At 35.1% G+C, this 144,179-nt stretch overlaps 1 pseudogene; it reads right to left on the reverse strand.

The window, feature by feature from the left end:
* Window positions 1–113,696: 113,696 nt before the first annotated feature.
* LOC112824719 (cell division control protein 42 homolog pseudogene) lies at window positions 113,697–114,453 on the reverse strand (annotated as a pseudogene).
* Window positions 114,454–144,179: the final 29,726 nt, after the last annotated feature.

Genomic DNA, 144,179 nt, shown 5'->3' on the forward strand with positions numbered 1-144,179 from the left:
GTGCTCCAAACTCCTAATGTAGTTCCTGAATAACATAAAAGCTGCTAAATAAATATTTATGGAGTAAATGAGTCAATGTCAGATTAGATGTCTCCACTCTTTCTTTGGAGTATAAGTTTTTGTAGTAATAATAAAAATAACTAATATTTATTGAGCACTTACTACATGTTAACCATATTACATGCATTGACTTATTTAATCTCACAAAGTTCTCAAAAGTAGGCACTATTATTACAGTTCTAACTTAATATATGCATATTTTGAGATTTTTAGAATTATGATGTTTGTCCAAAATCACGCAGCTAATAGGTAATGCAATTAGTATTTAAGTCCAAATCTTTTAAACTCCAAGTCTGTCTCAATCACTTTGATATAATTCTTCCATTCATTCTTTTAAGTACCAAGGTAGAAAGGCTACCTTTCTATATTAGTTTCCTAGGGCTGCCATAACAAAGTACCACAAACTGAGTAGCTTAAAACAACAGATATTGGTTATGTCACAGTTCTAGAGGCTGACAGCTCAAAATCAAGGTGTCAGTCATGTGTATTCTTTCTGGGGACTCTGAGGGAGAATCTTTCCCATGCCTGTGTCTTAACTTCTGGTAACGGTCAGAGAGTCTTGGTGTCCCCTGGCTTTTAAATGACTTATTGTAATCTCTGCTCCATTTCTACACAGTAATCTCCCTTTATCTTTCTGCCCTTACATAGCTGTCTTCTTATAAAGATACAAGTATATTGGATTATACTGACTTCATCTTGATTAAATCTTTACTTGATTAAATCTGCAAAGACCTTATGTTCAAATAAGGTTAACATTCACAAGTACTGGGGGTTAAGACTTCAATTTAATTGGGGGGAGCAATTTAACACATAATACTTCCCCAAACTATAAATTACAACCATAATACTTTTATCCCTATCACTTCAAAAGACAGCAAAGGCCAACTCTCTGTACCGTACCACAGTAACATCCCTAGAACATAGGTTAAGGTTGAAAATTATGTTGATCTAAATATTGGCTCAATAGAATGAAGGAACATTTAAGGGATTCAACCCTGTAGGAACATTAGCTGCCTAGAATTGTTTATACAGAGTCTAGATAAACACCCAGAGGTTATGTTGTAGAAGAAATTCATAAGATTTGTATATTGGATAGTTGGCTATCCTGGATGATTTTGACCTTCTTATGTTAGGAATGTTTGAGTCTTTGTTCCTTCAAGGCCATGGTTTCTAATTGTATTTCTCAGAGCCTTAGGTTTTCTTTCCTTTTCTTTTCTTTCTTTTCCTTTTCTCTCTCTTTTTTTTTTTTTTAGCCAATTATTTTTTCACTGAGGAACTGCCAGTGTGAAGGTAGCCTTATGTTATGTTCAATTTAAGCTGAGGAGCTCCACCTTTGCCTGCTTTGTACATTAAATCTCTAAGTGAAATTTGTTTTATGGAAAAGTTCCAAAGGCAAAATACTTTAAAAAACATTTGGTCTTGTGAGACTGTCCTGATAAACAAAAGTTGACATAGGCTTTTCTGTCTATATTATAAGCAGGATTAGATATATGGTTTCAAAGGTACTTGTGTGTTAAAATTTACCCTTTTCTTAACACAGAGTAGCTCAAAGCACAGCTATTGTGCTGAATGCAGAATTTTTATTGGAAAAGATCAATATAACCTCTGGCACTTGGTAACTGGCCTATTGAAAACATTCTATATATCCACCTTAGCCAGTTTGAATTTACATAGGAATACAGTAGTCCATTTTTCTGTCTTGCTCTAAGGATATAATAACTCTCCTGCTCTTTGTCAAACTATACTCCAAAGGAAATTTTGACATCTTCGAATTCTGTAGAACATCAAAGTGATCAACTCTACTGATGACATGTTGCTAACTAGACTTGGTGAGCAAAAACTGATATGTAGTCTAGCTACCTAATAAGACATAAATGAGACAGAGCATAGGAGATAAATTTTATGGAGTTTCAAAGGTAAGTCTAGAGGATTACAATATTGGGGCACCTGGGTGGCTCAGTCGTTAAGCGTTTGCCTTCGGATCAGGTCATGATCCCAGGGTCCTAGGATCGAGCCCTGCATTGGGCTCCCTGCTCCGCAGGAAACCTGTTTCTCCCTCTCCCACTCCCCCTGCTTGTGTTCCCTCTCTCGCTGTCTCTCTCTGTCAAATAAATAAATAAAATCTTCAGAGGATTACAATATTTCAGGGCAGGCAAAGGTATTCTTTCTAAGAGAAAGAATAAGTTGTCCCTCTTTTACTCTCTATTGTTAAAGAGGTATAACATTTGGATTTTGAGACACTACATGCCATGCTGCATTTGGTAAGATTGTTCTTATCTCCTTGTCATGATTTAGATGACTACTAGTTTTGAGTCTAGACTGTGATGCAAGTTGTTGTGCTGATTAGTCCAAATAACACATAAGATCCAGTGGGTAAGGATGCTGTGTGAAGTGTCTGACAAGTTTTAATAGAAGAACCAAAGCAGAGATCTTGAGGGTGCTGGAACAAAGTTATGTTTTTTACAGAGTAAACTATTTTCCATTTCAAAAGTGACTTCTGGTGTACAACTGGGTCTTAGTGGAGCCTGAATGCCTGGACATGAGACATTAAGGAAAGGTGTGACGTGACATCTACAGGGGCCAAGACTACAATAGTATCTCCCTTTTTTCTACTGATGCTGTTCTATCAGTTCATATCTATGGCTTTCTGGAAGGTTCTTATGACTAAATGATGGACAGAGGAAAAACTGGGGTCTGGGTTACAGCTAGTCCTAAATCTAGTGCTGCCACACCACAACCGTACTCAGGGGGTGGCCCTAAAAGACATGGTGAAGGGAAATCCTCTCAGAGGGTGGAGTAAAACACTAGAAACTAAGACGCTTACCAAATCCAAACACATAGTTCCAACTTCTTGGAATATCACAATTAAACATTAGATCAGCATTATGACTGAGAGCTAAGTATACAAAATTTGTTCAAGATCAGAGATTTGGCATCATGGTACATCAATGGTATTGATTTCAAGGCCAGAAACTGCCTACAGCTATTATTTGAGGTAACTGTGAAGTCAAGAATTGATAGTCAAGAGGGAAGCAAGGTGCCGTCTCATGAATATTGAATTTTCAACATTCAACCAATCCTTAATGAGGTAATTTGTGACTGAAGATCCAAGCAATATTTCCTTCTTTTTACATATTTATTTGCTTTAGTACCCTGCCATTAGGAGACATGTAATAATCTTGAGATTTCACATTCGGTGCTGCATGAAATTTACTAGCTATGTCGACTTTGTGTAATTCACACCACCTTTCTGAGATCCGGTTTTCTGCCTCTCTAAAGCGAACATTAAGTTGCTACCTCTGTCAGAGTGTTGTCATGAATATTAAATCACATATGTGAAATCGCTTATAAATAGGAAAGTGCCATCCACCACTAAGTCACAGTGTTTCTTCTACTTCTGGGGCAAACCTGGGAATTTCCACAGCATGAAGTGTACGTTACAGATTGGAAAAGTCACCTTCTCTCTGCTTGTCCTTTTGTCTGCCTTATTCATCTTTGTCCCATTTGCAGAGCACAAAGCCATCCAACAGTGCGTGCTTCTACACCTCAATAACAACTCCGCAGAAAATGAACTTAATGTATGCCACAACATGTGCTGGGAAATAAATGGAATGTGACAAGGAAAATGCCAGTTCTGCCTCACTCCCAGTGAAATCAAGATGAGTCAGTGATGCCTGTAAATGAGGCCAAATGAAGGGTTAACATGGAAGACAGCCCCAGTAATTGGGAACTTCAGTGGGACTACTTGCAGTCCATACTCTGGAGATTCATGAAAGGACTGAAGAAGATGGGAAAGATATTCAAAATTCAAGACACATAAAAAAATAATTTTTCTCTCTAGTTAAACAGCGGTAGATCCAAAGACTGTTTGACTCTGCTGATGTTTGAATTGTATATTTAAGGATTTACATCAAAGCTACATAGGATATGAATGTAAAGCAGGATAAAATAGATAATAATTACACTGGTGATTCTACTGGGCAAAAATAAAAATGGAAAAAAAGGAAAAAATTGATAATCAAAAATAATAATTTTCTATCATGTATGCCACTACATTGGAAGTTAACACATTGAATTAGTCAACTTTTATTTATTTCCAAAAAAGAATCTCTCTTATCCAAATATTTTTTCATTCATTCATCAACCCATTAAAAATTTTCGGAATGCTTCTATGTGCCACATATAGCAATAGAAGCTTGTACATATGCTACCAATTTTTCACATTCATTATTTTCAAAAGGTACAATATTTCCATCTTATCTCTAAGAAGTTTGACATGTAGAGCAGTTAAATAGCACGCAAATAATGATACACTCACTAAGGAAAAAACTGGGATTTGAATGCCCCCTTTTTTTTACTTTAAAATCAACTTCTCTTTCTCTGACTACCTGTCATGCACATAATTTCTTGGTTACTGTGAATTGAATTGAAAAACTTCAAAGAAGTTTTAGAAATTTCTTTTTTTTTTAAGATTTTATTTATTTATTTGAGAGAGAGAGCACAAGCAGGGATGTGGGGGTGGTCAGAGGGAGCTGGAGAGGCAGGCTCCCAACAAAGCGCTTAATCCCAGGACCCTGAGATAATGACCTGAGCTGAAGTCAGATGCTTAACCAACTGAGCCACCCAAGTGCCCCAGCAATTTGTTAACAACTTCTAAAAATTGGAGGCATCATAATGTGCTATCTCTATCTTATAACCTAAATAGGGGGAAGGGGTACTGAATGGTAAATTTTGTCTTCCTGTTTGTACCCTCAAGAAACATTATATTAGATTATATATTTGTTACAGGTTTTAGAGCTCCCAATTTGGAGGTAGCTTCTACAACTTCTTTTACCTCATTTTTACCTCCTAAATCATGGTTTCTCATGAGAAATATCCTTTAGAATTACTTCAGTCTTGTTAAGGTAAAGGCTCCTGGGCCCACTCCAGACTAAAGGGAATCTGTAGGGTGGGTCAGGGAAGCTGCTTGTCAACAAACACACCTATTCATTCTGACACATGTGCAAGTTTGAGAACCAGTGCCCTAGACAATTCTCCATGCAAAGCCCACCCACAGTAGTTGGTGGCAGCACCACTGGCCTCTTCAGTCTATAGGATTCAGTTCAGAATTCTGAACTTCTTCTTTTTTTTTTATTTTATGTTATGTTAATCACCATACATTACATCATTAGTTCTTGATATAGTGTTCCATGATTCATTGTTTGTGCATAACACCCAGTGCTCCACGCAGAATGTGCCCTCTTTAATACCCATCACCAGGCTAACCCATCCTCCCATCCCCTCCCCTCTAGAACCCTCAGTTTGTTTCTCAGAGTCTATAGTCTCTCATGGTTCGTCTCCCCCTCCGATTTCCCCCTTCATTTTCCTTTTCCTTTCCTTTCCTTATCTTCTTTTTTTTTTTAACATATAATGTATTATTTGTTTCAGAAGTACAGGTCTGTGATTCATCAGTCTTTCACAATTCACAGCGCTCACCATAGTACATACCCTCCCCAATGTCCATCACCCAGCCACCCCATCCCTCCCATTCCCCACACCACTCCAGCAACCCTCAGTTTGTTTCCTGAGATTAAGTTCCATCACCAGGTCAGTCCGTTCCACCAACCACATCACATGAAGTGGCACTGCATCAAAGGCCATCCATTCTGATCAGATTCCATGATCACTCCTAATTCACCCAGGTCCCTACTCTGATCCTGAGTCTTAGCCCCCAAGGACACTGGAAACTCTGGAACACTTCTTTCTTACCATAACCTTAATGAAGGCTGCAATTTCTGCTTCCTTCCTTCAACACCCAGTCCTGTGTATGATCCTGATTCCAGGCCTGGATTTTTCCCTGGTTGAACCTCACTCCACTTCTCCACAGGAAATCTCTTATCCCAGAATGAATAAAATCATCTCTTTATCTTGACTCAGGGACTGAGATTACAGATGTAAAATATTTCCATAGTTGGTTAATGATGACTTAATGCCTTGCAGGAGTCAGGACTAATTATGCACTGTTGAATGTGGTTCTGATAAGGACTGTGCTAATGGAAAATGTGATCAGATGGAATCAATGATTAAGTTACATTTTTGTTTATTATAGGTTTATGAATTTTATATTTGAATGGCATCTCGCCACTCCATAGAAAAAAATGCTTGGTGCCTCTCTGAAACACATAGCATCCTATAAGTCTAAAAAAATGATTTGCACTAGCTAAATGAAAGGTAAGGAAACTTTCCCTTAAAACATCTATTATTTCATGAGATTTAAAACAACATTAAAAATTAACCTTTGGAACCAAAGAATTAGTACTATATTCATAAAACACAATATTATACAACATTAACTGAAATGTTTCTTGGCTTTTTATATACTTTAGATGCTACAAAGTACCATGAACAACGGGAAAACTGAAGCTGGGTACAACCATCTAGAAGATCCTCAGTGTGTCAGAAACTGCCTTTCAGGGAAATTCGGCAGTTGTAAAGGTCTTTTTTTTTCTTGTTTTCTTTTTTTTCTTTTTTCCCTTCCTCTGGAGATTTGTTTCTTTCCTGCACATCTTTTGTCTTTCGATCTGTATTTTGATCCCAACAGAAACAACAAAACTATTAAGACATGTCCTGGAGAAACAAAGCAGTTCAGAGCCAACTCTTAAATCACTTCTACGGGATAGGAAAGCATCGTTTCTCCAACCGTCCCCAATTTCCTTATGGTACTTTGAGGAAAATGGGGCAAGTACAAACTTGATTGTTAAAGTTGGGTTTGAATCTTGACTCAAATGTTTATAAATTGCCATAATTTAGAAAGGGGATTGAACTTTGGTTTACTATCTCATTTTACATGATGATTTCCCAGTTTGAACCACTCTTGCCTTTTTTTCACCGACCTCATTGAAGAGGACATGGGTTCTGATGCTTCACAAATCAACTGAACTGGTCTTTCTTCTTGGTTATCTTTCTTCTACCTACAGTTATATGGGGTTAATGTTTCTCAAAATAGTGTGGTGAAAGACTAGTTCTTTTCTCTGTTTAAACCTAACCTATCACGGACCAAAACTTTTGTAAAATTAAATAGGTATGAACAATCAGAATTATCAGAATGACCCCCAAAATGATTAGGCTTTTGGATAACATTGCAGCATTGAATTGTTGTCAAAGTTTCTTTGTGCTTCATTCCAATGTCCATACTTAATTTATGGTTGAGTTCACAGGGTATAAATTGCACTGGTCTGGGGAACACACATTGATTTAGGTACTTACTGGATATCAGAGTCACCTGTCCTGTGTTTCATAGCACTCACTGCCTCCTTAGGTGTTGCTTTTCCCTTTGTCCATAAACTTTTTAAGGGCAAGTTACCTCTCCATCCTTCACAAGTGGCCAACTTTCAGTGAGTTATATGGTAAATGCTCAACAAAAAATATATGTTTTTGGATGAATGGCACTGCTAAAGAAAGAAAAATATCTGATCAAAATAGCTGCTTCTAAGGCCTGCAGGAGGTATTTGTAAAGTTTGTAGCACCATAGCAGGGGCTCAATAAATGCTAGCTTGCTTCTCCTGAGGGGCCCCTGACTTCTCAACTCTGCTCCTATCACCAGTTTTATGAACCAATCTTACTTGGTGTTTCTCTGAGCTTCACACAACTTTCGGAAATGTTATCTGATGCAACAAGGCAAATGGAGGACTGAAGGCCTGCTTAGAGGAATAGCATTCCCAGGGATGCTGCGTGTTTAGTTGAAGAAGACACCTTACAGACACAATATGGTTTTTGTCACTCTGCGATGGGTGAATATTAGAACTGGAAACCTTTTAAGCTTCTTTCAGAGCACACTTAACCAACTTGTCATTCAGGATCTAAAAATGAGCATGTGTTCCCCCTCCAGATGTGTTCCTTCCTTCATCCTGGGCCATATACTATAAGGCAATGTCTATGTGGGACCTAATTGACCCATACAGTCTAAGAAGAATGTGAAGAGATGAGTATGCCTGCTGTAATTGCAGTGGTCCTTGTCACCTAGGAGGATGAACCATCTCCATCAGTAAGAATGAAGCAGACTGGTGTATTTTTCTACACACAGTGCATTTTATATATATATAAAAACAACTATAGACAGACACATTTATCAATATTATTTTAAAATTCATCCAGTGATTGCACATTAAAGTTCTTTGTTATATAAGAATTGTATCTATATCTATGCCTATCTATATCTCTCTGTAGATAGATAGGTAGATGATAGATGATAGATAGATAGATAGATAGATAGATAGATAGATAGATAATTAGATAGATGATAGATGATAGATAGATAGATGATAGATGATAGATAGATAGAACTTCTCCTTCAAAATCTACAAGACATATAATAGAAAATAGAAATGGTATGATTAAGCTGAAGATCATATTGCTATTCCCAGGTCTGAGTTCATTATCCATAAAGACTGATTAGCCTGGTGTTCTGGGAGAATTTTCTGGTCAGTGGAGGCTCTCAGGTTCATGATCCCTAATCAGTCACAATGTAGACATCGTAAGTACATTAGCTATTTTGGAAAATAGTCTTTATAGCCTGGTTAAGAGATAATCCCAACATATGTAATAAAGAACAATTAAGTGTTAGAGGAAGTAAATTACTTTAATGAAGTAAAACTGAGACAGTGCCTAAGTTATATCGAGAGGTAACTTTTCATGATTTAGGAGATTTGGAAGGGTTTTGTAGTAGCATTGCTGTATTGTTTATGCTGACAGAGCCTGTTAAGACAATGTAAGAGAAGAAGGAAAATGTACATGACCCTACTTCAGGTGAGATGGGTTCAAGTTCTGTGGTTAACTATGGAGGTACAATAGACTTTATGAAAGATCAGCACAATACGTCAATGTAAGATATATTTTGTTTTCCAATAATGAAGTAGGGAAATGAGCCCCTCTTGATGAGAACCAATATTGTTTCAATTACCTAACATCCCCCTTGAGATACAGTATCTGGAAATGAAATGCCTGCCATGTTCTTACACATGGCCTGACTGTGCCCTGTCAGAGGCAGAAACTGGCCTGATTCACGATCTCTGTCGGAGAGAAACAACTCAGGTTGAGTGAAGCTGAGAGGTCAGTGACAAGCCTTGTGGCTCATGGGAGTGGCCTTGCCAAGGTCATTGGTTTCATTTTGCACAGCCCACCCTCTCAGAGGTCTTGAATTTGTAGCAGCAATACTGTCTGGCTCAGAAAATGAAAATTCACTTCTTTAAGAGCAGGAAAAAGATTTTTAAAGGCTATAATAAGAAAACACTTCATCATCCTTTGCACTAGTTCAAATTAGTACTTACATTCTCAGGAGAAATATAAACCAAGAGAAGCATAAAAGACATTTTTCACATATCGTCATGCTATACAAGACATTTCTCTCTTTTTTTAAGAAGGGCAGACTGCCACATGCAGCACCTCATTTGGAAGTTTGAATGTGTCTGGAGTCTTAGATGCTTGACTACCTTATGTTCTATAAATGGACTTTGAGAGCTTGTTTGGATATTTTATCATGGGAATGCAGCTACTTATATATTCTTGAACAAAGAACAGTCTTCCTCTGTCGGGGAAGGTCATCCTCTTCAACCTAGCATGCAGATTTGGGAGGAATGAATATGGAGGTGTGAGGAAGGAAGTGGACACACACCTAGCCAGATCAGTGAAATCAACCCTGACTATAAATGGGGTGATGGATATCATAGCTAGATTGCCCTCACATCCAAGACACTTGTTCTTTTTGCTTCTAAATCCTCAATTAAAAATGAGTTTCTAAAAATAGTATAAGAAATTGGGGCACTTGGGTGGCTCAGTCAGTTAAGCGTCTGACTCTTGATTTTAGCTTAGGTCATGATCTCAGGGGTGTGAGGTCGAGCCCCGTATTGGGCTCCATGCTTGGCATGGAGCCTGCTTAAGATTCTCTCTCTCCCTCTGCCCTTCCCTCCTTCTCTCTCTCTCTAACAACAACAACAACAAGGGAAATAGTATAAAAATAAAATTAATAGCTGGTTGATTGTTAAATAGAAATGTATTAAAACCTGATTTGCATTTTCTGATGAACATTGATTAAATCCCAATTTCTTAGTTTTATATAATTAGCTTGTGATTTTTACTAAGTAAAATAATAATATGCTACAGATAAATTTGAAATTCCTCATCCTTTATTAACTTTTGCCTTACATATATATGAACTCAGAAATATAAAACATAGTCTTTCAAAGTTTCTTATTGATATTGTAAAGTTTTATACACGTATAGGTTGATGTTTAGGTTTGGAGTAATACATTTTGTTTCTAATAAGTAATAAGTAATTACATAATAATTTCCTTAATATACTTCTACTAATTATACTTTTAGAGTGATATAATCTTGCTATAGCATGCAATATGTAATATTATACTCTATAATATCATTATCCTTTTTTTTGATAGTTTCTAACTAGTAAGGGAAGGAGACCTAGAGTCACATGTTGATTGAATTATAGTATCAGCTTTCTAACATTGGAATCCAGGCTGTTTTCTGTAAATATAAGAGACAAATAAATAGTTTATTCTAAAGCCAAAATGTGGCATTCAACTCTTTCTCCCCAACCTACAGCTAAAATAATAACAACATTTACTACCTTCCTTCATTTTCTTCAATCTTGACATTCTCTTACAGAAGTTATTCATTATTGTTTGAATATTTAGGACTTAAGAAAACAAATGCATAGAATAAATATAGAGATGAGGTCCCAATTATTTATTTCTGGAATGCAAGTTACATAATAGAAGTAATTATATTAAAGTAAAATAAAAATGAGTTTATTTTCAGGTATATTTCAAATGAAAATACTTGGGGAATGAAATAAGTAGATTATTAAATAATATATTTATACATATATTACTAACAAAGATGTAGAGTTTACACATGATTTTATTTTTAGTATATGTGCTGTCAAAGTGAGCACGTGTTTACATATGATCTTGATGAATAATATTTAAAATTAATCAGAATGCCTTGTTTTTTTAAAATAACTCAAAATGTAATTTATAATATGTTCTGAAAAATGATTTTATACAATTTGCTGCTATGAGGATAAAACAATTTGAATTACTTTAGTGTGTTACAAGTGTACAAATTGAAAACTTTTGTAAGATTAAATGATTAAATGTTAATGCTGTTTGTGAATATAATGCATTTGCAAAGTATAGAAGCCCTTCTCATTATCCTATGCCCAAGAGACCTGGGGAATTTCATTATATAGATGATTTCACCTCCAGAAAGTTAGTGTAATCATAGACATTAGCCAAAAGACAAGCTTAAAAAGTAATTTAGTTCATTATTATAAAAAACTTTGTATCTTAAAATCCTTTAGGTAATTCTAGTTTGGATATCATAAGTGGCACTATTTTCATAGATTAAAAAAAAAAACACTTCAAAATCTTTTATGGAGTTAGTTTCCATTTCGCATAAGGTGAGACTAAAACATGTAATGGCACATGGTATTTATCAAGTTTCTACAAGCTTGTTCCCACGCCTTGTTACATACTGACCAAGTATACAGGCACTCTTTTTAATATTGTGCCAACTGGTAAATTGCTCTATGTATAAATGAATATAATATACTAAATATTTTGAAAGCTCAACTTTTCTTCTATGAAGAGTTGTCGATTGAAAATATACTCAGTGTGTAAAGCATAAAACCATATTTTAATTTATGCCATACCTCTGTTCATAACAGCATCCTTTTACATTCTGCTGTAGAAAACTACAGTGTTAATTTAATAAAACGATTCCAATTGACCCATCTGAGTTATTTTTCTTTCTGCCAATTGATTGCTTGGGTCTTAACATATGTCTTGACTATTTTTTAATATTTATTTTTTTATTTTAGAGAGAGAAACAAACAGCATGAGCAGGAGGGGCAGAGGGAGAGAGAATCTCAAGCAAACTCCATGATAAGCACAGAGCCCAGTGTTGGGCTTGATCTCAAGACCCTGAGATCATGACCTGAGCAGAAACCAAGAGTCAGACTCTTAATCAACTGTGCCCCCAGCCCCCCCAACAAATGTCTTAATTTAATGAGAATATTATACTAATTGAAATAAACCTGGGGATATAGAAATGGCAGAGCAACTCTTGCTAGTCACCACTAAACCAGTAAATTCCTAATATAACTCTTCATAACGACTACCATAGAATTAAAGCTATTATTCCAAAAAGGCAACACAACATATCCTAAATTTTAATTTAAAACAAATATAATGTGATTAAAAATAATTGTGTATTTTTGTTTATGATCACGAGGGTTTGGAAACTTTTAAAAAAAATTCAAGGCACAGATACAACAATCTAACAAGTAAATAAAATGAATACATGATATTCTTCTAAAGGAAGCCCATAACACTGATGAATAAAATAAGCAATATATATTTTTAAAGGCAGTCTTAGGATCACAAGTTTAGATTAGGAGAATTTTCTAGACCTACACTTTATTGACACAAATATTTTGCAGATATTTACCTAGTTTCTATAATATGCTGGGAACTGGATATACTGGGTTATAATGAATGAACCTGAGAGAATAAATAAGAGTGAAATGAAAAATGAGGCTTGATCAACAGGAAATAACAGAAAATACAAGGCCTGCCCGGAGGACCACCAGCAATAGGAAGACACCAGTGGGTTTTAAACATGGGTGTTATTATTTTATCACCCTGACCACAGGATAAAGATGAGAAAGGAGGTCAAATGGCTGTGGCCAAAGCAGTTTGAAGGCCATTACAGAGTTCCAGATAGGATGACGTCCCCTTGCACCAGAGAAGATTGGTGGAAATGGAGAAAGGTAGGGTATTTAGAGAAATATTTCGGTGATAAAATCAAAAGGACTTGCCTGATTTGAGGAGATAAAAACATAAAGATTGTCATTTAGGTTTCTGGTTTATGTATATGGGTAGGTGAGGTTGGCATTTACTGAAACAATGAACACTGGATAAATATCACATTTTGAGGTGTTTGGGAGGTGGATGAACATGGAAGAAGGAGGAAATCATTTGATCATTTTTGAGCATGTTGAGCTTGAGTGCATTTACCTGGGCCACCAGGGTTCATCTTTCATATAGAATATAATGTGTTCCAACAACAGGGTTTTTACCGAAGACTACTGTAGACATTCAAGTAGAACTGATAAGTAGTTATATGGGTCTGGATTTCAGAAGGGAGATTAAAGTTGGATATAACTGTATTATAGTAAACCTAAGAAACATGCTTTTAATGGATTTTAAGATGCATATTATTCATGTCACTGAGAAAAAATAAACTCAATTAAAATATGAAACCCCGTCTATTATAAGACACATTCTCCTATCAGATACATTAAAATGTGAAAATAAAGTTTGCCATAGAATTGATTAAGTATGAAGTAAATTTGGAATTCACAAGCATTTGGGGGTATTATTAGACAAATAGCCACATGCATTGATGGGATAACTATGGAGTGCAGATGAAGTGTAAAAAAAGCCTGGAAAAGTGGCAGAAAAAAACCTAACATTTAAGGATCTGGATAAAGGTGAATTGTTCTACAAAGAAATAAAATTAAAAGAGCTAAGTCAGCAGGTCAGTAGGTTTTCAGAGACTCCAAAAAGGAAAAACAAAAAAGTTCTTAGAAAGAAGAAATCAGTAGTACTGATACTACTTAAATCTTTATAAAAAGTACCAATATGGAAATTTTTGGTTATCTTAGAAAGAACTATTTTAGTTGAGTGGTGGAAATAGAATCAAGTCAAGTGAGTTTAGGAATTAGGGTAAGGAAGCTATAGAAATAGAGGAAGCTAAATTTTTTAAGAAGTTTGATCATGAAGTGGAAGAGAGAGAGAGGGAAAACTTCGTTTGTTAAAAATGAACAATGTTGGGGACATTTTTAAAAAAAGGAAAACAAAACCATGAGAGTGATCCAGATAATTGTGACAAGTTAAAGAATTAGAAAGGGAAGAAAGAAAGGTTGATAGTGTAAGATTTCTTAGAGGATAAATTCAGATAGGATCCAAAACACAGGTTAAGAGCTTGGTCGTTGGCAGTGGGAGGGATAACTTCCAATTGTCTTTGGAAGCAGGGAGAAAGGCAGGTCATCTGGAACTGGAGTTTGCCAGATGAATGCAAAGAAAAAAATGTAGAGGGAAGAGAAGTTAATGCAATTCTATTCAAACTGGGGTCCACAAACTGGTTTCTGGTTTTCAAATGGTTTTTTACCGGTCTATGGCAAGAAATATACAGAAAATGGGAGTAATGTTTACAAATGTTATAGCACATTGATAATAGTTTATCTGTTGAAACTAATAGTATGAATTGATGTCTTGTAGACTGTATGTCTTTGTGGATTTTTACACTTTATTTTTATTTATTTTTATTTTTTTTAAGATTTTATTTATTTATTTGACAGAGAGAGACACAGCGAGAGAGAGAACACAAGCAGGGGGAGTGGGAGAGGGAGAAGCAGGCTTCCCATGGAGCAGGGAGCTCAGTTCCAGGACCCTAGGATCATGACCTGAGCAGAAAGCAGATGCTTAATGACTGAGCCACCCAGGCGCCACCTACACTTTATTTTTAGTAATTCATTTTATTTTATTTTATAAAAGTATTCGTCCACAATGGACTATAAATGCCATCATTTTCATCATCAATAACTACAATGTCTTTTTATCAAAGATGGCTCAATAAGCACTAGTTCACTGTGAGTTTTCAGGAATGTTACTGGAATTACAAACCACAGGATCTGAGGAAGCTTGAAAGTGATTTTGGAGGAGGAGTAGTTATGACCATGGCTGCCATTGGCTCAGGTGGAATGGCCAAGAAAGTCATTAGAGGTAGTGAGACAAAGAAAATGAGAGGCCATTGTTTGAAATAAAACTTCCATGGAAATGTTAAGGTCACCAGGGTGACCATGTCACTTAGTGTTGAGGCAAAGCACTTGATCCAGGTGGCAGTGGAGGGAAAATGGGAATTCTGTAGGTAGCTAGAAAGCAGGATAAAAAAAGGAACAGATTTTGTTTGTAGCAAAAATTTCTTCAGCCCCATAATTGACTAGTCAGATGAAAGAGTATGGGTAGAATAAATGTCATAGGAAGGGAAAGAAGAGGCATAAAGAAATATGCAGAAGAATAATTTTTAAAATTGCATGTTGAAAGAGACATTGTCTTTCTCTCCGGCTTCATTTAACAGCTGAGTTCTTCCTGTGGCCTGAAGGATAGATCCAGTTTCCACAAACATTTGTTTTGTCTCCATTTTCAAAATTACGTGCCAACGTTAGAGTTTTGATTACAAAAGGGACATTTTGAAGCATGCAGTCTTCATGAATTTGTAGATAGTCAGTAGTAAATTTGTAGCTGGTGTGTGGTCAGGACCTCATGGGAGTTTGATGATCCCTTTGTCCACTTTCCCTAAAGATGCTGGAAGCAGGGCTTCCCTTAAAACTTTCCCTGCTCATTTTGTAGCTGCAGGGACGGAATGAGAAATAAGCCCACAGAGAAAGTGAACTTTCGACTCCCATTTACTCCTCTCTCTAAAAGTTTTTTCTGCTACCAAAGGGGTCTCACTATAACCCCTTGAGAAAACTATTTTTTGCCCTTGATTCAGACTACAGATTTTTCTTCTTAAGTAAAGTGTGAGGAAAGGAGCTTTTGTGGTTGAGGAGTAATTGGGTGTGCAGAATCTTGAACTTTCCTGAGGAGGTAACATGTCACCAAACAGGGCTCAAAACTGGCCAGTGTATCAGATTATTATTAAGTATACTGAGAAACTTTGAGTATTGCAGAACATTTATTATTTATTAGTTTACCCTTGAGGTATGATGCAAAATGCTTTTGCTTAGATTTACCTTGGATGAATTATTTAATAGATTGGTAATACTTAGTTATTTCTAGCTTCAGCAGCACAGCATGTGAAGACGTGCGTATCATTACCCCTTTACGTTCACTGCAATATTATTTTTCTCCCTACATAGTTAGTGGACATTTTGAGATATGAAAATTAAAATTACTGTGGTAGCAATAGATGTCTCCCGGAGATAATGTTTGAGTTTATTTATTTATTTATTTATTTATTTATTTGCTTTACTTCCTCTTCTGATGAAGTTTCTGTTCACTCTCGCAGGACGAATTTTATTGTGACTATTGTTTCATAAGTATGCAGGTGGATTCATGTGCTATTTCTTACTTGTTTTTATTATATTGTTGACCATTAGACTGCTGTTCTCTTTGATTTATGTTCTTTCAGTCTCTGTGTGTATGTACACACATGGTAAAAAAACGAATGTGGACAAGGTGAAGTGCTCTGGCTTACACTATTCTACTCTTTGATGGGTTTCAACCAGGGGCAGTTTGCTCCATTGGGAATACTTCACAATATCAAGAGAAATTTTTATTTGTTAGAATTGGGTTAGGTGGGGTGTGCTATTGGCATCTAGTGAAAAGAAGACAGGGATGTTGCTAAACATACTACAATGCCGAAGATAGAGGCCTATAATGCAGAATTACCAGGTCCCAAAATGTCAATAGCTCTGAGGTTGAGAAACCATAGACTAGTTGAACAGAATATCATCTTATTGCTTTTGCACAGAAAACAAATAATTCCAGTCTTGCAATAAGCAAGCACTTTGTGATAAGGTATTTCTAAATTTTTAATATTTTACCTGCAAATACATTTTATAAAACAATTTTGATTTTTTAAAGTAATTATTTTCTTGAAGAAAATAAGATATACATATCTTTATATATAGATACATATAAATTCCATACATTTAAACAGACCTCAGGATATTCTACAAAGTGTTTTCTTAAAAATGGTACACATATTTAGCTCTTTTAGTAAGATGTGTCTAGCTATTTTTCTCTTCCAAATAAAGAGTAAAATATCCTGGATGGGATTTCCTACAAATATGATATGGAAAACTTGTATCATTTAGACATTTGTGATTGCAGATTTATGAAAATATAGTCAAATGAGTGAATGCATATATTCCAGGTTTTCATACATAATTTTGAATCCTGATTTTTTTTGGCAAGGAAGAGATCAAAGTTTTCATGCAATTCAGACATCTCAATATGCATACACTTTTCTTCCATGGCTTTTCTTTCCCCAGGCAAGCACACAACTTTAAAATAAAATTGCCTGTTTAGTAGTTTTCATTTCTTTCTAGAACTCTTCAGAAAATGTTAAAAGTTTCTCTGACAAGGTTAGCTATTTTTCAGCAAACATAATAAATCCAGAGTATAAGTAATCATGTACTTTTATGATATATATAAAAAAGTACTTACTTTGGATTTATGGATTTTCTATTTCATGCAATATTTGAGAGTTAATAAAAGTTTTTCCTTTTTTATTATAATATGTGATCCAAATTTATACAATGATATCTGAGGGTTCTTTTGAGGGAGTTAAAATTATTGGTAAGTGTCGCCTGGATGTCTCTGTTGGTTAAGCATTGGACTCTAGATTTCGGTTCAGGTCATGATCTCACCGTCGTGAGATGGAGCCCAGAGTTGGTTTCTGTGCTCAGCGGGGAATCTGCTTGAAGATTCTCTCCCTCTCCCTCTCCCTCTGCCGCTCTACCCCCCCCACTTTCTCTCTCTCTCTAAATTAAATAAATAAAATAAAATAAAAATTAAAGTCACTGGTAACAATGTGAGCGTGACATACTCAGATACGTGCAAGATCATCCATTATGATATAAGAAGAAAATCATGAAACTTCTAATTATATCTTTATTTTAAAACTAAAAAAGGGGTTAAGACTTCAAGTATAAAATATAAGGTCTTACCTGGTCCTGTATCCTACATGCAGTAGTGAGGTGGTGACCGGGCTACTCAAATCGCCTAATGAATGCCCCAGATATTCTAAATTATTAAAGAGTTCCACAGAATTGCTGTCACTTTTCACTTATTTTCAAAGTAGTGCCACAAACTACAATTTCTCTTTGCCTCCTTAAGTGAAAATGTCTAGTTCGAAGTAAGATATTCTTCCCAAAATGAACAAGTCTTAAAAAAGATTCTCCCACAGAAATTGTAGTTAAAAAATCATACTAAAATGCAAAAAAGTTAACAGTGAAAAAATGACTAATTTTTCTCCTATTACTAGTAGAAGATCTTTTTATTGTGAGGGAAAAATGATGACTGAGATGTGACAATATGTTAGTTGAAAATTATCTCTTATTGAATAATGGATAATGGATTTATATCCACTGCCATAACAATGGACTATATCCTAAGTGTGTGTTTATGTTTCTGTGTGTGTTGTTTGTGTAATAAATATTGTAACTTTATCATTTAAAATTTTTGCATTCACTAACTTTTTTTTTACTTATTTTATTTAAATTTAATTATTTAACATATAGTGTATCATTAGTTTCAGATGTAGAGTTCAGTGATTCACCAGTTGCATATAACACCCAGTGCTCATTACATAATGTGCCCTCCTTGATGCCCATCACCCAGTTACCCCATCCCCCCCACGACCCCCTCCAGCAGCCCTCAGTTTGTTTCCTATAGTTAAGAGTCTTTTATGGTTAATATCCCTCTGTGATTTTGTCACATCCACTAACAATTACATAAAACTTTAATTTAGAATCAGATTTTTTAATATCTGTATCCTACAGTATTAAGACAATATTTTAGGAAGAAATCAAACTCTATAACATAATACCCAATATTATTATTAATATATACTATTAATATATATATAGATAGTATTTATTAAAATGTATTAATAATACGGACATAAAATTATTGGTAACAATGTGGGGAGGGTGACATACTTAGGTATGTACAAGATTATTTACTGTGGTGCAGGAAGAAAAGAAGTGGTTAAAAGCTTCTTAATATAAAATTTAAGAACATACCTGGTCCCATATACAATAGTGAGGTGTTGATTAATTATATATAACACATTAATTATATAGCACATATTATTAATCACATATAATATATATTAATCATAATTCCCTATTATATAATAACAAAAACTCCTTACAGTATGTTAGTGAGAACAAAAAATTTTTTTATCCCTAGAAAATAAAATAAAATTTTATAATATTTTTTCTAATTTTTATCTCACCAGTTTAAAATTTGTATTTCTTATTAAATATATGTGATATCCTATGGTATATAATAATTCTATATATACATATTTATATATATATACACATATATATGCATATGCACATGTCCACACACACATACTATAAACTTAAATTTTTTTACTGATAGAGCTGCACTAACAAAAATGTTTAAAAATGTTGTTGTAATGCTGAGTCAAAATTTAATATGCTATTTTTTTCAAAGGACCTATAAATAATAAATTAATGCAAATACTAATATTTTATTTTCCTTCAGTAATTTTTAAAACAGAAGAAAAAGAGCTATTGACTATGAAGCAAAAATGTGTTGAAGGGATTGTGTTAAAATTTTAAACCATTTAATCAATAATACCCTATGCAATTCAACTATTTTTTCAAAAGCAATTTTGGAACTGCTTTGCTTGGGTGTATTTTTCCATTTTACATACAGAAGAGAAATCTAAGGTTGGGAGAGGTCCCCGACTCAAACGCACCCCTAATTAAAGTCACTTAAAGACATGAGTTCCTCTTCCCATTTCTCTATTGAATCCTTAATCTCTTTTAGTTCACGCTGATGCTGTATTCATAAATATTCTCCAAGCTTATAAAATTGTATTCTAACAGTCACTGCTGCTTCTCTTGTCCATCACATGGCATATTTGATCACAGTCAAATGACTGACAATACTTGTTTTTAAATTGTGCTAATTAGGTGTCATATTTTTTTAGCTTCTTTTTGTTGGACTAACATTTTTTCTTTTAGAAACACCTATTTTGTCATGATTGCATCAATATGAATTTGTTGGTGTGTGTGGCAGAGATGATTGTCGACCCAAATCCTCTTCCTGGAGACATGACAAGACTACATTTTCCAGCTCTCTTGAAGTCAGGGTAATCATTTGACTGAGTTCTTAATGGACTGAGAGTAGAGTGTGTCGCTTTTATGCTTGAACCTATAACCGAGTGGGAGTGCCTCCCTATGCTCTCTTCTCTCTCCTGCCACCAACAGACAAGCCTTCCTGACCTGGATGATGACAGGGGCATGAAAGGCAGCAGAATAGTGAAGGGTGTAGCCAGGAACTCTGGGTCCCTGAATGGAGGAGAGCTGCCCACCAGCCAGGAACACCTGCCTGGATTGTTAAAACAGGAAGAAACATAAAAGTCTTTATGGGTCTTTTTATTACAGCAGTTAATCCTACACCAACATTAGCACTGAACAGAATATTTTTAATTTGATTTTTTTTCACTTTTCATAATCTGTGCAAGTATATGGACATGTTCAGGACATTTTTCTCTACTTCTTAACTTAGGACTCATACCTTTAGGTCAAATCATCATGTAAGTCCACTTTCCCATTGCTTTTGACGGAAAACCTCGTGCAGGTTTTCTGTTTACCTCTCAAGCTTTTCTGCTAGGCTTGCTTAATGCGCTGATTTGCACAGCAAGATGAACTTAAGCTCACATTTTAAACCTGAAAGCTTATATTGTGATGATCACAGCAAACATTGTGAAAAAGCACTAAAATGCACAAAATCTGTCAATTTACCACCTCCCTGCATTGTAAAGGCCCTTGTTAAGATCTCAAAAAATGCAGATGGTACTCAGGAAAAGTTCCTTCCTATGTACAACACATAATACATGAGATGTCTTCAGCCATAGAAATTACATGCTGTACAGAAGTCATTTTAGAAAATAGTTATGTATAGTTGACTACATTAATAACTATGTTATACTCTGCTTTAGAGTCCCTGGTTATTAGGGTACCTGATGAGTAACTATAGTAGATGGAAACTGCAGAAGTGTGGTTCATTCTGGGACACATACTCTGTTGCTGACTTCTTCAGTTCTTAGGGATATAATCCAGGGCTTATTTCAAGGTTTAAAGACTTGTGCCCCTTAAATTATAGAGTGTTTAGATCCGAAATCCCTGTTTTTACACGGAGCAAAATCTACTCAGTAAAATAAATTCCTCACAATCCCATGCTGACTCTTCTGTTAGGAATTACAAGTATCACTCAAGTAGATGCTACAAGTTTAATATACTCTGTACAACTAAGTTTCTGCTTACTTATCCATCATTCAATTAATACTTTTTTCTTAATAAATCACTATATGGTTTAACATAACTCTAAGGACAAAGAGAATTAGGAAGGAGGTATTTTGAATAATTTGGAGGAAACAAAGCTATGTATATATTTAAATAGCCATAGTAATCAGCCAGAAGTAAGAAATATACATATATATGTATATATATATGTGTGTGTGTGTGTGTATATATGTGTATATATATATATATAAATTCTGAGAATGTGTAAAATTTTCCTAAGATCACTTCGAAATTGTGCACACTTACCTTCTCCTGGCCATGTTTCTTACTTGTCCCCCTTCAACCATTACATCAAAAACTTTAGTATTTTCTCAAAATTTCCTACCCTTAAACTAATTATGTTGAAGAGGTGACTTACGATAACATGACCAAGATATAAAACGGAGTGATTTGGACTGTTTTAATGCATATAGAAGAAAGTGAGACAGTCAGTTGCATTGTTAAAAATGATACGTATATGGGAAGAAAAAAAACAGTTCATTTGTCTGATTAAATTTTGGCCTCGGAACAAGCACCTGTGCCTGATTAGTTATATAGTAAGATATACGTGTATGTGTGCAAGAGGTGACCATGATATTCAACTTTAAATAAAACAGACAGATAAAAAAAATTCGCTTGGACTAAGCTTATGGTTAATTAGTTTAAACTCTGTTGTGCTGTAGGTGACATTTTGTGATTTGGGGTGATGGATGGTACATAAATTTAAGAATCTCCTTCAGAAGAGCTTATATAATCTATTCTTTTTGAATTATGAATATTAAGAATCTTTTAGATTTTGTGGCATATGTTTCTTATAGAAATCCCATAACATTGGGCATATCGAGGACTACAGAAGTTCTCTAGTTTGCTCTGCAGTGGGTAAAAATGAGAGCTGGGCTAACCTGAGGATTTTCTATTCCCGGCCTGGTTGTCACACTCCATGACACATACACATCTCCTTCCTTCCTTCCTAGCCTTGTGTTATTTCCTTTGTCCTCTTCTCACTAGTTGAAAGTAGAACAACTTAATGTAGGCAGTTTCTATCATGGATATTTTCTAGTGGGGCAGGTTAGGGTTTTTGCAAGACTAACTCTTTTGTTTGTAACGCGGTTGGAAGATCTCCAATCCTACCAAGTGTGTTGTAGAATGATCCAGAGTCTTGTAATGTGGATCTCTTTGCATCTGTGTAGGCAGACATGGGGGTTATCTAGGAAGTCTGGTTGTGTGAAAGAAGTTTCCTGGAAAAAGAGTCTCAACATCCTCTTAATGCTGAGAACTATAGTTCTTGCTACGAGGATGACCAAAAGAATGGTGTCATACTTAACATTCAAACAACGGTAACATAAAGATTAACGTTTTTAAGGGACGCCTGGTGACTCAGTCACTAAGCATCTGCCTTCAACTCAAGTCATGATCCCAGGATCCTGGGCTCAAGTCCTGCACCAGGCTCCCTGCTCAGAGGGAAGCCTGCTCCTCCCTCTCCCACTCCCCCTGCTTGTGTTTCTGCTCTTGCTATCTCTCTGTCAAATAAATAAATAAAATCTTAAAAAAAAAGATTGAATTTTACTGAAATAAACTATAGTAATTTCCCTTATTTTTTCATATTTAATACTAGGTAATTTTAATAGACTTTTACTTCAGATCAATACCTTTAAAAGAGACTTCAGTTATATTTATCAATTAATTCAATTATTTTAGCTTAGTCTTAATCTAAGGACATACATTATTTTCTGAGATTCTCCTTTCATGAGGAGATTTTTCTAATGTGTATCTTTCTAAAGATCAATGGAAGTCAGAAAGTCTTGGTGGCATTCCTAGATTCACAATGAGGAAATTGTCATGGATCGGAGAAATTTAAAGCCTGCATAAATATTAAAGCGTACCTAAGGCATTCAGAAAGTACTGTCTTCCTCAAAGAATTATGTTAATTTGGGTCAGAGGCTTATTCTCACACAATTTTTATTTACTCTAGAGTACCTTGCAGAATGCTGGGCACTGGTGGATTTTAATAAATATTTGTTATATAATAATGAGAGACTTAATACCATCCAAGTCAGCAGTTTGAGACTCTTTATTTGTTAATTATTTCAGTGTAACCAACTTGTAACTTAGAGTTTTAAAACTATAGTCATCTTATCCTTTCTCAAGAGACTGAGTTTTTGTAAGGTTCTGCCCATCTAGGTCCTACTTGTTGATTTTGACACATTCAGGGAATGAACCATTCGGGTCTGGCAGGTCTAGGATGACCTTAGCTGGGAAAGCTCAGCTCTGTCAATGGTAGTCTCTCACCCTAAAGTCCCTGTTATTTTCAAGGATAAGTGGGCAAAACTCCAAGAGAGTGGCAGCCCAAAAGGCCTCTGGAAGTTTAGGCTCAGAACGCCATGCCATACCTGCCCTGCTTTCTTTTGTCCAAATCAAGTCAAAGGGCAGCTTCAAGGGGCAGAGAAAGCAAGTCCACCACTAGTTGAGCAGAGCTGTAATGTCACATACAAGCAGAATACATGTAGGGATGGGTGATGAATAGGGGCTGTTTTTGCAACCAATAACCAAAACATTGAAGCAAAAAAGAAAGAAGTCAGAATATGCTAAAGGCTCAAAATTCCTACATGATGAATTTGTTAGTAGCCACATTTTCTCCCGTCAGCAACTCAAAATGACAGGGAAAAAAAATTCACAATGCGTGTTACCAGAATGAGCTTTTCAAATGACTTATGTTAGTTGTCAAAACAGAGTAGTTATTCACACAAACAACTTAGCAGTGGATTTATCAAAGCCCTAACTTTTGTAAACTGAGCATTGCTATTAACAGTACAGTGCTTCTACTGTGGGGGCTTTTTGGTTCCTCTGCTTTATTTATGTATGTATGTATGTATTTATTTATTTATTTTAGCTTTTGGCAGTATTTTCTATTTAAAATTATAACAGTTGCTACAAAAATCCCTTTATATGACAAAGCATTATTGGTTTAATGACTGATAAGAGTTATTTTTCTCTGAAGTGATGCACAAAACAAAAGTTTTTGAGACACTTTGGAAAATTATTTACTTTCTTAATTGACAAATGTTACTTTTTAGGAGGGTTTTAGGTTCACAGCCAAATTGAGCTGAAAGAACAGAAATTTCCTATATCCTTCTTGCACACACCCCCAGACTACCTCATAATGAACATCCTCTACCAGAGTGAGACATTTGTTATAATCAGTGAGTCTAGATGGATATATCATAATTACTCAACATCCATAGTTTATAGTAGACTTCACTCTTGGTGTACATTCTGTGGGTTTCAACAAATGCATAATGACATGTAGTCATCTTGATAGTATTTTCACTGCCCTAAAAATCCTCTGTGTTCTGCCTATTAATACTTCCGTTATACCTACTCCTGGCAACCACTGATCTTTTTATTGCCCCCATAGTCTTGCCTCTTCCAGGATATCATAGAGTTGGAATAATACAGTACGTAGCCTTTCCAGACTGGCTTCTTTCTCTTAGTTGTATGCATTTCACATCCTTCCATGTCTTTTCATGGCTTGATAACATTCCATTTTAGTACTGCATAATATTCCATTCCATTGTGTGGATTACACTAGTTTATTTATCCACTCACCTCCTGAAGAATATCTTGGCTGCTTTCAAGTTTTGGCCATTGTGAACAAAGCTGCTACAACTATTCATTTGCAGGTTTTTGTGTGGGCATACATTTTCCATTTCATTTGTATAAACACCAAGAAGTGTGGTTGCTGGATCATATGGTAAGACTATGTGTAGTTTTGTACAAAACTATCAAACTGTCTTCCAAAGTGGCTGTACTACTGTGTATTCCCATCAGGGATGGGTGAGAGCTTCAGTTGTTCCTCATCTTCACCAGCATTTGGTGCTCCATCAGAGTTACGGATTATGGCATTATTAACTTTGAAAAATTTTATCTTTAGGGACACCTGGGTGGCTCAGTCAATTAAGCGTCTGCCTTCAACTCAAGTCATGATCCCAGGATCCTGGATTCGAGTCCCACATCAGCCTCCTTGCGCAGCAGGGAGCCTGCTTCTCCCTTTACCTGCCTCTCTCACCTCCCCAACAAATAAATAAATGAATAAAATCTTTTAAATAAATAAGTAAATAAAAATTGTATCTTTAAATTTTGCATCCTTTTTGTACTTTTGACTTGTAGTTATAGAATAGACACCTTAAAAGTTATTTTATTATAAATCACATAAAAATTAAAGGATATATATGTGTGTGTGTATATATATATACATATATATTTATAACTAGCAATTTATCACATATAAAAATCTGATATTCTTTTCTTGCTAGTCAATATTTTAATTTTTATAAAAAGATTCATACAACAGATTATTAATCTGAATGGAAACGCTATCAACAATAAAGGAGACTGTGATCAAACATGAGAACCTAATGTTGCATTTTGTGGAGCTCCAGGTTCAAGAGTGAACCCAGGCCTCGGAAGAGTTGGCAAGAGGCTGAGTCATCCACTGTCCTGCTATAGGTAGGGGCTGACTTACCCAGAAGAATAGGGGCCTTATTCATCTTACTCAGGATCCTACCTCCTGCTGTTTCTAGAATGGAGTGTCCTATATTTTTCCAGGAATTCACCTTTGGCCTACAGTGGCCCAGAACTGTTAGTTAAAATCAACACCAACACAAATATCTTTCTTCTCCGTCTTCTCTTTCTCCTTCCCTCTCCTCTTCCTCCTTCTTATTCTGATTAGTAACTATTTAATTTACAATCTCAAGGACAGTGCTGGTTCCCTAAACTTTTCTAACTTTATCAAGGGAATGGTGGAAGATATAAGAACCAGAGCTTAAACGATTACAGTTAATTCACATCAAGTCAACTCTACACCAAGACAAGATTGGTAAGTATTACACACCCTAGAGCAGAAGAGGAGCCTATGATTTAGAAATATCATTGCTTTTATACTTCAGTGATTTGTTTTGAGATTTTTTTAACATTCTGTTTAGAAAGTGGGTCATTAAAGGTGTCAATTGTTAGAAAGTTAATTTTAATTGCTAATAGTGTCTTGAGATAAAATTAAGTAAATTAATAAAAATTAATATATATATATATAATTTAAGAGTGTATAGAGAGGCAAAAAAAATTCAAATTTAGTTCATTCTAGAAGAGAACTGATATAATGCCTCCTGCTTTAAGAAATATATGTATACTGTTGCCCTTGCTAAGAAAAAATACACTTCCAACTTTTGTATAACTGAGGAACCTCCTCTGGAGCTCTGAAATTAACTTAAACCTTCCAGGCAAGACAAAGTTTACAAGTCACACCTGATAATAGCTTGTAGCGTAATCATTTATATTTATAATAGTTTTCTTTAACCTTGGTAAAAAAACAAAACAAAAGTGCAAGTACAAACATCTTAGTAAATATTAGTAAATACTAGTTTAAATATTCCAGTTAAATGTCTCATTTTTTCCATACCTAACCAAAAATGACTCAAGAACTGATGTAAGTGCAAAATAACAGTTGATTTTTATTTTGCTTCTATTTTTTATTTTTTTCAAATTTTGCTTCTTATTATTATGTTATTAGTTGATAATTAAAGACTGTTGGGGTGCCTGGGTGGCTCAGTCAGTTAAGCATATGCCTTCAGCTCAGGTCATGATCTCAGGGTCCTGGGATGGAGCGCTACATCGGGTTCTCTGCTCAGTGGAGCTCAGCCTGCTTCTCCCTCTCCCTCTGCACATACCCCTGCTCATGTTCTCTCTCTCTGTGTCAAACAAATAAATAAAATCTTTTTTTTTTTTTAAAGATTTTATTTATTTATTCATGAGAGACGGGGGGGGAGAGAGAGAGAGAGAGAGAGAGAGAGAGAAGCAGAGGGAGAAGCAGGCTCCCAAGGAGCAGGGAGCCCGATGCGGGGCTCGATCCCAGAACCTCGGGACCATGACCTGAGCCGAAGGTAGATGCTTAACCATCTGAGCCACCCAGGCGCCCCAAATAAATAAAATCTTTAAAAAAAAAATGGAGTGTTAACTCTCGTCATAGCGGAAAACATTTCTCTGCATTATAAATCAGTGTATCATCATTACTTCATGTCATCCTGGCATTTAGAAGGCATAACACAAATATAATTCTTGAATGAAACAATGAATCAATAGGAATGAATAAATGTTAAGTCTGAGAATGAAGATTAGATTGCTTGTTTGCCCAAAGAGGGAAGATTTATACACAAGGAAATATAGTACATCCAGAGCTGTTGTTAATAAGAAGGAAGTATTTGGTTGTTGTTTTTGTTATTGTTTATTTCTTTATTCTCCATGACTTTCATTAGCATTCAGTATAGTGTAAGTTAAACAATATGATTTATTAGAATATCTAGAACCTAGATGCCCATGAGCCACCAAATGAACAAGATTAAACCTTTTCATTTCACCCATCCCTACTTATAAGTAATCAGCATCACCTACCACCTTCAAGAACAAAGATCTTACCTGTCAATAACTCAGAATCTTACATGTGCTTCCATTGGCCTTGCTTATAGCTTCATTGAATTCATTAACAAAAGAACTATTTGTTTTATAAAAAGTAATGGTATTACCTTAAAATAAATAGAGAAAAGGACAGGTTTTGGGCTTTTGGATTTGGTGAAAATGTTGCATGGTTTAATTTTCTATATACTTTTTAACTTTCTCCTTTGTAATATGTAGCTTTGACTGACTTTTCTTAAAGCCATGACTAAATAATTTGGTAAAGAGTTTTAACAAATTTCCTATCCTCATATATCTTCTCTGCACAAATTAATTTGAAAAGAAAATTGCCAAGCTTCCCTTCCCTCACACTAATCATTTATTTATATTAAAAGTTTAATATAAATAAATAAAAAAACAGATGCTAATGGAAGAGTTAAATTTTGATCTTAATTATTCAGATAATCCAATTACTAGATGTCTACTCCGATCAAAATCATCAGATTATTGTTCAAACTTCTGCCTCTGTGTAAATACAATGTATTATCTTGGAGGCAGTTTTATGAGGAGAATTGCTAGAGCTTTAGACAACAGCTCAAGCATTTAATCTGTGTTTGTACAAAGCTAGACTCAGATTGAGGATCTTCCTATCTATATCTTTTGCTAAAGAAACTGGCAGGTCTAAGCTATCCCAAGAGAAACTTTGTATATTTCTCAAATGAACCTTGTATACTTAGATCTAATATTTTCTTACAAAATTCAATATTCCCTTTCTTTAGAAGAAATGATGATTTAATAATGCTTTGCAGCAAGCAACACTTTAGAGGTAATAAATTCAAGCATTCTAGTAGTCCATTTTGCGAATGCCTTCTAGTATTCCAGACAATTGATGCTTTTTAAAATTTGTTCTGTTTATACAGCTTTGCAAGGGGATACTTAAGAGAGCAGAATTAATCAACAAATTATTTTTCTCATTATCATCTTGCATTTTTGTTCCTGTGGAAGTGAAACTTTTCTTAAGACTATCCACAACTTGTCTTTTATTGTCAGTGGTACTTTTATTATCATACGTCATTATGCTTCTTCAAGTTAGGAGGTTGAAAAGGCAAAGAGTTAAGATATTTATTGGAAAAGATTCAGGTTTGTGCTTTAAGGCCACAACTACAACCTCCTGGACAGACCACTGTTGGTCACTAGCCAAGAGAGCAAGAAAGAAGTGCTAGGCTGATAACTCATTTCCCATAGTGCAACTAGGAGTGCACTGTGTTTTCCCGTTACGAATAATCATATTTTTCTCATTTTGTGCATCTTACCCACAATGTATTTTATAATTAAAACCAAAACTTGACTATGTTTGTACCTGATAATGTCTCAGCAGGAGACAGAGAGCTCATTCAACCTTGGCATTTAAAAGATAATTGAATAATGGGATTATTGTTATAGGTGTAGTCAGAGTTCAGGTAAACCAGCAGGAGATAGTACAGTGTTCCAGGAATGGAAACAAGAAGGAAACTTCATCAAGCCTGGACTTGAAGAAATGGAGTTCCAGAAAGAATAGCTGTATGTGAGGGCGACTTCATAGGGATTGTGGCTTTCTGCATGAAATGTAGCTGACTCAGTAGGGAAGTAGCTGAGGTGAATGAATACCAGAACCTCCATTTTGTCTCGTCTTCTGGATCTCCTTCCAGAGTGACTAATTGACCAAACACAACTGGAGAGAATAAATCAACCTACTATGGCAATTTATACAGTTAAGATTTCTGGATGCACAACAGATGAAAGAGGGTAGAGAATGGGTATGGAGGGGAAAATGTAAGGCATCCATCACTGTCTACAAGGCCCAATGCAATCAGGCCATTTCTACCACATGACATCTCCTACCACTTTCTCCATCACTTAATTTCCTCTGACCACCACATCCTTTGTCTTCCTACCAGTGAAACAACTGTACATCTTCGGGCCTCTGTACATTATGCTCCAACTACCAGAAACGGTCTTTCCTAGAAGCTAAGTTGGTTGACTTATACCATGTAAGGACATGATGATTGTCACATCTTCACTGAGGCCTTCCATAAGCACCCAATTGGAAATGTCTCCCTCACTTAGTCACTCTTAAAAAATTAGCCTTTGAAGACTGTTCAATCACAGACCTGTACCTCTAAAACAAATAATACATTATATGTTAAAAAAAAAAAAAGAAAAGAAAAGAAAAGAAAGAAGAAGATAGCAGGAAGGGAAAAATGAAGGGGGGAAAATCGGAGGGGGAGATGAACCATGAGAGACTATGGACTCTGAGAAACAAACTGAGGGTCCTAGGGGGGAGGGGGGTGGGGGTATGGGTTAGCCTGGTGATGGGTATTAAAGAGGGCACGTACTGCATGGAGCACTGGGTGTTATATGCAAGCAATGAATCATGGAACACTACATCAAAAACTAATGATTAACATAACAATAAAAAATGAGAGAAAAAAATTAGCCTTTGATTTTCCTCATAACAGATACCACAACATGAAATCACCTTGTTCATTTATTTGTTACCTTATTCATTTATAACAATTTAGGTTTCTAGTATAAGGACATTGCCTGTCTTGTTGATCATGGTATGTTAGGTGTTGGAACAGTGCCTGGTTCACATGCCATTTAGTTCACATATCCAGTTTCTTCTAATAGATAAGGAATCTGTAGCATAGGTGTGTTCAAACTAGTAAGCAGTGTGAGAGTCAAGTACAAGTGCAGTTACCCCTAACTCCACTAAATACCACCACTACTGCTTCCAAAAATTGCCATTGGAAAGGCAGGTTTTGCTTATGACTTGTTAGAATTAATAAATTAGAAGTTGACTCATTTGAGAACAAGCATTTAATTCATGGAAGTAAGAAAATTCTGAGTCTGTTAGTTGTAGAGTGGGGAAGAGATTTCAAAATATCAACTCCAGTAAGTCAGTAAGCCTATATAATAGTTAAGGATATGCCTTTAGATTTTTAATATTTTCCAATGTATCACATTACATATAAAAAGCAACTTCTGTTCTACATTGTTATTCATGATGCTTGGGCAAAACCAGAAATGGTTCATTTGGTAAAATGCTTCTTGTTTTGTAACTATATTTTTAATCTACTTTCAGTCCTTATTGCACAGAAATTACACAAGTTATATCCCTTCTTCATTTTATATTTCAAATAAGTCTCATCCCTTCCCTTTCTTCCTCTGCCTCTGGATCATATTCAGTAGAATATGGAGAGTGATGTCACACTTGTTCAAAATAGAGACCTTATTTTTTCATTCACATAGTCATTCCCACTATTCTTCCCCAGCTTTTGTTGCACATAATGAAAACAAAAGCTGATAAAGATGTTTTTATGAGAGGTGAAATGGGTGGCAGTAGAGATGAGAAAAAATGGGAAAACAAAATAGCGAAATATTTTTAAGCATTTACAGAAACAATGTTTCCACAATTTCTTGTATAATTCCACTGGGAGCAACCCTTCTGCTCAGTGTCTTTTCTTCCCTTGCTGCACACAATCCCCTCACATCCACTGCTCCTTATTTAAAAAACAAACAAACAAACAAACAAACAAAAAAACCCCAACTATGTGCAGAGGAGAAGATAAGCTCCAGTTTAGTTTTTTTATTATTTTGTCAAAATTTCTCACATTTCTTTCATTTTGTAATTTTTTGTCTTTGTTGGCATTGGAAACAAGGCCTTGCTTTCTCTATAATTATTTCATTCTGTTTGCTTTTGCTTTCCAAGCTTCCAAGTTTATTTGGTTTACTAGCCTTGTATTTCTTTACCTAGCTAAGCTAGGCACCAGGGGAACCAGATATTTTCATGCTCACAGATGGAGATGTAGACACAAAGAGCTCTACCCAAAGTTTTATTCTGATAACTCATTTTGTTGAAAGCTTTTAAATTCTTTGTTAGAGAACTCCCCTCTGTCACCCAGCACCTGCTCATATTTTTGCAATTAAACTATAATCTCGGATGGGACTTCAATATATTTTTGTTTTAAAATATTAAATAAAATATAGTTGAAATAACATTAATAATAGCATTTCTCTGGTCATCAAACAGTGCAGCAATTTTGAAAACAGTGTAGAGACAAAAACTGTTTAGATTTCAAACACAAATATTTAAAACATTTTCTTTTAGAAAAGAGGGAGATGAAAAGAACCTCTTGCCTCACCCCAGAGTCCATAACTTGCTCTTCTGGGATAGCCACATTTACTGTTTTTAAAGGTTGAATCATCTTATGTGTTTTGATTATAGACAAAATATATCAACTTGAAATAGTGTATGGATCTAAGAGTCTTGTTTTATCGGAGCTATATCTAGCATGAAGGAAATTTTTATCAGTTTTGCCCTCAGTGTCTGACAGTGTCTGACTGATGCTAAGTAAGTCGTTTATCCTTTGCTTAGATGTGAAGTGTTCTCGTTGTTTGGTTTATTTCCAAAATTAAGAAAGATTTAAATAAGAAAAAACATGAATTTGCAAAGCTTAAGATACATTTAAAAGTTAACATATGCTTCCAAAGGAGGTTTTAAGGGTAAACTGATGATCCATCTAGAATTAATTTTTTATTGCATAATATGAGATAGATGTTGAGGTTCATTTTTTTTTATTTAGCTATTGTTTCAGCACTATTTGTAGAAAAGGCTGTCCATTCTCAACTAATTGCTTTGATGTCTTTGTCAAATCATTTGAGTACGTGGGTCTATTTCTGGATTCTCTATTTTATTCCATTAATCTATAAGTATCATTTTGCCAATTCCACACTCCCACACTGTCTTGATTACTGTAGCTTTATATAAAGTCTTGAAATCAAGTAGTGTAAGTCTTCTAGATTTGTTTTTCTGTTTAAATATTGTTTTCTCTGGTTTTGATTATTTCCATATAAATTTTAGGACACACTATCCAATTCTCAAAAGAAAGCACATTGGAAAATTAATTGGGGTTATATTTCATCTATACATGAATTTTAAGAAAAAAGGAACATTTTAATATTCCAATCAATGTACATGGCATATCTCTCCCATTTATATTTATTTGTTACTGAATGCTAGGACCTCCAGGGCAATACTTAATATAATTCGTGAGAGCAAACAGTTTTTCCTTATCCTGGTGAGGAAGGTGGAAAGTGTTCATTATTTCACAATTAAGTATGATATCCCCCAAAGGCTCCCCCTCCTAATAACATCACCTTGAGGATTAGGATTAGGATTTCAAGATATGAATTTTGGTGCAGCACAAACTTTCAGATCATAATAGTGTGGCATATGTGTGTTATGTGTGTGTTTAATTTGAAGATATTTGTTTTTTTTCTAATTGATTTATCTTGTTGATTCTAAATTAATATCATATATCTTATGATTATTATTGTCTTTATATTTTTGAATTTAAAATGTGTATTTTAAGTCTCTGTTTTCTAATTCCAACACTGTCTTCATCTCAATATCTTTTCCTATGGACAACTTTTGTTTTAAAAATGAGCCACATTTTATTTTTTTTTGACATCTCTACTTTTTTATTCTTTAATTTTATTTTTATATACTACTTCTCTTGTATATTTTTTATATATTTCAGGGAGTTGGATTTAGTTATCTTCTTTGAATAGTGTTTATTCATTTTATTTGGCAAATACATTACTGATGGCTCATATTGACATTTTGAAGGTTTGGTTTTACACTTATTATGGAAGAAATTTTCTGTTTGTCCTTAAGCACGGGATTAATCTCTTTGTGGGGCACCTGGGTGGCTCAGTCAGTTAAGCATCTGCCTTCAGCTCAGGTCATGACCCCAGGGTCCTCTGATCAAGTCCCATGTAGTCAGGCTCCTTGCTCAATGGGGAGTATGTTTCTCCTTCTTCTTCTGCCCCTCGCCCCACTCTTTCTCTATCTCAAGTAAATAAATAAAGTCTTTAAAAAAATACTGATGCTTAGGATTGCTCTCTTTGCCATAGGACATAGTATTCTTAGGTTTGAATGGGAAACTTTAGCTGTTTGCCAAGTTGGCTTTCAATATGCTCATTATAGCGAATATAGTATAATATAATTAATAATTTGGGGAGTGCTATGATTTTTTTTCAGTTCTCTCAGCAATAGCTCTGATTCATTTTTATAGTAATCTTACTAAAGCACTGTTTTATTTCCAGTTTAATATAATAGAACAAAAAATATTCTACTTTTAGAATTCTTTATATTGTATGTCTCCAGGTGAGCTAAGAGAAAACTAAATGTGCATTTTTCATTTTATGAGCTCTGAGATGCAAAGTCCCAAGATATAATTCACTGTTCTTCATGAGATTTTTTTTTTTTCTTTTAGAGATCAGAGAGAGAGAGCATGCGTGAGCAGGGGTGGGGCTAAGGGGCAGAGGGAGAGAGAATCCTAAGTAGGCTCCACACTCAGTGCAGACACTCACTTGGGATTTGATCCCACCACCCTGAGATTATGACCTGAGCTGAAATCAAGAGCTGGATGCTTAACTGACTGAGCCACCCAGGTGCCCCCATGAGATTTTCTGACCACATTCTGTTTCCTCTTTTCAAGTTCTTTTGTATAAATCTCAGTTTTTGTAGATTTGCAAGTCAGTTTATCCCCTGTCAGCCAGGATAGAGTCTACTTTAATGACACAGGGACACTAAGATCTTACTTTTAAGTAATATCAGCGTGGATCACAATTTGATATTCTTTAAATTTCATTTAGTATGATTCGTACTAAATTATATCTTTCCCGGGGCACCTGGGTGGCTCAGACGGTTAAGTGTCTGCCTTTGGCTCAGGTCATAATCTCCAGGTCCTGGGATGGAGCCCGCTTTGGGCTCCAGGCTCAGTGGGGAGTCTGCTTCTCCCTCTCTCTCTGTGCTCTCTTTCTCTCTCAAATGAATAAATAAAATAAATAAATAAATAATACTTTTCCCTTGCTTAATAAACTTCACATTCAGAAACTTCATATTTTAAAAGTATTTGCCTTGCTTGAGATTTGTAATAGGATAGGTTTCCTTTAGCATTTTTTTAAAAATGTGAGTCTCTGATTGAAAACATATAGTCTTTACTACTGGACAAGTCTTGATTGCAATTCTTGGGCAATTTTTAATAGAATAATATAATAGCATGTCCCCATAAGTGGTAGCCAGTAGCACATCAACCTTACAGATCCCCTTCAAATTTTTAAATTGCCTTCAATTTCAATTCCACAAGGAGGCATATGCCTTCAACTCATGCAGTCTTTTTAAACCCTCTTACTATCTATGTATAAACTTCTTAGTTTCTCCCCAGAAAAGTCTGAAGCCTGAAAGACATTTTAAAGCAGAAAATACCTAGAAGGTAAAATTAAAGATTCTGGAGAGAAAGCTCTATGGGTCAAAATCAATAATCTCTATCAGCCTAGGAAAGGAAATAAAAATCATTTGGAAGTATTGAGAAAAACTGTAATTAAAAAAAAAATCAAATTAAACTCTTCCAAAGCAAATACATTCCAAGTTCAAGTGTCATAGAGTTTGGTGTACTCGGCTGAGTAGACCTCCTTGACTGAATAGAATAAACCTTTCAACACTACTCTGCCTAAATTTCCTTGAATTTATCACAGATTGGGCCTCTCTGAACTTGTGCTTATTTCTAAATAATAATTAATTTGTGCCAAGTAAGTCTCTGTTTAAAAAACAATATAATGAGATCTATATTTTATTAATGTTAACCCTTAGGAAAACTCCATGAAATTTACCTCCATTTTCAGAGAATGACAAGAATCATGAGAGATTAAGTAACATATGCAAGATCACGTTTGAAGAATGAGAGCTGAAATCTGTAGCCAAGTTGTCTGACCTAAGTCAGAGTCCACTTCTTAACCACTATCTTCAATAAGTTGAACAGTTTTATTGTGATAGACAATATGCTTCAGTATGCTTCAAATGGTTCTGACATATAAACAAGAAAGTTTCTCAAAATATTTAGATTAAAAATCTAATAAAACTAGATACAACTCCTTGAAGAAATGCTTTTGGCAACAAAAAAAATTAAATATTTATTCCATGGTGTTTTTATGGTGAAGAGCCTACTATTCTGAGATGTTTGTTTTAAAAATTGAACTTTAACAAAAATTCTCAATAATTATAAAATATTCTGCATTGTGTGGATAATTTTTAACATTAAGCAAAAGGTCTACCTAATTCTGATTAGAAAAACTAGAGGAAAATCAAAAGACAATTTTGTATTTATGTTTTGTTTAATCCTATAATTTAAACTACTTACAGCATTAGAGAGGTATTTTCCTGCGATACGTTTTGCATAATACACACACAATACATTCTCTACATTTGTTTATTAATCTAAACAATGTATGAAGTAACCAGTAATAATCTTCAATTTTCTTTGTCTCATTATTCAGGAACTTATTTTAATAAGCTTTGAGATCAAAGTCCTTGAAGTTTTTTATTTTTTTATTTTTTTAATTTTTATTTATTTGTTTATTTATTTGAGAGAGAGAGAGAGAAACAGCATGAGAGGGGAGAGGGTCAGAGGGAGAAACAGACTTCCTGCCAAGCCGGAAGCCCAATGTGGGACTCAATCCCAGGACTCTGGGATCATGACCTGAGCTGAAGGCAGTCGCTTAACCAACTAAGCCACCCAGGCACCCCAAAGTCCTTGAAGGTTTTTAAAGGAATTACGAAATAACACAGCAACTAGAATCAAGGCTAGTTATAGTACATTCTTTGTGTTGGCTGCAAGCCTTAATTTTCCCTGTAACTATTCAGATAGCAGTATGAAACTCCCAGCATACCACCTTTACACTTTTCTGTTCACTAAAAACAATAACAACAACAACAACAACCCAAAAAGCCCTTCTTAGCACCCAGAAAATCTTCTGATCTCCAATATGTCTAGACTTCTAACTTTGGGTAAATATTATTTCTCCTACAGTTAAACATACGAGTTTAGATCTGAAACATAAAGGAACTATTTTCATAATGGTATTCCATTTATGCAGTGTAGAGAATACAATGGTATTAACTAAATGTTTCTAATTCCAAAGGTATTCTCAGCAGTAAATTTCACACCTAGAAAAACACATCAACAGGAAAGAAAGAAGAAAGAAGAAAGAAAGAAAGAAAGAAAGAAGAAAGAAAGAAAGAGAGAGAAATATTCAACATTTTAATTTAGTTTTAGTTAAGCCATTTTATAAACCATATTCTTGCTTTAATTTCCCCAATCCATTTTCTGGTACCTAAGTGAGTACACAAACAATATGTGGAGAAAACATCACGTGATAACACATAAATCTTCTGCATAGAGACTCTCCTTTTCAGACCTTTAAAAAGACATAAGCCTGATCATAACCACATATGAGCTAACCAGAATTTTTTTCTTGTGGGGAGCAGGTTACTACTTTACAAGGATCCACAGTTCATTCTGGCTCTCACAAATACTAGGATTAAATGAATTAGAAACACTTTCTGTTGTTGGGGTATAAAGAAGTTGAAGACCAAGCATTTGGGGACTCAGACTTAAGACTGAACTTGACCACTATTAAACTGTGGGACCAGAAATTAAGAATGAGTCAGACAGGATGAGGAGCAGGATGGTTGAGGAGTAGGAGACCTAAATTTGGTCAGGTCCCAGGAATTCAGCTAGATAGTTATCAAACCATTCAGAACACCTACAAACTCAACAGAAGATCAAAGAAAATAGCAGCAATTCCATGAACAGAAAATCGACCACTTTCTGGAAGGTAGGACATGCAGAAGAGTGAATCCAAGGAGATATTTGGGAAGATAGACCGCGGGGGAAGGGAGCCTCTGTCAGCCAGCTATAGGCAAGTGATGAGCAGTGAAGCACAAAATTGGAACTTTTAAAAGTCTTCCCCACTGAGGGACATTGCTCCAGTGGCTAAGTCGGGGGGTGGAACGCTCGCTGGGACAGTGTGGTCTCAGGACCCTCAGGGTCACAGAAAGCCTGGTTGTCCCTGAGTGTGGCAGAGCTCCCAGGTATCAGAGCAGGGAAGCCAGCTGCAAAGATGGAGTTGAGGAGTGGGCTGTCAGCTCGGGGTTGCCATAAACCATGATCCACGGCAGTCGGGCCACTGCTCTTCGAGCAGGGACACAAAAAGCAGCAGATCTGGGGAGATTCTCCTTCCTCCCCTGGGAGGAGCAGCACAAGAGTGCACCTCAGGAATTGGCTAGGTTTGGAGACTTCAAATGGTGTTGTGTGCCAGAGATAGAAACCCTCGGTCACAGGCCAGGTGAGCATGGAGTGTGGCTGGAGACCAGTTAGATGGGAGTGATTGACTGCTTTTCACTGAGTGCTCACTGAGGAATGGCTCCCTGAGCTCCAGGCTCCTCCGGGACCAGAGATTGGGAGGCTGCCATTTTTACGCTTATCCCCCAAAGCTGTAGAGAAAGCTTGCAGGGAACAAAGGCTCCCGACAGCAAACCCAAGCAGATGACTTAGCCCAACCCCGGCAAGGGCAGGGCAATTCTGCTTCAGGCAAAGACATTTGAGAATCACTGCAACAGGCCCCTCCCCCAGAAGATCAGCAAGAACATTCAGGGAAGACCAAGTTTACTGATCAATGAGAATGACAAAACTCCAGTGCTAGGGGAATACAGCACATAGAATTCATGGTTTTTTTCCCATGATTTTTTAGTCTTTCAAAGTTAATTTTTAAAATTTCTTTATTATTTTCTTTTTCTATTTTTTCTTGCATTTTTCTTCTTTCCTTTTTCAACCAACATCTTATCAATTCCTTTTTTAAATCTTTTTTTAATTTTCATTTTTACCATCATATTCTATCCTTTCATTGTATTTAACCTTTTTTTTTGTACATATATAAGTTTTTCTTTCTTTAAAATTTTGGGATACAGTTTATTTTAACAAACCAAATATACCTTAAATCTAGTGTATGACAATTTCCTAGTCTCCTGCCTGATCACATTCTATTTTTTTTTTAATTTTTTTCATTCTTTATTCAACCAACTTCATATCTTATTAATTCCTTTTTTAAAATCTATTTTTAATTTTAATCATAACAGTCATATTCCATCTTTTCATTGTATTTACCCTTATTTTTGTATATATATAATTTTTTCCTTCTTTAAATTTTTGGGAGGCAATTTCTTCTAACAGACCAAAATATGCCCAAAATCTAGTGTGTAAGTCTGTTTTATTCACCAGCCTGATTATATTCTTTTTTATTTTCTTTTTCCTTTTCTTTTCCCCCGTTTTGAGTCTCGTCTGATTTGTTTAGTGTATATTTTTCTGGGGTCGTTGTTACCCTTTTAGCATTTTGTGCTTTCATTCATCTATTCTCTGGACAAAATGACAAGATGGAAAAACTCACCTCAAAAAAAGAACAAGAGGCAGTACCGACTGTCAGGGACCTAATCCATACAGATATTAGAAAGATGTCAGAACAGAGTTCAGAATGACGATTATAAAGACACTAGCTGGACTTGAAAAAAATCATAGAAGATACTAGAGAATCCCTTTCTGGAGAAATAAAAGAACTAAAATCTAACCAAGTCAAAATCAAAAAGGCGATTAATAAGGTGCAATCAAAAATGGAGGCTCTAACTGCTAGGATAAGTGAGGCAGAAGAGAGAATTAGTGATATGGAAGATCAAATGATGGAGAATAAAGAAGCTAAGAAAAAGAGAGATAAACAACTACTAGATCACAAGGAGAGAATTTGAGAGATGAGTGATACTATAAAGTGAAACAACATTAGAATAATTGGGATCTCAGAAGAAGAAGAGAGGGGCAGAAAGTATATTGGAGCAAATTATAGAAAAGAACTTCCTTAATTTGGGGAAGGAAACAGGCATCAAAACCCAGGAGGCACAGAGAATCCCCTTCAAAATCAATAAAAATAGGTCAACACCCCAACATCTAATAGTAAAACTCACAAGTCTCAAAGACAAAGAGAAAATCCTGAAAGCAGCTCGGGACAAGAGGTCTGTAACCTACAATGGTACAAACATTAGATTGGCAGCAGACGTATCCACAGAGACCTGGCAGGCCAGAAAGGACTGGCATGATATATTCAGAGCACTAAATGAGAAAAATATGCAGCCAAGAATACTATATCCAGCTAAGTTGTCATTGAAAGTAGGAGAGATAAAAAGCTTCCAGGACAAACAAAAGCTAAAAATATTTGTGGACACCAAACCAGCCCTACAAGAAAGCAAAGAAAGAGCCTAAAAGTAACATAGACCAGAAAGGAACAGAGACAATATACAATAACAGTCACCTTACAGGCAATGCAGTGGCACTAAATTCATATCTTTCAATAGTTACCCTCAATGTAAATGGACTAAATGCCACAATCAAAAGACACAGGGTATCATATTGGATAAAAAAACAAGATCCATCATACTTAAATGTTCTATCCAAAAAGAAGATCTAACAATTGTAAATATTTATGCCCCTAACATGGGAACAGCCAATTATATAAGACAATTAATAACAAAAACAAAGAAACACATTGACAATAATACCATAATAATAGGGGACTTTACCACCCCCCTCACTGAAATGGACAGATCATCCAAGCAAAAGATCAACAAGGAAATAAAGGCTTTAAATGATACACTGGACCAGATGGACTTCACAGATATATTCAGAACATTCCATCCCAAAGCAACAGAATACACATTCTTCTCTAGTGTACATGGAACACTCTCCAGAAGAGATAACATCCTTGGTCACAAATCAGGTCTCAACCGGTACCAAAAGATTGGGATCATTCCCTGCATATTTTCAGACCACAGTGCTTTGAAACTAGAACTCAATCACAAGAGAAAAGTTGGAAAGAACTCAAATACATGGAGGCTAAAGAGCATCCTACTAAAAATGAATGGGTCAACCAAGAATTTAAAGAAGAATTAAAAAATTCATGGAAACAAATGAAAATGAAAACACAACTGTTCAAAATCTCTGGGATACAACAAGGGTGGTCCTAAGAGGAAAGTATATAGCAATACAAGCCATTTTCTCAAGAAACAAGAAAGGCCTCAAATAGGCAACTTAACCCTACACCTAAAGGAGCTGAAGAAAGAACAGCAAATAAAACCTAAACCCAGCAGGAGAAGAGAAATAATAAAGATCAGAGCAGAAATCAATGAAATAGAAAACAAAAGAACAGTAGAACAGATCAACGAAACTAGGAGATGGTCCTTTGAAAGAATTAATAAGATTGGGGTGCCTGGGTGGCTCAGTCATTAAGCATCTGCCTTTGGCTCAGGTCATGATCTCAGGGTCCTGGGATTAAGCCCCGCATCGGGCTCCCTGCTCGGCGGGGAGCCTGCTTCTCCTTCTCCCACTCCCCCTGCTTGTGTTCCCTCTCTCGCTCTCTCTCTCTGTCAAATAAATAAATAAAATCTTAAAAAAAAAGAATTAATAAGATTGATAAACCCCTGGCCAGACTTATCAAAAAGAAAAGAGAAAGGACCCAAATAAATAAAATCATGAATGAAAGAGGAGTGATCATAACCATCACCAAAGGAATACAAACAATTAGAAGAACATATTATAAGCAACTCTATGCCAGAAAATTAGATAATCTGGAAGAAATGGGTGCATTCCTAGGGGTGTATCAACTACCAAAACTGAGCCAGAAAGAAATAGAAAACCTGAACAGACCTATAAACACTAAGGAAATTGAAGCAGTAATCTAAAATCTCCCAACAAACAAGAGCCCAGGGCCAGATGGCTTCCCAGGGGAATTCTACCGAACATTTCAAGAAGAATTAATACCTATCTTTCTGAAACTGTTCCAGAAAATAGAAATGGAAAGAAAACTTCCAAACTCATTTTATGAGGCCAGCATTACCTTGATCCCAAAACCAGACAAAGACCCCCATCAAAAAGAAGAACTACAGACCAATATCCCTGATGAACATGGATTTAAAATTTCTCACCAAAATACTAGCCAATAGAATCCAACAGTACATTAAAGGGATTATTCACCATGACCAAGTTGGATTTATTCCTGGGCTGCAAGTTTGGTTCAACATCCACAAATCAATCAATGTGATACAATACATTAATAAAAGAAAGATCAAGAACCATATGATACTCTCAGTAGATGCAGAAAAAGCATTTGACAAAGTATAGCATCCTTTCTTGATTAAAACTCTTCACAGTGTAGTGATAGAGGATACATACCTCAATATCATAAAAGCCATCTATGAAAACCCACAGTGAATATCATACTCAATGGGGAAAAAGTGAGAGCTTTTCCCCTAAGGTCAGGAACAAGGCAGGGATGTCCACTATCACCACTGCTATTCAACATAGTACTAGAAGTCCTAGCCACAGCAATCAGACAACAAAAAGAAATAAAGGCATCCAAATGAGCAAAGAAGTCAAACTCTTACTCTTTGCAGATGATTTGATACTTTATGTGGAAAACCTAAAAGACTCCACCCCAAAACTGCCAGAACTCATACAAGAAATCAGTAAAGTGGCAGGATCAAAATCAATGCACAGAAATCAGTTGCATTTCTATACACCACAACAAGACAGAAGAAAAATTAAGGAGTTGATCCCATTTACAATTGCACCCAAAACCATAAGATACCTAGGACTCAATCTAAGCAAAGAGACAAAGAACCTGTACTCAGAAAACTATAGAATACTCATGAAAGAAATTGAGGAAGACACAAAGAAATGGCAAAACGTTCCATGCTCACGGATTGGAAGAACAAATACTGTGAAAATGTCTGTGCTACTTAGAGCAATCTACAGATTTAATGCAATCCCTATCAAAATACCATCAACTTTTTTTCAAAGAAATGGAACAAATAATGTTAAAATTTGTATGGAACCCGAAAAGACCCCGAATAGCCAGAGGAATGTTGAAAAAGAAAAGCAAAGCTGGTGGCATCGCAGATCCAGACTTCAAACTCTATTACAAAGATGTAATCATCGAGACAGTAGGGTACCGGCACAAAAACAGACACATAAATCAATGGAACAGAATAACGAGCCCAGAAATGGACCCCCAACTCTATGGTCAACTAATCTTTGACAAAGCAGGAAAGAATGTCCAATGGAAAAGGGACATTCTCTTCAACAAATGGTGTTGGGAAAATCGGACAGCCACATGCAGAAGAATGAAACTGGACCATTTCCTTACACCACACACAAAAATAGACTCAAAATGGTTGAAAGATGTAAATGTGACACAAGAGTCCATCAAAATCCTAAAGGAGATTGAAGCAGTGATCAAAAATCTCCCAACAAACAAGAGCCCAGGGCCAGATGGCTTCCCAGGGGAATTCCACGGGCAGCAACCTCTTTGACCTCAGCTGCGGCAACTTCTTCCTAGAAACATTGCCAAAAGCAAGGGAAGCAAGGGCAAAAATGAACTATTGGGACTTCATCAAGATAAAAAGCTTTTGCACACCAAAGGAAACAGTCAACAAAACTAAAAGACAACTGAAAGAATGGGAGAAGATATTTGCAAATGACATATCAGATAAAGGGCTAGTATCCAAAATCTATAAAGAACTTATCAAACTCAACACCCAAAGAACAAATAATCCAATCAAGAAATGGGCAGAAGAGATGAAGAGACATTTCTGCAAAGAAGACATCCAAATGGCCAACAAACACATGAAAAAGTTCTCAACCTCACTCAGAATCAGGGAAATACAAATCAAAACCTCAATGAGATACCACCTCACACCAGTCAGAATGACTAAAATTAACCAGTCAGTAAATGACAGATGTTGGTGAGGATGTGGAGAAAGGGGAACCCTCCTACACTGTTGGTGGGAATGCAAGCTGGTACGGCCACTCTGGAAAACAGTATGGAGGTTCCTCAAAAAGTTGAAAATAGAGCTACTCTATAATCCAGCCATTGCACTAGTGTGTATTTACCCCAAAGATACAAATGTAGTGATCCGAGGGGGCACGTGTACCACAATGTTTATAGTAGTAATGTCCAAAATAGTCAAACTATGGAAAGAGCCTAGATGTCCATCAACAGATGAATGGATAAAGAAGATGGCCGCATAATGGAATATTATGCGGCCATCAATAACTGAAATTTTGCCATTTGCTACAACATGGATGGAACTAGAGGGTATTATGCTAAGTGAAATAAGTTAATCAAAGAAAGATAAGTATCATATGATCTCACTGATAGGAAGAATTTGAGAAACAAGACAGAGGATCATAGGGGAAGGGAAGGAGAAATGAAAGAAGACGAAACCAGAGAGGGAGACAAACCATAAGAGACTCTTAAAGCTTAGGAAACAAATGGGGGGTTGCTGGAATGGATTGGGGCTAGGAGGGATGGGGTGGCTGGGTGATTGACAATGGGGAGGGTATGTACTCTGTTTAGTGCTGTGAATTGTATAAGACTAATGAATCACAGACCTGTACCCCTGAAACAAATAATACATTATATGTCAATTAAAAAAAAAAAAAGAATGGATCAGAAACTGTGTCTCTCTTCCTCATCCCTTTATCTTCAAGGCTGGCCAGGTATCTGACATAGAGTAGACCCTCAATACGTGTCTGTTACATAAATTAATGAATCAAGGAATAAATTGCTTTCTCTTTCTTCACAACAAGACACTTTAGGAAATAAAAGAGGCTGTTTGTGACATTTTCCTGTGAAGGACACACTTTTGGTTGATTTAATAAGGAGCATTTTCTGAAGGTTGGACTGTCTGCTAAATTCTGTATGAGAAGAGGCATTTGGGGTGTCAAAGAGGGGTTTGTTCAGGTCTCTAGTAAGCATTAAAAAGAAGGTGGTAGGAGGATTTGTAAGAAGATGATTACTTCTCCTTGATACCTTAGAGGGAGAGTTCAAAAGGAAATTGACTTTGATTTTCTTGATTTCTTGAGGAAATAGTGTAGGCCTTTTTCCCCCTCTGGTATAGTGAAATGAGGTGGCAGAGGTCAAAGACAATGATTTATGGATGTGGTCTTAAAACTAGGTGTGTTGAATTAAAAAAAGTCCAGTATTTCATGGTCTTTCCTGATAAACTACAGAACGAAGTGTTACTGACTCAACCCAGTGCTTTCTGATGGAGTGCTGTCAGAACACATTGTTCGAAGCAGACTATAATCCAGCAGTCTGAGCTGTGTTCTAAAAACTACCAGGATTCTTTTCCTATTTGTTTGTATTTTTCTGTGTGCTTGAGGTCATTTCCTTGGGATGGCATTAATTGTTCAAGAATAGGTTTCTTGGGAATTCTTCCTCGATACAGCAAGCTTTGCAGTCAGATTTTGTGATCAAGCATTAATGTTAGGTATATTTCTCTAATTTATACAGTTTTTGTGGTAGAACTTAAAGAGGAATTAAAATGTATTTTTTATAAGAGGAAGTAATAACATTACCTAAAAATGCTTTGCAAGTAATTTAGACAAATTTTGCTAACTATGAACTCACAGCTCTGTGAGGTAAAAAGTAAAGTTGTTTAGGTAAAAAGCAAAGCTCTCAGTCACTTTGCTAATAAGTGGATATCATGTGATGCTTAAATATAGCATTTAAAGTACTGCTCATATTTTTCCATCTTTTTTAATGGCTTGAAGTCCTATTAACAACCTATTCATAGAATGATCAGCATTGCTTTGAAAGATACTACTTTTACATAGTCGACTGAATTCTACAGAAATGCCATCAGTGATTTCTCACTATCTTGACTCAACAGCCTTATGGGTAACTCAACTGTGTATCAGAGAACTGTGGTCTGCTTGCTGGAGGCAATACTACAGGTCTGTTCTCAATGTCTCCAGCTGAAATTAAGCTGTAGACTCCTGCTGCTCTAAGGGATGTTTGCAAAACTTTTGAGAAAAGCAGTAATTCAGGCTTATCCTCAGATCTACTGAATTAGAATCAGCATATTAACAATGACTCTGGGTGAGTAACTGGATGTATGTTAAAGTTTGATAGTTTAAAAAATAAAAAAAAAATAAAGTTTGGTAGCACTCTTCTAGGCTTTTAGAATGTAAAATAAAGCATCCACTGCATAGTAAGGATCCAACTCAGGAAGGATCATATTTGTCTTATTGCAGAATTAGACACTAAGAAACAAAATTAGTGCCATTGAGTTTCTCTACCAATAATTTTAAATCCAGTACAAGTCAAAAAAAGTAAAAAAAATAAATAAATCCAGTACAAGTATATAAGATAACATAACCAAATACACTATAATTTCATTTGATATCATATTTTTAAATTAGAATTAGATCAGAAAACTTTAGCAAGTATACACCAGTATCCTCATTTGACAGATGAAGAATCAGAAGCCTGGAGAAGTAAAATGACACCCAAGTTTTCACCGTTAGTAAGTGGCAGAAATCTGACCACTGTGCAGACTTCTGGAATCTATTCTAGAGCTCACCAAAAGGAAATGCTTTCTTCTCTCAGCAAATTCACTAAATACTTTTACCTGTTATTCATATGCAAAAATCTGTGCACCAATATGTATAAATAACATGTAACACACCAGTATTTAATGACCATATAGAAGAAAAGAATTAAGTTATTTCTGTTTATAATACAAGCAAATGTACCCAATACAATATTTACAATTATCACATAATAAAAGATTAGCTATGAGTGTTATTTTTATGTGATGTGTGATATGTAATGGGGAATGTTGATTGTGTGTATGTGTGTGGTAGAGTTTAATTCTTATCTTCCAGTATAGGAAGTCAGTAGAAAAAGGCTAATTTGAAAAAAAGTAAGAGAGAAAGAAAGTGGCACCTGAGTGGATCAGTCAGTTAGCATCTGACTTCCATTCAGGCCCTGATCTCAGGGTCCTGGGATCCAGCCCCACATTGGGCTCCCTGCTCAGCTTCAAGTCTGCTTCTCCCTCTCCCTCTACCCCACCCCCCCTTATGCTCTCTCTCTTTCAAATAAATAAATAAATAAATCTTTAAAAAAGAGAAGAAAGAAAGAAAAAGAAAGAAAGAAAGAAAGAGTGAAAGAAAGAAAAGTAGATACATAAGCATACAATTTAGATATATTGAAGTAGATTTCCAGGAGTTCAGCTAAAAGACATGAACTCCATTGCCTGTGGGAACACAGGTCAGTAAAGACATATGGTGGTTGTTATTCATTAAAAGTCTTAGAGGGCTACATTCTTCCAAAAGCTTATAATATCTTTAAATATATTTTTAAATTTACAAAAGGAGAGAAAAAAGAAAATACATCAGTGGTTCACCTTATGGTTCAGAAACAATTCCACAAAAAAACATGGAGACACGTTGATTCTGAAAATAGTGCTTTGTATTTAACTGGTAACTTCAGTTGGGTTCCAGAAATCTGTCTGGAAATAGAACTCAAACCTACTTCAATTCAACACCTCTACAAGGCTCAGATGAGGAAAACAATGTTTTTGGAGGATTTCCACAATTACCATAATAGAAAAATATTTCTCTAAAAAGAATACCAGAAAATACAGTCAATATAAAACATTTTTTGAGTATCAGTAGGGGGCACTAAGATTCCACTAAAATGAAAATAATAGCCCTGTAGCAGTCATAAATTTTTTGTGCTCTAACTTTAACTTTAAAGGGAAAACATCATAAACTCCATTTTTTTTTTTACTTTACTATAGCTGGTGGAAACACTTTTCCTTTTCACCTTTTTAACAGGGAGATGCATTGTACTATTTTCTTTAACTGGGAATGTATTTATGTTTTCTCCTATATCCACATCTGTCTGGTTTGCCTCTTATTTAGCATTCAAATGCAATTTGTCAAATATAGAGTAATTCGGATTTTTCATAGATAAGTGACTACCTACTAAATGACCTTCTGCAAAAAGTTCCTTTAAAATGAAGCAAAGTATGTTTACTACAAGTTGGAACCAAGAAGGAAATTGCAGGAACAACAAGCAAGCTTCATATAACCAAAACTCTTCACCGGCCCCCAAAATAATGAAAGCACCACTGGACAACTAAGGCCATGCTAAAAATCATTCTAAATGTGAGAAGAAACTAGAACTATGAACATCTGTTTTGATTGGCTATTGAACATTAATTTCACAGTTAAAGGAAAACCATCTAGTGTTCTCAAAGGACATCACTAGATCAGGAAAACCAATCAACATAGATGAACTGGGAAGAGATGAAATACTATTGATGGATTTTCATGTTTTCTTTAATTTTGGTTCCTTTTAGTATTAAAGAAACTTCAAAATTCCAAGTAGAATATTTTTGAAGTATATTGCAAAGGATCCTCAATACCTAGATGTCAGCCCTGGCCATATATTTTTGGCCTGCACACTTATACTTATGTTTATAACTGTCAAAAAAGAAATCCAAAAAGAACAATAAAAACAGAAAGAAAAACAAACCATAACTCAAAATACAGGCTCCGAATTTGGTCACATTGACCATTGTTTTAGGTAGTTTGTGGATTGCTAATGAATGACATGAGAAATATCATTCCTATTGGGTTTATATTGACTTTTCTTATTTATAAGCCTAATAAACCAAACTAAGATCATAGAATTGTAGAGCTGTGAAGAACTCTCCCAACAATACTTTCATTTTACAAATGAGAAATCTTTAAGTATAGAAAGGTCACTCAGAAACCTTTATAAACAGAAGTGAATTATTTGTCATGGTGGCACAACTGGCAGAAAGTCCCAGGTCTCTTGATTCCAATCCAGAATTACTTCTCAGCACTATGCTGCCTCGACCTGTGAAGTATAATTGATTTGCTCTCAGGATAATAGATTTCTTTAGAACAGTTCAGAGAACAACCTATACCCTAAAGAAAAAAGTGAAAATTGATCCTATCTGCATTTGGATAAGTAGCATTGCATTTGGAGGTAGAGGACACTATACATCTCTCTGGAAAAAAATGGATTTCTAAGACTGTTAAGGAATGAACCGAAGTAATGAGCATACCACTTATTGGATTTTTTGTTGGTTTTCTCTATGAGCACAATTGAGGTACTGTTCCAAAGAAGCTATATCCAAAATGAGGCAAGATACCTAGCAAGGACAGATGTTTTTAAATAAGACCAACGATGCTCAGTGTCAGGACACTTGAGAATGGTGCACAGATGAAAATCTCAGCTCTACACCCAAGGCATATTACCTCAACACCAGTAACACAATTTGAGTTGTGTGCCTTGTTTGCATTTGGCTGACTGTGCAGCTTCAGTCCATTTTTGTCTTTTTTCTTTTCAACATAATTAAATCAAATTTATATGCTGGGTCCATGATGACTCCGTGTGGCTGTGTTACTTGGCAGTAAAATGTTTTGCTCTTTACATTTCATGCTGGTTCTCTTTCTATTAACAAAAATGAAAATTTCCGGCTTCATTACAAGATTACAAGATTAAAACTCTTGACAGAATTAAAGATTGTTGATCTGTTCTTACCAGTTCCAAAACAATTTTCTTCTTGGAAACTACTGTCCTGAACACTAACATCTCAAACCATAATTTCTCCAGGCATGAATTTTTTTTGCTGCCCACTAGGGAAGAGTTTGGTAGTCCATCACCAAATTTAGCAAAAGAGTTAAGCAATGTAAAATTAAGTTATTTGAAATAAATGAAAAGATCTTACAAAGTCGTGTGTATAAGTACTTCAAAATACTTATGAGATGTGCTGCACTGCATTACCCATGACCTCTAGGACATAAGCATTTAAGAGTTTAATAAAATTACACAGGATGCTGTTGCACCCTGTAAATGATTTTTTGTTGTTGTTTCTTTTGCTTTTTGACATTGAAGAGGCACAGTAAATTTTTAACAGGCCGAGACTGGTTTCCTTCTCCCTTATAGCAAATATATTAAAATAGTATTGATTTTCTTGTTAACACTTGAATTGAGTTTCCAGTCAATTTTTCTGTCTTGAGATATAACAGTCACTGATGTTATTATAAAAGCAGTAAATAAATATTGTTTGGATTTTTCTCTCTTTCTTTTCTTCTTTCTTTCATTACTGTGTTCTTTTGAGATAGAGTTCATATTTCAGTTTCCTATTTATATGGATGAAAAGATAGATCTCCTTTCCAAGGGAATGTTTTTTAAACTTTATGCTTAAACCCACATTTGGAGAAGATAGTCTATCTCTACATAGCTTGAGAAAGGAGAGTTTACTAATTTAAATGGAGAATGTTTATTTCTTATTGTGTTCTTTTAATTGAGTCATTTTTTTTCCAAAGAGCTTAAAGTTGGACCTACGTATTTTCATTCAATCAGAGAGCTTTGTACACATAACTGAGGAGCTTCCTCCACAGCCATCTTCAGGTAGGCTTATCCCTATCAAAGCCTGAAGTAGTCTATTAGTAAATGAAAAAAAAATCAACTTGGATCAACACCTGTTACAATTATTCACCATATACAGAAGGCTGTGTTGAAACCCACAATTGGAAGTGAAACTATCTCTATAAGCAGATGACATAATTTTGTATAATAAAAAAAAAAATCCTGAAACATCTACACAAAAGACTAGTAGAGCTAACAAACAAGTTCAGCAAGGTTGCAGGATACAAGATCAGTATTTAAAAACAACAACAACATTGCCTGTAAGGTAAGTGAAAATTAAGGTTGGGTGGGCATGAAATTAAGAAATTAACATAAGACTGTACAAAGAATAGTAAACTGCTGAACTAAGGTTTGAATTCAAATCTGTCTGACCCCAAGACCATTTTATTCCTGCCCTTCTTCCAACTATCTCAGAATTCACCTTGTGTCCAATTCAGTGACCCAATGCCTATTTTGAAATAAATGGAAGGATTTTGTAAAATAAAAGTTGCCTCTCTTAAAACATTTATATGCCACTGTTGTAAAAAATATTCCCTTTATTCCTGGTCTGGCTCAAAAACAAAGCAAAAACAAAAAAATACCCTGAAACTCACTTTGAGGCCAGTAGCATGATAAGAGCTGTCTTTGACCTTTTTGACACTGAAGATTTATAGCAAACCCTCTAAAACACTTCAATTCAGTGGGACTCTTGAGATGCTGCTTGCAGTTCACACATCAGATTTGGCAGCAACTCTGGTACTTTCCCTCTAGTGCAGGGTCTTACTGCTTTTCCTTGCCTTTTGGTTTCTGGCTTTGTTTTCTCTTTGCTATGAGTCAGCAAGAGGACATTATTGGGTTAAAAGTAAAGAAACTGAACCAGTATGGAAGAAAGCTGGATAGTAAACATTCTTAGAATCATGAGAAATTCAGAAGGAAAGCCCTAAAGAAAATATTGAGGAAAAGTCAGGAGAGTGAAGTCAGTCTCTGAGAAAGCATAATGGGAGAGCAGGAAGGAAGGGTAGGGAATCCAAACTGCAGACTAAGGTACTAATATGCTGGAAATGTAGCTCAACTACTCCTTGTAGGTACATCTCCTGTTCTGAAGTCTAGAAAGATCAAAATAAATGTCATTAAAACATTATCAGTGCATACTATTATCCAGCAAAATGGTGATCTCTCGCCTTTTAAAAAAATGGTATTTCAAACATTACATATCTCTGGAATTTAGAAGGCCTGGCCTCTACATCTGCTAACCATCAGTGGCTTGAAATGGCTTAGTAGCAAAAATTATTTTGTTTTAATTAGCTTTATGAGTTACTCTCCTTTTAGCTGAAACAAGAATGGAATTTGAATTCTAAGAACATGCATTTCTGTTCCACGTAGCAAGTTAATTTTCAAGATCATCAGATGTGTATTTATATGGTGATTGTATCTGTCACATAAACATTTTGTCAATCACTTCTTCCTTCTGTTTTGATATGCTGTGTGTTCTATCTAAAATGTGATGAATATTTTGCTTGTTCTAAGTAAAAATTAGTTATGGCAATGACAAGTGTTTTGCCAAACCACATGCATTCTATTATAATGTTGCATTAACAAAAGTAATCATTGAAGTTTTAAATTAAAAAATAAACATCTAGGTCAGAATGAAATTATGAAATGGTTTTGCTTATTTTTTTAATTCACTTATTTTTTGAAAATGAAAATTTGCCTAAAACTACTATGAAGATATAAACTAGCCCAGGATTCTGAATTATAAAATCAATCAGAGTGTGTAAATGTCAATAGAGTCTAGTGAATAAATCAGCCTATCCTGCCTTTTCTCTGTACTGCATATTTTGTTCTTTTATACCATGAATAAAAGAAACTTCATCTTTTTTTCCTTTTAAAGATAATGGCATATCACTTGACAGTGACCACAGAAATAATTGCTTTGAGCAAAAATCACCAATGAATAATAAAATTAGCACAAGTGTAAGTAAAATTAGGATGCTTACATGGTCTCAAAGTATCTCCAGATAAGTACTTATTGATTACAAGGGTAAAAATGTTAACTTCACAGTGGATAAACTTCATAGGTAACACCTTAACCAAGTGATCACAATTAACACCGCCAGAAATGGGGCTAATTGATGTTTATGTTCAAATGTTATACCAGGATATGATATTCTTGAAATATGGTATTTTTACAAAAGCAACTATATCTAGTTCTCTATAGTTTCTTCTAAATTATAGTCTAGAGAATGTATCTATACCCAAGAGGATGTTATTAGGAAGAGAGTAGCACTTGATTTGTTTAATGTAGTATAAATATATAAGAATAAGTGGCTTGAAAATGTTAAATAAATTTCCAAACTTAGCATTTTAAAAATAAGCTTTGAGTGTATAATGGGAAAAGCACTCTTTGTTGTTATTGTTGTTAAATTCACAAAAGAGAAAAATCAAACACATAAGAACACCAAACTTCATATAAACCATTGAATTTAATCTGGGATGGCCATTCTGCTAGATATTGGAACTATTACAAGAGAAGAATCAGTTGGACAGTACATCAGACCCTATTCAGGACAACAGTGTGGTGTTTCGAATACCACCAATAGCTACCAGTTAATATGTATTACTCTTTAATTTCTAAGCATCTATATATATCTATATTTTGTATGAAATTACAAAATAACACTCAATGTATTCTGGGGTCTTACATGAATTATTCATTTTTTTTAACTTTCACTCTCAAGTATATGATTACCCATTCTTATCATGTCTAAGTATTGTTTAATATTAGATTAAGCACATTGTGTTAAAAACTCACAAAGTGCTTTAAAATAAGATAGAGGGTGGCATCAGTGAAATGGTAAGAAGGATCTGCAAAAACCACCTCTTCCATAAAAACAACTAGAACACTGGAAAAAATTCTCAGAATCAACTTTTCTGGAGCTTTGAAAATTAAGCAAAGGCTTGCAGCAATTCAGAGGGTGTTTATTCAAAAGAACAGCTGAATCTTGGTAAGAAGGGAGAGCTTTGTGGTGTTTTAACTTGCTCAGTTCCTGTTCTCTCCTCCCCAGCTATGTGATAACCAACAACCCACTGCCACAGGAAAACTAGTAGCCTAACAGTGACTGGAGGGAACAAAATGGGTTATAACTTCTTTAAAGCAGCATTCCTAATTATTATCATTATTTGATTTGTCTGTTGGCTCTTTGAAAGATCTCATTCATTAAGCTACCTTTATTTGACTTGATTCAAGGCTTACCCAGTATAAATGGCCTATCCCAGGAGAAATTTTTTCTAAAACTGTAAACATAAAAAGCCAAACATTTAACATCCTGTCTATGATGATGTATAATAGTTGGGGCAAAATATAGACCAACCAAAAAGCTTAAAAAAGAAAGCTAAGGATTAAATGTCCATAGAGGTTTGGAAAGCTCCAATGTGTTTTGGGAATCTGGAAGGTTATGTACATGCATAGGGCTGTGCACATGCCAGGGTGATGTGCATGTTCTCAAAAAGATCTAAAAGGTCCTCCTGCCATTGGCTAATCTTGAGGTTTGGTAAAAGCAGGAAGTAAAGGAAAAGACAAAGATATAAACTGTTTGACTTAGTGTTGAAGTCATGCCCCAACATGTACAATGAGCCCATCAGAAAACACTGGGTTTCAGATATTTAAAGAAATATCTGTCCAATCATTAGGTGGTTTCTACTGAACAGAAATTTTGGTGGCTGCACACATCAAAAATCACAGACTTTATAGAATAAGTTCAGAAAAGTCACTAAACAAAACAACAGCAAAAGATAGCAATAATAATAAATGCTTAGGAAAGTATTTGATTCCCACAGTTGCCACATTTAGTTATTTAAAATGTTTAGTTTAAAAAATAAAAATAAATTAATTAAATAAAATGTTTAGTTTTAAGCCACAACAAAAAATAGTAGACATGCAAAGAAATAAGAAAGTATGCTCATATACAGGAAAAAAAAATTAACAGAAACTTCCTGAGGAAGTTGACATTGAAAGACCCACACAAAGACTTTAATTCAGCTATTTAAAATGTGTTCAAAGAACTGAAGGACATTATGTCTGGAGAACTAACAAAATATGAAAATTACGTCTTATCAAATAGAGAATATCGATAAAGAGAAATTATAAAAAACAAAACCAACTCAACCGCAGATTTGAGCAGGCAGAAAGTGAACCAATCAACTTGAAAATAGGTCAATTGAGATTGTTCAGGCTGAGGAACAGAAAAAAAGAAGAAAGAAGGAAGAAAAATGAGCAGAGACTCAGAGACATGTGGAACACTATCAAGTGAATCAACATAACATAGTAAGATCTCTTCAAGTGTACATGGAAGATTCTATAGACTAGACCATAAGCAAGGCCATAAAACAAATCACAATAAACAAATCATATACAGTGGGTACTCTGACCACAGAGAATGCAATTAATAATCGATGATAAAAAAATTATGAGGGGCACCTGTGTGCCTCAGTCGGTTAAGCATCTGCCTTCAGCTCAGGTCACGATCCCAGGCTCCTGGGATTGAGCCCCATTTTGGGCTCCCTGCTCAGCTGGGGAGCCTGCTTCTCCCTCTCCCTCTGCCTACTGCTTCCCCTGCTTGTGCTTTCTCTCTGTCAAATAAATAAAATCTTAAAAAAAAATTGTGAAATTCACAAATATGTGAAGATACCCAAAATACTCGAAAATAATCAATGTATCAAAGAAGAAATCAAAGTGAATTTGAAAAATACTTTGTGATGGTAGAAAACAAAAACAAAATATATCAAAATTTACAGAACCCTGATGAAGCAGTGTGAAACACCTGTATGAAGAGAAAGAAAAAATATACAATCAATTGCCTAAATGTCTACCTTAAAAAAAGGGGGAGAAAAAGAAAGAAGAAAGAAAGAAAGAAAGAAAGAAAGAAAGAAAGAAAGAAAGAAAGAAAGAAAGAAAGGAAGGAAGGAAGGAAGGAAGGAAGGAAGGAAGGAAGGAAAGAAGGAAGGAAGGAAGGAAGGAAGGAAGGAAGGAAGGAAGAAAGAAAGACCCAAAGCAAGCAGAAGGAAAGAAATAATAAAAAATGAATGGAAAATAAATAAAATCAAGAACAGAAAGTCAATAGAGAATATAAAAAAAAAACCCAAACCTCATTCTTTGTGAAGATCAGCAAATCTGGCAAACATTAAATAAACTGACCAAGAAATAAAGAGATAACTCAATTTGTTAAGTAAGGAATGAAAAAAGGGAATATTATTACTGATTTACAGATATCAAAAGGATTATAACAGAATTTTATGAACAACTGTATGGCAAAAACAGAATAAATTAGATGAATGGACAAATTCCTGAAAAGATACAAACTACCAAAGCTGACTCAAGAACAAACAGAAAATCTGAACAGACCATTAAGAAATAAGAAGATTAAATTAGTAATTAAAAAAAATTCTCAGAGAAGAAAACCAAACCCAGGTGGTTTCACTTATAAATTCTACCAAATGTTTATAGAACACCAGTCTTTCACAAATGCTTACCCCTCCCCCCCCAAAAAATAGAAGGAATGTTTCTCAACTCATTCTACCAGCTATAATTACCCTAATACCAAAATCATCCTAAGACATCACAAGAAAAAAATACTATAGAACAATATCCCTTATGAATATAAACACAAAAATCTCTAACAAAATACTAGCAAACCAAATCCAGCAACATATAAAAAGGATTATACACAATGACCAAGTGAGGTTTATCTCAGGAATGCATGCAATATTGGTTCAAAAATACTAGAATTTATCAATCTAATACAGTATATTAATAGAATACGGGGGCGGGGAGCATGGTCATCTTAGTAGATGCAAGAAAAGCAATCAACAATTTCCAAGACCTTTTTATGATAAAAACATTTAACAAACTAAAAATAGAAGATCCTTAACCTGATAAAGAGAATCTACAAAAATCCACTGCTAACATCATACTTAATTTTAAAATATTCAGATTCTCCCCCAAGATCAAGAACTAGACAAAGATGCTTGCTTTTGCCAGTTTTACTCAGTATTGAGGTTATAGTCAGATCACTTAGGCAAGACATTGAAGTAAAAGTTCTCCGCTTGGAAAGAAAAATGCAAAACTTTCTCTATTTGCAGATGACATGATCTTGTGTATAAAAAATCATAAAAATACACACACACAAGGACTAAATGAATTCAGCAAAGTTGCAAGATACAACATTAATATACAAAAATTAATTGTATTTGTATATACTAGCAACAGACAATTCAAAAAGGAATTAAGGAAACACTTCCATTTGTAACAAATAAAATACTTAGAAATTAATTGAACAAAAAAGTACAACATTTGTGCAGTGAAAACTACAAAAAAATAATTATTGAGGGAAATTAGAAAAGACCTATATAAATGACAGACGTTGTGTTCATGTTTTGGGAGATTTAATATTGCTAAGTTGATGGCAATACTCGGCAAATTGCTCTCTAGATTAAATGTCATTTCTATAAAATATTAGGTTTTTTTTTGCAGTAATTGGCAAGTTAATCTTAAAATGTGTATGGAAATTGAATGAATCAGAATAGCCAAAACAAGCTGAAGCAAAACAAAGTTAGAAGACACACTCCCCAATTTTAAAACTTACTACAAAGCTACTGTTATTAAGACTATGTGGTAGTGGCATAAAGATAGACATATTAAATCATTTGAAAGGAACTGAGTGTCTATAAACACAATACTTTATGACTAATCGATTTTCTACAAGGATGCCAAGACAACACAATAGGGGAAAAACAGTCTTTTTACCAAATGGTACCTGGGAATCTGAATATCAAAATGCAACAGAATGAAGATAGACCTCTACCTCACACCCTGTACGAAAAGTAAATCAAAGTCAATCAAAGATCCAAATATAAGAGATAAAAAATCTATGACACTTTTAGAAAAAAATATAGGTGCAAATCTTTGTGACCTCGGCTTAGGCAATAATTTCTTTTATATGACACCAAAACACAAGTAACAAAAGAAAAACAAAACATAATTTGACTATCAAAACTAAAAAAAAATTGTTCTTTAAAAGACGCTATCAAGAAATTAAAAAGACAATCTGAATAATGGGAGAACACATTTGCAAATCATATATCTAATAAGGGTCCCTTATCCAGAATATAAAAATAACTCTCACAACTTAACAAAAAGACAAGTAACCCAGTTTTTGTTCTTTCATTGTTGAGTTTGCAAAGAATTCTTTATATATTTCTGGACACTTAATGACTAGTGATCCTAAGCATCTTGTGTGTGCTTATTAGCCATCTGTGTATCTTCTTTGAAGAAACGTCTATTCAAAGGACAATGTCTTTAAAAAGGACAATGAGGAGGGGCGCCTGGGTGGCTCAGTCGTTAAGCATCTGCCTTCAGCTCAGGTCATGATCCCAGGGTCCTGGGATCGAGTCCCGCATCGGGCTCCCTGCTCGGCGGGAAGCCTGCTTCTCCCTCTCCCACTCCCCCTGCTTGTGTTCCCTCTCTCACTGTCTCTCTCTCTCTCTGTCAAATAAATAAATAAAATCTTAAAAAAATAAATAAATAAAATAAAATAAATAAAAAGGACAATGAATTTGGATAAACATTCCTCCAGATATATGTATCTTTAGTCATGAAGAGAATGGAAACCAGAACCGAAGACACCAGTTCACAGTCAGTAGGACAACTGGAATAAAAAAGATGAGACAACAGCAAGTGTTGATAAGACAGGAGTTCTCATAAAATGTAAAATGGAGCAAACTCCAGGGAAACCAGTTGGGCAGCTACTCAGAAAGTTAAACAGGGAGTCACTGTATGACTCAGAAATTCTGCACTATATTATACATGCAAGAAAACCATGCCCACATAAAACATGTACATTATTGCGATAGCAGCATTATTTATGCTAGCCAAAACAGTGGGAATAACATAAATTTCCATTAACTGATTGGATGAACAAAATATGATAAAGCATACAATGCTATAATTTATTTAGCCATGAAAAGGAATGGAATATGGTTACACACTAACATAGATGAATCTTGAAAATGTTATAAGCTAAGTAAAAAAAGCCAGACATGAAAGGCCACTTATTATATGAGTCCATTTATATGAAATGTTTAGAATAAAATTCATAAAGACAGAAAGTAAATTAGTGGTTGCAAGGGAGGAGAGGAAAATGGGGAATAAAAGCTATTAAGTATGGGTTTCTTATTGAAGGTGATGAAAATATTCTGGCGTTAGTAATGATGATTGCATGACATTGTGAACAAGTGAATGATGCATTTTAAAAAGGCACATCATATGCTATGCAGATTATACATCAATACAAAAATTAATCCTAAAATAAAAAGCAGCCTCTCTTTCTGCAGGATAGAGCTGCCAAGTTAATTCAGATGGAGAGAGCAGGGTGAAGCAGGGCATGAAGACCTCAGACAGAGAGATGCGCAGGACACCCTGGATGAACTGGGCGGGTGACAGAGATGAGTGTGGCACAGGCATGGCTTGGTCCTGGGGAAAGCCACAAATCCATACCCCTTGCTCCCAGGGCCTGAGGCAACAGCAATATCCTATCCTCATCCCGTGAGCTGATGGCAGTTGCCATGACTGTGGAGCCTCCTCCAGACCTTAGGCCACTGTACTCTTGGGTAGGAAGAATGAGAACCCCTCTAACAGAGTCAGTCCCCGAGGGTTCTCCAGGATTTAAGAGGGCAGAGCAAGTGGTTCACGGCTCCAGCACGTCAGCTTTAAGCCCTAGAGCCACACAGATCCGGGGCCTTTTGTCACTGCTGTGTCCTAACTGGAGGAGACGCCATCTCCAGGCAAGCCCATCAGTTTCCCAGAGGAAAATGGAGGGAGTGGTCAGCAACCTCCCTATGTGGGATTTTCCTTCTATCTGACCTTGATATTGGAAGAAAGTGTAAAATAATATTCCACATTTGTCACATAAGAAATGCCAACCACCGTTTATGACGATTTTCTTGCATTCATAGAAAGCTAGTGTATATATGAAAAAGCTGTTCTCAAACCTACCTGGAATCTTTGCAAAATAAACCTACTTTGCACTCTCTAGGCTGTTTAGACATAAGTAGATTGCTAGCATATGGTAATGTTAGCTAGAGAATCACATTGTCAATATCCTTAAAACACACACACACACACACACACACACACACACACACACACACACACACAACAAATGTCTTCTAAAAATGACTTTTGGAAATGAAATTGTTAGACCATCACCTCTCGAAATAATGCACCCATGTTCCTTCAGTGGTTTAGAGGAGTGGAGTAGAAGCTCTCCACAAGAAGAGAAGAGTGTTCTGTGCTATGCTGGTCATATTTGAAAGACATGTATACGTTATAACCACAGCTCTGTGTGGGCATTTTATTCTGCACTATGGATATAGAGTTGATAATACTTAGTACTTTTTGAAATAGTTTCTAGAAGATGATTTGAAGTGCCTGATGTGCTAAAAGTAGAGATAATAAAATGCTTTTTTAGTATCTCTTCTGTTAAAATTCCTATAACATATTGTTTTTTGTTTTTTTATTTATCTCATTTTTTTAAGATTTTATTTATTTAAGAGAGAGAGAGCATGAGAGGGGGTGAGGGGCAGAGGGAGAAGTCGACTCCCCACTGAGCAGGGAGCTGGAGCAGGGACCCTGAGATAACAACCTGAGCCCAAGGCAGATGTTTAACTGACTGAGTGAGTCAGGCATTCTTCCCTATTTTTTTGTTTTGTTTTGTCTTTTTTAAGTGGAGCAGCCAAACCATCTCACTGAGAAGTACTGCATTGTGTTTACACTGCTTAAGAAGGAGGAAGGAGAAAGAAGTGAAAAGGACTCTCTCTGCCTGTGTGTTTTTATTTTTTTATTATTTTTATTATTTTTATTTTTATCTTTTTTATTATGTTATTTTTTAAATATTTTATTTATTTATCTGACAGAGAGACACAGCGAGAGAGGGAACACAAGCAGGGGGAGTGAGAGAGGGAGAAGCAGGCTTCACGCTGAGCAGGGAACCCGATGTGGGGCTCGATCCCAGGACCCTGAGATCTTGGCCTGAGCCAAAGGCAGACGCTTAACGACTGAGCCACTCAGGCACACCCATGCCTGTGCGTTTATAGTGAGACAAGACTAATCATTATCCCCTATGTTCTGTGCATTTTGTTTTACTTTGCTGTGTATACAATGTGCAGACGTGTGTTTGTTCCTAACTTCGGGAGTTCCCCAGGCGAAATCTCCAACTGGCTTTCATACATGGAGGACAAGGAGAGACTGAAGAAGGGGGAAGACCATTCCAGGTTTAGAAATGACAGTTTTAATAAACAAGATGATTATTTGTCGTGGGTGACCACAAGACAAATAAATCTCTGCACCCACCTGCCAAATCTTAAAAGTTTACATTGAGGCCTTAACAGGATTCGATCACATACTCAGTCCAGATGCTCTCAACAACACCTTAATCTCTCAAGGTTATACCCTTGAAACCAGCTCCCACTGTGGAAAGGTGGGCAGAACATACATTCCAAGGACAGGGGATAAGGTGAGGAGCCTCTAATTGGCTGGGTCCAGCTCATGAGGCAACTGGGGGTCATATCCTGTCTATGACCTCCTCCAACAATAGGAAGGACAAAAGAATAATAAATCTACATTTAATCTTTCCAGATGTCAATGAGTTTGCCAGGATATGACAAAAGTAGAATTAAAAATCAATATATTTTGTGTTAAAATTCATAGTCAAGGTCATTTTCTGAATATGGCATGTAGAAGAGAAATTGTTAAAATCACCTCCAAACATTAGTGATGCTTGCAGTTATCCACTGAGTTGGCAAGTTAGTAGAGATAAGAGTTCTGGCCCAGAATGTTCCTATTTAAAAGATACATTCAGATTATAGCCTCTATTTTATGTGTGCAATTTATTCAATGTATCTGTGTAGTGGATAAATTTCAGTCTTTATTTGAAACATCTAGTCTTTGTAGATGTCAAGAAGCATACAGTATAGAGAATGTAGAGAATGTGAAATACCACTGTACTTTTTTTCTGTGAATTCATGGAAATGATTGTGTTTGGGGAATGAAATTGTGAAACTTGGTCTCTTAAAGCAACATTCTGACCGTTCACTAGGTCATGGTGCAGGGAGGAAATGCAAAAGAGCTCCCATGGTCTAAGTATTAAAAAATCCTAAGCAATAAAAATATGTGAAAAGTACAGGTAATAAAACAAATCATTGATAATTGTCACTTGTGTTAATTTATAGGAAGTACTGTCTTCTGGGATTGGTCTTTGTTAAACCATCTCTTGGAGCTGGATGCATTTCTGTATTTAGTCTTTAGGATGGTGGAGGATGGAGATGAGGAAGGGCAAAGAAGTGTTCATTACTTCTATTTCTGTATCTAAAAGATCGTTTTGAATTATAACTATAGTTCTATATGTGCATTTTTTGTTAAGTACCTATGTGTACTCTGAGCAAAGTTCATTCTCTATTTCACAACTTTCAAGTTTTTTAGATATTTTGAGATGACGATGAATGATAAAAAGTAGAGCTAGTAGGTTAACCAGTTTATAAATAACTGTTGAATATATTTAAAAGAAAATATGTATTTCAGGTATATATACCTGTGTATACTTCTGAGCGGTATACAGCAGACTTATTTATTAAGCTGGTGATGGAGAGGCAGATTGTTCATATGAACATTTTGATGAGAAACATTCATGTATGAATGCATCTGCTTGGGTTGTGGAACATAGTTTTGTGTTTTGTAATAGTATATACCTGATAATGGATTCTCTTAGAAGCATTGTACTTACTACACTCTTGCTTTACGTTTCTGAGAGCTGTCCACAGTAAGCCTTCAGAAATCCATCAATTAGGGTTCGTGTTTTTCTGCTTCTGGATCTCAGCCTCAGTAAGCCATGGCTCCTGTATTTGTCTATCCGTGTCTCCAATCCTGGGGACAACACTCAGCCCTGTGTCCTCACCTTTCTTATGGATCCAGGAAGAGTTGTGATTTTTCAGCGCACTTAGCTTTTTACTTGATAGGATGGAATGATAACTTCTGCGGTCCTTACATGTAGAATCAAAAGTCTTTAGTTATTGATCTTTTATGAATATTTTTAAGAAATCGTATGAATTGAATACTTTGAGCTTTAGACATCAAAGTCATATAAAAGAGTTACCTAAATAAACTGTCCTGCAAAAGATAATCATAAACACTTTACTTGGATTAATTTCAAATCTTCTGGCCCCTATAAATGTTCTTCAATCAGCAATGTTGCATTTAACAATTTATAGAACTGGTCTCTAAATATGAGCTCAAAGCAGTTCCACCCTTGTTCCATGTTGTGATAGATAGGAAGAAGAACTGCAATCTTGAAAATAAGTGACACAAAACATGATACCTCATCCAGAAGTTTTGAAAAATAATTAACTGACTTCTTTGTGGAAATATCCACCCTTCAGCTAGATCTTTTTGAGACCTTGTTGATAGGGGGACAAAATGACTTTTCCCCAACTTCCAATAAATTAGAGACCTAATTATTGAAGCAAGAAATAAATAGGAATTTCCTTAAAGATATGAAGTAAGAGAAATATACATATTCATTAAGACCTAACAGAATTAAATGTACCTCTAAAATAAATAATTTTAGTTCAAACCATATGAAATTAACTTATTTGACAATTTTTGACCTACAAAAATGTATATTTTATGCTAAAACCTAAGAAATAGGTAGGAAAGTTAATGTAAAGATTAAAAGTAGTTTTCTACTGTACCAACAATAAATTAGTTTCCAGCTAAATGCCAGAATCTTCTTAGAAAATGTTTAAACTACTAGATTATGGGGAATAGCATGTATATAAAACAGAAAGTTGACAAAGCTGGCTTCTGTGAAGGGGCCAATGACTTTTCCATTTAACATTTTGATCTTCCAGAAGAAAGAGAAGAGAAGTGACAGCTATCTGATGAGGTTAGTGAGATCAAAGTACTCAAAATAAAGTCAGATATAATTAGATAATCTCTGCATAAGACATTGAGGCAGATTGTATGAAAGCAATTAAAACCAGCATAAATATTTCTAACAAGAATGCATAATTCAATGTCGCTGACTCGTCATGCTATAAGAATTACCATATTTTTATGGTATTTCTAATTTTAATGTAATGTTTAGGAAGAGACAAATGACATCTGAAAAGTGCTGGGAAAGATAAATGTAAAGATGTTTTTATTATTCATAAGCAACACATGCACAAAAATAAGATTTCTTAATAAAAATACAGTGGTGGAAAGTATTAGAATGATAATCAAGTATTCTCAAACTTGAAATCAAATCTAATATCTACAAGTAAATTTAATAAATGTCAGCTTACATTGTGGGCGTTTATGTGGCAAGACAAAGAACAAAATCCCCTTTTTAAACCCTGAGATTCCCTGATACTCCATCTGTCCTCATGGAAAATAAATAGGATTAATTGATCATGTCCATTGCTCTTCCAATTAAGAAAGGTGTGGCAACACCCCTGTGGTCTTTTCACAAAATAAGCTTTGTATTTGCAAGAAGGGAGAACAAAAAAGCCATGTCCACAGACCCCTGATAATATCATTTTGTTTAGAATAATGTTTGATTTTTTTTTTTTTTTCAGTAGAGGGGCATGTCGAAACCTGAGCCACGCCTCAATTAGAGATCCAAAGGAGGCAAGAAAAGCACATGGTCAATCATTTCTGCTTTGAATAGAGTAAGAAAAGGAGAAAAAAACAGCTTTATCCTTTGTTGGAAGTAGGATAAGAATGTGCCAGATCTGGTGGAAGTCATCTTAAAGTACAACATGTTTCAGAAAAAATAAAATCCTCTTTTAATGTGGTAGTAACAGAACATATATCTCCCTCAGATTATAGGGAAAGACTTTATCTCTGACCCAATTTCTAAGATTGCCTCATAAGCTTCCTGTTGCCCAGAATTCGATTACTTCAGCTTGGTGAATATAAAAATTCACTAGACTGTGAAAACCAAAGGAACCACGTAAAAACAAATACGCAAATAGAAGTCCAAAGTCAATTTCTTATGAAACATTAAAGAAAAACCTTTATGTTGATTAATGTCCCACTTTTATTTTCCATGTTAGCTTAAACTTGAAGAGGAAGTGCAATAATGACATAAAGAATGTCATATAAGATAAAAACCATGTGGTGAATAATGGACCCCTTACAACTTTGATATCAGTTGGAAAAATCAATTATTTGCTATTCTCCATATGGTTATAGCATTGTCTGGTTATTCCTACATGGTGGTGACAGTTGCTAATAATAACCATGATATGCACAGAAGTGTAATATATTCCAATCTAAACATATCCAATATGTTTAAAATAAATCATAAAGGTATCAATCATATAATTAGTTTATACTTAGGTCCTCACTACCTGTTTATTGGGGACACCTGAGAATTGGCTATCCAAAGAGCTTTCTTTTATCTTTATGAATGCCAGAAAAAAAAAAATCCTGTAATGTTTGGCCTGGAGAAGAGGCTTGTGTAAAGCTTCTGAAGGGAAGTAAGCCATCAGTTTCTGATTTGGCAACAAAGAGAAAGAAACATCTGTCTTGTGGCTGTACAAATAGTCACACTATGGAGAATGATCCATTATGAGGAGGTTGGGATAATAAATATTGGTTATGTCGGTCACCTAGCAATTTCCTGCTTGCCTCTTTTATTCAGAAATTGTTTCATCTTCTGTTTCAGAGTCAGTGATTAAGACAACCAGCAGTGGTGGAGTAATGATTAATTACTGAAATAACAGATGAATGAAACAGGGAAGAAAAGTGAGATCTTAATTTGGACATATTTATTGGGTCTCTTCCAATGCGCTAGATCAGCCTATTAATTCAATTATTCAACAAACACCTGTTAATATTTCACTATATGAAAGGTTTGCAAAATTTGGGTTATCAATATCTAGTGGGAAAGTTCAAGAAAATCTCATTTTATAGTGCCTGGTATGATATCTCATGCAATTTTGTGGATTATGATAAAGATAGTAATGATAATTGTAAACTTTAAAAATATTAATTTTCTTTCCGACATCATGTAAAATAAAACAGAAAAGAAAGTAAAAAAATAAGTATTGATTTTATACCATTTTCCAAGGAAGGAAATATTAAGGAATAACCTGTAGATCATTTTTAAGTGTAGAAGTTCTTAACATCATCATTCAGGAGCCCTGCAGAATCTCACATGGCTGCTTGGCATGTCCACCACATCGACATGGTTTAATGATTTTCCAAGTATTTGTGCATAATTTACTTGCAGATTTGGGGGATTACCCTCCCTACATCTACTTCTCTTCCAAGATTTTTCTTCTACTTTCAATTGGTGTGCCAGCCTGAAACACTATTTCTGAGTTTTCACTTTGGATAAGCCAGTTATTAACAGAACTTAACTTTCGCACTCTATAATTAAAAAGAAATATCTTGCCATGTCCTATTACAATAGGCAAACTTTGAAAGACAGAATGATTTTTATTAAAGATTCAGTTAAGAGCTCACAGCTCCATATTAAATTATCGCTTAGTCAATTTCATTGTGATTTCAAAAATTAAACTTGCAAATCTCTTCAACAAAACTTCTTCTAATATCAAACATTTTTCTTCAAAATCTGAATATGGCATGACTTTAAGTGGGTACATACTTGATCTTATTTTTGCACCTAAGCTACTGTCTCTTCTGTCTGCTGTTTCAATGAGAGGGAGTTTAGGAATTCAAACTTGAAATTGGCACAATTCTGGCAAGAAAAATATTTAAAAAATCACCAGAATTCTTTTCACATTATAAAGCACATTATTAAAGATATTTATTGCAGGCTATCTTGGGAGGTAGCAGAGTTTGGGTGCAGCATTCTAATAAGAGAAAGGCAAGATATCAGTCACAATTTAAACTTTCGTTAACAAAAGCCTTTAAAATATGTTTTCTATATTTATAAAGTCACAATTGCAGACCTACAGAAGTTATGGAGATGTAAGACAGAATCCAAATATATAGCTTTAATCTAGTTTTGGAGAGCAAGAACTCCTAAATATTTTCAGTTGTATTTCACATAATGACATCCCATCACAGAAAAAGCAGGCAGCACTGACATATGATCTTCACATCACATCACACACAAGAGTAGAGGATTTGAAGGCTATTGAGCACCAAATTTTCCCATTGTACTGCAATTACAAGAACACCTGTGCTACCTAGCTGTGCACTGAGCCCCATAAAATGCAATGTTCCAGAGCTGTCGAAATGTCTCATTTCTTGTCTTTCATGCAGAGGCATAATTTTGCCGGATCTGGCTCTCGTGTTGGGCTATGTTTCAGTTAAAAGCATAAGACAGGAGGTCTAATAATGTTTAATTTAACCAAAGAAACAGTTGCAAACGTTCAGCTTTGTACCATTCTTTAAATAATACGTTTGGTATACTAGCAGAGAAAATGCGGAGGTCACTGTAATATAAACATAATCCTTAAATCATGAGGATGTTTTTAACAGGGCTGTTGATCTGTGCTCATCTAATGTATCTCAACTCTAACATTTGAATTAGCTATGTTGTTTGAGCTCTGTATTTACAAAAATCCTGGTGGTTTACATATTGGATTCCTTTTACTACCTGATGCTCATACTGATGCATCAGTGATTAGATTTTTTTGAGTCCCAAATCAGGACAATTTATTTGTTATATCAAAGAAATTACTTATTGAATGACTTAAAAAGAGTGTAAAATAATTATATTAAGTAGTTAATATTTTATTAATAAATGTCATATTTAATCAATTAGTTCAACCAAAAGGAAAAAAAAAAAGTTTTCCTTAGGTTAAACACTTCCCTAGAAATTACCCTAGAAATAGAGTAAGTGTTGTTCATGTTTGAGATGTCTCTTAAAGAGGATTAAATAAAATGAAAGATATTAGTTGGTACATGTTGTAATAACTTTAAGTTTTGAAAAGAGAAAAATTTCATTCTAGAGAGGTAAGTTGAGTATAAGATTGAGATCTTAGTGTTAGAACTGTATAACACAAACTCTGCTTCTCTACATAGTCTTATGCTTAATATAAAATTCTACTTGGTTTTGATCTCCTTCATCTGAGGATCTGCCACATGGTAGGTTCTCAAATGTATGCTAATTTTTGTGACTTGAAGTAAACTGATATTTGATTTCCAAATATGTCCAATGAACATTTATCTTGGGATTATTTTATACCCAAGTTTAAATATATTAGAAATATATTTTTTAAGGGGCACCTGGGCAGCTCAGTTGGTTAGGTGTTGGACTCTTGATCTCAGTTCAGGTCTTGACCTCAGGGTCATGAGTTCAAACCCCACATTGGACTCCATGCCTGTGGAGCCTCCTTAAATTTTTTTTTCAAGATTTGTTTTCAAAATACATGAAAAGTCATGGAGCTGACTAGATTTATATTCAATAAAGTTATAGCATGTAATCATCCACGAATTTCAGGAGAAAATGTGGGTTAATAATGGAAGGCAGATATAAAATAATTAAGGGGCGCCTGGGTGGCTCCGTTGGTTAAGCGACTGCCTTCGGCTCAGGTCATGATCCTAGAGTCCCGGGATCGAGTCCCACATTGGGCTCCCTGCTCTGCGGGGAGTCTGCTTCTCCCTCTGACCCTCTTCCCTCTTGTGCTCTCTATCTCTCATTCTCTCTCTCTCAAATAAATAAATAAAATCTTTAAAAAATATATATAAAATAATTAATAAAACCAGCACAATTAAAACTATACATCTCATTTGTGAATATAGATAACAAAGTCCCAAACTAAAATTTAACAAGTTAAATTTGTTAACATTCTAAAAGAGCAAGGGGCGCCTGGGTGGCTCAGTTGGTTAAGCGACTGCTTTCAGCTCAGGTCATGATCCTGGGGTCCTGGGATCGAGTCCCACATCGGGCTCCTGGCTCGGCAGGGAGCCTGCTTCTCCCTCTGACCCTCTCCCCTCTCATGCTATTTCTCTCTCGCTTGCTCTCTAATAAATAAATAAAATCTTAAAAAAAATAAAAGAGCAATATAGACCAGACAAGTGCAGTTTATTAAAATAACACAAAGTTTATGAATATATGAAAAATATTTCAACACAATTAATTACATTGATAAAGGAGAAAGTAATTACATTATATTAATTGATAACAAAGAAAGCATTGAATAAAACTTGTCAATTTTCATTAATTATAAAATTAAATATGACTAAAAAGCCAAATGTAAAAATAGTGTCCATCAGAGTTGTTCAAAGAGAAAACAGAATGGATCACCAATTTTATTCAATTAAGTTTGGAACACTCACTCATTTATTTAACATGGATTAACTAACTGTCTACTATATTTTCTTCAGTGTTCTGAGTCAGGGTTGGCAAATCATGTTATAGACTGAAGTTTGTGTCTGTCCAAATTTCTTATGTTGAATCCTTACCCCAATGTTGACAGTATTAGGAAGTAGGGCCTTTGGAAGATGATTGGATCATGAGGGTGGAGCTCTCATGAAAGAAATTTGTGCGCTAAAAAAGAGACCTCAGAGAGCTCTCTAGTTCTCTTGCCATGTGAAGATTCAAGTAGACGGTGACTATCTACAACCCGAAATACGGTCATTACCAAAAGCTGACCACACAAGTACCCTGTTCTTGGATTTTCAAAATCCAGAACTATGAGAACATAAATTTCTGTTGTTTATAAACCATCCTGTCTGGGTGGCTCAATCGGTTAAGCGTGGACTCTCGATTTTGGCTCAGGTCACTATACCAAGGTCATGAGATTGAGCTTCATATGGGGTTCTGCACTGAACATGGAGCCTGCTTAAGATTCTCTATCTCCCTCTCCCAACGTCCCTTCCTGCTCGTGTGGTCTCTCTCCCTCTCAAAAAAAAAAAAAAAAATGAAGCTTCAGTAAATATGTCTAATGGATAAATTTATTATACTCATTATGCTTATTCAATTTTCTGAAAAAGCTCCATTCTGAGTTATATGTGCAATTGGTTTAGTTGGTGTTATAGACTGAAGTGTATCCTATTAAAATTCACGTCTTGAAGCTTAAACACTAATGTGACTATATTTAAAGATAGGGCTTTTAAAAAGCTAATTAAGGTTAAGTGACATCATAAAGGAGGGATGCTAATCCAATATGACTGGCATCCTTATAAGAAAAAGAGACACCATGGGTATGTCTGCACAGAGAAAAAGCCATATGAGGACATAGCTAGAAATTGGCCATCTGTAAGCCAAGGGGAGAAACCTCAGGAAAACCAAATATGCTTTGATTTTGGATTCCTAGCCTCCAGAACTGTGGGAAAATACATTTCTGTTGTTTAAACCATCCAGGATATAGTAATTTGTTATGGTAGCTGTAGCTACCTAACATAGTTGAAAAAATATTTAATAATGTCTATTGTTATGTTTATTTAAGAAAGATTTACAAAAGCTTTGTTTATCTTGTTTTTATCCCTATTTTATTTTTAACAGTAAATTGGATACTGATATTTTATATAAACAAAAGGAATTTACTGAATCTGCCATTTTTGCTTACCTAAAGTGCACAGTATTAAATGAACAATTTGTTGGGGGTTAAATTTTGACGTTAAGAATCTGGTTACTGAAGTAGCCAAAGAATTTCCTTATTGAATCATTTTTTCACATAAGATGACCTCACAACTGGGTTTGCCCAAACATCGTCAAAGAACAAAGCCTTAATAGTTAATTTTGGACCTTATAATACAGAAAATGAATTATTCTGGATATATGTTTGAATTATATTGTTCCTTAAACTTACTTATTTCAATGGGATCTGAATTCTCTAGGGTTCTAGAGGAAAAGATCATGTCTGGTCTGTATATGACCACAATATTTGGTCCTATCTTGGAAGGTCAGCTTGAATCTTGTATAACAAACGAAGACATGTAGTCAAGTGAGCTTTTCATAATTGTTCTGTCTATGGTATATTGCAGAGCTATCTTATAAAATTGCTTTAGTTGTGATATTTTAATTCCATACCCTTTAATTTTGTATGCCCTATTGAATCTCAGGTTTGTTGTTTTTATAGAAAAGGATATATCTATTCTTAATGATCAATAAAGCAATGGGAAATACCAAAAAATCAAGAATTAAAACTAGATTTCAAAATTAATTCAATGATGTCTTATAAGAACTGAAACAGTTGCTACTTAAAATTATCATTGACAATCATTGGTTGAAGGATAAAATATTGTCCATATTGAAGACTGCTTAGTAAGGTAAGCACAGTTATATGACAACTGATATTTTTCGTGGAACTTGCACATTGCATTGCTGTGGCCTAAGATACCAGTAGACTATACATATATGTTGAATAGATGAGCATTTCCTGAGTTGTGCTTTACACAACACTGAGATCTCGAGAAACTTTAATAAGTGTTTTGGGAAAAAAAAAGGATTCTTGGACAAATTAGATTGTTAAATGTTGCAAGCTAAATTGCTCTCTCGGTGATTCACACTAAGCACTAACAATGTTAAAACTCAGAATTCCTAAGGTAAAAAAATCTATTTAACAACATGTAACCTAGTATTTCCCAGACTCCTTTTTAAATATTATTTCTAAACATTTTTACATTTAAATTAAAAATGTTTAAAAGATTAGATCTTTATGAATTATTAAAAAAAAAGCACACTTTTAAAACTACTAAATCAGAAAATAGAAATTCAACATATATTCTCCAGTACACCCTCCAAAGCACAGCCTGGTTTTTATGATAAGCTTTATTTTACTTTTTTAAAAATTATTTTATAGTTAATTTTTGCTGTTTTCAATTTTTTTAAATCCATGTGTTCCCCTTTGATCTCTCTCTTTCTCTCTCTTTTTTTCTTTTAAAAATTGCAACCTATTTGTCTAAGGAATTGGATAAACTATCTGTACTTCCCCACAACCTGGATTCTGCTGACTGGATCATGATGTTGTAGTTTAATATGTTTCTCTGTCTTTCATAGTTTTTATTAATTGGTAATTGCACCTGTAAGTCTAATGAGGTTTAGTGTTAATGTTTTGTCATGACTGCTTCACAGATAATGTGTTTAATTTAATTAGGAAGAATATAATATTTAATTGCCCCTTATATGGTGATCTTAGCAGACATGGATTTTTCAATTCATTCATTAGGTTGCAAAATGGATTTATTCAAATTCTAAAATTCCTTCTTCATTTAATTTCTTCACAGAAATAAAATATTTTAAAGATATATTTTATTTCACATTTCTTATTATCTAGTGACATAGTTAATATAGGAAAGGTAGAATAAATGCTAGATTCTTTCCCTTATCGACCAGCTGTCAAAACAATGAGCCGATTTCCTAGAATCCTCAAAAGGTCACCAGATATTTTTTTTTTTATGTATCATTTTAAACTCTTGAATTTAAATATGTTTGATGTGATTTGATCTACTGTACTTATTATCCTCATTGCTTTTAAATATTTTCTATTTTGGCTAGTCTGCATCTGAACTGGAAGCAGACAATTCTCCAAATTATATCTTTTTGTGGGAAACAGTATTCTGGATATTAGGAGTGATCATTGTTTTTAGGTATTTCCAGGGGACTAAGCTAGGAAATATGAATATAAAGCCTCATGAATTCTCGCTGACTGATCTTTTCTTTTTCTACCCAATATTTTCCTTTTTCTAAAGATCAAGAAGTTTTTTTTTAAGATTTTTAAAAAATTTAAGTAGTCTCTACATACAACATGGGACTCTAACCTACAACCTCGAGATCAAGAACTGTATGCTTCACCAACTGAACCAACCAGGTGCCCAAAATAATTTTCTTGAATTATACTTTTTAGTATTTATTTTATTCTCTTACTTAGGTGTCTTTAGCAATACCTATTTTGTATAGGCTGCAACTTCTTTGATAAGTTTCTATATTTATCACATTTCCTCAATTTATTTTAATTCCTTTTCTTCATTTCTTTTTGATTTTTTTCGATTATCTATTTCTCATAGGCATATTCAGTTTTGTTTATTTGCCTTTGACTTTATTCTTATCTTCTTGTTTTGTCTTCAGTTCTGAAATATGCTTCTTTAATTTTATTTTTTCTGTTTTTATCCCCACATTTCTGAGTTAAAAAGTTATAACCTTCCTATATGTATTATGTAATTTTTTCACCTAAATATATTTATCTGTGTTGTGGGCATTTCTTTCTAGCAACCTTTTGTTGTCTATAGGAATGTTATGCTATTTATTCTTTTCTTTATTACAATTACTTCATATGAGACTTGTCTTCACTTCTTTTGTTACTCATTCCTATATAAAATGATTTCCACTAATCTTCAAAAGGTAAATCAATTAGTTTTTTTAAATGTATTTTATTATTATGTTATGTTAATCACCATACATTACATCATTAGTTTATGATGTAGTGTTCCATGATTCATTGTTTGCGTATAACACCCAGTGCTCCCTGCAGAACGTGCCCTCTTTAATACCCATCACCAGGTTAACCCATCCCCCTACCCCCCTCCCCTCTAGAACCCTCAGTTTGTTTTTCAGTGTCCATAGTCTCTTATGGTTGGTATCCCCCTCTGATTTCCCCCCTTCATTTTTCCTCTCCTGCTATCTTCTTCTTCTTCTTTTTTTTTTAACATATAATGTATTATTTGTTTCAGAGGTACAGATCTGTGATTCAACAGTCTTGCACAATTCACAGCGCTCACCATAGCACATACCCTCCCCAATGTCTATCACCCAGCCACCCCATCCCTCCCACCTCCCACCACTCCAGCAACCGTCAGTTTGTAAAGGAAATAAAATGGTCCAAAATTGCTTTAATAATTGTACAGTTCAGGATGTCTTCTTAGATTGTCTGAAGGAATCTTCAAACATATGACATCCTGAGTCCTGAATTTTTCTATATCCCTTTCCTCCTTTCATCTGGACCTTCTTCTTTTTCCATTTTCCTTTTCCTGCTCAATTTAGATTCAATTCTTAGAAGTTTATCCTCTGTGTGAGGCTTTGTCCTGGAAAGGAGTTTGGCTGGTTAGTTTTGAAAATTCAGAGAGCTCAGACTTCCCAAAAAATCTCAATATAGAACATTTTTTTCTTGCCTACTCTTATAGTGTGTACTTCCCTGCCTTCCCATTGCAGTTGTTCTTAAATTGTTCTGGTTCGCTTTCAAGAGAGTATCTATTGGGCCATATTGAGTTTCTCAGATACCTGAGACATGTCATTGCTTACCTCTGCCTCCTACATAGTTGCTCACACTGTTCAGCTCATGTAGCTGCCAATGGTTTTTTTACAACAATGCATATTTAAAGGTTTGAGCTGAAAATGTGTCACCTACTTTTATTACACATGTTGTTCAGGGGTTTTTGACTTTGTTACCCTAGTTGCACTGTCAGATTTTACTCAAGGGGAGGAGGGGCAAGTTTGGGGAATATTTAAATCTGTTTCTCCATCCACTTTCTCAGAACTACTTTCCAACCTTTGTTGGCTATAGAAATCTCAGCTTCCAGTCATGCAGATCATTTATTCATTTACACCAAGGAGTTGATGACCACAATATAAGCACCCTGAAATATACAACATATTCTAAAGAAATATATATGACTTTTCATATCAATTCATATTAATTTATTTAATATAGAATAATCCATGTGAACTATTTTGTAAGTCAAAGTAACTAAATAAGTGCTAAATGGATTATTTCCTTTGTACTATGTGGGCATGAATAATGGAATAAAGAATATTTTTTCTTATAACCTATGTTACCTAGGATGACATCAAATTACAAAATTAGATCACATCATTAGAAGAAAGTAAAAAGTATGTTCATTCATTAATACACTGATATGCATGTTGACACTTTCAGGGACTAGATTGGTATACTTGCTTATATAAGTATCTATAATCCTCATTATCAGGATAAAATATAATATATATTAGAGGTTGATTGTTTGCCTGGTTCTATGCTAGGAAATGTTGCATATCTTGCAAATTTAATATTTACAGCAACTTAATATAGATACAGTATTACTCAATATCTAATTTAAAGAAACAGAAGCTCAGAAAGCCAATAAAACTTCCTGGCTGGGAGAAGATAAACATTTGAACACAGGCTTTCTATCAACAATGTACACGTTCAGCGCTAAACTAAGTCTCTTCTGCTGCAGTATAAATTTATTTTCCTGACCCGCTTTTATTTTATAGCAGTAATTATTCTTAATACTTTGGTTAAAGAACACTGCTTATAAACAGTATTATTCAGCAATTCCTGCAATAATGCAATGTAACAAGCACTTTATTTTTTGTAGGACTTCATTCACAATACAATAGAATATAGAGAACTCTTTTGAAGGGTTTGACTGGTAAGTAGGGAAAAGAAATGGTCAGTGGTTGAAAGGTAAATAACTGGAAAATATTAATACATGCGTGCATACTAATGGAAAAGTTCCAGTAAGAAGGGAAAATTTGACAACACAGGAAACAAGAAGGAACAATTCAGGTGTAATTGTTCACATAAAGATTCCTTATGTGAATGAAATGGAATTGATCCAGGGCATAAGTAAAGAGGCTGAACTTAAATGTAAACATGGACAATTCATAGAAAAGAGAAGTGAGGGGTGCCTGGGTGTCTCAGTTGGTTGAGTGTCCAACTCTTGACTTCAGCTCAGGTCATGATCTGAGGGTCGTGGGACTGAGCCCCGAGTTGGGCTCTGCACTCAGCATGGAGTCTGTCTCTCTCCCTCTGCTCCTCGCCCAATTCATGCTCTCTCTCTTTCCCTCTATTTCTCTCTCAAACAAACTAAATAAAATCTGAAAAAAAGAGAGAGAGAAGTGAACTAACAACCTATTTATGTAGATGTGTATAAGTCAGTAACATTTGTTGTAAAATTTCCCTGAATGCTTCTATTAAACAAGATTATCAGCTGTGAGTGAAGAGTGGGAGGAACAGTTAGAACTTTAAAGAGAGAATTTAAAATCTAAAATGGTCTAGGAAAGTAAAAGACTAAATGAACTAAAAAAAAAAGTCAGGTTTATAAGGTAAGACTAAAAGACCATCACTGTGTGTTTTCTCTTACCATACTCAAACTCAGGTGAAGGTAGAGAATAAGCTGAATATTGGATTTCGACAACTTTGTTTTTGCTGTGAAACATGGGGAGAAAAATCACAAGGAAGGAAAAGATGTGTGTAAAGGAATGTTCTTAATGATCGCTTTTAGAGCCAAAGCTAAGAAAAGAATAAAAAATATATATTACTGAACATGGAATTTAAGCTAGGTATTTAAGCCAGGAATTTAAGACATGAGTTTTGAGAGGCCGAGAAATATGGTGGGACCAATGGATTGCAGCTCTTGATGAGGTGGAGGAATTTTAAGAGTGAGAGGACCAGAGAAAGTATACTAGAATATTAAGATGGGGTAGGAGACTAAAATGCTAGAAATTAAGATTGTGGAGAGGTGGACTTTGAGGCACTTCAGATTAAGCTGTACTTAGATTCCTCTCCACTTAGGTTCTCCCACAGTTCCTGGAACGCCCTATTTCATTCTCTTTCCAATCTGACCATTTACTTCCCTTAAGGCCATAGTCAAGTTTTTCTCAAACTATTAATTATAACACATTTTTTCAGTGGTTTCCCTTTTTCACTAAAGTCGTAGAGTACTGGAAGTTGGTGCTACACAATCCAGTCCTACAATAAATAGACTGTTAATATGTCCTGACTTTCTTTAGTAGTTTTAGGACTGAAATGTTCTTTCTTCATGCATTACCATCACTCTTATAATATATTTAATAAATACTTGTCAAAGAATAAAATTAACCAACAATAAATTATTCCTATTTTATATGTCTTATTTAATAAACTATCCATTTGGATGATATTTAGAAAGTTCTGAACTTCTGTAAACTTGTTTCTTCACTTTGAAACAATATTAATTTGTGAATTAAAATACTATACAGTTGGCCCTTGAACAACATGGGTATTAACTGAATAAGTTCACTTACATATGTTATCAAAAGCAAGGAAAGGCTGAGAAATTGTCACAAGCATGAAGATTAAGGGGGCATGACAAATAAATATAATATTGTATACTGGATGGAATACTGAACATGGACATAAAGAGGCATTAGTTAAAACCTAAGTAAATCTGAATAAACTATGGACTTTAGTTAATAATGTCTTAATATTGGTTCATTTAAAGTAATAAATGTACCATACTAACATAATGTAACAGTTGGATAAATTGTATTCATGGGTATTTGGGAATTTTTGGTATTATCTTCTCAATTTTTTCTATAAACCTGTGTGTTCTAAAAAATAAAGTCTAGGGGTGCCTGGGTGGCTCAGTCTGTTGAGCATCTGACCCTTGATTTCTGATCAGGTCATGATCTCAGGGTCTGGAGATGGAGCTCCTGTCCATCTGGCTCCCTACTCAGCGGGGTGTCTGCTTCTCTCCTTCTCCCTTTCCTTTTGCCCCTCCCGCCCCGCTTGCATTCCCTCTCTCTCTCTCTCTATAAAATAAATAAATCTTTAAAAAAAGTCTATTCAAAAATAAAAGGGTAAACACTATACCATGTAAACACTAACAACAGCAACATGCTTGAATGGATATATTAATATTAGGAATAGCATATATGATGCTTAACTGTATCATCTTTTTAGGTATATGAGCTGCCAAAGTGAGCACCTTAATTGTGTCATCTTGATTGGGTCACCTATCTTCACTGGGTGCCCAGGTATTTGGCTAAACATTATTTCTGAGTGAGTCTGTGAGAATGTTTTCAGATGAGATTAGTTTTTCAAGGGGTTGACTGAGTAAAAGAGATTATCCTTTCTGTGAGGATCCAATTCAATGAAGATCTAAATTGAAGAAAAAGTCAGAAGAAGGAGAGATTCCTCTTGCTTGAAATGAGCTGGGACATCAGTCTTGTCCTGCTCTTGGGCTCAATGTTTCTAGAAACTAGAAACATTGACTTTGCTGGTCCTTAGGCCTTCAGATACGGACTGGCACTCAGCACAGGCTTTCCTGGATGTCCAGCATGTAGACAGCAGAATATAGACTTGGTGCCTCCATAATCCATGTGACACGATTCCTTACGATAAATCTGTATCTATAGCTATCTGTATCTCTCTTATTGGTTCTGTTTCTGTGGAGAACCCTAAGTAATACAGCAGACTTCAAAACCCAGATTACTAGGAATAAAATAGGACATTTCATAATGACAAATGGATCAACTTATCAAGAAGAGAAAACAATCCTAAATTTATATGTACCAAATAATAGGAGTTCAAAATACATGAAACACAATGGATAATATTATAAGCATAAAAACTATACTTATATTTAGATCCCTTAACATACTTTTCTATAATTACTTACAAAAATTTTTTAAAAAATCATCAAACATATAGAATATCTGAATATCAATTATCTTGACTTATTTGTCATATTTGTAATAATTTACTGAATAATGACAGGAACATGTCCTTATGTGTGCTGAGAATATTACCAAGAGAAATCCCATTCTTTGTCAAAAACACATCTTACTAATTTTAATAGAACTGAAATTATTCAAAGCATGTTCTCTGGCTATAAAGAAATAAATTTAAAAATTAGCAAAAGGCCATCTGGAAAATCCCAAAATATTTGTTTTATGGACTGAATGTTTCTGTCCTTTCCAAAATTCATACTAAAATTCTAATTCCCAATGTGATGGTATCAGGAAGGAGAGGGAGTTGGGCTTTGGGAGCTGATTAGGTCATGAGGGTAAAGCCCTCATAAATGGTATTCGTGACCTTATAAAAGAGGCCCCAGAGAGCTCTGTTGCCCTAGTCAACATATGAAAGCATGATAAGAAGAGGCTTATCTGTGAACCAGAAAGTAGGCTCCCACCCAGACATGGAATCTGCCAACATCTTGATCTTCCCAGTGTCTATACTGTGAGAAACAACTGCTTGGTGTGTAAGCCACCCAGTCTATGGCATTTTATTTTTTTATTAGAGTGGCCGAAACAGAATAAACTATTCAGATACTTTTTAAAAAGCATGCACTCAATAATTCTATATAACAAAAAGGAAGTTTAAGAGAAGTTTAAAAGTATTTTGAAAGGAAGGAAAATGAGAATATAATATATTCATATTTATGGAAGTAGCTTAGGGGGAAACTTGTAGCATTGTTACATATTAGAAAAGAAAAAAGAATGCAAGTCTGTAATTTATGTCATCACCCTAAGATAAAACAATCAGAGCAAAATTAACTCAAAGCAATCAGAAGGAACAAAACAAGAAATGTAAATGCCTAAATAATAAAAGGGAAAAGAGAAAAGCAACCTGGAAAATAAGTGAAAGAAAAGCTGAGACTTTAAGAGAAATTAATAAAATTGATAAATCTTTAGTCATATTCTCTAAGAAAGAATGAAGACAAAAATTAACTCTGTTGACCCCACAGATGTTAAAAAGATAATGAGATAAATTTACAAACAGCATTATGCACAAAAATTTAAAACTCAGATGAAAAGACTTAACCCTTGAAAAATGTAAACCATCAACATTCACCAAAGATGTGATAGATAAACTAAAAATGTCTGATATCAATACAATCATTGAATTTGTATTTAGAAACTATCCTGCAAAGAAAATACCAGACCCAGATGGCTTCATTAGTTAACTGTAGTATTTAAAAAAGAAATACCACTTCTATATAAATTTGTTTAGAAAACAGAAGAGAAGCAAATACTTTCCAATTCATTTTATAAGGTCCTTATAACAAAACCAAAGACGTTACCAAAAAACAAAAACAATAAAACAAAACAACAGCAATAACAACAGAAAACACTACTGACTAAAATATTTTATATAGATGAAACAATCTTAAAAAATCATTGAATTGAAGCCAGAAATATATAAATAGAATAATATAACATAATCAAAAGTATTTTAACCTGAGAATATTAACCTCATTCAACATTTGGAAACCAATCAATATAACTCACCATATTAATACATTAAAAAAGAAAACCACATGACCATCTCAATAGATGCAGAAAAACACCTGACAAAATTCAACTTCCATTGATGATGATAATTAATAATAATGATAATAATAATATATGTGCTGCCGAAGCGAGCACAATAATAATAATAATAATAAAACTCATCAAAATATAAATAGAAAAAGAGTCCACATTCTGATGAAAATCTCTTTAAAAACCACAGTTAACATCATGCTAAACTGTGAGATGTTAACTGATTTCCCTCACATTTGTTTCCTAGGGCTGTTGAGACAAAGTACCACAGATTTTGTGGCATACAATGAGAAATTTATTCTCTCACATTTGTGGCCAAGAAGTCCAAATCAAGGTGTCAGCAGGACCATGTCTACTCTAAAGGCTCGAGGAAATAATCTTTCCCTGCCTCTTGTGGTTTCTTGTGGCCTCCACCATTCCTTGGTTTGTGGCAGCACAAACTTAATCTCTGCTGCTGCCATCTTCACGAGATTGTCTTCTCCCTGTGTGTCTATGTGTCTCCAAATTTCTCTCTTTTTATAAGGACATCAATCTTTGGATTTAGGATATATCCTAATTCAGTATGACCTCATCTCAACTTGATCACATCTGCACAGAGCCTATTTGCAAATAAGATCACATTCACAGTACCGAGCGTTAGGATTTCAACATGTCTTTTTGCAGAACACAGCTTAGTTCATATTTCCTATGACCAGGAACTAGGCAAGTTTATATGCTTTCAGCACTTCTATTCAATATTGTACTGAAAGCCCTAGCAAGTGCAATAAGACAAGTAAATGAGATAAAGGACTTAAAAAATTTTATGAAAAATATAAAATGATCCTTATTTGTCATTTTAATATTGACCAGAAGTATATATGTACATACAAATCTAACAAATATGTGTAGAACAATATACGCTGAAAACCATAAATGTCTCATGAAAGAAAAAAGTAAGTAAGTAGACATACTGTGTTCATGGACTGGAAGAATCCATATAGTTAAGATGTCAATTCTTCCCAAGTCAAATTATACATTTAATTCAATCCCAATAAAACTACTAGTAACATTCTCTATAGACATATACAAGGTGGTTCTAAAATTCACATGACGTGGGAAGGAAATAGAATAGCCAAAATAATTTGTACAGAGAAGGAAAAAGTAGGGAGCACTCACATTGCCCAGTACAGAGGCATATCTAGAAACCATGATAGTGATGAAAGGATAGACACATAAGATTAACAGAATTGTATGGTGAGTCTAGAAATAGAGCTATACAAATATGTTCAGTTATTATTTATTGACAAAAGCACAAAGGCAATTCAATGGAGAAAGGATATTCTTTTGCAAAATAATGTTGCTAAAACAATTAGATATTTATATAAACAAACAAAACAAACTTGAACTATGCTTGATACTGTATAACTGTATTAAAAAATTAATTCAAGGGGTGCCTGGGTGGCTCAGTCATTAAACATCTGCCTTCAGCTCAGGTCATGATCCCGGGGTCCTGGGATCAAGGCCCATATTGGGCTCCCTGCTCAGCGGAAAACCTGCTTCTCCCTCTCCCACTCCCCCTGCCTGTGTTCCCTCTCTAGCTCTCTCTCTCTCTCTCTCTCTCTCTCTGTCAAATAAATAAATAAAATCTTAAAAAAATTAATTCAAAATAAATTATAACTTAAATGTAAAATGTAAAACTAGAAAAATCTAATAAAAATACATAGGAGAAAATTTTTGTGACCTTGAGTTAGCTAATTCAATCTTAGATAAAATATCAAAAACACAATCCTTAAAAAAAATTGATCAAAATTAAGAACACTTACAACTTAAAGGATACTATAAGCAGAATGAGAAGACAAGCTACAGCTCTGGAGACTATATTTGCATAGCACATATTGGACAAAGAACAGAATATATAAAGAATTCTCAAAATCCAACAGTAAGCAAACAATAAATCTATTAAGATTTGGCAAAAAAAAAAAAAGAACAGATACTTCACCAAAGAAGATATTCAGATGGCGAATAAACTTAGAAAAATTATTTATCAGGACGCCTGGGTAGCTCAGTTGGTTAAGCATCTTCCTTAAGCTCAGGTCATGATCCCAGGGTCCTGGGATAGTGTCTCACATCAGGCTCCTTGCTCAGCGCGGAGTCAGCTTCTCCCTCTGCCTGCCCCTTCCCCTGCTTGTGCACTCTCTCTTCCTCTCTCTAATAAAGAAATAAAATCTTAAAAACATATTACAAAAAAGAAAGAAAAATGATTTGTCATTAGAAAAATTTAAGTTAGTGAAATACCATTAAATATTCATTAAAATAATAAAGGGGTGCTTGGGTGGCTCTGTTGGTTAAGCCTTGGACTCTTGATTTTTGGCTCAGGTCATGATCTCCAGGTCGTGAAATAGAGCCCTGCATCAGGCTCTGTGCTGAGCGTGGACTCTCCTTGGGATTCTCTCTCTCCCTCCGCCCCTCCCTCACTCTCAATAAGTAAATAAAAATAAATAAATAAATAAATCTTATATAAAAATATATAGCAAGTGTTGGCAACGATGCAAAGTATCTGACACTTTCAAACATTGCTGGTGAGAATGCAAAACAGTTCAACAATTCTAGAAAACAGTTTGGCAGTTTTTTATAAAGTTAAATATATACCTTTATCACCCAGAAATCCAAATTTTAGAAATTTATCCTAGAGAATTAAAATCATGTTTTCAGACAAAAATCAGTACATTAATATTTATGACAGTGGTATTCGTAACTGCCAAAAATGTAAAATAACCCAAATGTCCTTTAATGAGTGAATAGGTAAACAAAATTTCTCACACTCAAGAAATGGAATACTGCTAAGTAATAAAAAGAAATTCGCTATTGATACTGAAACTGCTTACAAGCATTAAGTTGGACCAAAATCAAAATGGCTGCGCTAGTGCTTCAATGAAGCTCAATTTTAAAGGAACATTTTGCTCTTTTCTGCAAACCTCCCCTTCTCCCTTCATAGTCTTTTGTGTCAGGAACCTGGTACCACCCTAAAGACAAGACAAAGGAGGCTGGTAGCATGTACACAATTTCTGTCAAAACCTGCTAGATCCTGTATTTCCTTATAAAAGCCCCCAGCCCCTCCCTCCAGGGGTGTGTGCCGTTTTTGAAAGCCATAGCCTGCTGCTGCCTCCTTTGCCCAGCAGAGCAATCAACGTATTGTTCCTCTTTCTCCCAAACTCTGTCTTCCCATTATATTTTGGTTCCCAAGCACAGAGTCAGTTTTCAACAACAATACAAGCAATAATCTGGATGAATCAGTGAAAGAAGCCAGTCCCAAAAGATTACATACTATACGATTCCTTTGATAAGACATTTGGAAAAAGGCACAGTTAAAGGGGCAATGAACAGATCGTTAGCACATTTGTTCTTGGATCAAAGTATGACCTATATTTGATGTTGGGGTTAAACTTAAATGAAGAACTCTTGACTAAAACTCATAAGCAGAGAATATAGACAAATAATATATTTGATTTAAAAAATACTGTTACTACCTTTATAAGAAGTTATTTGAAAAAGTATCTTTCTGGCAGTTAAGGTATCTATCTGACATAAATTCTTCATCAGAAAATCCCAAAGTTCCCTACAAATGGCAATGCTTGTTACTGTTCACTGATCAGTAAGGGAACCGAAAATAAAAGTTTTCAAGGATGCATAATCAATTCATGATATTTGTGTGCTATTTTCCCTAAACTCTAAAACAGATTCCATTCCAAAGTTCATTTTGAAAACTAATATAACACTGTATGTTAAGTATACTGAAATTAAAATAAAACAAAATAATAATAATAAAAAGAAAACAATATTTCAATTAGATGGATTGGAGAAAGATCATTTGAAAAAATAAGGAAATACATTTTTAATGAAATGTATGAGACATATCATTATGGCTATTCTTATTTTACATTCTAGACTTTAATGTCTATAAGTTGAGATCCAATTATAAAGGTCATGTAAAACATGAAAGCACAAACCCTGGGTGTTCTAGAGTATTAGAGGTCATTTTTTTTAGCTTTTTATTCTATCTCATTTCTAAATTGCTTTTCCTGTTTGTGGTTTCTCTTTTTATATTTTTGAAGCAATGCCCCATGATATGCTGATTGCTCTATGGGTGTTTACCATTGTGCACAACAACTTGAGAATTATTGTATTGTTAAACGGCTCTTCTTTAGTTTTGCTTTTAATTGAGTTGCAGATGTTAAGTCTATGAGAGTAATAATAGTCCCATTACATTCCATGAATGTGTTCTCAATAAGAAAACTTAGGGGGCCCCTGGGTGGCTCAGTCGTTAAGCATCCGCCTTTGGCTCAGATCAGGATCCCAGGGTCCTGGGATTGAGCCCCGCATCAGGCTCCCTGCTCAGTGGGAAACCTGCTTCTCCCTCTCCCACTCCCCCTGCTTGTGTTCCTGCTCTTGCTAACTCTCTCTCTGTCAAATAAATAAATAAAAGCTTAAAAAAAAAAGAAAAAAAAAACCTAAGAACTTAGTATGTAAAGTTGCATATAGAAAATAAGATCATTTATTAGAAACAAATGTGTGTATATACACACACATATATTTAAATAGCTAATATTTTGACCTTTTACCTTATGATGGCTCTTAAAAGTTATGTGACAAGTGTACTCAAAGGCTAGATTAGAAATTTTTCACATATTTTTATTCTTACTAATACTATAAAGATTTCTCAACAGTGAGATCTATTACATTTTTTTTTAAATTCATACAATGCTTCATGAATTTATCCCTCAATCTTTTATGGTTAGTATTGTTTACATGTACAAAAAAAATTAAGAATTTTAGTAAAGATGAATGTATTCACTGTACTATCCTTAATGATAACATTTTAAAAAGTGATCATTATTATTAAGAACGTTAATATTTTTGTTTTGCCATTGTTTCTACTTACATGATATTTGAGTTATTTATAAGATTTGTTTAAACTGACTTGACCAATATAAGAAATTAAAGTTGGTTCTGAAATCACATTCTGCAGAAAATGTATATTGTACTACAAAGGGAAGTTTAGATTTTCCCAAAGTTTTGCTCTCTTCCTACAGGGTTCTGGGAGTGGATTGAGGACCTGTTATTCAGTTTGTCAGATGCATCAAGTGCAGCAGCTGGGTTTCACTCTAGCTTTGGATGCAGTAACCAATTCGGAGCAGACTTTGTCCAAGTTTGCACGTGCATCTTATCAGCTTTCACTTAGACCTAGGCTCTCTGCTTTTATTTCCTACCCAGGGAACTAGCTGACAAAAAAAAAAAAAAAAAAAAAAAAAAAATTGACATTCCTGTTAAGGATCAACCTAACATTCAAACATATGAACCCAGACATGACAGCAGTTAACCCCCACAGCGCTATCATTGACCTGTTAAGAATATATGCTGGTGGATAAATCTTTCTCATTCCAAGCCCCAGGCAGTCAGTTGTAAGATTCATTTCATAAAGCTCCTCAAAAGCTCACATGTGAGATCTAACACTGGTCAACCATAGCAGTGACCAATTTGGTAACTTATCCTTGCATTGTTTTTCTCTCATTCCCTGTCCCTCACCCCTGTTCTTTGGGATGACCTTCCAAATATATAATCTGTACTGCAAATCTTTGTTTTTGGTTCTGTTTTTTCTCGACCAAGACTAAACCTGCCTTAAAATACTTTAACAGATGCTATATACTATTTTTTTTCCAGAGAGTTCACAGAATACACTTAGCCTAATGAGAGTTCTGAGAAGTCTAACAGTAGATAAATATATTGATTTTTAAATCTGTTTTATGTAAACTAAAATTTTCCAAACTATTTTGATTCCAAAGCCTTCTTTTTCCTTATATAATACCTTTCAATATCCTAACATTAAAAACATGTTAATCGCCAGGAAACTGAGGAATATAAGTTCTCCTATCATTTCAGCATATTATCAGTCCACTAAGAAATGACAAGATTCATCCATTATCTTAATAATTATACATACTGAGAACCATGATTTTTTGTTGTGAATTAGGCAAATCCACTAGTATATCCTAGATACATCTTCAAAGGCATTATTTAAAGCTGTTCATATTTAGAAACACCAGCCTCAAAAACTAGGAAAAGATGAAGAATTAAAATTACATTTTAATAAAGAAAAATGTAAATAATTGAATGATTCTGTTATATAAGGTCGATTGGAGAAATCTAAATAAAACAAAATGAACAAAATTAAGACCATTTCTCTCCCAAAGAAGTTACAAATATTAAATAGGCGAACAATAAGATTTTTATTCATTACTACTAGATGTTAATAATCATGTTTCCTTCTCTTCAGGCCTGTAGAAATCATAGCTTTCCATGTTCCTTTGGAGTCATGTGACTTGATTGGTCAGTGAAATATGAGAAGAGTTGATATACCTTACTTCTTTCTATGCTCCATAATTACATAAGTTGTTATGTGATATGAGAGTCATATGATTGAAACAGACTTGATCGAACTAAAAAAAATAAGCTTTCGTTAAGCCACGAAAATCTTGGTGTGAGTTAGTGCAGTGTGACCCAGCCTATCTTGACCTGTGGAATCAACTGAAAGAATGATAGAAGAAATAAAACCAGACCGAAACTGAGGTAACTTCCAAATAAGTTATAAATTCCTTTACATAAAAACATTTAGTAGACGTTAATTTTGAGACAGGGAGTCTTGTAAGCACTGGAATCTGAGTGGAAACCAAAACAGACAATGTTTCTGTTCTTAAGGAGTTTATTTCTAATAAGAATACATAATGAATAAATAAATTATACCAACCCCAGCAAGATGATTTAAATTACTTTTGATTCCTAAGAAAAATGACACCAGGGACTATTTATATACTTCCACACAGGAGTACACAAAGTAAAATGTAGTTCAAGGAGGCAGCCAGATGATTGAGGCTTATATATATATATCATTATAGACTAAACAAAAAGAAATGGAGTTTTGGGCTTCTGGACAAGGGAGGTGAGTTATGGGAGGGGGAGGCAAGGAAATCTAGGGTAAATAAACATTGTCTTGTTATTTAGATTAAGAATCTCTCAGGTGGGGAAAGTTGTCTCTGGGTTAGCTCTCCTCCTGGTATAGAGATATCTGTACAAATGGAAATTTCCTTTATAAATGTAAAATTATTTCATGAAAGGAGAAATTTAGTATTTATTTTTAAGTAGTCAGGAGGACGTAAAGACCTTTTGCTGCATCTGCCAGTTCTCAGTGCCTTTAGCCTCAAATAATTCATAAACCAAAGAAGAATAGTTTGTGGTGGAATATTCTGGTACCCTTCATTGAATTAAAATGAGGCCTTTAGGGACTCCTGGGTGGCTCAGTCATTAAGCGTCTGCCTTCGGCTCAGGTCATGATCCCAGGGTCCTGGGATCAGTCCCTGCTTCGGGCTCATTGATCAGTGGGGGAGCCTGCTTCTCCCTCTTCCGCTCCCCCTGCTTGTGCTCACTCTCTCTCCATCAAATAAATAAATAAAATATTTTTTTTAAATGAGGCATTTAGGGTAGACCTCAGTCCAATCTGATTAGTGTCTTTATAAAAAAAAAAAAAAAGCAGATTAGGACACAGAGAGAGAGACACCAGGAGCACACAGTCTCAGAGGAATGACTTTGTGAAGAAACAGCAAGAAGGTGGTCATCAGCAGGCCAACGAGAGGGGCCTCGGAAGAAACCAACTACATCCTGTTGGAACTACATCTTGGACTCTAAACCTCCAGAACTGTGAGAAAGACTCACAGTTGTTCAAAGCCACTCAGTCTGTGTACTATGTATGAAAGTCTTAGAAAACTAACATAGATGATAGATAGGTAGATAGATGATGATAGATGATAGATAGATAGATAGATAGATAGATAGATAGATAGATAGATAGGAAGAAAAATATATTTGTTGGGACACCTGGGTGGCTCAGTCGGTTGAGTGTCTGCCTTCAGCTCAGGTCATGATCCCAGGGTCCTGGGATCGAGCCCCATGTCAGGCTCCCTGTTCAGTGGAAGTCTGCTTCTCCCTCTCCCTTCTTGTGTTCTCTCGCTATATCTCTCTCTCTCAAATAAATAAAATCTTAAAAAAAAGAAAACTATATTTGTCTATGTCTATATAGACATCTATCAAAAAAGAGAGAGAGAAAGAGAAAGGAGTTATACTTCTCCTCTAGGAGGTGCACTTTAATCTTCGACCTTAAGTGTGGGCAGAACTTAATGACTTGCTACCAAAAAATAGAATGTGGAAAAGAAAAAAATAATAGTAAACTTACCATGGAAAAACTTGGCAAACACTACCTTATGTTTGACATCACTGATAATGTTATATTGATGACACATGCCTACTGATAGATGGGATGAGAAGGGCACTTCATCTCTATCATATTCTTTCCCCCAGCCCCATAACACCTGTCTAATAATAAGAAAAACAGCCTGACAAATACAAAGTGAGGGACAACATCCCTGAGACCATCAAGGTCATCAGACACAAGAAAACCTGAAAAGCCATCATAGACTGAAAGATGCTAAGGAGACATGATACATAAATGCAGTGTGGTATCCTCAATTGAATTCTGTAACGGAAGAGGGAACAAAGTATCCTTCATTGTGATAATACAGCAGGGCTGTATACCAAGCTATAGGCAAGTACTCAAACTAGGCAAATTCTGAAGTCCTCCAAGTGGAAGTGTGACAAATTATAGCTAAATTTGAGTTTGTGATGATTTACAGAGAAATGTATTATTTACAGATGGACAAGTGATTAATATTTCTCTAGCTTAAGCTCTCTTTTCTGGAGCAACTCACATGAGAAAAGTACATATTATATTTCTGTATTCATTTAAATATTCTACTGCAAAAAGTCTGTATTCAGGGACAATCTGATGCAAGAGAACATGTTCGTTCAAGATTTCTCAGCCTTTATACATTTCCTTACTCTTGAAAAATGAAAAGAAATTATGTCTTTTTATGCTCCTTTAGATATTGTGCCTAATCCAAATTTGGCCTCCAAGTGCCACATTAGCTAAACAGAAATATTGTCATTTTACTAAGGCCGAACATAAGCCAATGGTTGTTAATCTGTTTCTGCTATGGTCTCTGAAATAGCTAGTGAGGAGAGCTTGAAGAGGCAACCTATCTTTATCATAATTACTCCACAGATATTTTTCCATTAACTTGATCTAGTAACTCTAACAGATATATCACTATTTCCTACTCACTCAAATTCAAACATGAGCCTCATCTAGACTCCTTATCTAATGACACAAACACCTGATTCTTCAAGTCTAAATATTTCTCACATGTATAGGGGCGCCTGGGTGGCTCAGTTGGTTAGGTGACTGCCTTCGGCTCAGGTCATGATCCTGGAGTCCCTGGATCGAGTCCCGCATCGGGCTCCCTGTTTGTCAAAAGGGTTAAATTCAAATGGATGAATGTTGGGGACTATATAGACTCTATGTTCTATCATATTAATATAAAATCTGAAGCTTTCTCCAGCCCTGTGCTCAGAATTGTATAAAAGTTTAACTACTGGGGCACCTGGGTAGCTCATTCAGTTAAACGTCCACCTTCAGCTCAGGTCATGATCACAGGGTCCTGGGTTCGAGTCCTGCGTCTGGCTCTCTGCTCAGCAGAAGCCTGCTTTTCCCTCTCCCTCTGCCTTCCACTCCCCCTGCTTGTACTCTCTCTCTCACTGTCAAATAAATAAATAAAATATTTAAAAAAAACCTTTTTAAAAAAAGAAAGTTTAACTACTGTGACAAGGTTCTACCTGTTGACTTTCCCAACTTTTGAACACTGGGTTACTTTTATTTTTATTTTTATTTTTATTTTTTTACTTTTATAATACATACCAGCAAATGGTAGTTCCTATATGTATGGTTTAGAAATCCTACTTTTATAACTGGAGGAAGAGAATTACTTTTCTTTCCTGCTTAGAAGCTGACTCCTTGCATCAAATCTATGTAACTTTCTTTTGTAATTGTGTCCTCATTTAAGTCACTGTGATAAATGTATCTAGAAGTGGGTTAAGAAGTGGGTTAATATTATGCTACCATTGTTGACTATTTAAAATGAATGTGGTTTTTGTTCACTTTAGACACCATATTCAAGCAGGAGTACAATTCAAAATAACAAAAATCTAAGATAAATTGTCTATAAACAACAAATCAATGCCGAGCAAACTAATAAATTGAGGCTACTGGGGAGAAAAAGAAAAATTTAAATCATCATAAGCAGGATTTAATTTAATGTAAGACAATATTCAAAATTAGGTTTCTAGGCCCTTAGGATTGTATCTCAAATTTGTTGGCATCTCCAACATTTTGTAACCATATTCTTCATATGTTTAGGCAGTGAAACTTGACAAATAATTGATAGCAGGTATGATTAATTCTAGGGAACCATATGGCAATATACCAATAATTTTAGTTCCCATAAACAAAATTTAATATAAAATAATGAACAGTTTCCTCTGTGGATATTAATCCCTCTTCAAATCAATTAATTTCAGGGAAGTTTTTAATACCTTTGCTGGGCTTCCTCTGGATGTTATCTACAGCATTTTCTATATGGTGAGACTTTTGGCTATAAAACCAAACTCAGCAGTATTAAAAATCTTTTAAATATCAATTAAATGGCTAATACTGGCTTCCAAAACAATGATTTTTTTCGAAATATTCCATTGCTTATAGAAATTTTAATCATATAGAAATCATCTAGTAAAATGAAATTTTAGCATATTTTTAAAACCTTTATTCTTCTCCCACCTCCAATGCTGCTATCATGTATGATCTGATTTTGCAGAAAAATTAGGATGTACTACTCCCAATTTCTATAAAGTAAATTTGTGAAGATTAACTCAGGCATTAAGTCAAGGCATATGCCCGAGTTAACCTGGCATCCATGTGCAAGATGATGCTTTTAATTACTAAGCTGAGCCAGGGAAAAAGAAAAAAAAAATCAAAATAGTTTTCTAGTGTTTTGACCTGAGTCTTCAGCAAATGATTATTTCATTTAAGCTATTATAAATTCTAAAAATATTCAAGCACCAAAGTTCAATATAAAGATGGGAATACAAATAAACAAACAGACAAACATGAGCATACAACACAAAAATATAACTAAATTTTGGGTTACCTTTTCCTTTGAGTACTGGTATTCTTTACTGTAATAGATTCTGGATTATTGATCATGATAAACATGGTATCATTTGGCTTAAGATCTAAAAAGTCTTAATACTCATAGTTTTGATTAAATTAACTAAAAGTTCTCATTGTGTATAGTTTTTACAGTCACTTTATAATATTCCTAGCAGATTATGAGTCAACTAAAATGTTGAGGTTTCTGTTTGTTTTTATTTTGTTTTTATCGCTTCTCGGCCTTTTGGCTAAGATCAAGTGTTTTTATTTTGTTTTTAATTAATTTTTTTATTTAAGTATTGTTGACAAACAATGTTACAATAGTTTTAGGAATACAACATAGAGATTGGACAAGTTTATACATTGTACTATTCTCACCACAAGTGTAGCTACCATCTGTCAACATACAACAGTATTACAGTGTCACTGATTATATTCCCTATGCTGTGCCTTTTATTCCTGTAACTTACTCACTCCATAACTGGAAACCTGTGTCTCTCACAATCCTTCACCCATTTTGCCCATCCCCTCCAACCATCAGTTTGTTCTCTGTATTTACAAGTCTAATTCTGATTCTTATTTGTTGTTTATTCATTTATTGTTTGTTGGTTTTACACACTACATATGAATGAAATTATATGGTATTTGTCTCCTAAGGCAAGAGAAACAAAAGCAAAAATATACCGTTAGGACTACATCAAAATCAAAGCTTTTGCACAGTGAAGGAAACCATCAACAAAACAAAAAGGCAACACTGAACGGGAGAACATATTTGCAAATTAAAAGATATATCCAATAAGGAGCTAATATCCAAAATTTATAAAGAACTTCTACAACTCAACATACACACACACAAAACAATTTGATTAAAAAATGGGCAGAGGACCTGAGTAGACATTTTTCCACAGAAGATATACAGATGGCCAACAGACACATTGAAAGGATGCTCCACATCGCTAATCATCAGGGAAATGCAAATTAAAACCACATTGAGATATCACCTTTTACCTATCAGAATGCTAAGATCAAAAAGATAAGAAATAACAAATGTTGAGGTTTCTAAAGCATCTCCATGAAACCATGTTTCATGCAGGTTTTAACAAACAATAGATGCTCATATGCATGAATAAACCATTGCTAAGAAGAATTTGTTTTTATTGCCTTTTTGGGAAAATAATTAAATCTATTTAATATTAATATAGAGTCCCCCTTAAAGCATCAAATATACATTTAACTAAGATGTATTTTTTAATAACTGATATTTCTGATGAAACAAGACTGGACTCACATTCCTAGACTGTAATTGAAAAATTTTTTGGGGCAGTGGGTGGCTCAGTTGGGTAAGCGACTGCCTTTGGCTCAGGTCATGATCCCGGGGTCCTGGGATGGAGCCCCGATTCAGGCTCTCTGCTCAGCGGGAGGCCTGCTTCTCCCTCTATCTCTTCCCCTGCTTGTGTTACCTCTCTCGCTGTCTCTCTCTGTCAAGTAAATCAATAAATACAATTTTTTAAAAAAAAGTCTTTTGAGAACTCAAATTGAATATTTTTATCCTTACCTGTTGAAACAACTTCATAATATCTATATTCTAATTCAGTGTTTACCATGAAGATACTTTTCCTATGAGCAAGATGCAATACTTGTTTTAAAGATGGTACAGTCCAACTTTTTAAAGGGACAAAATAATTTATAATATAGAGAATATTCTTGAGATTGAAATGTTTTGATTGAATTTATTTTACCCAAGAGGTCAGGTCACTGGACCTTTTTTTGTGAGTGCCCTAAATGTAAGGGCAGACATACTCAATTGGGTGACATTAAAATTATTCCTTTAAATAAAAGATACACTAGAAATGAAAGAGAGCTACATCCAAAAAACTTATAATTATTCTACTACTTTTATCTATCCACTCATTTTGATACATTTACCATATGGGAGAGTCTGGATTATAAACTATATTGACTAGACATCGCACCTTTTACAGGGCAACATTTTCCTTGAGCAAAATATTGTAAAGGATTTCTTTACTCAGAAGCATACTCATATTTCAGAGATAAACATACATAACATCCACTTTTGAAAAATAATTAAGTTTGCAAATATAACTTTACTTTTTTTCAAGTTTTCTTTTTCTTTTAAATTGTTGAAATTGGAGAAGAAAGGTTCTGTGTATGTGTTTCCAATTTCAAATGGAACATTTGCAAAACTAAATATATATTCTGTATTTATATATAATTCATAACAATTAATTTTATGGTAGTCATAATAAGAGCAACAATGGAGACAACAGCTATTTTATAAACTTTTTACCACATGGCAGGTAGTGGGTTATATGCTTTGCATCTTTTCTCTCTAAATCTCCACAAACTCCTGTGAGTAACTTTCTATTACCCTCACTTTATAGATGAGGGAATTGAAGTTCAGAGTTCACTTGACAACATTATAAACCAATACATGATGGAACTAAAATTCAAACCACATTTAAATTGCCAAAGTTCGTGTCCTTAAGTTCTACTGCCTCTCTGATAGGAATCATTATGAAAACCATAGCTAATAAGTATAATGAAATAAAATACATTATAGAACCTAATGACAAAAATAGAAGACAGAAGGAAGACATCAGGCAGGTTGGTAAAATGAGATTGGATCCATCTCAGGGGAAGAAAGCCAATACTTATTGGCACCTTCTGCTATGGTGATGAAGCTACCTTTAGTATTGCTGATTTGTTGATTTTGTACTTTCATAGTGAATTAACTTGAAATAACTTCCTATAGAGTCTGATAGAACTGGTACACAATTATTCATTGCAAAAAACATAGAGGTAAAAATGTGTAATAAATATTAAAGAAAATGAAATACATAACAATTGTGTATTCAAAAAATTTATTTAGAAAAATGATAATACAATGAATGCCTTTTATTTTCTACCTAAACACCATACATTAAGTCATTATTAAGCTTATTTTATTTTTCTGTGATATTTTAGAAATACTTCTAAGCTGGAAAACATGTTTTCTTACATAATTCATAGAGTCAAAAATTAAAGGTTATATTTTTCATGCACAAATAATACAATTGCAGTACTTTTAAGAAATAAGAAAAATAAAACTGGAAGTGGCATGGCTTGGAGAAAAAAATGGTAAAATATCATGGTACTGACAATAATATGGTGACAGAATGAATGACATGTACAGTTGTGTTAGCAGATGCAGTTATCACAAATTGGCAAGCTAACAAACTGAATTGCAACCCAGGCTGAAAACATCTTACTTAACTCCTAGAAACCCCATAAGTAATTCTGAATTCTGTTAAGCATTAGAAGAGGGGTGCCATATAATTTTTGCTAATATGGGGGCATTGGTCACAAATACACACACACACATAAATTTAATATAGACATAGGTTGAGTTCAGAGCAGTTGAGAAAAATCAAAGGAAGAAACCTTAAATAAATTTAACATAAAATTCCTAAAATTTGAAGGCAAGATGAGCTTTCCTGATTCTTCCATGTTTGAAATCAAACTCATAATAACATTGGCAAAAAAGCTGATAGAATTAATCATTCAAGTATGATCAGATTTTCTCCATGTAAGTATTGGCACATATACTCCTGGTTCCTGCTATGGGCACATATACTCCTGGTTCCTGCTATGTCTGGTCTCTCCCACCCCCAAATTCCTATGTTGAAGCCCTAACCCCCAATATTTGGAGGTGAAACCTTTGAGAGGTAATTAAGATTAAATATGATCATGAGGATGAAGTCTCCATGATGGGACTGTGCTTTTTTAAGAAAAGGAAGAAATCAGAACCCTCTCTGTCTCTATCATATGACAATATGGCAAGATGGCCACCATCTACAAGTCATGCGAAATCAATGTCTTTTGTTTCAGCCCCACAATATATGGTATTCTGTTGTAGCAGCCTAAGCAAAGACAGTTCCTTCCTCTATTCTTCAATGATATTATGGTTAGTTCTCTATGTAAATCTCTTTACAACTAGACTTATAGGTACCTTGAAGTCATAAAACACTAGTATATGGTTGAATGAAATCCACTAAAAATATGCTCACATGTAGTCTCTTGGATGACAGATATCTCATGCTTATGTAATATTTAAAATTTCCCAAATTTGTATCTAAAATCTCATTTAACAACTTCAGACTATCCCTGTGAAAATGTTCATTATACATAACTTCCGGGTAAAAGTAACTGAGTTTAGAGACGACAAGAATTTCCCAAAGTCATAAATCTATGTACATTTGTGTTTTTGCACACAGTAATTTTCTTTTCTTTTTTTTTTTAAAGATTTTATTTATTTATTTGAGAGAGAGAGAATGAGAGATAGAGAGCACGAGAGGGAAGAGGGTCAGAGGGAGAAGCAGACTCCCTGCTGAGCAGGGAGCCCGATGTGGGACTCGATCCCGGGACTCCAGGATCATGACCTGAGCCGAAGGCAGTCGCTTAACCAACTGAGCCACCCAGGCGCCCCACACAGTAATTTTCATATACACTTTTTCTACTTTGAACCTGACATTGATCTCTTCAGCCATTGGAGTTTTTAATTAGTAAAATTATATTTTTGCAACTGTGACCTCAAATGACTATTCAGGTTATATTCTGTATACTTAGCATGTATCATAATTGAGTGATGATGATCAATTCATTTAAAAACGTCCAATGCTGTTTACTTCTCCTATTGGTTCATTTTATCTTTTGAAGGTTGTTAAAATGGAATTTTTGCTACCTCTGTTTTGAATGAGGTGCTAATAAGGCAGGTACCAGTTTCTAGAGTGAGGGAGAGGCAGACTTGCCCATATACAGAAATTTAAAAAGCAATTTAGAGAAACCAGGATCACTATTTTTGAACATTTTAGTCAAATCAAGTATGGTCCATTGGAAACTGACCATCCCCCCCTTAAAAAAATCCATGCCCTACTCCTTATAATCTGTGAATGTTAGTTAACATGACATGCAGATGAGATTAAGTTACAGATTTTGAGAAGGGCAAATTGTCTTGGATTATCCAGGTGTGTCCTTAAGGCAATTACATGTATCCTTATAAGAAAAGGCAGAGGGAAATTTGACATACACACAGAAGAGAAGGCCAGGTGAAGATGAAGCAGAGAGATTTGAAGATGCTGACCTTGAAAATTGGAGTGATGTGGTTACAAGCAAAGGAATGCTGGCGGTCACCAGAAGATGGAAGACTAAAAGAACATATTCACCTACTGATTACAGACTTCTGGATTCCAGAACTTTGAGAGAATAAATTTCTGTTGTTTTAAACCCCTGGGTTTGATAGTTTGTTACAGCAGAAAATTAATATATCAAAGATATATAAAAGAGATCGAAGTGGGTACCAGTGAGCCATGAGGGATTTTTCCCTATAGAGAGCTGTTTCTGTGCTGTGAGGCTCAAGTGGCAACAGTAAGGGGGGGCTACCTCAGCTCCAGTGAGGGCACTTCCGTGGGAGAGTTGAGAGAGATGAAGCCCACTGTGACTCATGGCTGAGAAAGACAAGGCATCATGGAGCAAGAGAGAAGGTGATGACCAGGATTTCTGGGAGTAAGGGATGCATGAGTGCTTCTGTGAACAAGAAGAGAATTAGTATAGAGTACACTTAAATCTTTTCCAGGGTTGGCTACATAATTTATGCTGTCCAGTGCAAAATAAAAATGTGGGCTCCTTGTTTAAAAAGCAGGATTTTTTCCCTTTCTTCTACAGTCTCTCTCTCCACCCTTAGTGGTAGGCAGAATTATGGTCCCCCCAATATGTTCATCTCCTAATCCCTGGAACCTATAAATAGATTACATGGTAAAGGGAAATTGAAGTTGCAAATCAGCTGACCTCAAAATGGGAGGTTATTCTTGGATTATATGGTTGGGTCACATGCAATCTCAAGGGTCCTTAAATATGGAAGAGGGAAGTATAAGTGTCAGTCTTAGAGTGAGGAAAACAACCTGACAGGTCACTGATAGTTGTGGTTTTTTTTTGTTTGTTTGTTTTGTTTTATTTTTAGAGTTTATTTATTTTAGAGAGAGAGGCACAGCACAAGAGGGAGGGGCAGAGGAAGAGGGAGAGAGACAATCTCAAGCAGACTCCACGCTGAGGCCAGAGCCCAAGTCCGGGTTCCATCCCTACGACCCCTTAGACCACAGCCTGAGCCAAAACCGAGTCTGAGACTTTAACCACTATACTACCCAGGCACCTCCAGGTCATCACTAGCTTTGAAGATGGAACGACCAGCCAGGGAATACAGGCAACCTCTAGAACCTGAAAAATACAAGAAAATGGATTCTATCTATGTGTTCAGAAGGATTCCTTTTCAAGCTTGAGGCTACTTATCTTAAGGACATCTCCTGGAACCAACACTAGGCAGAGCAGGCAGGGCAGATGCCTGGAGTGAGAGGGTTGCGGATCTTTTAAAGTATTTTCTAAGATACAGAGAAGAAAATGGAATTGGTGCAGGTTCCATAAGTGGGTCTAGGCAGTATGATCTTGGCTGGATAAGGGATGGCTTACAAAGTAAAGGGTAAGGGCAGTTCTATACAGCTCGGAACTGCAAACATACTGCAACTCAGTCCAATTTATGAATCATTGAGTTTTAGAGACATTTTCTGTTTTCTTCTATTTAGCATTTTTGGACTATTATTATATACACACACTGTTGAGATTTTTTGTTTTGTTTGCTTTTCTTTCCAGAAGGATTTCTCTTTAAGAAACCTATTTTATCACCGGAATATTCTAGGTCAGCAGTCATGTAGTGTTGTGGCGGTGGTTGTTCCTTCCCCTCCTCCCCCTCCTCCTTCCAATCCCCCTCTTCTCCTTCCTCCTGCCCTGCTTCCTCCTCCTCCTTCTTTTTTTTTTTGTAATCCCTAAAGCATTTTTTTCTAAATCCAAACTGAAATTGAGCTAGTTTTTCTCTTACTGCCTATGACAGTGAGAGGCAAAATAACCCAATTAGATAATAATAATAGTGACCATTTATGGGTTACCTCTCTTGTATCTAACTTTGTTCTAGTTACCTTGCCTCAATTCTGTCACCTCTGAGGTAGGTTTTGTTACCCACTTCATTAGCTCACATCCAAGACCACCCAGCTGCTGAGGGACAGAACTAGGAGATCTGGGACAGTCTGATTGAATTTCCATGCTCATCTTCCTAAAAATTTCAGACCCTGCAGCCAGCAGAACAAGGTTTCATAAAGAGTGAAAATCAATAAAAAAAGTGAAAATCACCAGCAAAGGAAATGAGTTTGGGGTTACGGGGTGGGTTTTTTTTGTTGGTTTGTTTGTTTTTGTTTATGGCCTATCTTGTATTCCAGACAAGTGCAAATTAACACTGAAGCACATTGAAGAACATCAGCACAGAAGTGTGGTCACACCAAGGTGGAAGAGACACAGTCTAGGGGGTCACACAGAGTGGAGATCAGCATGAGCATGTGCACTCTCCCTTTGCCCCTTGAGGACCTGCTGACTTCAGTTTGGATACATGTTCCTGAAAAGAGGTATGGTAGTCCAAGAATCTAAGACAGCCAGCTCCAGGGTCTGGGACTTAAGAGACCCAGATTCTAGCTAAGTGGCTGTGGACAACAGGCATACACTTTGTGCACTCCAGCTGCCTCCGTGTACAAGAAAGGGTGACCAGGGATCTGGCATTGTGTGTAGGATTCCACAGCGCTCAAAGGAGTAGACAATATCCTCCATTTCCAAGACTAGCCAATTGTAGTACTAGTCCTGTCAATTGTAGTACTGATTATATTACACTTGTGGCCAAAGCCTCTTTTCCAGTCTTCAACTGCACCCTCTCCTCTGACAAATAAGCAGCAATTTCTCCCATCTCCCCTTGGAGCTGTTATCTCACTTCTGTATCACTCAAGTTCACAAAACGTGGGTGTCTTTTCTCCCCACAAATGAGTCACCAGTGAAGTGTGAATTGTGCTTCAGTTTCTTCCTGTCCCAACATGCTGGCCACAAACAATGAGATGATGTAGAAACCACGTAAGAAGCATTTTGAATTGTGTGATATAAACATCCTCAATCCAATTACAGGGATCAAAAACAGTCCAAAGCTGTGGACTATTTCCACAACTTTTAAGTGCCTGTTTCATGTTGGAATTCTGCAGCTAGGAATGTGACCCAGCTTTTGGTTTCCGCAGGCAACACTTTTCCAAATGACCACTCCAATGTCACCATGGATTGTCTGCACAAACACATCTGGCACCTTCTGAAGACTGTCAGAGAAACAGTCTGCAACTCACAGCTTGACAAACAGAACAAACAAGACCAGTTCACAAGCTTGGATGCCCTGCTCTGGACACTCACCCACCAGTCCTTCCTAAGAGCAGTGGATGTTCAAAAAGAAACATTGATTATGAGTGTGGGTTCAGTTGAGGGCTTTCCCTTGGGAGTGCTCCCGTCTGTAGGTCAGTCTTCCCTTGAACTCATGTTGCTGCTACACTTTCCCTAACTTTGCACTAGAAAGCCAGCTACCCAAGTGCCAGATCTTTGTCACTTGTGTTGTCTGATGTATCTCCTAGGCTGGAATAGTGCTTGGTACCTAATAGGTGCTTCATAAACATTTGGCTAATTGAACTGGATTGACTAAGACCTGTACCTCCAAAGAGCTGCTCTGTCTGGCTTTCTCACCCCTTGAAAGACAAACATTTCCTCCTACAAGGTTGGAAGAACTCTGAAGGTCCAGCCCTTCCACTGTCCTATGACCTTCCCAGGATGGGTTCCAGGATAGGAAGAGCCTGTGCCTTCCTTGTAGTTGGTCAGTAGGCCAGCATTCTGCACTTCATTTCCAATTTAGCCTAGTCTCTGGCTGCCTCAGAGCTTTATAGGACAAAATACAGCATGCATAAATAATGAAATATCTGAATGCCTACTAGCTGCAGGTTGTGCTAGTATATGCTATGCATTAGCTCATTTAATCTCACTTCTGAAAATATTACCCTTTCCGTTTTATAGATTTAAGAAAACAAAGCAAAACACCTTTGGTTTCAAGGATAGTAAAGAAGTTGCTCTAAATCTGTTAGTGTGGCTGACTTACATAACTGTAAGACAATAAATCTGTGCTGTTTACTGTGATTTTTATGGTATCAAATTAGACACTATTTGACCTCTAATGGTTCTTTTACTTGCTCTTTAATGCCATGTTCCCCTGGGCATGCGGGTATCCACAGGATGAATGCAAACCTTCATAGGTTCCTGGGCCCTGCCCCACATCTCAGTGTACTCTGCACACCCACACCTACCATGGACCAAGGGTGGCAGGAGTTTTTGGGTGAAGGTGGGATCATGGTCAGGCAAAAAGTCATCCCAGGGGAGGTGGCAAATCAATTGCATTTGCGTTAAGGCCCTACACTGCCCATAAGTGTTCCATTGTCTCATCAGATTTCACTTACAAAACACAAGGACAAAGATAGCATTATTAAGAGTATCAAGACAGCAAATGGAGAGTATTAAGCCTCAACTATAAAATCTCTTTGTGAATGTGGGACCCTGTGTGCACAAGTTCATGAAGCTGGTCTTAATCTTTCTACAGAGAGCAAATCTCTGGCTTCTACCAACAGCAGACTCAGTGGTAAAGATTCAAACACACGTGTTTCATAGGGAAGGTGATCTCAGAGAGCACTGGCAAGGTAGTAAGGAAGTCAGAGAAGGCAAGAAATCCAATGAGAATGCATTAAGAGCAAGTTACTACTATTGGAATTAGGTGCCAGTGCTGCTGGAGATAGTCAGGACACTGAAACAAACATCAGATATATCCCTCATGTGGATAAGAAAAAATGGGATATTTATCTACCTGTCACTGATTAAAGGTTTCTCCTAGAAGTGTCAATTTTCAGTTTCTGTGGCGTGCTTCTCATAAGGTTTATGCACAGTCAATTCTTTATTTTCTTTTGGATATCTTTGTGAACCACTGTCCAGGCACTTTTCACTGCAGCAAGTGGTTAAATAATGGGTATGAATGAAAGTACTTTGCATTAGAATATAGTACATGTGTTAAGCATGAGGACTCTTGGATCTAATATTTAATTTTAATACTGTGGAATGTAAAGGGCTATGGAAGAATCCATTGTTTTCTTGAGCTTATACCTATCAAAGGTGTTGTCAAAGAATAAGTAGCTACTTACTAGATCTTTCCTCTTGACCATTGGTGATAACTGACAAAAAAAACAACTTTTTTCACAATTATTTGAAATATGTGATTAAAGAAGGGTTGGAACAAATTTACTTACCTTTTCTAAGTTCCTTCTGTGTAAAGGACACAGTACTTCTTATCTCATCATTGGTTGGGTTTTTATGCAGTTATGGGGTAATAATAAAGCAAATAGATATGTAACATAGCAAAACTGTTTTAAATAATGTTATTTTTCTTTTCCTTTCTAGATTCTGGAAAGGAAGAAGACAGTATCCTTAATACATTTCAGTTACGGACGAGATATACTTTGGTCTCATTTGTACTTCCCAGGACCTTTTTGGGGGTAAGTAGGAAGGAAGGAAGAGGTTGTTGAAACTGCAGTGTCTACAAATCTCAGTCACAAATTTATTATAAAAATAATGTAAACAATGTTTTTCTATAACCAGACACCATATTTCTAATTCCAGTTTTGCCTAACGGTAAACAACTATTTCCAGTGAGTTCACATCTACTTTTTTACCCAGAATTGTGTCTAATACCCAATAGTGATGGGCAAGGGGTATTGACATGGGGTTTCCACATAGTTCTCCATAACTTGGCCTTGCTGGAATTCTCTGGCATATCCATGACCCAGTTGGTCCATGTGAGTCACTGCTGCATTGTTCTTCTTTTCTGCTTTTAAAGACATCCAATAAGTTGTGGGTACATATTGGTCATTCTGCTCCTTCCTTCACCACATTAGGATAAAAGAAATTCTAAGGCAATTTTTAGGGTCTTTACTAGTTCCATGCTACTCTTAGGGATTTGAGAGACATTTTGATTTTCAAGGCCATGCTGGACAATAGAGAGTTTGTGAGGACATCTCAGGTCCATCTGCTTTTCTCCTCTGAGGACCTTGTGCTTCGCAATTATTTTCTCAGGAAACAGAGACAGATAGCCAGTTTTGTGAATATCCCACCCTATTTTTAGGTGTATGACTTTGGTATCTTTGTAGTGTACCCTGGAATCTCCTCCAGGGAAATTTTTATATGCTTTGTTGTTAATAGTGAAAATCCAACTATACCAAAAGTAAAATCACAATTTGTTAAAAATATATCTACCACTTTTCAATATGAATTGGTCATTTGTATTTTGCTGAAATTGTTTTATTCTATCGAGATTTTCAAATTTCTATCAAATTTGTATGTGGTGCTCTAGTAATATATTAAACTATCTTCTCTGCCTGTTGTAACTCCTTTCTCATTTCTCATTATATTTTAGTTGTTCTTTTATTTTTATATGGTTTACCATATATTTATCAATTTTATTAAAATATTTTGAGTAATTATTCTTTTCATTTTGTTTTGTTTTGCTTTTATTAAATTTATTTTATCCTTAGTAGTTCTTCAATTCAATGTATTTTTGGTCATTTATTTCATATATTTCTCCACTAGGTTCTTAAGTCAAATTCTTTTTTTTTTTTTAAGATTTATTTATTTGACAGAGAGAGACACAGCAAGAGAGGGAACACAGGCAGGGGGAGTGGGAGAGGGAGAAGCAGGCTTCCTGCCAAACAGGGAGCCCGATGTGGGGCTCGATCCCAGGACCCTGGGACCATGACCTGAGCTGAAGGCAGATGCTTAACGACGGAGCCACCCAGGCGCCCCTTAAGTCAAATTCTTAACTGTTTTGTTTTGTTTTAATTTAGTGGTATAAAAGCATTTATTAGTAACCATACTTTGAAATATGGTTTCAATGATTGCATAGCATTGATTTGAGAAATCATTTGTCATTTCAACTTTTTTCTATAATCCATGGGTCAGTGGATATTCCTACTATTTGTGACTTTTATTTTGTTATAATTTCAAACATAATAGTTGCAAGAATATGTAAGAAAACTAAAAGAAACTCCCATTTACCCTTTACCCCTATTCAATACCTGTTTACCTTTTGCTTCATTTTTTTACTGTATTTTTTTCACCAAGATACACCTTGTAGAGGATCCTCCTCTCAGATAATACAAAGAGAAAGAAATTGAAAATAACATTTGGAAATTAAAAAGGCAAGTGTAAGGCTTCTAAAAAAGGTGCAGTTCTTTTGAGTCTGAAATGCAGAGAACGTCTTGAAATCCTCTCGGAAAAATGTAAACAGTGTTGCTTCTAAAGGAGAAAGAGAATAACATGCAGAATTATTACCCCTTTAAAATTGTCACAATATATATTCCTTCAACAGTCATTGGTTCATTTATTATCAGTGGTATCAGATTTTCTGAATTGAAGTATGGTAACATATTAAATGGTTTCTGAGCTTTCAACTAAACTATGGAATAGAACATTGGGTGAACTTTTCAACAGTGTTCCATATAAGGGAAATTATTTTTTATTTTATCTAACAAATGTTCATCAATCATTCACCATAAGAGATATAAAATTTAATTGAGTTTATGTAAATTCTCAGAAATTGTCCTGATGACAATTCATAATAACAATAATAATAATAATTTGACTGTAGCCTTAAGAAGGAACACATTTAGGACTGTGCCTTCCATAAATTTAATCAAATTCTCTCCTTAATTGTTTGACTCAAAATACATGCATTTTTAGAACCCAAATATTCAATACTCAATTCCATCTTCCACAAATAACAGTTCACAGTAGGTGTTTTCAGTATTGGCCATTTATGACAGGGACTGCTGCAAAATTCCTGTGCATTGAATGTTGAATACCAATTACTATCATTCTGAAAAGTTTCCTAAGGTATATGGAAGTTTTGATAAATGATCATTAAGAATTCCATTCAGATGGGTGACAGATAGCTATAAGTCAGTTTTATCAATTGCTTTTTGATCATGGAACAATTCTAAATAGCCAATACATATATATATATATATATATATATATATATATATATATATATACACACACACAATTATTCATATATATACATATATATGAAGCAAATATTAACAGATCTAAGGGAGAAACAGACAGCAATACAATGATAGTAGGAGATTGTAATATCCCACTTACATCAGTGAATAGATCATCCTGACAGAAAATCAGCAAGGAAACATTAACCTTAAATGGCAGACCAGGTTAACGGATACATTCAGACTCTTCCATCCAAAAGCAACAGAATACATATTCTTCTCAAATGTACACGGAACATTTTCCAGTATATATCATAAATTAGGCCATAAAACAAATAAATTTAAGAGGATTAAAATCATATCAAGCATCTTTTCTAACCACAATGGTATGAAAACAGCAAATAATAACACAAATGTGGAAAATTTACAAATAATGTGGAGATTATACAACATGCTATTGAATAATCAACAGGTCAAAGGAGAAATAAAAAAATACCTTGAGAGAAACATAAATGGAAATACAACATACCAAAACTTGTGTCATGCAGCAAAATCAATGAAATTAACAATTATATGTCAACAAATTGAACAACCTAGAAAAAATGGATAAATTCCTAGAAATATACAGCCAGCAAAGAGTGAATCATAATGAAATAGAAAATCTGAGCACTGGGTGTTATACACAAACAATGAATCATGGAACACTACATCAAAAACTAATGATATACTGTATGGTGACTAACATAACATAATAAAAAAAATCTGAATAGAGGGGTGCCTGTGTGGCTCAGTAAGTTAAGCAGTTACCTTTGGCTCAGGTCATGAGCCCAGGGTCCTGGGATCAAGCCCCTCACTGCGCTCCCTGCTCAATGGACAGCCTGCTTTTCCCACTCTATCGCTTTTGCTCTCTTGCACGCTCTTTCTTCTCAATCTCTCTCTCTCAAATAAATAAATAAATAAATCTTAAAAAAAAAGAAAATCTGAATGGAATGATTACTATTAAGGAAATTAAATCAGTAATCAAAAACCTCTCAACAAAGAAAAGGCCAGGACCAGATGATTTCACTGGTGAATGCTACCAAACATTCAGAGAATTACCATTATTCTCAAACTCATCCAAAAAGTTGAAGAGAAGGGAACTGTTCCAAATGATTTTATGATGACAGCATTACTCTGTTATAAGAAATATACAAGGACACTGCAAGACAAGAAAATAATATCCCTCCAAAAATAGGTGCAAAAATCCTCAACAAAATATTATCAAGCTAAATTCAACCATACATTAAAAGGAACATACTCCATAAAATTGAGATTTATTCAGTGATGTAAGGATGGTTCAACATCTGCAAATCAGTGTGATAAGCCACATTAACAAAAAGGATAAAAATTTTACCATCATCTGAATAGATGCAGAAAAAACATTTAAGAACATTCAACATCCTTTTATGAAAACTCTCAACAAAGTGGACAGAGGGGGAACATACTTCAACATAATAAAGGCCGCATATGACAAATTCACAGCTAACATCATCTCAATGATAAAAAAACTGAAATCCTTTTCTCTAAGATCAGGAACAAGACAAGGATGCCCACTCTCACCACTTTTATTCAAAACAGTACAGGAAGTCCTAGCCAGAACAGTTTTGCAAAAAAAAAAAAAAAAAAAGCCACCCAAATTGGAAAGGAAGAAGTAAAGCTGTCACTATCTGAAGATGACATAATATTACATGTAGAAAACCTTAAAAACTCCATCAAAAAACTGTTAGAACTAATACATTTAGTAAAGTTGCAAGATACAAAACCAATACACAAAAATCTGCTGTCTTTCTGTACACTAATAATGAACTATCAGAAAGAGAAATAAAGAAAACAATGCAATTTACTATTGCCTCAAAAGGTATAAAATGCCTAGAAATAAATTTGACAAAGAAGGTGAAATATCCTTCTCTTGAAAACTGTAAAACACTATTGAAAGAAACTGAAGAAGACACAAATGAGTGGAAAGATAGTTTGCACTCATAAATTGGAAGAATCAATATTGTTAAAATGTCCATACAATCCAAGCAATGTACAGATTCAGTGCAATCCCTATCAAAATTCCAGTGGCATTTTCAAATCAATAGAACAAATAATTCTAAAATTTATACAGAACTGAAAAAAAATAGCTAAAGCAAACTTGAAAAAGAAGAACAAAGACTAGAGGAATAACACTCCCTGATTTTAAACTATACTACAATACTTTAGTATAAAATACTAGGGTATTGGCATAAAAACAGACATATAGGTCAATGGAACCAAATAGGCCACAAATAAGCCCATACATATATGGCCAATTAATTTACAACAAAGGAGCCAAAAATATATACAATGAGGAAAGGAAAATCTTTTCAATAAATTGTTTGGAAAACTGGATAGCCACATGTGAAAAAAGAAACTGAACCACTATTTTACAACAAAAATCAACTTAAAAATGATTAAAGACTTAAATGTAAGTCCTAATACCATAAACCTCCTTGAAGAAAACATAGACAATAAGCTTCTTGATATAGGTCTTTGCAATATTTTTTTTAATGCTGGCACAAAAACAAAAGTAACAAAGCAAAAATAAATAAGGTGGACTGTATCATACTAAAAAGCTATTGAACCACAAAGGAAACATCAACCAAATGAAAAGACAACCTACTGAATGGGAGAAACTTTTTGCAAACCATGTATCTTAATAAGGGGTTAAGAGCCAAAATATATCAAGAACTACTATAACTCAGTAAAAACAAAATCAGTTAAAAAATGGGCAGAAAATCTGAATAGACATTTTTCCAAAGAAGATATACAGATGGCTAACAGGTACCTGAAAAGACTGCATTTGTGCCTCTTCTATATCACAATGTCTCCTGGAAACTAGCTTAATAAAATTGCATTTCAGTGAAACATAATATCCAGAATAATTACCTTTGTTTTCTATTACTGTTTTTGTGAAATCTTTGAGTTTAATTCTTCTTGGCGATAATCTCTGTGATCCTAGCTTTGTGAAATGAGAGGAGTCTCCCGGGAGAAAAACCGGAGCCGTTGGTTACTGTGCTGATTTGTTTTGTTTTGTTTTTGTGTCTGTAATATAAATTGTATAAGCTAAATAGCAATTTTGGTAGCCGAAGCATGTTGCGTGTGAATTGGTGATTGCGGCTCTCATAGCATCTCAAGCTGCCTTTCAGTCCTAAAATGTTCTTTCCTATTATCATTATTGTCTCTGGGGTCCTTTGCTTAGCCTAGCCCTCCTATAAAAGCAGGGGCACACAGGATCCAGCCTGCTCTGGAGGAACAGATAGTTTGCAACGCAAGAGGCATCTTTGTTCCCAGATAATATTGTACTTCCTCTCCATACTCAAGGGTCACAATAAAAACATGTCAACTGGAAAAAGAAATCCATTTTATTTTTGTTAGACTACTTGACTTTTCCAGGGATTTTTAATTCAAATCTTGGTTAAATGGCAATTAAATACTTAAAGAGTGGCCTGACTCCCTCAAGTGAACTACAGGTTTGTTAAAGACCAGGAAAAAAAAAAAAAATCCTGGAAGGGAAGGTCACCAAAATATTAACAATGCTTATAGAAGGTGACAAGATGACTAGTGTTGTTTTATTTCTTTGCTTAGACTTTTATCATTTTTTTCAGATTTTCTACAATGAATATATATTCACTTTTTAGTTAAAATAAAATGTTATTTTTTTTAATCCTGAAAAGCAGGTTGTAAGTTTTATTTGCAGTGTTATCCTACGTATGAAATAATTACTTAAAGTAAAATTTACTGGGGAGAAATAAGCCAAAATTTTTATAATGGCTGTTCCTAGGTGAAGGTATTCATACTTTTATGTATTTTTCACATTCTCTCTAAGGAGCCTGTACAGGATTTTTCATCTTAAATAATAAACATTTTTAAAGGCTTGGGAAAAATAACCAATAAAAAATCATTAATACAGCTTGACAGCAGAAAATACATGATTTGATTGTTAATGGTTATAAATGCTGTAGAGAGGTTAACTTTGCAAGAAGAAATCAAATAATTACAATTGTATACTACCAACAAATAAGTAAGTTTCTACACTCCTTGACCTAATATTACTGTGTTTAAAATTCTAAATGACCATATAAAAGTGAAGTAAAGATGATCATAAGAAACACACTATTAACTTCAGGAAAATCAAATGTTATATTGATTTTTTCATTATGTAAAGTCAATTAGCCATATCAGCAGTATTGACTTAGAGGATGTGCTTGTGGATTTGTGAAGGTGGAAATGTGCTACTGGAAGGTATACATGCCTTAGTAAATTTTTAGCGTTGCTTTGATTGGTTAAACAAAATAACAGCAAAGGAAAAACCCAATAAAATAAAAACACTAAATTCAGAAAAAAATGTATCTTGATTTTCAAAAATTTAAAAAACAAGTTATAGCTGCAGTAAATTTTTTTACTATCTTAGTGAAATGGCCATAGATCATTAGAAAGCAGAAATTTATTGCAAAAAATCTATGTTCACTTTAATTTATTTACCTACTCTAGCTATGTGATATTATATAATTAGCTTATTCAATATTTTAATTATTTAAGAAAATGCATTAAGTACCCGTTCTGTGCCAGGAATTCTGATAGATGTTGAGAGTATAAAGGAGAATAATATCTAGTCCCTAAAGTTTAGATGTTCAATGCCAAGTAAAGAAGAGGATATAAAATAAATTCAGTGGTGACATAAATGCTCTAATAGAAAGAAGTACCGGTAGAGTGATGGGTGAAAATATATTTGTGGAAGTTAGAGAAGGGATCCCAAGAGAAGACTCAGTTAAGTTGGGCTTTGAAATGAGTCAAAGTCTGTCAGAGAATGTTAGGGAAAAGATTTTCAGGCATTGGTAATACAATATGCAAAGACCGATTTTTTCATCTATTTAATAAGCTTAAAATATCTTCATTAAAAACTTGTTTTAGTATCATATGATGCTTATAAACTGTAAAGCACTACTTAAGGTGTTATTAATTTTTTCTCTTTTTTAATTAAATATCTAGTGTTTTATAATATCCTTACAGATTTTGATGATCTGCATCATTTTGAAGTGATTCATTTAGAACTTATATTACTTCATGTATAGAGTTTTTAAAATGATCTCAAAGCAGTAAAATTCTAAATCTATGAATCAAAGTACATAGTCAATTAAATGTTCTGTTTTAGGAATGTTCTGATAAACTAAAAATTCACTATAAAACTTCTTTAAAATATAATTCTTAATAAAATGTGAATTCTTGTATTCTACATTTGAAGATAATGATATATTTATTTTTTATATTACTTTATATTACTTTTCATTCCTCAATGAAGAAGAGCTAGCTACTGGAAACACCTATTTCTCTGGGCAGATATAAATTTATTAGAAACTAATCCAGAGGTCATTTAGTTCAGTTTCCATATCAGTTAAGGAGTCTCTTATCTGTATATATAGTTAGCATATGATTATTCATCTTCTTCTTGAGGAACTCCAAGACATCTGTGATGATGAAGGAATCATTCTATTGCTGATTATCAGGAAGTAGATGGAAACTATTTTTCTAAAGTCTACCAAGTTACATTTACAACTACTAAGTTACTAAGGAAATTTTGAAGGCCGTTGATCATGTACAAGCAGATATTTGGGTCCATCTGATAGAGCATATAATTTTTCCCCTTTCAGATTTTTAGAACTGGTCAGTCACAACTATGTATTATAAAGTATGGTATATTTATTTATCCTGCAGTCTTTTTCATTTAAGGGAGAAAAATAATTTGAAAGGAAGCCACTTATAGCAGTAAGGGTCATAGGTGCTTCAGAAAAGTTGCCTGTAAATTTGGGAATATATCTTAACATTTAACCACAACTTCCTTATCAATAAAGCAGGGACAATAATATCTAGTGTTGTTCTACAGATCAGTTGAGATAATATATTCAAAGTTATGAAAATAATGTCTGCCTCAGAATAGCTACTTACTAAGTGCTGGTTGTTATCATTGAGAAAAAACTATAAATGTAACTTTCTCAGTATGGAAAAGTGAATTGGCACATGAATCAATTTACTCAGAATCTTCTAACATAGAATAGAATCTTTAGGAATGAAAAAAAAACCTCATAAAATGCTTCATACTTGCTTTTGTCAACATGAGTAGGACTACAGAGAGGTCTGATTGAACAAAAACTTGTTTCCACATAAACTCATTGACTAGGTTAGATGAACAATAGGAAATTGTAATCTTTATTTGTATGATGGTTATTTAGTCTGGAGAAATCTACATAAAAACCTTACACCAATGAACAAGTAGAGTATGAAATTAAAAATATAATACCATTTATGTTAATGCTTCAAAAAATGAAAACTTAGGTACAAATTTATCAAAATATGTACAAGATCTATATAAGGAAAACAAAAATCTGATAAACAAAATCAAAGAAGAACCAAATACATGGAGAGCTTTTCAATTTTTATGGATAGGAAGACTCAATATTGCCAAGATGTCAATTTTTCCCAACTTGCATTGCTCTTCAGTGCAATCCCAATCAAAATACCAGCAAGTTATTTTGTGGGCATTGATAAACTGATTCCAGAGTTTTTATGGAGAGGCTGAAGGCCTAGACTAGGCAACACAGTATTGAAGGAGAAAAACAAGGTTGGAGGACTGACCCTACCCAACTTCAAGACTTACTAATAAGCTATATAAATCAAGAAAGTGTGGTATTGGCAAGAGAATAGACAAATAGATCAACAGAACAGAATAGAGAGCTCAGAAAAAAACCCTAAAAATATAGTCAACTCATCTTTGATAAAGAATCAAAGACATCATAATTAATAGAATGGAGCAAAGATAGTATTTTCAACAGATGGTGTTGAAACAACTAGACAGACCTTACACCTTTCACAAAGATTAACTCAGAATGGATTAGAAACCCAAATGTAAAACTCAAAAGTATAACACTTCCAGGAGATAACATAGGACAAAACATAGATGATCTTGTTAATACCAATTACTTTATAGATACAACATCAAAGACATGATTCATGAAAGAAATAATTGATAACCTAAATATCACTAAAATTAAAAACTTTTCCTCTACAAAAAACAATGTCAAGAGAATGAGAAGACAAGCAACACACTGGGAGAAAACATTTGGAAAAGATACCTCTGATAAGACATTTACCCAAATTATACAAAGAACTCCTAAAACTCAACAATAAGAAAACAAAAACCTGATTAAAAATGGGCCAAGGGCCTTAACAGACATCTCATTAAAGAAGATAACAAATGGCAAATAGGTACATGAAAAGATGTTCCACATCATGTATCATCAGGGACATTCCAATTAAAACAACCGTTCAAGACCAACCAGAGAAAGCCAAATATATTCCTTAAATCAATGCATAAGACGATCTGCTTCTTGTTAGGCTGTCTCAAGATGCCCCTTGAAAGCAAAATTCAGTCAGAGCATATCTAAAGATATTTGTGTCCAGTATTGTGACAAGCTAACAAGGATGAAAGAGAATAGAACATTTATCTATTCCTTATCATGCCCATCATAGTGATTAAATCTCTTTTTCTGGAATCAGACTTGGATTTGAGCCCCAGGTCCTTCAAGCATCTTCTCTTCTGGGCAAGGCACTGCACCTCTTGGAGATCCAGTTTCTATATGAGAAATAGGAGTAAATAATAGAATTACATTAAAGGGGTATTATTGGGGCTAAATAATAGAATGACCATAAAATCCCAAACACATAGTAAACACACAAAGTTTGATATTGTTTCTACACTTAGCATTAGAAATAATAGTAAATCCAACTAAAATTATGTAAAAAAACAGATAACACAAGGTTTAGCCTGGAATCCATCTCAAATATTAGTAAATCTGTATTACTGAATGCAATAGTTTCTATATTACATGGAAATTATTTATTTCTTCTAAAAAATATACCATTAAATCGGAGAAATTGTAGAAAGAACAATTTCTTTTATATGTTTCAGAAATCAAAAGGCATGTGACATAATGAAAGACATGTGACATCTATAAGACAAATGAGCAGGTCTCATTTATTGCGATGACTCAATAAAAAGAAAAGGTGCATCTGTGTGGCTGAATTTTTTCCATAACATAAAGTCTTAAGGTCTGAGAATTCTTTCTTTATCAATGATAATTTCTTATTTAACTGATGACTTCCAACAAAATTAAAGTGCATTAAATCATCCTTGCTTTCATAGCTTTATATTATTTATAATAGTTTTTCATTCTGTTCCATATTTTACAAACTTTAAATTATATAAAACATACATATTTTAGTCAAGATAATATCACAAACATTTTCCATATTTCAACATATGTTGTGATTGTGATTTTTAATTATGAACAAAAAAATCATATTAAAACTAAGGTAGAAAACAAGTCTTCAATTCTACAACTACAATAACCATTCAATATTTTTACCTTTTTTTTAAAAAAGGTTTATTTATTTATTTGAGAGAGAGAGAGAGTGAGAGAGTGGGGAGAGGAGCAGAGGGAGAAAATCTCAAGCAGACTCCCCACTGAGAGCGGAGTGTGATTTGGGGCTGGATCTCACAACCCATGAGGTGATAACCTGAGCCAAAACCAGGAGCGGCCACTTAACCAACTGAGCCACCCCGGTGCCCCAGTGTTTTTACTTTTTTAAGATTTTTTATTTATTTATTTGAGAGAGAGAGAGAGAATGAGAGATAGAGAGCACGAGAGGGAAGAGGGTCAGAGGGAGAAGCAGACTCGCCACTGAGCGGGGAGCCCGATGCGGGACTCGATCCCGGGACTCCAGGATCATGACCTGAGCCGAAGGCAGTTGCTTAACCAACTGAGCCACCCAGGCGCCCCCAGTGTTTTTACTTTTAATAGAATTTCTAGTTTTCTCTCATGTATGTGTTTGTGTGTTTGCATGTTTTATTTGGGTAAATTTATATTGTTAGAGAAGCGTCAGTACATCTTGCCTTATCCAGTTGAATTTATGACAAATATATTTCCAGAAAATGAATTGACCTATTTGTTTTCTAGCAGTGTGTATTTTTTATCATATCCTTACTAATCATGAAGTGTTTTTCTAACTTTTTTAAACAAAAATTGAACAAATAAATGGACACATAAATGATCATCCCTTGTTACTTTAATTTTTATATTTTCAGTTACTGGTGATATTAGTATTATCTGATCAGTTTTCTTCTTTTAACCTGCATTTTTACTTTGTATACACATTATTTACTCATTTGTTAATTTGGAATTTAGAAATCATTAAAGATCTCAATTTTTTGAGATATTTTTTGTAAATCAATAATAACTTAAGCTGGCATTTAAATATTAAGTATTTCTTCTGAGAGTATCTTAGCTATTATCGTAAGAATAACAACATCCTAAAACTTTTACAATAAAATAGTTTTTTTCTAGAATTAGTATACACAAACTGGGCATATTATTATTACCCTCAAATGAAAACTCAGCTTGTTTATAGTACTATCTATAATGAGTATCAAGGGTAATGAAGCTTTATTTAGATTCTTAGCTTATTGTCCTCAACAGTGGGATTTTAAAATATCAGATTGATAAAAGTTATTTGTAGGATTTTTCTGTATGAATCCTTCACAGTGCATAAAGATATGGCAGGTGCTGGACTAGACATTACTTCCAGGTTTGAAATTCTTATGACACCTCAAGCCATTCCTGAATTGAAAAGGAGAATGAGTTTGCAAAGATTTTAAATTCACAGTGTGCCTGCGGCAAAGACAGAAACTTAACTCGGCCAGTCCTATTACTCATGGTAGACAAAGCTAAAAATTGAAGTTGCATTTTTTTATAGTGCATTAACTTTTATTTTTTTTATACTCAATCCATTTTGTGTATTTCAAAAGGTGCAATACTTTTCTTCATTTATCAATGAAAGAAGTTAGAAATTAACTTCAGAAAAAAAAATCAGCAAATGGCAAACAAATTTCCTTGAAAGTTACAGTCACATATATAGTGCATCCTAGAAAAGAGGAGGGGCAAGACAGGTTCCACCCACTTTCATGAGTTTCATCAAATACTGGGCCTACTCAAGGGTGGAGAGAAAAGGCAACTTTCAAAAAGGAGTATGTTATTAAATGAGGTATTTACTATACTCCTTCCTAAGAGCACTAGGTGGGGAACAATTTTCTAAACTAGATCTAGGAAGTGGAATGTGAAATCAATCCGTCCTCCTCCCCTTAAGGGCTGTCCAATGGTTAATGAATTTAAAAAACGTGACTAAATAAAAACAAACCCCACACACACTCCCCGCACCCCACCTCCCTCCTCCGCAAAAAAAAAAAAAAAAGAAAAACAAAACAAAACCTAAAGCCCAGATCATTCTCCAGAGTGGATGGAGCCCAGGAGCAGCTTCAACAACCTAAATTAGTCTGTTACAGAGTCATCACAAGCATGCCTTGCTTTTAAACAAACAAACAAACAAAAATTGAAGCAACAGAACAAAAACTAGTACTAATCACTTTTCTGACAATACACAATTACTCAAATTAACTAGTAATGAGAGGGGGAAGGGGACCATACCTACGGGCCTTGTCTCACACGAGTGCATGTGGGTAGGTGCAGGGCATTTGTCATTATTGCAAAAACGAATTTTAATCTTTAATCTTTAGTTTGATTTAACATTGCTTTTAGTACGATGCTGACACCAGCTGTGCGGAAAGGGCTCTGGAGAGATGTCCTTAGCAGCACACACCTGCGGCTCTTCTTCAGTTCGGGAGGCTCCAGGGCAGCCAGTATTGCTTCGTCAAATACATTCTTTAGGCCTTTCTGTGTGAGTGCAGAACACTCCACATACTTGACCGCCTTCAGGTCACGGGCCAGCTTTTCAGCAGTCTCTGGAGTGATAGGCTTCTCTTTGTTCTTGGCAAGTTTCTCAATCGTAGAGGGGTCATCTTGGAGATCAATTTGGGTCCCAACAAGCAAGAAAGGAGTCTTTGGACAATGGTGAGTTATTTCAGGCACCCACTTTTCCTTCACATTTTCAAATGAGGATGAAGAGACCACTGAAAAACAGACTAGAAATACATCTGTTTGTGGATAACTCAGCGGTCGTAATCTGTCATAATCCTCTTGCCCTGCAGTATCAAAAAGTCCAAGAGTATATGGCTCTCCACCAATCATAACTGTGACTGCATAGTTGTCAAAAACAGTCGGTACCTACTCAGATGGAAAATTGTTTGTTGTGTAGGATATCAGAAGACATGTTTTACCAAGGCCACCATAGCCCACAACAACACACTTAATTGTCTGCATTGCTGAAACAGTTTTGTATCCACTTTAAATATTTCAAATTCGATGATGACCTCAGCTTCTCCGCCGGGGCATTGGCCTGCATTAACTTTTCTTGATAAAAAAAAAAAAAAAAGTTCTAACTGGAGAAACAAACTTCATCAATTTTAGACTGTCTACCATAGACATTAGAGAATATTAATGATGAATCAAATCTTAGTGGAAAATACATTGTCTTCCATTTTACATGAAACATTCAAATGTATGTTTCACTTTTAATAACTACTTCTGAGTGTAGAGAGTAATACCTCAATTATAAACTCCCATTGTTTCAGTAAAAATAGAATATTCATATTTAAAAATGAAAAAAGAGAAAAATAATTTTAAAGACATTTTGTAATCATAGAATTCGACTAAATACTAGGAAATCAGGTGAAAATATTCTAAATACCTCTTAATGAAGTCTTAGAAACTTAAGAGTTCTAATAGAATGGTATTTAGAAGGCAAGGACTTATAAAATGTCATAAAGAACTGCTTTCGAGATATTGACATGTCAAGAAATTTACTTACATTCCCACTTTCCTCATTATGCAACATAAAAGCAGAAACACAATGCACCTTAGAAGTGATTAGTTTATTCCTTTTTTTATGGTAATGAGTTCTAGGGTCTTGAATGCTTTACTTCATCCTGCTCGACACCATCTGTGTCCCTCTTTACCTCATTCACGATCTTTTCCAATACATAGTCCCTGTACAAGCTGAAGTCTGCAATGCACAGCCTACAAATATAACAATTCAGTTTTTAGGTTCATTCTTAATCCTTATCTTACATTATATAGCCCGGCACACTGTTTATCAGGGAATTCCAGGAACACTGCGACCACTGACCCTCTCCATATGCTTCTTAGGGTTATCCCTTTCTTTTCCCAAGAAGCCCCGTTTAATTGAACATAGCTGGCCTGAAAGTACAACACCCTCCACCCCAAAACCCATCAGCAGTCCTTCTTTACCATGAAATCTGCGTGCAGTATGATTTCAGTTGCTTCCTAAATTATGTCTATTTAAGTACATTGTTCCCTCCAAGAGGGAAGTTGTATTTTCCTTCTCCAAGTACATATATAGGTAAGATGCAATTTATTTTCCCAGGGTAGTATTACTTCTACAGTTGATCCACTGTCTACCTGGAGCTATGAAATGCAATGGACTTCCACAGGAAAATAAATGCGTTATAGGACTAAATACCTCTACAGTTACATGTACTTGCATCTTTATTTCTGTTGCAATATTAAAATTGCATTTATTTGTTTCATTATTTGGCAAATATTTATTGAGCTTTATCAAGCACTGTGAAAGACAAGTAAAATGCAAAAATTTTTATTGGACACTTACCCTAAGAGAACACAATGTATTAATCTCATTACTGGTCTTTCCTTCGCTATTGACTTTTGGTAGAATATAACTAGAGGTTAAGTGAATTATGATATTTGAAATCATTGTATGGCTTGGCATATGTTCCTTAGGGAACTTACAAAAGGACTATCCATTGGACTCCTTTGAGTCACATACTTATTTATGCATGATTCATGTATTCATTCATTCATATATTCAACAAATATTTTTTGTGTACTTACTAAGAGAGAGGCTCTGTTCTAAGCATTGTGAAAACATCACTGAATGAAACGAACAACAATCTTTTCCCTCTTGAAGGAGGAGGTTGCTAGAATTGATAGGAAAATCATTTGAGCATAGGCAGCTTGGGTTGCACATTATGATTTGGTAAGTTTTTATTTACTGTAATTATAATGAAGTATGGTTGCAAATCTGCTTTTATTTTTCAAGAAGTCATTGGTGGCATTTTGGGAGCAATTTTGGTGATAATGGTGGAAGAAAAAGCCTGGTCGGGGGGTCTTTAAAAGAGAATGGAGCTAAAATGAGTCAGCCATGATAGACAATGCTATGTAGTCAAGTCACTGCAAAGGGGAGAGTTGAAGAAATATCTGGATATGGGGGGCGGGGAGGAAGCTTTTTTTTTTTAACATGGAGTGAAAAAATAATAGTATATTTCATGATGATGGAAATGCTCTATAGAGGAGACAAATGCTAATGCAAAAGAGATAATAGAAAATTTCTGGAGTAATTTTCTTAAGAAATAGAAAGGATAGGATCTAGTACATAATGGAGGATGGTTTTATCAAAAGAATGTATGGGAAAGATGCTGGTATGCAGGCAGATATATAGTGGGAGTCCACAGAATTTTTCTTTAATTTTCTTAGTGAAATACGAAGTTTCTTTTTTCTTGGCAATTTAAATAAATGTCATTGTATTTGCTCCCTATGATCCCAAAATATATATATATTTTAATTTAAAAATCATTGGTTTAACACTGATTTTAATCTTACTCCTTCTAGCAATTCACATACCAAATAAAATGCAGAATAGCATAATGGTTAAGTGCATGAACTCAAGATTCAGGCTGATGTGGTTTTATTTTGTTCTGTTTGTTTTTTAAATTTTATAGGCTACTTGGTTTTGAACATTTGTTCCCCATTACTGTGTCATTTTGAGCAAGTTATTTAAACTATTTAAGCTTCTATTTCTTCATCTGTAAAATAGCAAAATAAAAATAAAAGTAAATGCTCCATAGGGTTGCTGTAAGGATTTATTTAGGTATTGACTACAAAAAGTCCTTTATACAGTATCCAACAATTACATAGCAGTTCATTATTATCAATTCAAATGCAGAGGTATTGATATTGACTTACACATTCAGTTGGCTAAATAAAAAATAAAAATAAGCTACACTCCTTACAGCTCTTTATTTCATTTATCCATGTCTCTATTTTAGTGAAAAAAATTATCATTGCAGGATTTATATTCTGTAATATATAAGCTCCTGGCATTCCACCTTCTTTCCTTCCTCTGCATTGTTTGACATGGGCATACAGTATGAAAAGCCAAATATATACATACACTATATATATATGCATATATATACACACACACAGAATTATATACACAATACAATATATATATACACACAATATATATATAGTATATATACTGTATATTAAATATATTATTATAAATATTGTATATAGTATAAATCTTATATATAATGCATGCATATATATCTTACACAAAAGATATATATCCTAGTCATTTAGTTTTAGACTCCTAATATTTAGTTTCAAAATATTATTTTCAATTATCTTCTTAACATTTAGATTTGCCTGATGCCCTTAGCATCAAAGTCCTCTCCCTAACCATTCTCCTTTACAAAAGGCTTTGCTTTACCAAACTTTTCTTTCTCCAGGTAGCTGGGAAGAGCTATTTAAGAGGGTGGGAAAGACAGGTGGCATTTCTCTCTCAATTCTCTTGCTCTAAAATTTATTTTTTCCCCTTCTTCACAAAGGAAGATTTAAAAAAAAAACGCTACTTAGGAATAAAAGGTCTTACTATCTGTTTCTTTCAGTTATAAAAGGTTTTCCTGCTTCATGTTATCATTGTTATATCTTTGCTCAAGTTTTCTTTCTCAGGAAGTTATGCTTTTACACTTAAGGTTTTGATTTTACCTTTCTTTCCAGTTTGAAGTTATCTTTTAGCCAACTTTCAAACATAATTTTGAAGTATAATTAACATGCAGTGCTATATTAGCTTCCGGTGTCCCAACATAATGATTCAACAACTCTATACATTACTCAGTGCTCACCACGATAAATGCAGTCCCCATCTGTCATCAGACAATGGTATTACAATCTTATTGACTATATTCTCTATGCTGCACTTTTCATCTCTGTGACTTACTTATTTTGTAACTGGAAGTTGGTACCTCTTAATCCCTTTATCTTTTAGTGAACATTTTATTCCCTTAGCAATACCCCTGGCAACTTTAGATAAAAACTGCACTGCCGTTTTTTTTTTTTTTTGTCTTCCAAACCTCATTTAAAAGCCCAAGTGCACACGTGAAATGATTTGAACAGCATGCTAATATCTAATTAATCAGTTATTATTGTAACAGAAATAATGATGTGTTCACAAGGAAGTATAGGTCCACTCTAAGAGCTGATTAGAGTTATATTGCATGGTTAAGTCGGTGTTTGCAAGTAGAGTTTAGAAAAATATTTTATGTAAGCTTTATATTGAAACTCAGAATTATGTAGGGAGGCAGAAAGCTCTTCACAAATCAGTTCAGAAAAGTTTAATCATTGAAAGATATTTTCATGAGCATTTGAAAAAATAGGGCAGATAGGCTTAGCAGGATAGTAGAGTTGAGGACAGTCGTTCCCTTCAACATGCAGGGTTTTATCAGAGTTATGAAAGTTGGAATGTAATGAATGATGACAAAAGCTTTGCACAGCATTGTTAATAATGAATAATTTCCAAAGAATGGGTGAAGTTGATATAGAAATCTAGAAAGTGTATGTTCATCTATCTATCTATTTATCCACACATGTACATACATAGGTAATGAGAAATAAGCATTATGTTGTTTTGTAGATCAGGATTAATGTTGTGAGTCATCCTCAAATTTCTATCAAATCAGCTAAAATGCATCTTTGAAGAGATGAAAAATAAAAAGATTGTGTTTTTTTCTAGTGAGAAGTAGAAGACCAAATAATGTGAACAGAAAGGTACCTGGGAAAAGAAAATGTACAATAAAATAAATGATACTGAAGAACTCACAAAGCTTATGTTCACCATCTCTATATAAACATGCTGGGCTAGACACAAGACATGATAAGCCCTTACCTTCTGTACATCCAACTCTGGTGCAGCACTCTCTGCCATATTGTTTTGCAGGGACCCTTGCTGCAGAACATGGAAAGAGCAATGGATTTATAGCAGATGGAAGCATTGTCAAATTCCCAAAGTTTTGCTTGCCTCTATGTTAACAGGTGAAGACAGAGGAACAGATGCCAGAAACAATCAAACAGCTCTCAGGGCAGGAAAAATAAACACTGAAGGAAAACTGTAACTTGCCAGAACAGATGATCAAGAAATTAAAACATCTGATGATAAAATGATTTGTCCAGATGGCATTTATCTCTGACTTCTCAAGGAAAAAGAATAATGATGGGTAGAAAAAATTACCATTCCCAGAGATAATTTAATTCTCTATGAAATCATGGGACGGTAGACATTGCAGAAAAATCAAAACAAAAAACTTAACATATATATATATATATATATATAGGGAAATAATATGAAAATCTTATAGATTATAGAACTCTTTTGCCTAAATCATGAAAATATTGTGCATATTTACTATGCATTGCTAACAGATGTGATAAATGATCAAAGTTTAATGATGTCCATTTAATTTTTTTTATTCCATAGTGAAATATTAATGTAATAGTGATTATCAGTGCTTTCCATCAACTATTTCTGGTTCTGCACCTGGACATAAAGGCAGAGTTGTTTTTCTCTATACCATCCCCTTCAATTTAAGAGTTTTCCTGGTGGAGGATAATTCAACTGTATCACCAATTTAGTGATGGAGGAATTAGTGCATCCTGTCTGGTTCTACTGGGAGAGGGCTTACGTAAGTTTACACCCAGTTTCCTCTGGGTTTTGACCTATGCATCTTTTCCTTTGTCTGATTTTGTTTTGTATCCTTTAGCTCTAGTAAATTATAGCCATGAGTACTGTCACTATATGCTGAGTCTGCAAGTCCTCCTAGCAAATCAGTGAAACTTGGGGGTGGTCTTGCATACCCTGACACAATGTCACTTCCAGTTTGGGAGTTTTAAAAGCCAGTTCATGAGTTGTCATATCCCTTTTTCTGTTCTGGCAATAATGAATGCATGTGTTGCATCCTCCTTCAGCCTAGAATCTAAATAAGAGTGATGTAAAGCAGAATGCTACTCTTGCAAGGCTCAATGAGACTTTTGTTGTTTTAAGTCATGGAGATTTTGGTGGTATTAACTCAGTATAAGTATCCTATCTGATTCAGCTATTGAGCAATAAAGTCAGGATGTTCATAGTAGACCTACTACTTTATTCAAGTTAATTGGTTTTAGGACATAGGTAATTGTAGAATATTGTACAAAGGTTTTGTGTAGTTGCAGAGCATGTCAAGGTATCATGTTTTGTTTGAAAAGACTACACACACTAACAAAAACTGAAGAATATAGTTTTCTATTCCAGGATCATTAGATGTTATCTTTACTACAAAGTGCAACAATTTTCAAATCAGTACATCATATACCATAACTTGATGCTTAACATGCATTTTAAAGTTATGTGGGAAACCAAGTGGATCCACAGAAGTGAATAAAGTTGAGTCTAGATGAGTAAGTTGGGTCTGGTGTCTACATGTAAGGATATGAGCCCAAAAATTTTATCCTAAGCCAGGAAATCAGACAATGAGGCCTGTGGAAGTAAGAAGATAGGTCTTCCAGAATGTAGTTTTTATAAAATTCTCAACTAAATTAAAGAAGTTTATCCAGTGGGAATCAAAGTGACAGAAAAAAAACAAACAAACCAGCATTGCTATAGACTTGCAGTTAGCATTCTGGAAGCCTGAGGCAGCTCTCAGAGGCACAAGAAGAAATGGACAGAAAAATAACATTATAAGACTAAAGCAGGATATTTCAACCTCAGCTACTGACATTTAGGTCAGATAATTTTTTTTGTTGTTGTATGCAGCTGCATTATAGGATGTTGAGCAACATCTCTGACCTCTACTGACCTGCCTCAGTGCAGAAGAGAAGATGCAGAGAGAGCTGGGAGCAGGGTTCCAGGTGTCTTCACATAGATCTGGGACGTGTGTTTGTCTTCACCTGTATGTGAAAGTAGCAGAGAGCAGGCAGAGAAGAAAAGTAGTGTCGATGCAGCTACCGAACTAGATTCCAACAAGGGAGTAGCTCAAGGTCACTAAGACCCCAAACCTTGTCAGTAGCATCCCCGTGTTGTGACAACAGATACTATGTCCAGGCTTGCCCCAATGTCTCCCAGAGTACAAAATCTGCACATACCCCTTGAGTTAAAAAGTACTGGACTAGAGCATAAGGTAGCAAACTCATATTTGAAGAAAGAATAAAGATGAAAAAGATCTGCTTAGGAGTTAGTGTACCTGGGCATCAGGACAGTAAACTAGTAAAAGGGAGGTGGGTAGTGGGAAAATCTCAGCCATTGGAGTAAAATCTGAAGATTGGGATACTAAATTTGCTTTAACCAGTAGAGAAATGAATCAAGGAACTACTGACCTACCAAACTTCCCTGAGACCAGGAATTAAGTCAGAATTCCAAATGAGTACAAATGTCCATGTCAGGTAAATTAGATTGGCTGGATCATTAAAGAAACATGAGGGAGGCATTTAGACATACTGTTACCAAGTAACAGGTCATTGGCATGTTTGATGACTTAAGTCCTCTAAAGTTTTCAGGGGAAAAAAAGTCAGAAAGTGATTTTTTCCCCCTAAATATAGAGCAGTTAGGTGGCCTGCTGTGCCACCTCTCCTTTACAGTGTGTGTGAAGGAGGGAAAGACAGGACTGCAACCAGTGCTTCCCAAGGTTTTTAAATGTGGTGGTCTTAGTGACCTTGTGCTACTTCTTTGTTGGTATTTAGGTGGGTAGATGCATCAATACCACTTCTTTTCTTCTCTGCCTTCTCTCTGCTACTGTCATATATGAGTGAAGAGAAACATGTGTCCCAGATCTGTGTGAAGTCACCTGGAACCTTGCTCCCAGGTCTCTGTGCTTTTCCTTCTCTTTTTCACTGAGACAGGACTCACAGACATGATATTTCCCCAGACTCAAATTAAGTTTACACACCCTCAATGGCAGATCCTATTACTTTGTCCTAATAGAATGAAATTCTGGTAGCAGGAATGAAAAATTCTGGCTTCATAATACCATCACCAACCACCTATATAGAGGATAGCTGGTGTTTAGTAAGTTCTTATTGGATGAATGACTACAGTGTCTTGAAATGTCATTTCACTCACATTACACTGAATCCTCACAATTCTGGATATATTATTCTATCCATTTTGCAGATAAAGGAGCTAAACCTTGATGAGGTTAAGTCATCTCCCCGAAATCACAGAGCAACTACCTCACCTAGAGATCTGAAATTCAAACTCATGTCTGTCTGATTCCAAAGCTTGTGCTTTTCTAATGCTACCATGTTTCCACCATTGAGAACCATTGCAGTGGTTTTCAAACTAAGAGTGCAGCAGAATTACTTTCGGGTTTGATCAAACAGTTTATTATGACCTAGCCTCAACCCTAGAGTTCAGTAGGACTGGGGTAGAGCTTGAGAATTTGCATTTCTTTTTTTTTTTTAAGTTTATTTTAAAGATTTTATTTATTTATTTGAGAGAGAGGCAGAGAGTGAGAGAGCACAAGCCGGAGTGGGGGATGAGGAGGGGCAGAGGGAGAGGGAGAAGCAGACTCCCTCCAATCCCAGGACCCTGAGACCAGGATTTGAGCCTAAGGCAGAGGCTTAACCAACTGAGCCACCACCACCACCACTAACCATTACCACCCCAACCCCCCAACCAGCACCTAAGAATTTGCATGTCTAACAAGTTCCCAGGCATGCTGATTATGTTTGAGAGAGCCATACTTTGGGAACTCTGCTTCTAATGAATGAATAAACAAAACAATAACAACAAGCCCACCTCATTATGGGAGAGGTCAGAGCAAGGAGAAAATCAGAACAGGAACAAAATCTTGTCTGCTTTGTTTATAGACATCAGGAAAAAAAAAAAAGAGAGCACCAAAAATGAGGAGCTAGAAATAAAATTAAAAGATTAGTAATATATATATTTTTTCTTCCTAGCATCAAAATTCAGTGGCACATTTGAAAAATGTTAAAATTCAAATTAGTGAATAAATGTAAACAGAAATAGTGTTTTTGCAAGCCTAGTTCCTTAAAACCATCCTGGCTTAACTCCCTTATCTAATTATTCATTCAGTAAATATTTGTTGAGTACCTACTTAGTGCCAGATACTGTTGTCCATGACCGAGAAGAAAACAAAGTACACAAATTCCCTTCCCCCGTGAAGAAAGTTACAAGATTTTGCCTTTTAATTTCATTATATTATTTTTTAATCCTTTTGTGATTTTAGACTCCTTTTTCTCCGTGTATTCATGATAGTTTATCTACTTGACTCATTTTGCCAAAGATCCACCTTTTGAGTTATTACTCATCTCTGTTGTTTTCTTCTACATCCTCTGTTTCTGAATTAGTCCAGGCTCTTCAGAGAAACAGAACCAATACAGATGATGATAGATGATAGATAGATGATAGATGATTAGATAGATGATAGATAGATAGATACATAGATAGATGATAGATAGAAATAGGTAGATAGAGTTATAGATAGAAATCAAGAGGAGATGTATTATAGTAATTGGGTCACATGGTTATGGAGGCCAAGAAGTCTAATATTCTGTTGTCTTGAAGCAGAGAACCAGGAAAGCCGGTGGTATAATTCAGTATGAATCTAAAGAACTGAGAACCAAGGGAGCCTATGAGATAAGTCAAAGATGCCAAGGTCCAAGAACCAGGAGCTCTGACATCCAGAGGCAGGACAGATGGATATCTCAGCTAAAGGAGAGATCAAGAATTCACCCTTCCTGTATATTTTTGTTCTATTCAGGCCCTCAGTGGATTGGATGAGGCTCACCCACACTGGTGAGCGTGATCCTCCCCTGATTCAAATGGTAATCTCTTCCAGAGGTACCCTCACAAACACACACCAAAATAATGTTTTCCTAGTTATCTGGGCATCCTTTAGCCCAGTCAAGTTGACATGTGAAAGTAACCATCTCGGTTTCTATACCTAACTATTATTTCTGTCTTTGATATTATTTGGGTTTACTCTGTGATTCTTTCTCTAATTTTTCATTTGAATATTTAGCTCATCAATTTCCACTCATGTCTTCTAACACTTACACTGATAATATGTAACGATTTTATTTTCATTCAAATATATTTATATATGCCATGTGTATGTATTTACATATAAACATATGTGTGTGATGTGTGTGTGTGTCTGTGTGTGTGTGTGTGTGTGTGTATGTATATTTCTTCCAAGGTTGTTCTCTGTAAACGTCTTTAACTTAAAAGGGTCATAAGTGCTTCCTCTGCCTGTAGGATATACACAAATGTGAGATACCCACAGAGAACTTTCTCTCAACTTTATATCTATATAGAAGAATGGCTTTTTGGCAATTTACCTGCAGCACATTAGATATATTATCCTAACTTTTGTTGCTACTAGTGGGAAGACTGCTGGCAGTCTACAAAGGTCATGTAGGATCTAGACTTTGTCCTCCTATGGACCTCACATGCTCTTTGTCATCCCCTGCTCACTGAGTTCTGGCCAACTTAGCTTCTTCAACTGTTTCTTGAACATCCATGTTTCTTTCTCTGAGTCTTTCCACTGGCAGTTCTCGTTTCCTGGAATGTTCCTAAACCTCAATTCCTTGTCCAAATGTCACTTCTCAGTAAGACCTACCATGCCTTAAAATTCAATGCCTCCTGTGGCTATCTTCATCTACCTTTTCCTATTTTATATCATTCCCATACCTCTAACATGCCATATAATTTATTTTTTAGAATATACTTTTATCTATCATAAAATCCAAGTTCCTCAACTTCAGGCATTGTTATTCCTTTTGTAGAATGAAGGTGTTTTACCTGAAGACTTTTTTGTTCTGTTGAGCTGGTAAAAATCCAGCCTCTGTTTTGAAGAGTAACTGGGTTTACTAGGCTGTGGAGAGTAAAAAGGAGAAAACACAGATGGGCTGGTTTGGAAATCAGGGTACAGTGACACAATAGAGACTCTGCTCCAACTGCTACTTCCCTTTCTTTGCCCATGGAATTTGTCAAAGAATAGAAAACTTTGAAAAGGAAAATTCCTCTTCTGAAAATAATTTCCGCCCTCCTTTCTTGGAAATCTTTGTGGGCATTAGAATCAGAATTGGGCACCAAAGGAAGCTGTATTTTGCACTGTAGTAATTGACTTAGACTACTGTTAAAGAATAACCTTTTGCTCATGCTTTCCTCCTTTTGGTAAGGACATATAAACCTTCTGAAATAACCTGAAGCATTGTGCACATTTCATCTCCATCTCCTCACTATGCAAAGCTTCATGACATAAAGTGTGTGTCAGTGGTGAGCATCCTGAGCATCCTATGGCTGAGAGATTTGGTTTTCATAGAGGTCAAATATTGAAGAGCAGCTGGTGTACTAATACAAACTTAACTAGGGCAAATTCTTTCCTATTTTTCCAGAAATTATATGAATGTTTGGTTTTATTCTTGAAGACAGTTCATAAAATTATAGAGGTAGCAAATTAATTTCCCAGGCAGTTGGGTTAGGTGTTTTCAGCAGGGATAGGGGTATAATGAGCAAAATATCATTTACAAAAAATACCTGAAAGGAAACCCTTACAGTATAAGGTAACTTTGCAGCTTATAAACTTGGCATTATAATAACATTTTTCTATTTAGTTTTTTTCAAAGGAATGATGTGGACTACTCATATTTTTTCTTTCTAATAACACAGAAAAAATGTGTGAGTGTATGTGTCCATGTGTGTTGCTTCCAAAGACTTATTTCATTACATGATGTTTGTTTAGAAGAATTTATAGCTTTTATATTCATAGACACATTGCCATGGGACAAATTTTTCAAATTATAATCTCAGGTCATACAAATATGACCTTAGATGTATATTTTTAATAAACCAACAGTATTTATTTTATGCAAAGACAGCTAAAAGGGCAATACTTGTGAATTCAATATAGCCAAACTGGTTTTGTTCATATCAGACTGAGGTGTACTCTTTTCCCAAGAAATAATTTTGAGTTGAAACTTCACCCATTGAAATACATTTGCTTTTGCATTTTTAACAATATAAAACTTCAAAAACACTAGAATTGGAAATCCAGAGATGTTTTGTTTGTTTTTACTAGAAAGTTGGTGATGACTAGTGAGGTAGTATAAACCTAAACTGAGGCACAATTCAAAATGAGGAGAACTGAGTGGCCTATTTTATCACTGATTGATTGAGTGAGTGAGTGAGTGATTCACTCAATATTTATTGGGAACTTTCTATGTGCTGAGCACTATGCTGTATTTGGGGGCTTTTAAAATAAGAAAAACCAAAATCCTAGAACTCAAGGACCTTCTACTTGAATAGTAAGATATGATAAATGCAGTCAAGTTGTCCCTATTTTGCCCAAATAATTATGCTTTTATAAACAATGAATATTGGAATCACATTTACTTTTCTGGTGACATAGAACAACCAGGATAAACTACCTTCAGCAAGTCTCCTATTTTTGTATAGACTGTGATTTAAGAACGTTCTTTACATTTTTAAAATGGTCACATTTTAAATGGTTGTGTAAGCACCCACATAATATCTTGGATCTTCCCTCTTGTCCCACAAAGCCTAAAATATTTACTACCATGCCCGTTGAGAAAAAGTTTGCCAACCCTGATGTTAAATACAAATGTATATCTAATTCTTCCTCTATAAGTAGCCACTGATGATTATGAGGATATTTTACTTTATTTTTCTTGATATATACATGAATATAATTTCTTGATATACATATATCAAGAATATAGTTTATACATATATATTATATGTTTATCTCTCTCTTGTTCTCTTTCTCTCTTTCTCTCTCTCTCTCTGTCTCTGAGAGAAAAATGTAGCAAATGTCCTCTGGGCCTACTCAGTGGATGTACTTGGTTGAAGTGGGAGTGGGAAGGGTTGGTGGTATGTAGACCACATGTACTAAATTCATGTATCTATTTTACAAAATCTTCATATTCCTGTACCTATGTTTTGCCAAGGAAGTTCTAGCATCTGAAACCTACTGAATGTAGGTGTCACTGGTCCAAATTCCAGACAAACAACCAAGTAAACTGATAGATACACTTCATGCTGCATGAGTTAATATATCACATTTAGAATTTTTGGTATCTACCATATCAATACATTCATATAAATCCAGTGAGTGATAAATTCCATCCTTCTTAGTCTAACACTTTGGAAATCTATCCCCAAACATATTCCCAGGCTATGGCAACATAAGTTACTAAAAACCTTCTGATTATATAGGAGTATAAACTGTTTTCTATAAGGTCAGCCTCCCTTTAGAACAAGTTGACATCTGACCCTAGTTAGTGATCTGGAGGTAATAAAGAGTGGTTCAGATGTGTCTTGAGAATAAAAGGCATGTCTTTACAGAGAAATTACTCAGGTCACTTTATTATGACTTCTTTAAGCAAGAGGGGACCAATGTCTTCAGACATGGGAGGCTATGTACTTTACTGGCAAGGAGGTTTAGGGTACCTCCAGGGTTCAAATCTTGATTTTCTTCTGGATATACCCAAATGTCCACATTTTGTTCACATTTCCAATTTCAAAATTTGTGATAGTTTTATCTGTCAATTTGGCTAGGCTATAGTCCCAGTTATTTAATCAAATACTAATCTAGATATCACATAAAGGTACTTTGTATGTAGAAGTTAAATTTATAATAAGTTAATATTAAGTAAGGAAGATTATCTTAGATTACCAGGGTGGGCCTGAGTCAATCAGCTGAGTGGTGTTCAAGAGCAGAAGTGATGTTTCCAGGAGGAGCTTCTGCTGTGGATTGCACGTCCCAGAGAATGGGGCACTGCCTGAAGGGTACAGGTGCCTCAGGGACTCTAGATGGGCCCCCCAGGGGGACCATGACCCAGTCCTCTCAGAAGAAGGACCAGGCCAGCTAGTGTGTTGTTTATCAGGAGGTGAAAATAGACTGAGTCAGGAGTATGGAAAATACCAGCAAAACTTGCTTTGGGGACCACCTGCTCTTGCCCCAGTGAGGAGCTATTCCTAAGGTAGTGTCATCAGGAACAAAGAGGCAGCAGGAAACTTCTCTCCGTCTGTGTTAACAGAGCTCAACAGGGACCCTACTGGAGAAAGTCATGAGTTTTGCAGAATCCCAGCCCCAGCATCTCAGAGTTGACCAAAGAAAGGTCAGGTTGAAGCTGAGAGTCAGTAGCTGAATAACAAACACATTGCTCATTGTCTCACAGTAAGTGTCACAAGGAGGATTTAAGTTGGACTCGGGGGCGGGGGGGAATTGCTCCCAGAAGACAGTAAGATCCATCCCCATGTTTGGGTGTTCCAAATACTATTTTTTATTAGTGAGTATCACTGCCATAGCTACCTTGGAGCTTCAGTTCAATTTATCAACTCTGTATTTATCATTTATTATAAATAGGTGTCCTATTATGTGCTACTATCATAGCCTTCTGAAAAGAAGCACAGCCAATTTGGGGACCTTTGTTCAGTCATAGTTTTTACCTGCAAAAAGAAAATCCCAAGACGTGAGAGTACGTCACATGTGATCTTCAACTACGAGTTTCCCTATGGATGAAATCATACTTAGGTTTCTCTCATAAAAGCTGCCATGTAGTAAATACTATCGACATTGAGGAAAAGAGAAAAGCTTCATAATTTTTAAGTGAGAATTCACTAGAAATCCCACTAATTTCCTGACTCTCTCTAATATTGGCTAAAAATAGTCAACCGATGTGAGGCTTTTGCTGCAAAAACTTTGAATCACTACAAAAGATTATGCATGTAGTTCCATGAGAACATAATGAATGTTCAATGCAGGGTAAACTTAGGAAAGGAAATACCTGATATAAGAGAGAGGAATTAAATGTAATTTCAGAAATATAATCAAAGGGCATGCTTCTTGAGTCTTATGTTTTAGGTGAATCAGGACATTCTGTGGCTTATTCAATAGAATTGGAAAATATAAAGATAAATTCTGAGATCTGTTTGTAGTCTTAGCAGATACTGGGGTATCTGTGTCTCATGCATCACAGTGATAGCTGGTTATAATGAAATATATCATTTAAAAATAATAGCATGGGAGCCTCATCAGATCGGCGTTCTGTGCAGAAAACTCCTGCCAAACATGAAGTGTGCTATAGTGAACATTCTCCGTTCTCGTCACCGTGCCACATAATGAACTGGCACGTAATATGAAGCACCGGCTGACTGCCTTTCCTTTCTCTTGCAGCAATTTTGGCTTCAGGGGCATGTTATTTACCTTCAGACTGGGCCGAATTCCAAATATTCTCCTTTCCCGAAATACTCTCTAAAAAGATTCCATTTGCCTTATCACATGACAAACCCTAATCTAGCATTTTTAGATCGAATTTAAATATTTGGTGGCATATTTTAGATAAATGGCATCTATCTCTGTATTGTAACATGGGAATTAATATTTTGAGTGTATATTATTCCTTTTAATCAAGAGAAATTTGTTCTATTTCCCCAACTGATTTTCATCACTGTTTTGCTTGTAGAAGCATTATATCTAAATGCAATAAGAAATTGGTTAATAACCCAGATTTATCATATATCAATATAATATATACATTTCAACTTTTAATAATGCTAAGAAACGTGGAAGGAAGGGAAAAATCATCATCCTTCTTCATATTTATTTTGTCCCTTATGTATTTGCTATATTACTGCATAACTGCCAAAATCAAGGGTAATTGTATCTTCTAACCAGGAAAAAGTGAAACTGTTAAAAAGCATGCCAAGAAAGCCATTCTTTCTTCTTTCTGTTTGTAGAAAATATGATTTCCCTTTAATTCTATGTCTGAAGAAAATTGCAAATAGGTAGTTGGAAAAGCTGAAACACCAATTTAAAAATATTAGGCAGCTGTACCAAAAACAGAAATTTATTTAAGAATAAGTGAAATTTATAATGTAAGTAAGTTGAGTTTCAGTAGAAAGCTTACAGTGGCTCCTGGAGGATGATAGGGAAACAAAGGTGGTGAAAACAAATTTTCCTGGTAAATAAAAACTGTCACTTCTTTTTCTCACCAAAACATTTTTAGCACCACATAACACTGGCCTATGGTTTACATGGAGTTAGGATGGTCGTTGTTCAAATCCTGGCTTTGCCACAAAAACTGTGTGACTTTGGCAAGTTACACAAAATCTCTGAGTTTGGCTTTCCTCATTTGCAGGAAAGAGGGATAATGACAAATAAAATTAGTTATTTGAGGATTAGGTGAGCTAGCATGAAGAGATTTGCTTATTGTAATAGTTTCCATAATTATAGATTCTCTTATTTAGACATTTCAGCTGGCCATATATATCCTGGACATTCTGCCCTCAGTTTACATTTTACTTTCATTCAAGAAAGACAGAGAGAGACAGAGAGACAGGAAGAGGGAGAGAGAAGGGAGAGAGGGAAGGAAGGAGCTTGGAGGACCACACAAACGTGTCAGCCATTTATGTACTCTCAACACTAGCAGGTAACCATACACATATCAGGAAGTCATGTCAGTTTGGGTTTGTTTTTAATTACTGACTTCCTCCACTTGGGCTTATTGCTATCTATTTTAGGCAATCATGAAAAAAATCAAGTTTATTTTAGTGAATAAGTTTATGATACTTGGTTTCTTGTATTATTCAACCAGCTCGTTTTTTTTTTTTTTTTTCCTACTTCAAAGCTCATAACAGCATCAAAATAAAGAAGTGGCATGAACTCAGGGACTTTCAGGTATATCCAGTCATGAGTGCTCCTATAATGATCTAGTTTCAGCTTATACTTCAGTGTTTCATGTCCTTGAGGCAAGTTAGGTTTGTGCTATTAGAAGAAGGTTATTGTCTGCATTCTATAAAGAATGTAACACTTGAGATGAAACAGAGCCATTTGTTTTCAGAGGTATATGGAAGCAGCAGTTTCCTTCTATTCTTTAATTCAGGTGTGTAAATGGGAGGAGAAATAGGTCAATGAGGAAAGGACATGGATTAGTTTCCCATTTGAAAAATGTCATGTGAACACATATGAATATCTGAGTTAAAAATTGGCTTAAAATGGACTCATTGCTTTCAGCGTCCAAGCAGCCAGGTAGTTATGGGCTTGCTGCACTTAATTGTAGATATGCCTAAGCATTCAGCTCTGCCAATTTCCAAGCCACACAAGCAGCTCTTGTACTGGAATGGAAAAATGCAGGTGTATCTTTGTACGTGCCTAAACTCAATCCTAGGTTGAGCTTTAGATGCCCAAATAAGCATCTATGAAAAACATTTTTTGTTCTATTTTTACTCACCGTATTTAAAAACAGAGCACTGGCATCAACATATATTATCATAGATATCTGGAAGAAGGGAGCATCAATACTAGCTGCAATTCTATAACATGTAATAAATTAATCATCCAGTGTATAAATAATAAAATATGATTAAATATTATGTATTTAAATGAAACTGCAATCTCCTTTTAAAGTTTATTTTGAAACCTATTTCAAAATACAATAAACCATTTTATCCTTTGAGTCATTCAGATGAAAAGATTAGAATAACCGTATTTAAAAAAATGGTTGGTTCTGGTTATAACTGAGTGCTTTATTTTTCACCTCATGCCTTGTCCTTCAAGGACCATTTAAAAGTTACAATAAGGTGAGGTGTCTATATTTCATTTTGATTACCCGAAAGTTCTTCACCATACTTAGAGTAACAGCTCGGAAATATGATTCAGGGATCAGATCCCACCCCTCCACCCCCAGTCTGTACAGCCCAATGGGGTCCATTCCTATCTCCACGGCATTGCCAAAGTGGTGACAAGGCCAAAGCCACTTTGCTTCAGGGCTGGGCACATGATCTAAACATGAATCACATGGCATATGCAGAAGTTACCAGAACACAGGATTCCTACTGATTTTCTTGGATAGAAATTGGTGGGCATCCATCTTGTAACCACAAAGGAAAAATGTGTCTGACAAGGAAGAGTAAAGATGAGTTGAGCCAGGAAATGCCTAAGAAATGGATATGATTATGTTATTTCTGCTTTTATACCCAGGCATACCTAAAAGCGGATCTTAGACCTCTAACTCCATCAGTTACATGAGTCAATAAAATTCATTTTTGTTCTAGCCAGTTTCAATTAAGTCTTCTGTCATTTGCAACCAAATGATCCCAACTCCATGTATCATGAGATAAGAATTTCTCTTCACATTTTGCTATTTTAAAATATTACCATATTTATATTAGCATTGTATAAAATGTTATAGAAATACTTCAAATAATAGTATAACTTAATGTATAATTTAAATAATTTAAAATAATTACTACTGGCATTGTGGCTTAATAAATCCCACATTTATGATTTGTCACACACATCTTAGGCTATAATGTTCTTTTTTCTAATATATAACAGTTTCCATATTTTTTTAGTAGGACCTAGAAATCACGGGGGAGCAGATAAAAATAAACATTTATAAAACAAAATGACTCTTTTACAATACTTCTTGATCTAGTCTGTTGCTCATAAGTAGGGGATTCAATAGTCCTGACCTTCAGACCTTCAAAATGTTCTTAGAGAATGAAAAATAAAAATGGAATTACAACTTTATATCTTGACCTAATGGATGATGCAAAATTTCATCAGCTCCTTACTTCATGAAATCTGTGACTTTTAATTTGTCTTTTCTTTTTTTTTTTTAATGCCTTTAACTAAAGAATAAAAGTGTTCATTAACATAGGTATATTTAGAATTAGCCCAGTAGTTAGGCTATTCTGGGCTTGGGGTAAGAAGCCTTATGCAACTTATGTTTCACTTTCTCAGTGATGCAGAGAGCTTAGACTTATTCTCCAGCCTGCTTAGATGCAAGCTGTCACCACGGAGCTCCAGGGCTGTGCTCTGACTCACCGTTGCTTGAAACTGGTTCAGCACTTGGTATTGCTGCGTCGGGTCTGTAATGGAAGCTTGGTCTCTCAGCACTCGTTTTTCCCACCCTACTAATACATTTAATTTCCTGCTATTCTTTTTTTTATTGTTATGTTAATCACCATACATTATATCATTAGTTTTTGATGTAGTGTTCCATGATTCATTGTTTGTGCATAAAACCCAGTGCTCCACGCAGAACGTGCCCTCTTTAATACCCATCACCAGGCTAACCCATCCTCCTACCCCCCTCCCCTCTAGAACCCTCAGTTTGTTTTTCAGAGTCCATCATCTCTCATGGTACCTCCTGCTATTCTTAAGTGTAGAGGGCCCAAGGGCCACAGTTCCTAATTTCCACTGTAGTCATTTATTTATTTTACCAGGTCCTCTCAAAGAATTAGGTACATGCCTTACTTCTAGTATCTATTTTGGGGAATGAAACCCACCTCCTGATCTCTCAATTTTACCTCTTGATGCCAACAGATCTAAAAATTCTACTACTGAGTTTCCATAACTTGTTGGAGACATCCTGTTAGTAGCTGGATGACCTACAACTGAATGATGCTTTGTAATCCCTCTGAATAGTGTGTTAAAATGTTGTTGCTGAAACTCTTGGATGGCGTGCCTTCTTCCCAATGGACCCTCACAATCCATAGAGGTTTCCACTAATAGCTGCCTTATTCTAGCTTGTATGATCCTTCTCAGTCTGTCTTTTTCTCCTACTTTTTCCTTAGTCTTTAACTATTTCTTTGTCTAAATGGCAGATGAAACAGCAAAAGGATTTTCATGTTAGGAGAAAGATATATACTTTGCCTTTTGTAGTAGAGCCTAGGATATAAGTTTTCATTTTAATTTGGGGAATCATATGTTAAGGTTGCCAAGAAAGGTCTGGCCACTCTTTACCAGGGTCATTTCACGGGTTATATTTGCTGTGAGCAATTATGAAGGATGAGGTAACATCTCCTGACAAAAAATAGGCTTGCTTACTTACCGATGAAAGTGGTAAGCTCTCCAAGTGAAATAGCCCTCCCCTAATGTTTCTTACCGTATATGTAGGTGTACAGGCTGATCTGCATTATCCCTGTGGGAACTGAGTCTCAGGGATTTGATACGATTGTGCTAACGTGCCAACTATTGCTTTTTCTGTGCCTAATAAAGCTTTTTATTTCTGACCTAGGTGTCCCGGCTCTTCTGTTAGCTTCCATGAAGTTGTAACAGGCTTACTTGTTTGCAAGTACGGTAAAATCTTAGACTCTTCAGAGTTCTTAACGATAGAGTCATGGGACACTTTAATTTAGGGGAAAAAAAAAAACAAACGTAAGTTCTGTTGTTTCTCTTATGCTTTTTAAAATTAAAAAAAAAAACCCTCAATATACAGTGGCTAATAATTCCATAGAATTGTTGTGTATACAGTCTAGCTTATAAACAAGATAATATGCATTTTTCAACATTATTATTAATAAAACCTCTACCAAGAATAATTATTATCAGGGAGTTACGTAGAGAACCCATTTTATCCAACTAATAAGAATGGTAATCATTTAATAATAAATTATGAACAATAGATTTTATTTACTTTGTGAAGATTTTTCTCTTTTTTGGAGAGAAAGAATGAGAGTGCGTGGCGGGGAGGGGCAGAGGGAGAGGGAGAGTCTTAAACAGACTCCGCACTGGGCGCTGAGGCCCACACAGGGTTCCACGTGGGACTTGATCTTATGACCCTGAGATCAGGACCTGAGCCCAAACCCAAGAGTCAGCCACTTAACCACTGACTGTGCCACCCAAGCAATCCTGGACAGTAGGTTTTAAACACTCTTTTTAGCTTGATCTCTCAAGAACTAAACTTTCTCTGGTGTGTTCAGACACAGAAATTTTACTTTTCAAACATATGTTATCTGAATATGGATATACTTATGCTCTCCTTTATCCCTCCCTTCTTATCAAATAGAATGTGATATTGTTTTGTTGGGTAACCAGAATACAAAGTGATAGATAAAGGCACAACATTTATTCATCTAGTGTAGCTCTAAAGATCTACAAAGAGCAGGAACAATAGTACGGAGATACACGTTTCTTTAAGTGGAGCCGTACTGACTGACGATACAGGACAATCTGACTAGGACCCCTGAAAGCAAATCCACAGAGCGTAAGGGAGTGGGAGTTCACTGCGCAATAGGCCAAAATTCCTGCTGTTCTGAACCTGGAATAACTGAGCCGCTGGAAGGAAATTCCATCTATATCTGTGTCAGTCACCGTGTGGATCTACATTTCCATTCATCTATCCGTATGCATCTATATAAAAAAAAATTAAAAATAGCATCGAGAAAGCTTCCCTTCCTCCCTTCCATCCTTTCTTGTTTTCTTTCTTCTTTCCCTCCTTGCTTTCTCTTTTTCCTTACTCCATTCTTCTTTCTCCCTTTCTTCTTTCCCTCTCCCTCCCTTCCTCCCTGCCCTTCATTCCTCTCTTCCTCTCTCTTTTCTTTTTTTTAAATTCTTTCTTTTCACATATGAATCAAACAACGTGCTTCCTGTTTTACTTTGCACTTTGAACAGACTAAGTTTTATTATTCTACTTACAAATCTTTATATTTCCTTGGAAGAAGTTAGAGTTTAAAGTTTAAGAAATTACTGAAAGCATACAGGAAATTTTAAGATTAACTTTTTAAAGACAATTTAGAAACAAATTTTTCAAATTGATAGCAGAGGTATGAGATGATTCTGCATCAAAACTTATAACAAATTTAAGGAAAAAAATAGATTTATAATAAGATTTAGATTAAAAGTAATGTCTTTTGCAAAAATAAATAACTGGTGTTTGGATAATTTCAAATGTATTTTATTTTTTAGTTGAGCTGTAATTAACATATAACATTGTATTAGTTTAAGCTGTACGACTTGTTGATTTGATACATTTATATATTGCAGTATGATTGCCACCATAGTGTACTTATGTGACCCATTTCTTTTTTTGTGATGTGAATATTTAACATCTAGTCTCTTAGCAACTTTAAAGTATATAACATAGTATTGTTGACTATAATCACAATGCTGTGTATTAGATCTCCAGAACTTATTCATCTTCTAACTGCAAATTTGTACTCTTTGACCCACATCTCTCAATTCAACTTTAATAAATGAAAATTGATTCATTATATTTGACATTGCAAGGATTTGAAAAAATAGGTGGGGACTATTACAAGATAAGAAAATTATATCCATTAATTATGACAAGAAAACTATACTCATTTGTTTGCTCAATGATCTTACAGTCACTTTAACAAGACAATTAAATGCATTTAAACATTTAAATTTTAAATCAAAATTAACACTTCTTTGCTCACCACTGAGCACAACAGTCTTTTTCAGAAGGAACACCTTGAGTGACATGAGTAGAAATGGATGCTCTGTATGAAATAGTGAATTCTCCTTTATCTTACCTGTAGGCGGGTAAAGCAACTGGGAAAACTTCAGCATTTATTCTTTGTATTAATGCATGAGTAAGGCAAAAGTTCACCAGAGCTGTTGACTTATCTGCATATAAAATGTTGAGTGCTATCCAGGAGAGAGTGCTAAATGTTTCACAGTGTTGCAAATTTGCATAATGAAGAAGAGAGTCCATTTAATTTACCATTAACGTGTTAAACCTCTCTGTAATATTTTCTCTCTGTAATTTATTTTTATATGCATTACAAGGTAATTGAAATCAAAACTGCAATAGGTTAATGTAGTAAAAGGAAAAAAAAAGTAACTATGAACTGGATTTGCTCTTAGAATATTATCATAAAGAGCCAAGATATTAGGGTCTATAAGTGTTGAAGGCTATTCACTGAAGCTTGATATTGGCCTTCCAGATGGTAGGTAAAATACTTCTATCAATTTTTATTTATACCTTCTGTAGAGATTGTGCATTAGCAACAAAGAGTACAATACACTATGGGGCACTATCTTACATTTTGTGTGATACCTGTAATAGCTGAAAATTCTAAGAAGTAAAATAGGACAAACCAGACAAATGAGAAATAAGCATGTGGGCAAATGCTTATCATACTCAGCACTCTAACTAGGTTGATTTAAAAATATTAAGAAAGCACATTTGTATTAAGTATGGAAATGACTTAGAAATATTGGAATGGTCATAGTAAACATAACTGGTATATTTTAACATAATCCTCATTATAAACATAATTCTCATCAAATCTATCCCTATAAATGGGGATGGATCTAATATGTTTCTTAATGCTCTGCACATGACTTTAAAAATCATCCTTAAAAATATAACTACCAGAAAACGCTTTTAAACAACAGTTCAGCAGGTATCAGAAATATATACATTCATTTTACAGGGAAGATAAAGCTTCTCAAAGTGTAGCTGAAGAGGGAGGAGCAGATTCAACTGTAATTATTATTAAAACTTCTCTTCCACATCTTAAATTCCTGTTTTAAGAATTACATTTTTAGTATGTGCAGATATTATCTGGAAAACATATACATTTTGACAAGTGTCATCATATAAATGTAGTTTTTACTGATAATTAAACTAACCCAAACTAACAATCATTGTGGTTTAAACACTGTAGCACATACAGATTCTTCCAATACAGAAACATTCTTTCTATTTATTCCCAAACACAATACTTGTTAAAAAGAAATCTTTTCTAAAGCTTTATAAATATCTATAATTTTAGGAGACACCTTTTCTTTCCCATTTCTGCTAATTGTCCTTCAGCCTCCTCCCCATCTTGTTACTTCCCATTTTTCTCCCATTGACTTTCCACCCAGTGGATTTCAGACCCCCAAAGCAAATTAGATATTCATGAATAGAAATAGATTTCTAAATTGTGGAAACAGTAAGCTTTTAAAAAAAAATCTTACTATAGAGAACTTATTTGTTCACAAGGCCTCCTGTGGTCCATAGCATGCCTTTGTACAAATTATCAAAAGGGGCCCCTCCCATTCATCTCCCTGGGTAGATGAAGACCTCTCCTTGCGCAGGTGGAGTCTGGACTGGATGCTCTTGGAAAGAGAACAATGTATTCAACTGAGCACAGCCACTCTGTTAACTAGTTCTATTCATATAGATTACAATCTCTGTTTTTAAAAACATGTACGGACAATTCCTAAAAGGGTATATATGAATATATGCAAGAGAGAGCTAGGATAAACATGTATTTATAAATACATGATACATTTTCTAAATTACATTTATGTTTGTGCTTTTATTTTTTAATTTTATTTTTAAGGTTTTATTTATCTATTTGAGATATAGAATGAGAGAGAGAGAGAGAGAGAGAACAAGTGGGGGGGAGGATCAGAGGGAGAGGGAGAAACAGGCTCCCCACTGAGCAGGGAGCCCAATGAGGGGGCTCCATCCTAGGACTCTGGGATCATGATCTGAGCTGAAGGCAGACACTTACCTGACTGAGCCACCCAGGCGCCCTTATGGTTGTTTTTTAATATAGCAAACACAAAGTCATCATTTTAAATATAGTACATTATATACTCATTGTAGAAGAATTAGAAAAAAATTAGAAAGAAAAAAGCAATCTTGTCTATTCCTAAAGTTAGCTATTGTTAAAATGTCATTTTGTGCTTTCTTTTTTTCGCTTAACATTAAGTAATGACATTTCTCATGTTATTGAAACTTTAATAAATTTGAATTTTATTTTAATGATCATCTTAATTTAATAATTATTAATTGTTATACATGTTTAATTTAAATAAAATAAAATATCTTTGAATAATCTGATTAATTATATGCTTTGTATTGGCATAATTTCTTTTCAAAACAAGTTAACACTAGAGAACAACCTCTTTAGGATAACAATGCTTTATTATCACTATTTTTATTATTCCACATTACAACTGGCATTGGATATTTTATCATAAAGCTCAATGTTTGATCTTGAAGATTTTATTTTTTTATCTTTCCATATTACAAATTTAATGTTATAATACATCAAGGGAATACTTGCTATTCTAAGTAAAAGCTACAAATAAAAATTAACACAATATCAAGCAAAGATTGTAGAACTGAGGATAACTAAAAAATGTGCTGCATTGTCTAATCCAATTAGGATATACTTTGAACTGATGAATACTGAAAAAGTGGTCATAAAAATATTACTTGATTAAAAATATTCTACCCAGAAATCTGTAAAAGTGGAACATTATAACCAATACTATTTTCACTGTAGTGTTTCATTGTTGAAAAGGACTCCTTTCTGAAAGAATTATTTACACTACTGTCTGAGTTTTGTATTCAGAGCATATGTAAAAACACTGAGCCACTTCATCACAGAAAAAGAAATTGAATCCATTTCCTGCTGACTAGCAAGCACTGTATTGGAAGAACAATTTAAAATCTTTTTAGACGTAAATGGATTTTCTTAAACAATGGGTTCCTTCTTTTAACTTTCCAAGATCCTTCTACCAGAATTCAGGTTCAGCTGCTATTTTCGGTGAAAATTCTCTGTTGCTATAGCCAATTGGAATCATTATCCAACAGAAACGCTCTAAGAGATAACCAAATTTTCTCAAAGTGGGTTGACATATTTCCACAAAATTAAGGAAGTACAGAGTGACTGAAGAAGTCCAATTTACTCACAGTACTCAGGAACTAGTAAAAACTAGTGTCAGTTTCTAGCAGAGCCACTTCTAATGACACAAATACTCCCGAAGTCCAAACTATTAGTCCAGACTATTAGATTTGACCAGGAAGTGTCCAGCCTTTTATAAAAAGCCAGCGAACAAACAAATCTGCTTCAGTGTTATGGTCTTTCACGCCAGTGGCTAATTGAGATATGTTCATTACTCTTCAAAATGACAAAGAAATTCTTGCATGTTCTAAAATGCAAACTTTTCTGCGCACCTGGGTGGCTCAGTCATTACACGTCTGCCTTCGGCTCAGGTCATGATCCCAGGGTCCTGGGGTCGAGTCCCACATCGGTCTCCCTGCTCCGTGGAGAGCCTGCTTCTCCCTCTCCCGCTCCCCTTGCTTGTGTTCCCTCTCTCGCTGTGTCTCTGTCAAATAAATAAATAAAATCTTTAAAAAAAAATGCAACCTTTCCTTTGGGCTAAGAGGTCAGGTGAATGTGTGGGTTCATCAACAACTATTTTCTGAGAAAATTCCTTCCCTTCAGGTACCCCCACAGACCTCCTTCATAGATAGTTCCTATCCTCGTACCTGGCATCCACAGTCCTCATAACTGAATCATTCACTTCTCTCAGAACACCAACCGAAGCAGCATTCAATTTCAAAGAAATGGTCTGAGCATGATTCTCCATCCTTGTCATTTGATACCTGTGCCAAACAACTGGTATTCCCTTCATGATTCCACCTCTTGATTCCAACATTTTGTCTCAGTAGTTCACAGAATTTATGAAAAAGTCATATGCCTGATTTTTTTTATAAAATTCAGAATAATTCACAGGGTTTTGCAGACCAAGTCTTGTTATTGATGATATTATTGGTTACTCTGAGCAGTGTTTCTGGTGACTAATCCCATTCAGGGTACAGTGCCATTAAACAAAATGTTCTCCCCTTGAGCTGTTCTACCTCTTATTGATAGATAATGCATACCATCCAGCTGACTTGTTTTTTTCTATACTGTGGTGGCCGGGACAGCCAGATAAATGTTTAAATTCCTTTTAGCTTTCCTTAGCTAAGTGAGCCTAGTCTGACTGCCCACTTCTCTTCAATCACCTTTTATTTTGTGGTTTTTCTTAACCTCTACTGTAAATATGGGTTTTATTTATCTGTGTTTTCATTGCAGATTAACTCAAATTCCATTTGCAATGTATGTGTTTTCTTCCACAGGTCTTCCCTTCTGTTTTCTGTATATTTGTAAATTAAGTTAAAAGTGATGTGAAGAGCAAAAACTCATATATTAACTGCAGTTCCTTTGACATAACAAAATATCAACAATGTCTTTATATGAAAGAATTTCATTAGACTAGAAACATAATAAAATAATACTTAATAATTCTCATAATACTCAATTTCAGGAAATACACTCTTGTTTAATCATGAGTCAGCTGACTGTCAGCTGAGTCAGCTAGACTATCAACTAACAGCAGGACCATAGGAAATTTCTATTTCCTCTGTGGTAAAATGACAGAATTGGTCTTCATGGTCAGTCATTATGAATGTGAAAATGTTTTTTGTTTCTACGAGGATTCTGTCTTTTACATTTCAGAGGAAAATGCATATAATTTTTCTACAAATTAACAAAAATGATAAATGGGAGACTCATTTGCATTCTTATAACCTTTAAAAACTTACATACGTTAAAATGCAGCATTCACTGATTCTATTGGATTTTGTTTTAGCAGTCACACCAGGCCTTCCAGTTATCTTGACACTTCCTAAGATTATGTAAAAAGTGTTTATTGGTGTCTAGAACTAAGTTCCCAGAGTTAATCTCCAAGTTGAGGGGGGCTAGGGGCAGCTATTGAAGACAATCTTCTGTTTCTCTGAGAAGCATTACCTCTCTCTCAGAGAATGGACCACATCACACGCTGGCTTTTAAGCAGTTCAGATCATGCTCCATGAATTCTTGAAGTTAGTGGTATTTGTTCTATCCTGCCTCCATGTTTGCATACTTAACTGTTTTGCTACATGTTCATTCAGGGGAGGAATCTATACCACTTATTTCCAGAAACAATTAGCCCCAAGAATTTTATGAGTTTATAGAATTTCCTGGAGAAGGTGGTATGCATAGGGAAATGTCCAATACCATAGCATGAAGCCTTCTGCCATCCAACTGGCTTTACTCCTGTGTCCTCCCTCTTACCACCTGTCTTTTTCTCTCTAGAAGAAAACATTATTTGTTCCCTTTTCCTGTGCAGAACAATTTCTGTTTATATTCCTAATGTAGGAATGATCTTACATTCTACATCAAACATTGACCATCCTGAAAGAAACATAGTAAATGACATTTTCTCCATTTCACTGCTTTTGTTTTGCTGCTTTCTCTGTGGGTGATTTCTAGAGTTTATAAATAGTGACCTTTTCCTCCTTATATTTGCACGTGAAGTGTTAAGAATATACAGTAGCTTTCTGTCTTTAGCGTTTAACCTATAAAATATAGTTGAATGAATTATAAACCAAAGTGGTGCATCTTCTGAAACTAATAGTTATGTTAAAATTTAGTTTGCACACACACATTGTGGATTTTAGTAAACCTTGGGGTCTTTCTGGAACTGGATTGGGGTTTCATGATTGAGGGTTAACAAATGAAGATGTGTTTAGTGAATAGTCTTAAAGGGGATTATATGTTGTATGTGGTTGTCAGTGAGAGGAGGAGGGCTTTAGGGACAAAGAGAAACCCACAGAGTCAATCCAGAAGTGGGAATTTACTTAGGGTTTGGAGTGACTTTAATTCTACCCTGAGAAATCTTTAATGGGCATCCGGAAAATAAATAGACTACTTGCTGCAGAAATAGGAATGTATTTCAGAGAAAGAAAGAGATTTGAAGAAAAAGAACAACAAGAAGAACAACAAGAAGAAGAAGAACAAGAAGAACAAGAAGAGGGGCGCCTGGGTGGCTCAGTCATTAAGCATCTGCTCTCAGCTCGAGTCATGATTCCAGTGTTCTGGGATCAAGCCCTGCATCGGGCTCCCTGCTCTGCAGGAAGCCTGCTTCTCCCTCTCACACTCCCCCTAGTTCTCTCTCTCTCTCTCTCTCTCTCTCTCTCCCCCGTCAAATAAATAAATAAAATCTTAAAAAAAAAAAAAAAGAAGAAGAACAAGAAGAACAAGAAGCAGTAGCAAACTAAGGAAGCCTTATATAGGAAACAGGACATGTATTTTAATTTTGTTTCTCTTACTAACTAGGTGGGGGACCCTGGACATTTTGCTCAACCTCCCTGAACCTCTGTTTTCTGTCTTACCAAATAAAAGATAGAGAATCATATGGTTTATTAAGTTTCTTCCAAATCTAAATCTTATGATTTTAAGAGGAATTTTACAATGTTGTCGTCAAATAAATCACTGAATTTGGACATTGTTTTTCATTGCCAAGGGATTTATATTTCCACATGTGTGAAAGATGCCTTTGACAAATAAGAAACCTCATCAGATTTCATATGCCTCCATTCCCCAGATCTGATTTTGTGCGATTAACGTAACGTTCCTAAACTGTACTTCCTTTCTTGATAAGAATAATAGTGTTCACTTCAAAAGGTTGTTTTGAGCATCAACTGTGAGACTAAATGTAAAGGACACAGTGTTTGGAACTCAGTAAATGATAGCTATCCCTATTACTATCACTACAATTACTAGTACCAGTTCTGCATAGTACTACTTACTACTAATTCACAGTAAGGGATTAGCAAACCTCCACCTTCCCTCTGGCTGATAACCTGAGACCCAGCAATCAAAACTGTGAGACCGTGAAGAACTCATAGATTGGCCTTCCTATTCAACTATGGAAAACTTTCATAAACTGGGTTAGCGTGATACTTTAGAAAGAGGATTGGACCAAATGTGAAGATGTTTAGATCCCTGCTTATTTCTACCACTTAGTAGCTGTGTTCACTACCAGGTCATTTGCAGATCGTGGTGACAAATTCACTGAGCATGAATGTCTTAATTTGGTCAATGGGTTAAATATTTGAGACATTGTTTTGTGACAATCCAGTCACTGATGTGACAAGATGCTTTAAAGAGGAAAATACTAAACTGAGAATACCTAATATTTATTGAAATCTTTCTTATGATGGTCTTTCTTGAAATGCTTTACATAAATTAAATCATCTATGAAGTCGTTGCTATTATTATTCTTATTTTGCCATTAGGCAAAGTTTCTGAAGCACAGAGAGGGTCGGAAACTTGCCTAAAGCCACACAGCTCATAAGTGACAGAGTAGGGAATCAGTGAGAGAGGGGCTCACTCCTGACAGGAAGGGATCTAGAGAACCCTGTGTAACACCACTAGGTTCCACTGTGAAGACACAGAATGATTTGATGAGTCTGAGGCTGGAGATGGGGTGTCTGCCCCAGGCTGACAGGGAGTAGCTGAGTGCAGTCTTGCTTGATTATAGGCTCCTCTTCTCTTTGAGGCATTGGATGTGACAGAGGAAGTTACTTTCC

The sequence above is a fragment of the Callorhinus ursinus genome, unplaced genomic scaffold (assembly GCF_003265705.2).
Source record: "Callorhinus ursinus isolate GAN/ISIS: 27379988/994484 unplaced genomic scaffold, GSC_fseal_2.0 scaffold1, whole genome shotgun sequence".
NCBI lineage: Eukaryota > Metazoa > Chordata > Mammalia > Carnivora > Otariidae > Callorhinus > Callorhinus ursinus.